The sequence below is a fragment of the Festucalex cinctus genome, chromosome 17 (genome assembly GCF_051991245.1).
Source record: "Festucalex cinctus isolate MCC-2025b chromosome 17, RoL_Fcin_1.0, whole genome shotgun sequence".
Classification (NCBI taxonomy): domain Eukaryota; kingdom Metazoa; phylum Chordata; class Actinopteri; order Syngnathiformes; family Syngnathidae; genus Festucalex; species Festucalex cinctus.
The window spans coordinates 3430411-3540340 of NC_135427.1; the positions used below are offsets into that span (position 1 = coordinate 3430411).

The following is a 109930-nucleotide window of genomic DNA, read 5'->3' on the forward strand; positions in this document are numbered from 1 at the left end:
TTGCATGTGGTTGTTGTGTGTCAGTCGGGGGGGTTGTTTCTGGGCTAGCTTGCTAGCAAAGGGACTGCAACACTGTGAGCTGGCCGTCGTGCACTTCCAGAGTGCCTTACTAAATGTTTAATGTGGCGTCATCGTAGACCAGGGTGGGTGGGGGCTGTGGAGCTCCGAAGGGGATGATGATGCCTCCCAAAACATGCTAGAGGACCCTGCACTAGCAAAGAATGAAAAAAAAAAAAAGGCCGAAAAACAGTGGTAGGTAGGGGTGTGCTCAAAAAATCGATACGGCAATATATCGCTGCGGGCCCAATTACAATACACGTATCGATACGCAGGCGTCAGAATCGAGCTCACCCGTGATTGGACACTGTCTTGGTAAGAAAAATTCAAGCAGAGGAAGAATATTAATATTTACTTAGAAACTTAACATGGCACGTGTCTTAATGTACCAGTTTTCCTATATTTTGTTTAAAAACGAAATAGAATGTGTTACATGAAAAAAAATGCTGTTTTTATTTCCCCAAATATTTCACATAAGCACATTTTAGAGCTGTAATTTTTTATTTATTTTTTAAATTTATTTTTTTAAATTAGAGCTGTAATTTTAATACTATGATATTTTTGCTTATATCGGCTCATGCCTATTAATAAATATTCCCGGTGTGTTTGTGAAAGCTGCAAATTTAGGCCAGGCATGACGCTTTGGTGGTAAACCAGAAGAGCTGTTAACAAAAATATTTTTTGTCAGTCAGCATAACAAACATATCCTTGAGGCATACCTATGACTGTTTATAAAATGCAAGAAGATTAATGTAACATATTGGGATACGTATCACCTTGAAGATCAAGTATTGGGATACATATGTATCGCGATACGTATCGTATCGTGACCCCTGTATCGTGATACGTTTCGTATCGTGAGGTTGGCGGCAATACCCAGCCCTAGTGGTAGGACATTCACAGATCACATGGATTATGTGGTGTCCATTTTAGCTCCAGTTAACAAATATGGTTCCCTTGTCCGATACCAAAATGGAGGTCTTCCTATAGACCAGGGGTGTCAAACATAAGGCCCGGGGGCCGGATCAGGCCCACAATGGGGTTTAATCCGGCCCGCGAGATGGTTTTGTAAAGTAAAAAAAAAAAAAAAAAAGACTGTCGGCCCAATTAATCAGCCGGCCACAATCAAAGCTTATAAATTCATAATTACACAAGTAAGTCTCAGTTGAGCAATGCATCTTGTACATGGAATTGCTCTGAATGTCGTTATTTTAAACACAATTTAAAGTTAGTTTGTTTAAAAAATAAAAACATGAATCAAACACAAACATGCTGAATAAGACACATTCAACTACACATATGACAAGGATTAACGTCCTTATAACTTCATTAACGGCACCCGGCACACAATCAGTGAACAATATACAGGTTTATGCCAAAAAAAATTTAGGACAATATTTGTACAGATGCGCCCCACAATTTAGGACTGGCCCACAAATAGCGAAAATCTGCATGTAATTGACGGCAATGTTTTAAAAATTATTTTACAATTTTACCGATCCGGCCCACTTGCGAATATATTTTCCTCCATGTGGCCCCTGAGCTAATATGAGTTTGACACCCCTGCTATAGACTCAGCCAAATCATGGTTTGACTGCTTAGTGTCGAGTGACATCCACTTTGGGCAAAAGTTACCAAATATGGTTCCCTTGTCCTAGGCCACAAAAAGTGAATATGAGGTCTTCTGAGCAGTGAGGCACCTGGCGTCCATTTTGTCTCCAGTTATAGCTCCTCTTGGCTTTTTGGAGAAGACTTCGGGTTCCTCCATCCAACGCCGAGCGTGGCCGAGGCGCGCAGTGTGTGGTCGTCGCGCGCTAACAAAAGGGCCGAGGAGTTGAGCATTATGTAACGGCGTGTGGAGGCTGGAGGAGGTGGAGGAAGAAGAGGCGAGGCGGCAGGGTTCGCACGTAGGAAAAAGGAGGGCAGGAGCGGGGCCAGCAGCCTACGTTTTTTCTGCGCGCGGCTCATTTGTCTTCACGCGCACGCGCACGCGCGAGCGCCGGCCTTCTTTTCTTCATCACTTACACAAACGCGGCTCATGCAGATACCACTTCATCATATTTGAACTTTTCCGTGTTGCGGCGTTTTGTGTGTGTGTGTGTGTGTTCCCACGCTGACAGCTTAAAAAAAACCCTTAAATCATCATTTTACTCCTTTTTTTTTTTTTTTCCCCAGAGTGCTGAGCGGGCACAGAAATAGAGGATGCTCGCACGCCGCGTTCAAAGACTGAGGCAAAGTAGGAAATGTGCCCACTAAGTCAACAGTCAAGCACAATAAGAGTGATGGTTTTGTTTACCCATCCATCCATTTTCTAAAGCGGGTGTCCTCATTAGAGTGCTTTCTGCAATGGCCTGTCAATAAATCCATGGAGCTGTCCGTGGTACTGAGTGAAGAGGGAGACATTATTCAACACACCCTTTTCTCGACAGTTGTGTGTTGCACTCATCTTTTCTCAGAAATATTAGAAATTCCCATACATGTACTCTATGTATGAGACATTTGAAAATGAGCAAGAGTAACACCCCAATGATCGTTTGATGAATCACATAAGTCCTCGGTGTGTGTAGTCCACAGCTATTATTAGCCACAAGAAGAGGCGTCGAAATAAAAAGCAAAAGTGAGCTTTGTGAAGCACAGCGTCATGATCAACACAGCATTTTATTTTATCACTCAGTCTTTTATGTATTAAAAAAAAAAATATATAAATATTGTGACTAATAGTAGTGACCACGACGCCATCCGCGAGTTACATCACCACAAGATGATGATGAGAGGGTGGACAGGGCCACGGGGCTGAGTCATGACACGCTTCCTTCCCTCCCGCCTCGTTTTTTTTCCCTTTTTCCTCTCTCTCTCCTTGATATGTACTACTCTGAAGACATAATGAGAACGAGTGGGGGGGGGTGACAAATTAAATAAGCCATTGAAAACTGGCGGACAAAAATATTGGTTGGGACATATTCCACTTGTGCACAAACTTCTCAAATATTTTCAAAATCACACCCTCTATCAAATTATTTCATCGATTTAATTGGATAACAATGGAGTTTGCATTATACACAATCTGCAAGTGAGGTGGACATTTTTGTCCACACGCACTGTGACTTTGAGTGTGTATGACTTAAAAAAAAAAAAAACGTTGGCTGGCTGTTTGCATGTACAAAGTCCTGGCATAGAGTTGCAATCAAATTATTCCCGCTGAACCTGTGAAGCAATTGAATTTACATATTCAAAAGTATTGGGAAACATTCCAACAGAAGAACCTAAACACGTCCCAATACTTTTTATGAAAGTCTAAATTAATGGGCATACATATGAGTAAAAATGTGCCCCAAAACTTTTATTAATTTATTTATTCTAAGAGACATCTATGATGTGGATGAAAAATATAGGGACAAGTTCCATACATTGTGTAAAGTGAACGTGTCCCGATACTTTTAGCACACCATGTGTTAAGTCTAAATGGTGTGGACAAAAGTATTGGAACACATAAAATGAACATTAACCCAATATTTTTGGTCCATCTATTTTATATGAATTGCATGATTTGCATCTAAAATACGTGTTCGAAAGTATTGGGACACATTCCCACCCATCCAGAAGAATTTCCATAACCGTGAGGAGCATTCAATAAAAGTGGTGCAAAAGTCATGGGACACGTGCTCAGTTTTTTCAAGATGGATTGTGTTCCAATACCTTTGTCCTGTTCATGCCGTTGTTTCTTCCCTGTAATGGGGGAAAAAAAAAGCCACTTGGAAAGTTGCGAGTGATTTACTAGCACAATGAAAAGTGTGCTTTTGCTGACCTCCAGTGGATTTTCTGCTGAGGTAGCAAAAATCCTGCTTTCATTTTTTTCTTTTATTCTGGAAAATTGACTTTTTAATGTTTGGTATACAAATCATTGCGTGTCTGGACTCCCTCATCAACTGTGCAATTAAAAAAAGCCAGTAAATCATTTCGGCCTATTTTCTGGTGTGTTCATTATGGAAATAAACATACAGTAAAAATACGTCTAACTTTTCATGCTTGGTGTATTTTATGCCACACAAATGTAAAGAGAGCTGTTTTAAATTGTGAAGAAAAAAAACTAAACATCCAGAATGTCTCTCTTTAAAAAGATTTAAAATGAGTGGACACACACATCCTTAACTGTGGCGTGCAGTGAAAGCCGAACCAATGTCAGCCACGCTCAGCAAGCTGGAACAACCTGACAGATGCACCATAAATACTTTCTCTCTCTCTTGGCCACAAACCAGGATGGTCAAAATTAATCCACTTTTTTTTTTTAACAGAACTGATAAGGGTTTAAGTGTTTTCCTTATTTCCCGTCGCTGATGCTTAGCAGGCTTGGGTCATCTGCCAAGTGCATGTTTGTACGAGTCATTTGAGGGAAATTCCATCCCGGATGCATTATTGAATTATTTAAGAGGACAGTATCATCATGCTCTTTGAAATGTGGCAGTGTGCTGCAAGGCTTGTTTTGAGCTTCTCAATGGAGGAGGATGAAAATGGAAACCCAGAAGAAATACTCACACAAATATCTGGAAACTCATTTTTTAACCATAGAATATTTTACAATTTTTTTTTTTTACGTGTTGTCATTTATTTCTAAATAATTATAAAATATTTTAAGCTTAAAATGAAGCGACTGAAAACTAATTTTTAGTAATATTTCAATAAATTGATTTATAATTTTTGTGCTAATTGGTTAGAGGAAATCATAATTCTATTGTCTTTTGGTGAAACTTTATTTTGACCTAATGTACGTAATCGTTAAATATAAATTATATATATATATGAAGGAGATTTTACTATCACAATTGTATTCATTTGAAATATTTACTGCCGCAAATCTTTGATCTTGGAAATTATTTCTTAAAAATTACTTAAAATATATTTACTTACTTTCTTGGGGATTAAATGGAAAATTACTATTGAATTAAAAAAATATGTACATTTACATAATTATTCAAATTCATTTGAGTTTTTTTTTTTTCCTTTTCCAGATTATATTATATACATTTTAAAAATATGCTTAGCAGGCAGTCAGGAGAATTCACATTAACTGCCTTACAATAAGCCAAGACTATCTTTGCTTAGGAAATTTTTATATTTGCAAAAAATATGTGGGTGAGGGAATCATGCATTTTAACTATTTAACAGTACAGATTCTAGTACAGATTCTAAATTGCAGCTTTTAGAATTTTTTTTTCTAGCTTTATAATTCAAATGGATTGCAATTACATCAGTTTCGCATTCGACATCCGTTTTAAGTAGGTGGCCGTGCAGTGCTCCAAATGAAGCCAACTTGGGAAGACTAGTGTTGAATTTCACTTCTGAAACAATCACTTTTATTAGCAGTCCCAAGAGGCAGTGAGAAAGGGGAAAAAACAAAACAAAACAAAACAAAGGAAAGGAACAAAACAATGAAGATTACAGTGAAGATGGTGGCTCAATCGAGGTAAGAGAACAGAGGGCTTCAAACACATTTATACATATTTTGCAAAGGAAGAAAAAGAGTTTTTGACTATTAATTTGGTGGGTTTGTTACAGGGTCCCTCTGTTCCTTAGGAGAAATTTCACCAGGACCGACACACGCATTCACTCACTCATCCGTCGTAACATTATTAACTCCGGTTCATTAGTAAAAAGCCATGATTCTTATATTTGTGATGGCAAAAAAACCATCACAGCTGAATTAAAAGGCTTTTTTCTCTATTAATTCTGTACAGATTATATATTTGATATATTTATATATGTATATATAAACACACAGACTGCTCAGCATGGCCCATTCATCTGCTGTAATCATGCCACGTGGAAACTAAGGAGCAAGCTGCATACTTCCCCGCAATATGTGAGGACTCTGACACAAGGGATCGCTAATAAAAAGAGCTTTTACATAAGCAAACACTTTTCTTGTGGCATTATTAAACAAGCATTGGCAGTAAAAGTGGGCCATTTGATTGATTTCATTTTTGTGGCTGGTTAGCTCCCTTTGCGTGTCAATCAGAAATGAGCTTAGCCTATAAAAGTGAAGCCACTTCATTAGGCACACCTGCAAGTCCAGCACAAGGGCCATTACGGGCGATAACGCTCCATTTTGGTGACATTAAAAAGACTGAAATATTAATTAGAATGGCATTTATGAGTCAATCAATATAAGTATTATTAACCGAGCAAAAGGCCATTATGAGACGCTTATGGGAACTCACTACTTTTGAATACAGACACAGTCACACACGCACATTACAGAAGGACCGGATTGCTATAAGGCAATCAATTCAAAGGGGAGCGGCGGAGATCAGATTACAGCATTTATTTGATTTCATTGGCGGCTTGCTAGTATGGAAGATTCCTATATAACGGGATTGGATTCTATATAAAAAGCCATATATGGGAGACGGTGCTTTCAACAGCTTTTAGTCAGTGCTAGTCAATACATACAGTCCTGTTGCATACATGATTCTTCAGTGTGTGTGTGTGTATATAGATATTTATATACATACGTACATAAACCTTCTTCCTCCTCCATCGCAGTCAATTTGAAGCAGAGTGAAGCTCTATTAACATCAGATTATCTCACACCCACACACATTTCCTCACACGCTCACACGAGGTGATGTGCCAGCTGCGGCGCTGCGCTGACAATGAGTTTATTAGGTTTTTTTTAAAAAAAAAGGGGGGGGGGGGAAGGAGGAAGGGAAAGAGAAGATGGCGGCATCAATGGGGTCTAGCTGAGGAGCTGGCGGATTTCCTTGTGCATGTGACACAGAAAGTCCACATAGGACGCGCCACCACTCACGCTCTTGTCCTCCATCAGGAAGTGTCGGAAGATGAGCTCCGAGCGGTCCTCCTGCTTCACTACCATGAGCTGCAACAGGAGAGAATAAATTGGGGCAAAATAGTAAGAATGAATAACAATATTAAATTGTGAATGCACAGTTTTGAAACAAAAACAAATGGAAATGTCACAACATGGTTACAGGGAGCTCAGTCAAATGTTTTTAATCTTGTCATCTACTCTACACTTTATATATCAGAACCAACAATAACCAAAATTAATTTTCAAGCATGCATACCCCACAGATTTAATGTAAAATTACTAAAATGGTAGTGATGTGAGTTTCACAGTATAGCACTAAATTGCTCAATTCCTAACCAGTTATTCGAGTTTTGCGCTTTTGTTCCAACTTTGCCGCCATGTTCCACCCACATAAATGTCAAACTGCTTTGCAAAGTTGAGGCATCATCCCTTGGTTTAACCATACAAGATTCACATTATGTAGAAACTGATACAAATCTCTAAACTGAGTTCCTCATTGGACAACATGAACCAGGCTGAATTGGCAATAAAACGGCCACGACTTCCTGATGTCAAATAATTCAATAAAAATCCAGTTATAGCACCACATGGTCCAGTTCTAATGCTAAATTAGAGGATGGTCGGAATTCCGACTTTTCAGACTTCAAACCAGGAAGTGTGTATGGTTACACCCTCTTGAACTGGGAAATTTCACTTGCAAAGAAAAGGCGAGCCCCGATTTCACCAATGGACTACAAGTGACATCACTCTACAATGACAACCCGTTCGGAAACACAGACCATGAATGGTAAAACACAATTTACTCGAGTATAAAAGTAAATAGCTTTCTTCATTCATAAATATCCAACATAACTCCACGTAACAGGATGCCGCTATCTCCCTGCATGAAATTATATGTTGAACTACTTAACTTGTATGTAATGCTGATGAAATAAGTTAAAAACAAGGAATGAAGCAAGTTTGCTGGAGGTCAAAATGAGTTTTGAGGACCAAAATAAAAAGCAATTTATCACTATCCGCCATTTTGGTTGTTTACTTTCGCCTCAAACGTTTTCAGGTCAGAAATGGGAAACAACAACTCGGACATATCCAACTTCCGACTATCCTCAAATGCAGCATTAATCTAGTGATAACACAAAAATGACAATCAAGGCAGTATATGTTTACCTTCATGTATCGTGACCGCTGCGCTCTGAAGGAGTCGACGATCTCTCTGAGTCTTTGTGAGAAAGGATTTTCCAAGACAGGCAGACACGTCTGAAACATCCAAAAGAAAAAAAAAATGAAAAAAAAAAAACGAATGGCAAATACTACAAATAAGAATATTGGCTTCGGCCAACATCCTCTCACCATCGTGGCGTCGATCTGGCCGAAGTTGGACGTCCCGAAGATATTAAGCAGCAGCTCCTGCTGTGCGTTGGCCCCCACCCACAGGAAGAGATGCAGGCCCGTCTCCAGCAGGTACATGCCGCCTTTCGATAGCCTTTCTTCTGACGCCCGCACTGCCACCGGCAACGAATCGTTCTCCAGCTTCATCTAGGAAAAAACAAACAAACAAAAAAACAGAACCTCCAGACCACTCTCATCAGACATTTCTATTATATTTTCAAGCAGACTTCGTTGGGACCATACCAGGGGCAGCAAGCGCGGGTAGAAGAAGACGTGCGTCTCGGACACATCCATGCTGCTGATGAGCTGTCGCAAGTACGCCCTGTCATCCAACGACACGTCGGCAGCAGGCAGCAGCACGTCGCTCTTCAGCACGCAGTTGAGATAGACTGGCAGCAGCTTCATACACTCGGGGAGGATCAACTGGAGACAAAACAATAAATACTAAGATCTGTCGGAGAAGAAGCAGTCTGTCATTTTTGAATGCCCTGGTCCAAGTAGCTGTTAACCATTTTAAGTATTCCATGAGAGGGCCAGATGTTTAACAATAATAGTTTAGATTCATGCTGCTCCTTTCAAGAGGAGCAAGGACTTAACAGTAACTCACAGGGGTAATTAAAAGGTTGAGTTTGGAGCACAATGTTGGCGGAGGAGTAGCTAGTGTTGACTATCAATAGCTAGCTGGCCAGCTTGACAATAAGTGCATAAACAAGCATGTTTATGTATCAAGAGTATAAAAAAAAAAAAACATAGCAACACAGCTCAAAGAAAATTAGTGATTGTATTTTTACGACGACATATATTTTGCATCTTAGGCTATCTGGGGAAAAATGTGTGATATTTCCCCACCATACAGAGTTAAAAAGCAAACTGTAACGATGTTGCCCCAGCAGCAGGAAGATTGTAGGCCGTACCTGACCAGCTGACGAGGGACTGGCGCAATTCTTGCGATAGCAGGCCAGAATCTGTGCACACTGGTTGACCAGAGTGTCCCTCACTGCCTTCGTGGGGTTGTTAAGGATGCCACGGAAAGCTTAAAAAAACAAAAAAAAAAACAGTATGTGACAGCTGGAAACAAAAACAAAAAACAAAACAAAAAAAACTCATGTGTGGATCTTCACCATATTTGGAAAGGAAGTTGATGATGGTGTCCGTCTCGCAATTGCGATAAAGGTCAGACAGTTGGGAGCAGCAGTTGACGGCCATGTTGTGGACACGCAGGCGCCTTTGGCCACCGCAGCTGGTGTACAACACGGCACACTGCAGGGGGCGCAAGCAAACAAGATTAGATAGACAGAAAAAATGAGCAGCTTCATCGGACGAATTCGCACTCGCCTGCACAAGCGCCCCGGTCTCCTCGCTGAGCTTGTCGTCGTGCTTGAATTCCACCGTGACCACCTTGTCGCAGTCAAGCCCAGCCAGCTCCACGTCGGTGGTGTTGCTCATGAAGAATGAGCCAAAAAAGTCTGTCGCTCGAATTCCTAAGGACATACAAGAAAAAGACACCAGTGCTTTTTTTTCCTGTGTATTTGCAAACATATATATTTGTAAAAAAAAAAAGAAAAAGTTTTTGTACTCAAGCTAAAGTTAATTAAAAATACAGCTTTAGCACCATCTTGTCGCAATATGATGTCAAAGAACTATGTTGAAGTGAGGAGAGGAGCTTCATTTGGTCAGCCCATAGCAATGTCAAATAGGAAAGTTGTAATTTACTGGCATCTTGTTGCATCTATAGGAAACTATTAAAATTTCTTAAAAGCGGTGTCAATTACTCACAAATTTTTGTTTCTCCATGACAGCTCAGTCCCAGTCATTGTGAATTTTTCCTTCATCAATTTAAAGAGACTCACCTGTGCTGGTTCGAACCCTCATGACAGCATCAAAGCCGATCGGCTTGTGAACGTCTCGTCTTAGGTCGTTGAGGAACCTTTCCTGGTCTGACTGCGCCTGGAAAGTTATCAACTGTAAATTAAAACTGCAAAAAGCAATTAACGGGCACTCGCACCCCATGGTGATTCATGGTGAATCTTCTAAATTATCAAACTTCGATGTTAGACTCTTCCCGCCATTAAACAGCCCGGGCAAAAAATAAAATAAAGAACGGGGCACATTTCGGTGAATTCCCAGCACCAAGTTAGCCAAAGTACAAGTCCTGGAATTCAAACAAAATGTCTGTTTCAAACCAAAATGGGTGACTGAATTACTGCTCAATTTCGGTTTAACATCCTTAACATTTTTCTGTGCATTCAGTTTCATGCTGATCAATGAAGTTGGTGTGGGGAGCTAATCAAATAAAAATTTTCAAGATGCGCTATTTGGTGCTGTGTCAGGGACACGTGCATGCCTAAATTTCAAAGTTTTCAAGCAATGCGCCCCCCTCCCGCCAAAAAGGCAATTTATTTAACAGAAGAATAATAATGAACAGCAATTCGTAGAGGTCCTTCGTATGGCCTGTTGGAGACTGAAGAATGTCCCACCTGGAAGTAGGTGTACTTATAAACGGAGCCTCCAGTGGAGACAGGGACCACGGCGAGTGTCGCCACATCCACATATTGATTGGGGAAGAGGAAGAGGTCCACGCAGCAGCCCTGTGCCACGCACTCTTTGGCCAGTGTATTGTAGAAGCCCCCTTGAGGCTGAAACAGAGACTGAACAAGAATCCTAAGGTCACATACAAAGCGACATGACCATGCCGGGAAGACTGTAGTGTTGGCGTGTCGGTCAGCAAATAGTTTCAAGGGGATGTGGAGATAGGGAGGGCCATACAACCATAAAGTAGTTGACTTATTACCTTTTCCTTATCGGTGCCAATCAACTTCTTGTCTTCTCTGTTCTTGAGTTTGCCGGGGGCCTCGGCAATGGGCAGCGAGGTGTGGAACACAAAAAGTTTCCCCGCACAGTCTGCCGCCTGAGAAACATCATACTTTTTTACACGCTCACAACAGAGGATCCCCAACATCTGGACCAGAAAATTACCTTCAGCGCTTCCAGTCCGGCCTGTATGACAGGTCCAAAGACTGTCTCAGTCTCTCGGGTGTCTACAAACATCTCCGGGATATGGTCCAGCAAACTGCAGAAAATAGAGAAGATGCTTGATCAAATTGGATATTCTCCTCCTTGCAACGTTTAAGCCCTGTTACCACCAAGCAGCAATAATCAGTTCAGAACGCAAATCTGTTTCCATTGTCAAAACCATACCGCTTGGTGGAAAGCCGGCATTTGTGTGCCTCACCCACCTCTCAATCACCTGCCGGCTCTCCCCAACGTTGACGAGGAAGCCGTCTAGCAGTGGCACGAACATTTCTGACACATCCGACACCACCAGCATCTGTGGCTGGGCCAGACTGGACTTGACGTTGTAGAAGTGCAGCACCTTGTTATAGGTAACGAAACCGACTCGCACCGCCGAGTCCAACTCGGGGTTCTCTCTGGAGAAGAAAACAATGAGATTGAAACTTAAGATAGACTCATGTAGATCAGTTCAAAATGTTGTTAGATATATTTTCCCCTCTGACGTTTAATTTATATGTCAAAAAGATTTTGTGGTTCAGCTCCAGGATTTGTTCTCTCCCCGGGCTAGAGTGGGGACTTTACTGTTACAATGTTGGGCTGAGAAAAAAAAATGTACATATCTATTTTAGAATATTCAAAAATGGTGGAGGTTCAACAAGAGCTACAAAGATTTCTGACGGAGCTATTTAGAACCAGAAAGTGGGAGGGGGAACTTGAATGTTTTTTTTTTTAAATCACTTTCCCTGAACTGCTAGGAAGCATTCCTGGAACACCTCCAATTTCCCCTGATCCGAGTGGACAGCTGTCATCAGTTCAACAAATTGAATTGTCCATGCCCTGTAGCCTCAAATTTTGTTCATTTAGATATTTTCCATCTCTTTCTGATTTTGTAAAACGAGAAAAAGCTGTGTTGCATTCCGGCTTCTTATCTCTGCCAAAAATGATGAGCCAGCTCACATTGTTGAACAGAAAAAGGCCATCAGAATTGGCGTCATCTTCACTGAGGAATTCTCTAGAAATGTGACGCTTGTAAGAAGAAGATGCACTGAGAAAATTCATCATTGTATTCATCACCTCAGGACATGGAGGCACAGATTGATAAAAGATAAGCTATGAGCACAGATTGTCCCTCTGCCTATCCTAGCAGGGGCTCCAACTATGGTTATTAAAAGTGATTTATGGCTTTGTTCCTCTTATTCCTCCCTCTCAAACCCTTACATCAGCAAATGGCTTATTGTGTTGACCCGTCAATTATTCACAAAATATCATAAAATACAAAAAATATTCCTCACATTGCGCTTGGTCCATCATTCCACTGTCTCTTCTTCCATTATTTCCTACCTGGGCAGCTGGTCCAGCAGCGTCTTGAGTTCTTGGCAGACGATGCCGACCATGCCGCTTTTGACGGCATTATAGGACACGTCGATAAGGAAGATGAAGGCCGGAGGTTGAGGAATTTTGTTGTTCTAAAACAAACAAAGCTACGTGAGTGAGTTACAAACAATTTTTAGGATGTCACAAGACAGGAGGACTCACTTTACAGTAGTCGACAGTGGCCAGGAATTCGTAGCTGCCCAGCGATAGCTCCGGTCTGTCAAAGAAGTCCACTCTCTTCCCAGTGTGGTCCAGATGCTGGAAGTAATGAGGAGGGACTGGACACAGACACAAACGACATCAATAACTTGCATTAAACGCAGCAACAAGCACACGCACTCACCTTCTGTGACACACGAGCAAAAGCCGCACTGGAAGCGGCGGCCTCCCTCGATGAATTGCATGTATGGACACATGTAGGCCTTGCAGCGGTTGCAACGGATGGGACCGCCTTCGCCGTGGTCCACCACGTATGGAGGCGTCTACATTAGAGGTGTGCAAAATTTCCGATTCTTAGATTATTCACGATTCGGCCGTGGAACAATCGAGAAAGATTCACAAAAGTCCAAATTCCGATTATATAAATATGCCAAGGGAACCGAAACTAAAAGTGGACCGGAGCGGAAAGTACGCGGAACTGAAACGCAGTAGCGCGCGCGGTCTTCGGGACGCTTTTTGGGACGGACCGAGATTACACATCCACAACTCACGCCTCGAGATTCAAAACAACAAGCATGGCTGAGCTGACCAACCCACCTCTTCGTGAGATCAGACCTGCTCCGAAAAGGCAAACAACTTGAGGCGGAAGTATCAGCTAGCTGGCTGCAGTGCGTCGGTTAGCGTTCTACAGGGCACCGCGCAGTGATGCGAACGAACGAACAGAAAAGTAGTGGCTGGCGGTAATGGCGTCTGACTTTATTCAGAAAAGAGTATTGTGGTGGAAATGTATCACGCTTTTGAAAACAAATAGTTTTTAGAAGAAAAACGCTTTATTTCCGAGACCCCAGCCAGCTTGGTGGACTATTTTCCTCTCGTCCAACGCCGAATTCAGTGCTGATCGCACACACGGGAGGTGAGGATCAAATTGAGATTCATGTTAAAAAAGCCGAACGATCCCATTAATGTTTACACGTTCATGTTTACACAAGTTAAAAAGCTGAAAAGCACTTGAGGGTTTTATTTTTTGTACCTCTGAGAGACTTTAATGTTTACATGTTCATCTGTACACAACTTAAAAAGCAGGAAAGCACTTTTTTTTTTTTTTAGGCATTTGTATTGAAGTAGTAGTTCACATTGTCTTTCATTTATACCTCAGTGCACTTTTGAGTGGATAAAAATAATATATTTTTGCTCAATGCTATGTTTTATTCTGTTGAAGACTGGATATACTTAAAAGCTGTTGTTACAGAATGAGGACTTGAGTATTTTATTTACTGTTTTGAACTGTTAACTTGATACTGAAATAGTAGTTTATTTAGGCCTGAGAGGACTTTTGTACTATTTTTGTAACTAATGTACGAAACATTAAAAGCACCAAAATACATTGGTTTTTTTCTGCTGCCTGGGGGGGAAATCAATAATCGTTTTATAATCGAATCGTAGCCTCTGAATCGTAATCGCAATCGAATCGTGAGGTGCCCCAAGATTCCCACCTCTAGTCTACATACAATCAAAGAATTGTGCAGAGAGACGTTTCATCACATAAAGTCAGCGCACAACATTAATCCCACTCATGAAATTGTCCAATTCGTAAGCATGGGTAGAAGAGAGGGGGTGGCTGACCTCATCCGGTGGCAGCGTGGCAAAGGGCTTGATGACGGCGGCCAGCGGCACCTGGGACTGCTTGGCCATGTCTGCTGTGCAGGGCATGTTGTAGGCCGTACAGCGGATGAACCTGGGGCTGGCGTTCCCTACAAAGGTACGCAAACATGACAATCATGGACGACGTCTGAGTGGCAGCAAGCGTAGGGGATCTCGGAGGTCTCACCTTGGTCTTTGACGTGGAAGTCGGTGGTGACCAGCGGCGGCGCTTGACCTCTGACACCTGTGGTGAAAGGCTCTTTGGCCTTGGCCTTGTCATCCTCGATTACTTGGATCTAAAAGATGGACAAAAAGGTTGGGAGGAAAAAAACATGCCACACGGACTATCACACTCAAATTTTGCCTGTCGCTCACACACTTTTTTTTTTTTCCCTCTCACACACTCTCATCCTCACATTTTGGCTCTGAGCTTACAAACACACACACATGACAAACAAAATGACATCCCCATCAAATAGGTTAACTCCCACAGGCATGCAAGTGAAGACTAGCATGCAGCGAAAGGAGAGTATGTGGATGAGGGAAGGGGGAACACTGACCAGACCCTAAAAATTAAATCATTTGTGAAAATCAAGAGATCCAAAACACAAAAAACAAACAGTGGCGTTTCACAAAGGGTGCATTGGTGGCAGGGATGCGTTTGGAAAGCCAACACTAGGGCAAGAGGAAGAGCCACACGAGGACACTTACTGGGCTGGGAATAGCGTCTGGGTCTATTCTATGTCTTGATTTCTGCACGGTCGGCATGTCAGACGCTTGCTTTACATTCAAAAAGTTTGTCCGGCAACATTGTGCAAAACAGGACAACAATTAATCAACACCACAGATTGAAAGACATAAATAGGAGCAGCAGTGTGAAACCATAGCAACAAGTTGCAAGAATTGTTATTCAGACAGAAATTGGTCAGTTGTTGTGTCAGAGCTGTTTATAGATTATCGCTACTGTCATTCATGCGCAAGTACAGAGAAATAATACAGAGAGTTTGCATTGATATGACTAGGGCCCGACTGATATGCATTTTTAGGCCGATGCTGATACCAATTTTTGGCAGAAGAAAAAAATACTGATTAATCTGCAGATTATTTAAAAATAAAATGCATAAAATGACCCCTCTGTCCAATTACTTTGCAATGGGTTCCCTTGCACCAAAACATTCACGATTAAGATTCTCTGCTTTGAATGACAAGTCCAGAATAAAATAAAAAAAAAAATCATCAAGTATACAAGGTTATTGGATAGATTTATGTATCAATAATAAAACCACTCTTTAGTTTTTCCTCTGGTCTCTCGAGATCTCCTTAATTTGTTGGAATTTAGAGGTTTCTGGGGTTGGCGTAAGACTCAGGTTTTATAACCATGTGGATGGCAGGAGGTGTTTAGTTGGTGCTGGATTTCACTTTGATTTATCTTTCTTTTCTTTGACCTTTCCTCTGGTCTCCTGACCTTCAAGTTTTTTTTTTACTTCTCTTTGTCTTCCGTGGAGCTAACAGGGACAATAGCGTGCACACGCATGATGTCATGCTCAGAGCCACAGTTAAAGATTCCGGCCCGAACGCTTCAACATTTTTTCCTTTTACAGAAAAATAGGGGTGACAGTCATTGTGCCACAGTAGTGCCTCCTGTCCATAATACAATTCTTAAAACATATGCGGGTGGAAAATATGGTTATTTTAACACTCAAATTTGAGTCTAATCTTGCATCGTGCACCTTTAACGTTGTGTGCTTAGTTTTGCAGTTAACTCCAACTGAAGTGTCATTAAAAAGCTTAAAGGACACTTAGGAATAAGAAACAGAATAACATATGCTACAAACTCACTTGTTGCTAATGCTACTCAAGCAAAAATGGTGCATTCAATGGTACTTTCACGTCGGAAACTTCAGTTTTCTTCGATAACGTTTTAAGGGGATAATAATTGGCAATTTCGCGCAATTGGACAATTGTTTTGGCTGATGTTTGAAGGCCAATAATCGGTCGACTAATCAATCGGGCCCTAGATATGACAAATGTGTTTTGTGGCTTCTTACTGGGCTAGGAATGGCATCCGGGTCCAGTCTTTTCTGAGCAGGTTGTGGAGGGCCCGGTGCTGGTGCCGGAGCGCTGTAATTCAGTTGGCCAGGATAAGGGCCTGCAAAGCCGGGCTGAGGGCCTCTTACAAGCCCAAAAGCACCTGAAGGGACACATAATCAAAGTAGGTTAAGCAGTACAATATTAATGTTTACTTGTCAAGCAGTGTTCCCCAAAAAAAAACAAAAAAACCTCACTAACCACAGGAAATAAGATAGTAGTAATTACCTGTGCCTCAATATTAAAAACAAAAAAATAAAAACAAAACAAAACAGCACACTATAGCACCCTTAACTCAATCTTCTCACCATTTTGCTGGGGAGGGTAGCCTCCTGGCATACCAGGCTGGGGTGGGGGCATCTGCTGCTGCAGGGGTCCAGGAGGGCCTAGCGGGCCCTGTGGTCCTGGAGGTAAGTGGTTGCTCTGAGACATGGATGTGGGGGGCATTTGGGGTCTGGGAGGAAGGGGACCTGAGGGAAAAGGGGGTTGCTGCTGAGGCGGCAAGGGGCCCGGGTACTGGCCAGAGGTGGTTGACGTTGGAGGAGGAGGATACTGAGAGGAGGTGGGAGGAGGCGCTCTTGGAGGGAAGGAGCCCTGAGGGGCTGAGGAGAAGGCAGGCTGAGTGGGGAGTAAGGACTGCTGAGGCTGTGACATCGATGGGGAGGGAGCCTGAGCCGGCGGAGGACCCGAATACGAGGGAGGAGCAAAGGATTGCTGATTGGACGGCGGAAGAGGAGCAGCAGAGGAGGTCAACGGCTGTTGAGAAGTGGGAGGCAGAGAGGAATTGTATGGCGGCTGAGAGGGTGGAGGGGGGCCTCCATAGTATTGTTGAGAAGTAGCAGGTGGTGCCTGGGTGGGAACAGACGATGCTGGAGGCAGAGCTTGATTGTAGGTGGCGGGAGGTGCAGCTGAGAAGGAACTACTGACAGGAGGCTGAGAGCTGTGTGGTGGTGCTGAGGAGACACACAAAATCCAATTAACAAATACACAAAATTGCCCCCCCCCCCCTTAAAATTTTGTTCCTGGGAAACTGACTTTTAAAACTTATTTATCTTGTAAAATTGCACATTTCCCATGAAATCAGAACTTTTTATATTAACAATTGCAACATTTTAAAATGTAAATTAAAGCACAAAAACTCTGGAAACTAATGACTAATTTCCTTTTGAAATGACACTTTTCCTCCTCATCATAAATTGGGCTTTTAATCATAAAATTATGGATTTTTTCACTAATAGACACACCAAAAAAAATAAAAATTAAAAATAAAAATTACAGCGGCACATTTTCACTTAGGGAATTCTTCATGAAATCATGATTAAATATAATTTTTTTTGCTTCATTCTAAAAAGCTTACAACATATCCCATGAAATAGAGGCTTGCCTATCGTTTCCAATTTTTCCCCAACAGGAAAAACCCCAACATAGTATGAAGTTCCATAACCCCCCCAACCCCCTTTTTCTTTTTTTTTCTTTTTTTTAGCTGCCTATGTTTTACATTTATTTTTAATCAAGCCGAATTACACAGACCCACACAGCTAGATGCAATATTATGTTATTGAATGCACACAGATAAGAGGTAATACCGTATCCGGGCCCGGCAGCGTTGGGTGGCCCTGAGTTAATCTGCATGCTGCTCATCTGACTAGTGACGTGTGGCATTGTGGGCGGGGGTCCATAGTGCTGGGGGTAGGTGGCGGGCGGCCCAGGCAGATTGACCGCTCCTTGGTTGTACGACGGGGTCGTAACTGGCCTGGAAAGAACACAAAACATAATTGTTACAAAATTATCTCCTTTTTTCATCAATACTATTGAAATGAGAGAAAAGAATCAGCTTCAGTACCTTGGGGGCGCCTGTGTCATAGTTGGGGGTCCATTCTGAATGTCACCCTGATGATGACCTCCATACTGATTGTACGCTTGAGGAGCTGATACAGGCGGTGGGCCAGAGGGGGGAGGAGCCCTGTTGTGACCTGAAAGACGTGCAGAAATTTCATTGTCTATTAAACAAAAAACAAAATATTTGTCCCTTAAGTTTGCTCCTGTGAAGCGAATGATGCGGAAAACATGCACCAGCAGGTAAGGCCAGGACTAAATGATGGCAAGGTGAGAAGAGCAAAAGCAGGGCGTTACCTAGGTCAAGAGGAGAGGAGAGCTCTGAGACGGGGTTGGCTGGCACAGCCTTAGAGGGAAAGGTGGTGAAAGATGAATAACCTGAAATACAAGAGAGGAAAGTTGGGGAAAAGTTTGCCAATGGTGGTAGGACATGACTGGGTGAAAGTATCAAGGCACATGAAGGCAGCTCAGATTGTGATTAGTGTGACAGGAGAAAGGGTAAAAGCGCAACAATGCTTCATCATGAATCAATCACTTTGCTCATCCAACTATGAATTTTTGCATCTCAAAATGACAACATATGCGTAAAATTGAAACTATTGTGCATTAAGATTTTAGCTTTTAAAATATTAAGGGGTGTGTCATATTTTTTCTTAATTTGCAAAATTATTTCTCCTAACATATTACATTATTTTACGCTGATAAAATCTTACATTTATTAATTAAACAATTTTCAAAACTGCAACTAATTCAACTATGCCACTCTTTTTTTTTTAATATTATTTTCTACGGGGCCCTAACACACGTCAACAAGTATCAAAGCTAGCCGGACAAGTGTCCAATTTTACCTTGCGGTGGCACTCCAGGTTGGTAGGCTGACACTGGGCCATTGTAAGGTGCGTAAGGTGGCAAGTATCCGCTGTCCAAGGGTGCAAAGGCAGGCTGCCCGTAACCAGGCTGAGGCTGGCCATAAGGAGAGGCCATGGGAGTGTGCTGGTTTACATTCATCTTCAGTTCATCCCTAAATCTAATGACACAAGGACATCACCATCATTATCCTCCTCATCAACTGTTTGGTACTGAGAGAGGAAGTTTTGAAATGACAGTTAAGCAACAAACTCCAGACAGACTTAGCATAAGAAGCTAATATTTACAAGTTCACTGACAACACCTTTATTTGGTTTGACTGCAATACACACCCTGAACTGTATGCCATTCACTTTTCCAGGCCAGAGAAAACCAGGGTAGCATGAAGTTAAAAACTTAAAATACAAATCATTCGTATAAGAGCTGCACCAGTAGTGATCTATGCAATTATTCAAAAATTTAAATTAGATGGCAAATGTCAAAAATTAGCGGTAAGATTTATTTCTTCCACCCTCATTACGCTATAATGTAATCATCCAAAAGTGTCAAAATTGCAGGGGGAAAAAAAAATCCCAATAAGCACTTTACATTTCATTAACTCATATAGTAACCATTTCGATTGATATTTAGTACATTACCCTCCCTAGATCATGCCTAAAAAAAACACAATCAAGCGTTTCTGACAAACATTGACACTGATGCAGGTTACAGTTGAATGAACCTCATATGTATGATGGAGTCATGAATCGAACAATGAACCTCAGCAACCTGGTAAATAATGGTTCACCCAACTTCACCGTTCAACCCAGTACATACATACAAACTAAAAAAAAATGTTACGTTACTCCCTAAACACTTTTTGGTTAACTTTACGGGTCCATTTGACTCGAAAAATAACTATGGGTAACTTTCTGCCTGGCCATGTTCATTAGAATATATCCAATGTCAATCACTCAGCAAACAAATGTGTTTGCGTGGCGGACATTTAGGCACTTTAACTGGAGGACTAACTTTTACAACAGAGTATCATCTATCAAGACAAACACGGGATAAATGAGCGGGGTTTTAAATAATTCAACTACGACGAGAAACACAATAACCGTGTTGCTCTTTTTTTTTTTTTTTTTTTTTTAGCGTGTCGGGGCCTGTAGCAAGTGGCACAAAATTACGATTGAGGATGTGTTAAAAAGCAACATTTTGATTTTTTATTTTCCATATTCAATCGATGTCAGGCGAAGCGGCTAATAAAGAAAACACAACATGGAGTTAATTCAAAATGGTATGCAAAGCTAGCAGCAAACTGGTTTCAGTGCCGCATTACTGCTAGCTCGCTAGCTCAGCTAACATTGACCGAACCGCAGTCACAACAAACACAACACACGATAACACAATATTTTTACTGGCGACGACCGGGTACAAAGTACATCTCTGTTGACTCAATAAAAATCCAAAGTGATGGGGCCTTGAAGGGTGGGCGGCTAACTTGTTCTAATCGGCCAAGTCGCTCATGACAGCGGCGATTCAATCAGCTGTTGTGCATACCACCACCGGAGCTAGCACGTTAGCATGTTGGCTAAAGCTAAGTGACGTCCATTTGCTTATACGGCAACTACTTTAGCAAATGCTAATTAGCATTAGCAGCTACCATGGCAAAAAAAAGCCGGACATGGATGTCACGCTGACTCTTTTCACCGTTTTATCACATCGAAACCTACCTCCAAAGTGTTGGGAATAGTAAGGCGTCCCTCTGCTCGAGGTGGGCCGTAAATCGGATAAGCGACGGGGGTTAAACAAAAAAATAGATGTCGTCCCCGGGTGTTTCTCCCTAATCCCTTCTTGGAATGAGAGGCGGACATTCAGCGGAACTGCTGCAGCGGTATGCCACGTCCACATCCGTCCTGCGTGATGTCACTTCCGCCTTCAGGTAGCACTTTTCTTGTAGAACAGGTGGCAAATGTTTTTGGGTTGTAATTAATAGCCTACTTGCCTACTTGTATGATTAAAAAAAAAAAAAGCCAAAGAATTACATTATATTTTCACTACCAATTTATATATATATATGTATGTATGTATGTATGTACATATAATATGTATTATGGGGAGAACATGCAAACTCCAGGAAGGCCGTAGCCTGGACTCGAACCCGAGTCGTCAGAACTGGGAGGCGGACGTGCTAACCAGTGCCGCCTCTTCGAATAGGAACAATTTGTTAATATATAAATATGATAGAAATAATAGGGAGTAGGACTAGATAAGTATGTGTACTTCTTCCTACTCCTTGAACATGTCAATTATGGAATTTATTGTTGACATTTTTTTTTCCTTTCTTCCTTTACATTTTTATTTTATTTAAATTTTTTTTTCACTTGTAATGTGTTTATGTTTATATGTTCAAAACCAATAAACCAAACTGTATTGTAGTTTCTCAAATAGCCATGTTCCTTTTGTCACCCTCTGCGGATTGACAAAACACATACACACACACGCACCCACATACACAAAAACAAACAGAGAGAGGTCAAGTCAACCATATTAACGGTGCTGGCAACAGATTCAGAAATGGAAGCTATATATTTTAAAGGTACTAGGTGTCATTCGGCCAATTTACAGCAGAATGAATTTCCGGAGAAGTCGAAAAAGCCAACATACTCAGTGAAATTCTTTACATTACACCCACCCATCCACTCACCCACCCCCAAGAGTGTGCGTGTGCGCTTGTGTATGTGTGTGTTAGTGAGGAAGGTTATTTCTGGATTATGTATGAGCAAGCGTCCCCTCAGAGTGACATGGCATGTGTTGAATAGAAGGGTATGATGAATCCACGCACGCACGTAAACACACACGCACGCCACCTAAATGCCCGCCCTCCTACAAAACATTCCCGTGGAAGCAGATGCCAGGCAGCCGGCCCCCGACGTCTGTCCTTCTTCACTTGGACGCACACAAAGTGTGAGCAAGCGAAGACCCTCACACTCACATACATTGAAGCAGACCTGGAGCAGGGATGGTGGCGGAGGAGATCGTGGTCTCACTTTCTGGGGGATCCCCGTGGGGGTTCAGGCTCCAGGGAGGAAGAGAGCAGCAGAAGCCGCTACAGGTGGCAAAGGTATGGCACCGGCGTCCATTTTAGATGTGCTTCTTTAAGACGGTGGTCATTCATTGCATTGTGATGGCCTCATTCGAGTTTGTCTTAATTAGCCTATAATAGAATAATTGCCTTTTTTATTGTGCTCTCACAGTATTCAACAAAAAAATATCAATATGGTTACCATTTTTGTGTTTTTTTTTTGTAGATTCTTAGTCATTAAAGTTAATGTAATCCCACATGTGTACATTAGGGAACCTGTCGGAATTATTAGCGGTTCTATGACAGTAACAATGGATGAATTGGCCTTTCTATAATTTTGAATGGAGAGCTTCACAGAATGGACTTTGAAAGTTCCACAGTAAATGTATTCAGTTCAGTGTATCGGTTGTCCTGAACGATATCATTTCGCGTTTATTTGTCACAAAACATAGTATAATGAATGAAGTCATACAAAAATGGCAGTAAAATAAATGAGTTTACTGCGATTGTACCAGACTATACCGTATCTTATGTAATTTACCTGATACAAACGATGCAAAATTAATGTACAGTGGTGTTTTGCGATACAAGTTTAATTTGTTGCTTGACCACACTTGTAACTCAAAACACTCAAATCTCTATTTGTCTTTCCCGATCAAAAGAAATGGAAAGGCCACTAATCCGTTCCGTTTTACCTCCCACAAAAAACACAACGTCAATGTGTTTTAAAAATATGAGTCATTCTTCGCAAAGGATAAAGAATATATGCCTGAAGTATTGCTAGATCTACATACATATGTTGCACCATTGTCTGTGTTCAAATATCTGTTACTTCAAGCAACACCGATGCTGTTTACAAGGATGTTTATGGGATTTTGCATTGTTTGTTAGCTTTTTTAGCTAAGTGGATTTTCCTAAGGCAAAGTTAAGTGGGTGCTTTAAGTACAAAATGTGTAGTTCTCTTTGTTTTCCTATGTTTAGTTTGCTAGTAAACCTAAAGTGGGAGTGACAAGAAAAGTTTGAAGCTTCTTTTTCGAATTTTTGCTCACAAGTCAAAGCAAAAATACATTCGATAACGACTCAAATCCTGAAAAACTGCTAAATCAGGTGACCTCAACTTAGCATTGATTTTGTTTTCAGATTGTTCATAGTTGCTTCCATGCGTTCTTGCTTTAATACAGACTTTTGACATCATTGTTATGTATCAAAACAGTAGAAAGAATATAGTGTAGCATTTTAATGTATAAAAAGCTATTTTCTTCTGGTTATGTCCTCAAGGTCCAAGGGTGCTAATTTGTCATTTGAAGTGAGTCAAAATAGCATCCGCCCTCAGTCCTGCTCCCGCTATAGACACACTATTAATCCCACAAAGACCTACGAGACGATGTATTAGCCAGTTATCCTCAAAGAGGCGACTGAAAAATAAATAATTAAGCGCTCTTCAACACAACGATGCCCGCTGTGCCCCCCATGCGATTCATTTACGGGTTTATGGGTCACAAAACAGCGTGAACACATGTCGGCTATGCGCTCGAGTTTGAAACCGAGGCTACGTTTGACCTTCGATAACAAACGTGACTTGGATTTTAAGCAATCATGCTGGTCTGAAAATGAGGTTTAATCATCCGAAGGCCTTTTTTTGTGTTCTCTGTAATAAGAACATTTGGATTGTGACCTTGCTGCTACCCTCTGACGCGGAAGATCAGTGTGTGTGAATCCAGCTGTTGATGTGTGTGGCATACCTCAGATAAGCCTGGTCGGGGAATGGTGGGTCACAGAGTTGCAGGATAAGAATAGCCGCCTTTAAGAGGAGCTGGAAGCCAGTCATGGAAAAAAAAAAAAGGCGTACTAGATAAAGACATTTTGCGCACACACACTGACACCACAAATACATTTTCCTGTACAGTATTTGACTTTTTTCCTCATGTTATTTTCTGTTTGTTTTTTTTCCGAGTTCTTTTACAAAAGCTGTATGTGGACAACATATGGTAAATGACAGGCATGGCCCCCTTTGGTGCAGACGGGTGATGCAGCTGTTCAAACCCACTCTTTCATTATGCTCTCATTTGCTATGAGCCAAATGATCGTCAGAGGGTGCGTGCATGTGTGTAAAAATTGGAAAAATTTGAGATGGGTTTGTCCTTGCACATATCAGTGTTGCTGATAAAGGCAAAATACATTCTCATGATGGCACCTATTTGATAAGATGTGTGTTAAGTGTGTGTGGACAGATAGAGGGAGTTATTTTGATGCACAGTCACATATTTTAAAAGTGTGAATGACACAATCGATCACACGTTAACTCTCATGTTATGCAGCGGGTCAAATTGACCCGAAAAACGCGTTTAAAATGAACTCAAGTGGATTTGTTTGTGAACATAATTGCTGAAAACTAGGGGTGTCAAAATTAGTGCAGTCATTTTGAGTGATTTTAAAGTTCCTTTAACGCCACTAATTTTATTTTATTTTTTAAATGCCCAATTAACTCATTAACTGCCATTGACGGCTCAACACGTCAAATATCCATTCGTCCTATGCTGGCAGTGAATGAGTTAATGACCGCCCCTTACTTGCAAAGTCTCTACTGGGGGAATTCCAGTCGCAACGCAGTAATACATTTAATAATAATGCATATATTTGTGGAGACCGAGGTCAAGTTGTATTTCACCATTTAAAAAATTTCACAATTTCATGTTAAAGATTACATCGTTTTTAACCCTTTATCATAAAGGCAATTTTGCTGAAAACGCCTAAAACAAAAACAAAAAACAGTTTGGTCAAAAATAACCCAACGATGGATCAAAAATGGACCGATCCTCTACTTGGGTCGATTTGACCCAAATTTGAGTCTTTTAGTGTAAAACAACTCATCAATATTGGCCAGATCCTTTACTTGGGTCAAAAAATTGGTTCATTTTGTATAAAACAAACCAGAAATTTGGGTCAAATTGACCCATAAAGTGGATCGGTTCATTTTTGATTCATAATTGTATTATTTTGGCCCATTTTAGTAAAAAAAAAAAAAAAAAAAAAAAAAGAGCTGTCACCAGCGTCTGACAAGTGCAATTATGCCATCTAGTGGCAGAAAAATGACCTCAACGCAAATCAATATCACACTTGTTTTTGTACAGCACATCTTTTTTTTTAACTTAAATTTTAAATTAAATTAAATTTAAATTAAATAACATTTTTATTTAAATTTTAACTCAATTATACGAGTTATTATGAAATTACTGCCATATTTATATTAGTTTAACATTTTTTTTCACACTTTTATGTTGACAGGAGTATGAAACTTGGAAAAAAATATTTTATTACATATTTAGAACAGATGTCAAATTTGCGATCAATCGTGAGTGAAATATTGAAGTCATGTGATTAATTACAATTAAAAATTGTAATCGCCTGACACGCCTACTGTAACCATTTCCTATGTGCAGGTTCGCCGTCGCAGCAAAGCATGCAGGGCAGGGCTGAAGGAGCACGACGAGCTGGTTGCCATCGGCGACCACGCCTGCACCGACCTCAGCCACGCCCAGGCCATGATCCTCATCGACACCCAGAATGCCACGTTGCACCTGAGGGTCAAACGGACCCCGCCTCACCCAGCTCGTTGCTCACCTCCGCTTCTCTCGGTGAGCTCCTCCGTCGAACCCGGCGGTGTCACCTCGCCGCCGGACAGCGAGGCCTACTACGGCGAGACTGACAGCGATGCCGACATGCGCTCGCAGGCGCACCGCCGCCAGCGCCGCACGCCTCCTCACGCCCGCTCACCCGCTCGCTATGACAACCACGGGGAGAAGGAGGAGACGTCTGAGATGAGTGGGTAAGGAAAAAGGCCCAAACTGTCCAAAACAGCACAGAGAATATTACCGTAATTTCCGCACTATAAGGCGCACCTCATTATAATGCGCACCTTCAATGAATGACATATTTTCAAACTTTTTTCATATATAAGGCGCTACAGTAGAGGCTGGGGTTACGTTATTCATCCATTAGATGGTGCTGCGCTAAAGGGAATGTCAACAAAACAGTCAGATAGGTCAGTCAAACTTTATTAATAGATTACAAACCAGCTTTCTGACAACTCCAAAATGAATAAACAGCTGTTTTATTATTTTCTCTGAGGTAAAGTATTAGTATTAGCTAGCGATCCAAGATGGCGGGATCTTCTGCGCATGACCGATAGCGTCTTGACAGCGAGACCTGTTGCGGCTCAATATTGATCCATATATAAGGCGCACCTGATTATAAGGCGCATGGTCAGCTTTTGAAAAAATTGAAGGCTTTTCGGTGCGCCTTATAGTGCGGAAAATATGGTAATTTGTGATTTTCCTTCGTTTACCTTGAAGCTATGAGAGTGCTAACGACGTAGCAGGAGGACCAATGCAGTGCCAGTGGCACGGCGTTCCACACAAGGACTTCATCTACCAGCCCCCCCAGTTGGGATGGACCACCCCGACCAGCAGCGTCACCCCGCACTCACTCACCCCGACCCCGGAGCGGGCCCTAACGGAGGGCGAGGGTGAAGGAGACAGCGGCTTCCAAGACGCGGGGGCCTGCGTGGGGCTCGCCGCCTGCCCGCCGTTGGTGTCTCCCGAGAGGGCCAAGGAGGCCCTGATGCTGGGGTCCGGGAGCCAGTTGGTGCCCATGGTGGGACCCCAGCAGGGCCCCGTGAGCGAGGAGCTCACTGCCACCTACATGGACAAAGCACGGCAAGCCAGTGAGTACATATGCCAAACCTGATTTAATTTCTCTTCAGAGATGAATTCCATAAATTCCAAATAGGGTTTTAAGAATGGGTTTCAAGACATGGTTCAGGTGTTAAGTTAGAGTGTATGTCTGGGTTTGTAGTCAGGGTTTCATTAGGGTTTCAATTCCAGGCGTGTTAGTGTGGAACTGGTGGAGACCCCATCTTATTTCTCCCCATCTTCAGCAATTTGCAAACTTTTCTTTTTATCTGTAGATTTTTATTTTTGATTCAGCAAACAATTGACTTAAAAATATTATTACTATTTTTAGTCTTGGTCATTTTTTTTCTTCTCAAGATTTTTTCCACCGGATATGAGAAGAAGAAAATAAATAAATAAATAAAAATCGTACAATTTGAGTGTTTTTTTTTTCCCTTCTTTTTTAAAATGTATTTTGGGTGTTGAGTTAAGAAGTACAAAATGTTGAGTTTTTGTAAGTTGTTCTATTTATCTGAAGAAAAATAATTTCAGGGAACAGAAACCAAACCACCCAAATTTTGATATATTCATTTTTTATTTTAAATATTTTACAATAATTGTGGTTATTTTATTTTATTTTTGTACCTTATATGAACAGGAAAAAAAACAGTGATTTTATATCACTATTTTTCCCCTTGGTATAATTTGCAGGCTTTTAAAAAAAAAAAAAATATTTATTTATTTAGAAAGTATAAAATGCTATTGAATTATTGTGGAGCATTTTTGTAACTTTATTTTTACTTTTTTTTTTTCCAGATAAACAAACTGTTGACTTTTTTAAAATCATTTTTTTTGTAATCGTTTGCTACTTTTTTGAATTTTGATTTTTAAATTTTGTAGTCTTTAAAAAAAAGTTTTTTATGTATATTTTTTAATATATTTGTTTGGATAAAATAAACATGAATTACACAATTTAGAGTGTGTTTGACCTAAGAAGTATAAAATGTTATAAAATTAATTTAAATTGACTAAGTTTGGGGTTTTATACATGCAGAGGGTCACAAAAAAAAAAAATCAAACATTGTAACAAAGAGGACAACAGGGTTAAAAAAATGAATAACTTTTTGTGCATCTGAATCAGTAATTTAAAAATAAAAAAGAGCTTAAACTATTGTGAAGCACACAATGTGATGTTTCCTCACTGCCTTCCAGTGGCCATTTCCTGTCGTTTCACCATTACGTCAAGCTCTATTCCAGGCCCGAGTGATTGTGTAGTAGTATGCAAAACCTTCTTTACATAACTAAATATATTTATAGAATCAAACGCACAGCTCATATGAACGCACACTATAAATAATCAGTTCTGTATACATTTGGGATGTTTAGGTGTACAATGAGTATGATAAAGCTCACATCTAGTAATGTTTTGATAGTTGATAGATGTGACTTCATGTGTAATAAAACGTTGAATGAATATATGACCTACGTAAGGGGAAAATATCATGTGAGGTGTTCAGGGACGCGCAGTTTCTCGTGTTGCACATTCAGATAGCTATAAGTGTTGCTGTGTGTAAGCAGTGGGTGTCAGCAACGTTATGAGCAAGCATATCCTCTATAAACTATAACTGGATGTATATCACGTTAACATGTTACGTTGGTTTCCCAAGAAAAGCAATAACTTGCCACGTGAATTTGACCTGGGACATTTGAGTCTCCTAAAGTGTCCGAAACATAAAAATGAAATCTAAAAAAAAGAAAAAGAAATAATAATAATCATAATAATAATAATAATAATAATAATAATAATAATAATAATAATTATTATTATTATTAGGGGTGTTATGGCAATATATCGCAATACTACAGCACGCAATTCTCGAATCGATTCAATAGGCAGCAGAATCGCTTTTTTAACATCCATTTTTGATGGAAAAATATTGAACAAAACGTCTAACTTTCACACCTTAAGCATGGAAGAATGTTATATTAATGGAACATTAAGCCTTAATATTTTATTTCAATGCTGTTCAAAGGTGAAACTGATTACAACCTGTTTGTTAAATACAGTGACTCACAGTTACTTAATGGTATTTTCTAAATTTGAGTAAAAAAAATCGCAACAATCCACTTGTAAATTCATATCGGGATTAATCGGTATTGAATCGAATCGTGACCTATGAATCGTGATACGGATCGAATCGTCAAGTACGAGGCAATTCACACCCCTAATAATAATAATAATAATAATAAATATTTTAAAACTATAACTAGTACTAAACCAAGCAGTAAGGAAAACGGGTCTTTTGAAATCCAAAATACAGCTCACATATTTTAGTTAATAATGCAAACATCTCATTTTGGCACACATCTCCTCGCATACTGTATGATATTCTCATGCCCAATGATGACATCATTCTCCAAATATTTCCTGGTGAGAGGGTCTCCTGGTTCTATGTGTGTATGGGTGTGGGTGACAGGTGTTTAATGCGGGTCAGGCAGACAGGAATAGTGGCTTGACATCAGGCGTCGCTTTGGGTGGCGGGACGGAGACAACAAAAGGTCTTTAACACCAAGAGAGAGGGAGCAGCCACTAAGTGCCTTGGAGTAGTGTGTTGTGTATGGATGAGCGCCGTAGGAGGGCAAGGGGGTGGTTAAACATACACGCGCATAAAATTGGTCCTGAAAGATGAGGGACCCGACATCTCATTCAGCAAGTGGACACACAAGCCAACGCACAGGTAAGACAAAAATGCCGAATTGGAAGAAATGCAAAGAATTATTACGATCTCTCGCAAGCAAAAGTTTAACATTATGTTCTCATTGTGGTGAATACAGCATTTGTTTTGACTACTAATCAAATATTAAGATAAATGTTTTATTTAAAATTTCATTTAGATTTAACCACTCTGATTTAATAGGGATATATATCTTACATAATGCCTAAAATAGACCTAAACTGATATATTACTTAAATAAGTAGCCATATACAATTTTGTTACCGTTCAATTAAAAGCAAAAAAATGTAGCGGTACATTTTGTAATCAAAATATATTACTTTAAATTCATAGAAAATTATTTTTTGTTGTATTACATATTATATATATATATATATATATATATATATATATATATATATATATATATATATATATATATATATATATATATATATATATATTTGTACAGCAACAATATTAAGATTTGCAGAGTTTTGTGTTTTACGTATCTATTCTATTATTTTTTTTTGCTTGTAGTCCATGTGAGACTAGCAAATGCTATCATAGTTTTAAATAGTGTCAGATTCAACAGGAGTACATACTGTACACATGGGGCCAAACAGCATCTGTGTATAGAATGAACCCAGTGATCTAACCATCCTGGACTGCGCGACTCATCGTTGGAGAGTTGCAGGAATTCTTAAATCCATAACACATACGACTGTCTGTCACCGCTAATCTTCACTGTCACCGTAGGCTACGGAAACCAGCCAGCATGATTGGGGCCGGACCCCATTTTGCCACAGACGGAAAAAGTACACACACACTGTACTTAAGTAGAAGTACAAAAAAAAACTAAAACAAAAAAAAGACTTAGCGTAAAGTACTAATGCAACGTATGTACAGTACTTAAGTAAAAGTAAACATGGCAAGACAAGTAAAAATATACTTTTACTATTACTACTGTTTTTTAAGAGTTAGCTAGCTTTGCTAATGTGAACTGAGTAACAAAAAAAATGCTACATTAGCTAATGAAAGCGACTGAACAATACAAGATAGGCTACCGTTTTTAAAAAGCTAGCTAGCTGCTAGCTGTTTTCATCGCTTTGCTAATGTAAACTGAGTAACAAAAAATGCTATAGCTAATGAAAAAAACATCAACTGAAAAATACAAAACACCGTTTATTAAAGAGCTGGCTAGCTACTAAGCTAGCTAGCTAGCTAGCTGCTAGCTGTTTCCATCACTTTACTCTTTTTATTTACATTATGCAGGACATTGGACAAAGTACTATTTTGAGAAAATAAGAAGTAGAAAGTAATGATATCTGTGATCAATTAATATGCAGATAACTGAAAAAACTATTTAAATACAGTAAAGTATGTGTGCTTCATTCCTTTCATAACTGCTTTCTGCCTGTCATATTTTTTTTGTCCTTATTTTTGCTTTGTTCTTAAACAGAGCTGCAGCGCGGGGAGAGTTTGGTGGAGAAGCAGGTGAAAGAAGCTCGCACCAAATGCCGCTCTATTGCCTCGCTGCTGACTGATGCTCCCAACCCAAACTCCAAGGGGGTGCTTATGTTCAAGAAGCGGCGGCAGAGAGCCAAGAAGTACACGCTGACCTGCTTCGGCAAGGCTGAGGACGACCAAGGGGGTGAAAGTACTGAGGGGGAGACGGAAGAGGAAGGCGGGAGCTCAATCCAGAGCTCTGAAGTGGACGAGGAGGGTTTCTCGGCCTCGTTTGACCCCACGTGGGATAGCGGTTACTTAGACCTGCTGGACAGGAGGAGCGCCGCTTGCCCGCCTGCCACACCAACAGCCGGCAATCACAGTCCGGGGTTTGATAGCTTGAGCTTTGTGGCGCCTGTCAATCAAATTCCAAGCTTGGAAGTGTTTGGGTTGGAGACCATGAAGCAACCGGAGGCTGCGATGTCTTCAGCTACGGATGTGCCTCTTGTCAATGGGGGTCCAGTCGCCATAAGCCGGGCCAGTGTTACATTAAGCCCGCCCCCTTTGACACCCACGCTGAATCAAAACGGCCCACATGTCAATCCCAGTCCCAGTCCAAACCTGGACCACAATTTAAGTCCCGCTGCTCTCAATCGAACGGCTCGTCCCTTCACTCCCGGCCCCACTGCGTCCCGCTCGTCAGTGACCTCTGTGATGTTCCGCCCTCCCCAACCCAAACCGGCTGCGGCCGTCTCCATGGTGACAATCGCGCCCACTCACTATCCGGCAGTGGATGGGAGGAGAGCGGTGTCAAGCACCTCACTCTACATCCCGCCTCGCAACAACGGCGTTGCTCCGTCAGCCAGCTCCGCCCCTTCGTCTTTAGGCCCATCCGGCCTCGTCACTCCTCAAGATTCTCCGGCCCACCCTGCTCAACGCTTCTCCCCTCGACAGCCTCCCTCTCCTGGAATGACTCCCGCCTCCCAGGCCCCTCCCACTCAGCTTTCCCCATCCTGCAACGCCGCTGCCATGACGACTCCATCGACCCCTCAAACCTCAGCCTCCGATTCACTGGCTTCTCGCGAGCAGCGCATCTCGGTGCCAGCTGCTCGCACCGGCATCCTGCACGACGCCCGCGGCCGCAGCAACAAAAAGCCGATGTTCAGCGCCATCCGGAGCAAAGAAGTGTCTCCCAACCCTGCCTTGATGTCCATGGTGCAAAACATGGATGACCGCTTCGTGAGAGCAGCAGGCCCAGAATCGGGTGCGGCAACAGGTGGTGAGGCCGGCCACGAGTCCGGGCCTGAGGAGGACTGGATGCGGCTGGGGGCCGAGGCTTGCAACTTCATGCAGGCTCAGCGGGGATCCAGGCCGCCGCCCGTGGCCCCGAAACCCCACACCCCTCAAGCACCTCAGCTGGCAGGGAAAGGGGGTCAGCTGTTCGCTCGACGACAGAACCGGATGGATCGCTACGTCGTTGAGCGGAGTCCCTCTATCACCCCGGCACCGTTCTCTCCTTCCCAAACCAGGGAGCCTTCACCTACACCCTCCCTCCCGGCCACCTGGAAGTACTCTTCAAACATCCGTGCCCCTCCTCCAATTAGCTACAACCCTCTTTTGTCACCCTCATGCCCTCCCAAAGCCCAAAAGAAAGTGGAGGTAGCAAAGTCCGGACTGGCTGGCTCCAAAGGGAAGAAATCCGCCAAAAAGCAGGTGGATGTCATGAACCACCAGCCCTACCAGCTCAACTCGTCATTGTTCACCTACGGGAATCCCCAAGACGCCTCTGCCAGTCATGAGCAGCAAGGTGGTCCTCAGAAGACGGCACGAGTGTACGAGGTGAAACGCTTTTCCACACCCCCTCCGAAGGCCACCAGCCCCGCCCTGAAAGTAATCGTACCTCGATCTGCCACGACTCTCGGAGAACCACTGTGGCGTTCCGACATGGCCACCCCACCACCCCAAGCCGCCCGTCACCCTCAAACTCCTCCCACCCAATACCAATCCCAGTGGTCCCCAGGGCCATTGTCCCCTCCACCACCCCCTGCGCCCACAGCTCCCCTCCCTCAGCTCCCCACCTTCGCATCCCCCACGTTATCCCAGCCCCAACAAGCTGACAGGCAGTTCAAAAGCGTCCCAGATCTGAGCCCTCTCGGACCCCCTGGGGCCACCCGGCAAACGTCCACCGGCAGTCAGTACAGCAGGGTTCCCAGACCCAGATTCAGCACCTCCAACCTGGGCCTCCAGTCTTGCGTGTGGCGCCCTGGGTCCACCGCGCACTGAGATAGCACAGGCTAGTCTGGACTGAATACAAACCATATTCGAAAAGCAATTCCATGTTTTAAGTTGGGCATAGTGCTGTCAAAATTAATCAATTAATCGACAAGTAATTGATTATCAAATGAATCAACAATTATTTTAATAACTGAATAATCCTTTGGAGCCATTTTTTATTATTTTTTTTAAATTATCCAAATCCTCTGATTTTAGCATTATTTTTTGAGAATGCTTTTGTAATACACTTTAATGCAAAATTAAAATGAATCTGATTAGTCGATTAATCGATCAATTAATCAACTAAAAATATTCGATAGTAAGCACTAGTTGCGCAACATTATTATTTACGTATATGGACACGTTTTATCTCAAGAGCAGTTTGGTTTGGCAACAAGATCAAAAATGTGATCCACTTCTTGAACTCATTTGCTCCCAAAAAAGTATAAATGTGTTCTGTTAAATGTTTTAAGTGTCCCAAAGACATATTTATACGTTTGTTTTTGTTGTTGTTGGGTTTTTTTTTATGCTAGAGCATACATAAGGCTTTGATGCAGCCTCTCCACTGCGGGGAACGGTTGAAGCAATAGTAGTAATTACAAAAACGGCCAGCAGGTGGCAGCAGAGTATAAGAGTTCAACCAGGGCCATGCTGAAGACAAGCTGATTTCCCCACAATTCAAAACAGATTTGTGAATAATGATGAAACTTAGCTAGATTCTAATGCTAAATGCTGCAAAACGGAAACAGACAGAAATATATATTTTTGCTTCCTAGTGAAAGAAGAGACTCTAATCTTTCTTTTGGTAGGTTCCATGATTTTATAGCAATGGAACACAATATTCTGTGGGCCTTGCAAAATCAGTCAAAATCCAGTAAAACAGCCGGGAGCGAAGAGGGGGGTTGCTTCAGTGAACAATGGCTGGGAGTGAACGAGTTAAGAAGGGGAATATGCTTTGATTTAGCCATCTTGACACAGTTTTTTTTTTTAATTTAAAGGCAACACAGTGGTTTAGCAAATGTAGCAGAGAGAGATTAAAAGATTAGAAAGACAGTGGAATGATGTTGAATAAAGTGTGGAGTATGTGGGAAACGTTTGATTTTAGATCGGAAGGTGGATGACATACGAGAAGATCCAATGAAGTCTAATGAACTTCATTTTGTAGTTGAATTCAAAGTAGAAGCATAAAGTAGTCCAACCTTTTGCACCTAGCTTGTAATTATACAAACACACATTTTTTTCCCCTAATATTAAGACATATAGACAGGCTTGCCTGTTTACATTTAAATATCTGAATTTTTCAAGACAGTGTGCCAGTTGTTTTGTTTTTGAATGATAACTAATTTTAGTGGCGTGTGCAAAGCTGGCCACTCATCTTTATACTATGATGTGGAGTAGGTCACTTAAAAACAGCAAAGCAAACATCAGTTTAACTAATAATTGGTCAAACATGGACTAAACTTCACTTACACAGAGACTGATTTGGGACCATTAAAAAATATGTGATTGCTAATGCTAACTAATGCAAATCCAAATAAGTACAAAGTATTAAGGCGCGAATTTATGTCATGAATGAGCCACATTGTATAACTTGACTTACGAATTGCGTAACCTGATGTGACTCGACTTGCTTGAGTTTTGCCATAGTAACTTGGAAAACTGGAAGGTTATAACTTGAGACTGACTTACAACTTGCACATACAATAAGTGACTGACTCCCACCTCTATTTTCTGTAGTGTTTTTCCATAATATCACACACACACACACAAAAGCGCTAATTACACCTGTGTGAAACAAGAGGAAGTGTTTTTTTGTTTTTTTTTTGCTTCTTGTCCACCGAGACAATGCGGTGAAATAAAAATAGACATGACTCACCTCAGCTGTCACTGTCTTCCTTCCTGTGTCACCTACATCGGCGCCCACTTTCACATCGGCTCCCTGTCACCAATCCTACTTCATTTCTTTCTCATGTAATGTGCATACTTCATTTCATATAGCATATAGTCTTAATTGTACCTCAATGACCGTCAATTTGGGCATTGTTTTCCCCCCCCCCCCATCTTTACCACATGGGGGCAGTGTGAGATCGTTCAAATACTTGAAGCTAGCTCACTGGTTCTGTCTACAGACAAGTCGCTTTTGGCCTTTGGCACAGAAGCTGAGACGCACTGTTTATTACATCCCCAAGCACAGAGGAGTGAAAATATTCTCATCCAATCCATCCTCTGGTACACACCCATCATGATAGGATTCATGAAAATCAAAAGGGAACCTACGTATGTTGTGAATGGAGAACTCGGGTATGCTTGACGGAAGGATGACAGTTGTAAAAGCTGTGAGCTTTCATCATCGGCCGGGAACACATTTGATGATTCCGCATGAATGAATCATCATGAAAGGAATTCAACAAATAACCTATTCTGTGAAACGAAGGTAGTGTTCGGTTTTAGAACTCAATGATGGCTGGCCTACATTTTACCGGATGGCCGCGCAGTTGTGAAATCCAAGCAGATGTGAGGAGTTAATAAAAAAAAAAAAAAATCCAACCTTTGACCCTTGACTGAGATCAGGTGACTCCGAGGCTAACTTTGACCCCTAATTTTAAATTAGTGCCACTGCATGCTTCACACCTAAATGAGCTGAAATTGTGTAAACATGTCAAGGGGCCCGCCGGCTTCTTTAACCACTTTTTAAATGCTGTGCTCTTCCCTATTAATTCACGGCCCGCTGCCTTGCTCACAATCGCCCATTTCACCTATTTTTGGAGCCGTTAATCTGCGGCTATTTGGCACGGTGCTAAACCCTTAATTCCGATGGCTTTTTCACGGCGTGATTGAGAGCAGGAGGGGGGGGGGTGTTCATCCTGTCCCCTACGCATGCTTACCGAAAAGCCTCTGTCCTCACGCAACTGTTTTCAGTTTCATGTCATTGATTGTTTAGTGGCCTCAAATACGAAAATAAACATTAAAGAGGTGTCAGAATGTCTTGGGTACGCCTTCTAGACCAGTGGTGTCCAAACTACGGCCTGGGGGCCATTTGCGGCCCGCCGTCCATTTTTCAGTGGCCCGCGACGTATGCTAAAAATGGCATTTGACTCAGTTCAATTAAAATAAGAACAAAAATGTTTGGAGACTGTCAAAGTAAGAAGAGACGGTGTTGAAAAACACAGGTGCTATTAAATGTTATTTTAGTTAACTAAAACTAACAAAATAACTAAAACTAAAATTAAAAAAAAATTGTTAACGAAATAAAAACGAAAATGCTTTTTAAAAAAAGATAACTAACTGAAATCACATTTTATGTTTACAGAACTAAAACTATAATTCTAGCAAAAATGTATTCCTTTTAGTCTTTGGTGTGATTTTTAGTAGCTTTATTTTGATATCAACCGGAATAATGACGTTTGAAAGTATGTCACACAGAAGTGACGTCATCTAGCAGCAGCCAATAGAAAAGCACCAAAAGATGACGTCGCTCCCATGGTGTTTTTTTAAATATTGCGCACAGGTAATACACATTTAAAAAAAACAAAAACAACTAATAATAATACTGAAACTAACTAAAACTAAAAATAAAACTAATAAAAACTAACAAAACCACACTGAAAACTAATGAAAACTAACTAAATTTAAAAAACAAAACTCAAAATGAAATAAAAACTAACTAAAATGACAAATTCCAAAACTATAATAACCTTACTGCCATATTACAAATAAATTGGTTTATATACTGTAGCATTTTTCTAAATATGCAAAAGCACAAATAAATTATTTGTACATTTTTTTTTTTTTTAGGACTAAACACAATTTCTTTTCATAACATTATGTGGCCCTTGGATCCTTCTGATTTTTTGGACGTGGCCCTCAAATGACAAAGTTTGGACACCTGTTCTAGACCGTAGTGATCCAAAATCGGAGTCGGGCTTGGGTCTTGAGATGTACAATTTTTGGAAACCCCCATTCCAAAAGAACTTTCGAGAGGTGTCAGTAGATCTTTTTCAAAAATAACAGTTCATTTTAAATCTGACGGTGGTCCTCCGTTAACGTTTCCTTCAATGTAACAATCGGACGTTGGTCCACGGCGACCATTCGTAACCCACTTCTGAACTTGAAAAAACACCCCCCCCCCCCCCACCCTGGGTCACCCCACCCCTCTTTCACACCCTCCACAGGAGGACACATGTCCACAGCTCAGAAGCGACCCCTCTGATAAGGTTTCACTCCGCGAAGACGTGGATCGGCAGAACAACACAAGACTCGAGGACTCCAGTCTACCTTGGAAGTGGGGCAAATTCTTTCCTGCGGGAACCTTGCGGGAGCTGAGAGACTTCCTGTCTTTTACACCTCAGTTCTTAGGTAAGACGTATGTGTTTGTTTGTATGTGTGGGCTACAGAGGCCTTGAGCGCCGCTTGATGGCGGATGATCTGGCACTGATGCAATCGGAGCTGTTAAATAATTCAAAGAGCCAGTTTAAGTTCAAGGACTTGTTTACAGTCAGATGCATTTGATTTGTGTTGTCAGCAGATTTTGGCAAGGCCTTGCATGAGACAACCCCCTGCCACGATTTCATCCCGCGTGGTTTATGTACTCAGGAATAAAGAATTGAGAGATGCTCAAGTATGTATTATTATTATTAAATACATCATCTTTTAGTATATCTTGTGAAAATTTGCACTTTGTGGTCTGGAATATTTTTGAAAATTGAGTTTTTCTTCCCAACATGAAATGTGGTTGAACCAGAAAACGTATTTTGCCATTTTGGGCAAATTCCAGGGCTCACACAAACTAGCAGAATTTGCTCAAATGAGGCAAGATCACAAGCAGGTATGACAGATGACTAAATTGCAAAGATTTTCTTGTCCATGCCATCTAAAGTGGGCTCACGTCAATCTGACAATCAACCATTTGCCCATCAAAACCAAATTCTGTTTGCTAATGTTTATCATGACTGGATGCATGAAAAAGTATCACGCTTCTAGACCCAAAGCTTGGAGAAGCCATTTCCAGGCAAATTCCAGGGCTGGTACTTTGACATACTTGGTGGATAAAACCGGATGCTAAGATATCTGAGAAACATTCACTCCTGGATGCACTGTCCATTCATCAATCCATTTCCTACACCACTTTTCCACATTTGGGTCACGAGTTAACTGGATCTTATCCCAGCTGACTTTGGGCCAAAGTCGGGGTAGACCTTGGACTGGTCGCCAGCCGATGTTGTAATATTGTGTTTTATGGCTATAAAAGCATGGAACCTATCAAAAGAAAGATTAAAGTCTCTTCTTTCATCAGGAAAAAAAAAGTATATTTCTATCAGTTTCCGTTTTGCAGCATTTAGCATTAGAAGAGAGCTAAGTTTCTTCAGTTTTCACAAATCTATTTAAAATTGTAAGTAATTGAGCTTTTTTTCTACATGGCCCTGGTTGATCTCCTTTGCTCTGCTGCCACCCGCTGGCCGTTTGTGTAATAACTACCATTTCTGCAACCGTTCTTTGCAGTTGAGAGGCTGAATCAAAGCCTTCTGTATGCTCTAGCATAAAAAAACAAAACAAAAAAAACGTATAAATACGTCTTTGGGACACAAAACATAAAAAAAACGTATTTACACGTTATTGGGAGCAAATGAGTTAAACAGTAAATGAAGAGCGAATGTGGATTTGGGGTATGAGTCCGAGCTTTTCTAATGACACTAGTTTTGTTACTGTTAACTATTAGTGGATGCACCTATATCCCACCATGTCTAGAGAGTGGGTGGTTCTGGGTGGCTTGGAGGAGTTTTTAGTTGGTATTTTGGAGGATGGATGGAGGCTGATATGGGAATGTGCTATGCTGACTTTTTTTTTTTGTCAACCTCTTCCATGTCAGCTGTCCCCTTCCAAGATTTATCTTGGAGCTAAAACAGGCATCTTATAGTGGGTGGGCGAGTGTTAAGCGCAGTGGAGGGGAGATGTGGTAACAGGACCTCTCCTCGCACCTCACACCAACCACAATATTCTATTAAAGCACCTCTAAGAAACTAAAAACAGTCATTATGATGCGTTCCTCTTAACACACATGTGCATGAACATTAACGTTGAATCCCAGGCTTGGGAAATGGCTTCAATTACAGCGGGTGAAAAGCAATTACATTAAGCGCCCTCCCCGCGGACGAGCCCCTTCCGAAAGGGGCTCACCTCCATCCTTACGTAATTGCTTTCGACCGGCAACACGCTGCCAGCCTACATCGGGAGACGGCGGCCTCGGATGGGGAATTAGCGTCCTGAAGGCAGAGCCCAGCGTGCCTCGCACGCCACTGCTGCACTCAGTGTTCCTTAACGTAATCATGGCGGAGCTGGCAACAAGCCGGTGGCTGTCGTGCAACTTTATCATCAACAGCGTGCTGTTTTATTTATTACGATGTAGCTACATACCAACCTTAATTGGATCACATTTCACTGCCAGTCAAACAGTGCCATGTTGCTAATTCTGTCATGACCCCCCTTCTTCTCCACTTACACCCTCCCACTCCCCCTATATCAATCGGAGCCAAAATGCAAGTCAACATTTAACCAATAAAATTTGCTGATATTGTTGACGATGACAGAATCACATTCCGAAAGTAAAAAGTAGTAGTAATGGTATTGTTTTGGTACTGCAATGATTATTGTGATTTTTAACAAATGTCTGCTATTGGTCGAGAATCTGCACTCAACTGACCACTTTATTATGTCGGCTGGTTTAGGAGAAATTGCACATATGTAAAATTAAACTGAAAATAAACACACTCAAAACACTGCCTTTTATGAGTCTTAATGCAAACAACATATTTAACAAATAATTGCAATTTAGAATCAACAATCTTTAAAAATAACATTTACAAATATTTTAATAAATTAATGGATTGATAAAAATAAAACGTTCCTGCTGTACATACTGGCCAACAATCTACATTCAAATACCACACAATTAATGTAATAATTCTAAATAAATAATAATGTAAATAAATATGAATAAATAATTAATTAAAATTAATCTCAATTAAATAAAAAGAAGTGTTTTCACATTAAATATTTTTACTTATATAAGAATAATAGAGTAATATTTGGAATAAAAAAAAAAAAGATTAATTAAATTCTTTTTCCAAATGTTGTCCACTATTGGCCAACAATCAACACGCACTGCCCAATTTATTCTGGTGGTTGATTTAACCACAGTTATTAAAATGTAAAAAATAATAATAATAATAAAATAATGAAACTAAAACTAAACCTTTTAATTAGGTAAAAACAATTACAAAAAATACACAATATTAAAAAACAAACAAAAAAACAATTAATTCTAAACTCTAATTTAGAATACAGTACTTAAAATAAAAATAGCATCTTTAAAAACAAAATCTGCACATTTTATTTATTTATTTATTTGTTTATTGATTTATTCAATAGTAGTAGCAGTCGTAATAGTGGTGCCACAATAGCAGTAAAGTTGTGTAGTGCTGTAATTATTATTTTTTGATTATTTTTCACTAAATATTGTTCACTATTGACCAACAATCTACCGTCACTAACACAATGTGTATCTCTGACCGCCTCGATCAAAATAGAACATTGTTATCCGGTGATCCAAGCTTGTCGGGGTGTATACCAAATGAAACGTCTGTACCGATAGACCTGTTGGAATTAAAATTTCAAAGTCATTTTAAGAAGTGTTGCGACTCGTTGTTGCTGACAAATTGCCTTCCGAAGAAGTCAAGCTCTCTCTCTAATTGCTTTAAATGCTCGTCTCCAAATGTGCTTAGAAGAGGATGAACGAGCGCACGGAAGCAAAACAATGTGCCGGAACACTTTCGATTCAGCATGTGTCTTTTTGTGTGCTTAGCCATGTCGCTGACAAGCGCTGCCCCCTCCAACAAGAGGAAGAAGGCAAACAAGATCATCACCGACTTCACCAACATCAGCCAGAATGGTAAGACACAAACATGCACACAATTCAAATTATTGGAATTATTTTCTATTTGATTCATTTCTGACTAACAGAATTGGAACATAACAACTGTATGATTATAAGAGCTTTATGTCTAAATAAACCAGCCCATATCTCACTTTGTGAATAAACAAAGACGAACATTAATTCGGTTTTATATTTATGGTATCATTCTTGTTTGGTGATGCGCCGTGACATTTATCTAACATAAAATACGTGCTTTAGCTCAATCGAGGTTGCGACCTGCTGTCACTTTTGCGTCGTCTTATTGTCATCACATCCGCGCCAACACGACATTTGTGTGTTTTGACTCATGTGACGGCTTATCCCGCTTTATCCCCGTATTTTGCTCCAGTTAATGCCCACTCATCCGTCCATCATCTCTTGTCACTGTCGGGCCTTTTATCCCCCCGCCCCCCCACCTCGATCTTGTCCGTCTGTCTGAAACCCCCCCCTCCGCCCGTCTGTCCATTTTCCTCTCAGTCAGCAGTCAAGCTCCGGTTTCACATTCTTCTGAATTAACGCTCAAATCAATATCCCCACGGGAGAGTTCACTTTTGCTCAGCAGCCTCAATTATTTTCTCTCTCTCGCTCTCACCGCACACATACACACACACTCAACAGACACCCACTTTGCGCAGGTCTGATTTACGAGGCCCCCGGCGGACAGCTCTCCGCAGCATTGCAATGCCAACTCCCCATTTTATAGGAAGCGGAAAAATCCATCACATCCCTCTGCGAGAGAGAGAGAGAGAGAGAGAGAGAGAGGATGGCGGCGCGGGTGAGGATTTCCCACCGTCCCGAGTATGAAAACCAAACCGTGACATCCCCTCCCTAACCTTACGGGCCCTTTCGTCTGATTACTTTGACCTACTGATTTCTTAGCGTTCCCACTGGTTTCGCAAGCGCACAACAGGTTTTTGCTATCGTTCACTCGGAACAAGGCACGGCGAGGGGATGAATACTCAGCCAAAAAAAAAAAAAAAAGTGAAAAATGGCTTCTAAAAATTGGGTAATTTTTGTGCTCAAGACAAGACAAAATGTTACTTTGGCACCATCTTCCAGAATATAAAAAAAGGTCACAATATTGTAGAAAAATAAATAAATAAATAAATAAATAAAAAATAATATAATTTTTTTATTTTATTTTTTTATATTGAGGCACTTATATGCAAATACAAGTTGAGTTCCTCCACATACTGACTCGGTGCAAAAGCATATTATGTTCCCCTTCATCTGACCATTAGTGTGGATTTTAAACATAGAAGGGCCAAAACAAGGCTTGTGAAAATTAAACTGCACTCAAAAAAAAAAATAGCCACCAGAGGGTGTAGAACTGCACAAACGGAAATCAACACAACTTTTTTAACAGCTGTGCTGCTTTAAATATCATGACATGACGACGGAGATATATTGTGGCAGATTTAATATCGACAGCATACAGAAGGCTTTGATGTAGCCACTGAACTGCAGCGAACGGATGAAGCAATGGTAGTTATTACAAAAACGGCCAACAGGTGGCCATCAGGTGGCAGCAGAGTATACAAGATCAGCTATGTTGCATACAAGCTGATTTCCCCACAGTTTTAAACAGATTTGTGAATAACGATGAAACTTAGCTATATTCTAATGCTAATTGCTGCAAAATAGAAACAGATAGAAATAAAAAAATAATAATTCCTGATGAAAGAAGAGACTCTAATTTTTCTTTTGGTAGGTTTCATGTTTTTATAGCAATAGAACACAACATTCTGGGGGCCTTGCAAAATCTGTCAAAATCCAGTAAAACAGCCGGGAGCAAAGGCGGTTGCTTCAGTGAAAATGGCGGCGAGTGAATGAGTTAAAAGCGAATTTGAAACTGCCTTGCATCCTTCCATTTTTCAAGGCGGCTGTCAAATGAAAAAGTTTGGACAACCCTGCTCTAAGTTATCTGATTTTGGATGTAGTCAAGTAAGTCAAAAAGCCTAAAACAGACTAAAGGGACTAAATCGAATCGGCTGTTTCCTCTGCTGACCGCCAGAGGACGAATCTGACCCCGAGGCTTCCGAACTGGACCTGGGCACCAAGATCAAGACCCCCAAAGACGTGATGCTGGAGGAGCTGTCGTTGCTCAACAACAAGGGATCCAAGATGTTCCGCAAGAGGCAGCAGCGGGTGGACAAGTTCATCACGACCAGCGAGAACATGGTGGGAGAAAACCGCCGTGCCGCAAACAAGTGGAGCTTGGGCTGAACGTTCTCTTTTGTATTCCAGCAGAACCTGCAGAACCTTCTGATGTCCCCTCCCCCCGTCCCACCAAAGCCTGAGATGCCAAAGGAAGAAGGTGAGGCTAAAGATTTACAGTAAGTGACGTAATCATCGACCAATCGTGGGTGCTTCATGATTGGCATGTAGACTAACCAATGAAGAGTCAGTGACGAGTGTATTAGTAACTCATTTGCTCCCAATAACGTGTAAATACGTTGTTTTTTTATGTGTCCCAAAGACGTATTTAGACGTTTTTTTGTTTTTTTTATGCTAGAGCATACAGAAGGCTGTGATGCAGCCTTTCAACTGCAAAGAACGGTTGCAGAAATGGTAGTTATTACACAAGCGGCCAGCAGGTGGCGGTAGAGCAAAGGAGATCAACCAGAGCCATGTAGAAAAAAAAAGCTAAATTTCTTACAATTTTGAATAGATTTGTGAAAACTGATGAAACTTAGCTCTCTTCTAATGCTAATTGCTGCAAAACGGAAACAGATAGAAACATACTTTTTTTTCCTGATGAAAGAAGAGACTTTAATCTTTCTTTTCCATGCTTTTATAGCAATAGAACACAAAATTCTGTGGGCCATGCAAAATCAGTCAAAATCCAGTAAAACAGCCGGGAGCGAACGGGACTGCTTCTGTGAAAATGGCGGCGAGTGAATGAGTTAACTGCTCCTCCTCAGTGGTGCAAGAGGATGAAGTGGTAGACAAGGAATCCGAGAAGGAGAAGAGGAGGAGGGAGTACGTTCGCACCTACGTGTCGCCATGGGAACGGGCCATGAAGGGCAACCAGGAGCTGACGGCCACCATGAGGGCCAGTATGCCCGGACCCGGCAGGGTCCAGTTTCCTCAGTACAAAAGCTTCAACAGGTACACGCCACCGATTTGTATGCGTTGCTACGACGACAACCAAGAGATAAGTTTTTTGTTTTTTTTCGTGAGGCTTTTCTGGGCAGCGCAAACACACCTGTAATGAGGTTTCCCACTGAGACAACATGTACGGCCCAGATGTGATTATCTCCAACCTAATATGATCCCTTGATCTTCTCTTAATGGTGGGTGCGGGGGAGAGAGACGCTGTGACATTAAGAATCACAGCAGGCCTACAATGACATTTAAAGGACACTAGGTGGTCAAAAGTATTGGGACAAACCTGTTCAGAGGCCCTATTTGGAGCTATACAGCCCAATATATTCGGGCTGGGTTTAAAAAAAAATCAAATCGATTGATAAAATTAGAATCGACACCCAGTCCTACTAAATATTACAATGCTTTTTTTTTTTTTTTTTTGGTACGGTATGCCTCCATTACCAACTGTGTGGTAGGGCTGGGTATTGCCGCCAACCTCACGATACGATGCGTATCACGATACAGGGGTCACGATACGATTTGTATCGCGATACATATGTATCCCAATACTTGATTGATACGTATCCCGATATTTTACATTAATTTACTTGCATTTTATAATAACAGTCATATGCGTACCTAAAGTATATGTTTATTATGCTGGATGACCAAAAAAATTTTGTTAGTAGCTCTTCTGGTTTACCACCAAAGCGGCATACGTGGTCGAAAATATGTACGCGGTGCAGAGCAAGGAGCAGTTTTCGGGAAAATTTATTAATAAGCATGAGCTGATATGAGCAAAAATGTCAAAATGTTAAAATTACAGCTCCAAAATGTGCTTATTTGAAATATTTGGGGAAATAAAAGCAATTTTTTTTTTTTCATGTAAGACATTCTATTTCGTTTTTAAACAAAATATACGAAAATTGGTACATTAACTCTTTGACCGCCAAAAACGTTTAATAACGAGTGAAATCACGATGTATGCCGCCATAAACGTTAAATGATGTCAACTATGTTTTTTGTTTTGTTTTTTTGTTTTTATCAATGGGCAGTTCACCGTCTAAGTGAAGCGCACGCTGCCTGGTCAATGAGTTGTGGAATCAAAAACACTCACGATCTATGGCCGACAGATGGCAGCATTGTATCTCTTTTCAATGGGCTCAATGTGTATGAAATTGAAATGAAACATAACGAAATCTGATGACATCTGATGAAATACAACGTTTTCAAGGATGACATAAACGATCAAAGCCTTTGTCATATTAGTTTTTTTTTTATAACGTGTGGCAGTAAAAGAGTTAAGACACGTGACATGTTAAGTTTATGAGTAAATAAATGTTGATATTCTTCCTCTGCTTTCATTTTTCTTAGCAAGACACAGTGTCCAATCACCGGTGAGCTATTTTTGCATTAATTGAAGGCAATTAACTTCAAAGACGCTGCTGGGTTTTATTTTTTAGGTACAATGCTATTTAAAGTTAACAAGCAATATCGATTCTGATGCCTCCATATCGATACATGTATTGTAATGAGGCCCGCAACGATATATTGCCGTATCGATTTTTTTGAGCACACCCCTACTGCATGGTAACGTAATTATAATAACCGAGTCAAATGGGACTATTTTCTTTGAGAAGCAGCTAAGCCTTTTCCTGTCGAATGACCAAAGCAGTCATTTTCACCACAATTTCCCGCCTTTTTCTCCCGCTTGGCCGCACCCAGGACGGCGCTGCCCTTCGGCGGCGTGGACAAGGGCTCCAAGCTGATGGCGTTCGAGCTGCCCGACCTCGGCGCGGACCCCGACGAGATGGAGCCGCTGCCCTCCCTACAGGCCGGCATCCACTCGCGGCCCTCGTTCAACCGCACGCCCATCGGCTGGGTGTGCAGCGAGGGCAACACGCACATCCACATGGACCTGGACGCCATCCCCTTTGACGGCGAGACCGACGATCTCTGAACGCAAACAATTGTGTCGATTGTTGTTGAAATGCATGGAAATGTAACATGACTTGTTGGAAAAAAGGACAAAGTATATCCCTCCCATTTATTATGATTTTGCATAGCGCGTGCGAATGTGTAAAACATGCAAAAGCACTCTTAAAACAATTCCACAATAAAGTTCCCCTTTGGAGATGGTGCCATTGCTTCTCATGTCTCACAGTGCAGTGTGATTAAAAATTACATGAAAAATGAAAAACATGCATTCAAAGGTCCTGAGTGCACCAAGTCAGCTGAGATAGATAATAACAGAATGACCAACACCATCGACACCAAACTACTAAACTGCTTTTGGATGACTATTTGTTTTTCAAAGTCACTCAGTTTTATTTTGGGGGTCATAAAACAGTGAGTTTGCAGGGGTGAACATAAACCCTAGGTACCTCAGATATTGCTATGGCCCTGGAAAGAGCGTTAAATTCCAAAGGTCTATGCAGAGGTGTCATAACAAAATCTGGGTCCCATAATTAATTATAATGGAGGGTTGGGGGAAGGTGGTGGGGGCTGTCTGATCCGATTACACATGATCACAAATATGTTTTACATTTTACCCATTTAATTTTTTTTAAACAAAATGTGTCAACTGGGAAAAAGTTCATAGGGTCCCCCCACCCCACAAGATTGACACCCATGCATTTATGTACAGTAGTATTTGTCGTCAGACTCAAAAATTTAATTCAGTCTATATTCAGGTGTCATATATCAGCAAGTTTGAGGGATTGAAAAAACCCACAGAACCTCTTAAAATTTTTGTTACGGCTTAGTGAAGACAGGGTAACTTTCTTGGGGCCCCAAGCATTTTGGAGGGCCCTGTGTGAAACTTAAGTCAACAAATTTGTGCGAGTAAAACAATGTAATCGTTTTTGTTTTTTTTGTCCGGATGTACTGTACAGAGGAATCAATCTGGGGGGAAAACTTTCTTGGGGCCCCAAGCATGTTGGGGACCCCTGTGTGAAACTTCAGTCAACAAATTTGTTTGGGGGAAAATGTGATCTTTTTTTTCTGGATGCATTGTACAGAGGACTCAATCTGGAAGACTTTCTTGGGGCCCCAATCATGTTGGGGGCTCTTGTGTGAAACGTCAGGCAAAATTTGTTCGGGGGAAAATTTTTTATCGGTTTTTGTTTGGATGTATTGTACAGAGGAATCAATCTGGGGGGAAGACTTTCTTGGGGCCCCAAGCATGTTGGGGGCCCCTGTATGAAATGTCAGGCAACAAATTTGCTCTGGAAAAAAAAAAAATGTGATTTTTTTTTTTGGTCTGGATGTAAGAGGGGGGTACTTTTTTTGGACTCGAATCATGTTGGGGGTTCCCTATGTGAAACAAATTTGTTCGGTTTTTGTTTGGATGTGTGCAGTGAGATTTTTTTCTCATGTAAACACGTGCCTTGGCTTAATAAAGGATGTGAAATTGCCCTCACCCATTGGCATTATTAAATGACAGGCCTGCAAATGGTGGTGGGAACACGATCCAAATAAAGGGGCATTATGGTATGCGCGACCTCTCACACTCAGTGGCTCAGGCTGTTGCCGCAAAGCGAGGCTAGCGGGTGTCAAATGTTGGACAGATGTCCCCTGCACGTCGCTGTCAGCAACTCCAATGAATGTGTGTCCGTGTACACGCACACACACACGTCCCCTTAAAGTGCCACTGAGGGTGAAGGAGACGCAGGTAACCCACAGGGATGACGTCACCCCCTCACATATTTGACCACCCCGGCTTGCCCGGGAGGCGGCGGCATCGCGATGGAGGTAGAGGGGGAGGAGCTATCGCGAGAGCAGCGGCGTGCCGCGCGACCGCAGCGCTGGATGGATGGCGCCGGTGGGGGCTGCGTGGAGCCGAGCCGAGCGGATACGCCCACGGCTCAGCCTCCTCTCCGCCGTTAAATCACACGGTGGGACACGCGAGCGGACGGAGACTGGCGGCGGCTGCATCCGGGGTGAGTAATAAACAACGTGTGCGAGTGTGTACGCGCGTGCACTTGGCATCCGTGGCTGATGCTGCAGAGGTGCGCGCGCGTGTTCGGGGATGCAGCCAGCGTGTTGCCCATCATCATCATCATCGTATGCGTGTCGCAGAGTCACTATTTCGTCTTGGTGCTTGAGCATCCTTTTCAAGTTCATCCTGTTTGCTAGTCACAGGTGTCCAATCGTGTTCCTTATACACTTGTGGGTCTTGATTTCGGTTGTAGTGGGTTGTGGGGATGTGAGGGGGCGGAGATTGGACTTGTTGATGGATGAGCTACAAATCTCTTGTGTGCGTGTGTGAATTGCAGGGTCACTACTTTCTCCTGGCGCATGCTCACATCCTTTCAAGTTCACCCCGCATCCAGTCAGTCAGTCTAGTTTCTGCATCTTTCAGTCTGACTGTGAGGATCAGTTGCGTTGGACTCATTGACGGATGGGCACAAACCGCAGCCTCTTACCGGGGCCCCCCCCATTCACGCTCCACTCTCAGCCACTGCCGGGTGGCCGCTTCATTGATTTAACGTTGCGGTTCAGAGATTGATGACTTTGGACGCCATCGCCGCTGCGATGCTAACTGCCGTCTGCTTTGCGAACGTACGCACACATTCACGCGAAAGTGGGTAAAGTGTGCGATGCCGAGAAAAAGTAGCTCTCTTGGTCTTGGAGCGATACCTGTCGCGACGTTAAAGATATGCTAATATTTTGGTCTCAACTTAACTCATTTACTCCCAATAACGTGTAAATACGTTTTTTTAAAATGTAAGTGTCCCAAAGACGTATTTATACGTTTTTTTGTTTTTTAATGCTAGAGCATACAGAAGGCTTTGATGCAGCCTCTCAACTGCAAAGAACGGTTGCAGAAATGGTAGTTATTACACAAACGGCCAGCAGGTGGCAGCAGAGCAAAGGAGATCAACCAGGGCCATCTAGAAAAAAGCTAAATTACTTTGAATTTTAAATAGATTTGTGAAAACTGATGAAATTTAGCTCTCTTCTAATGCTAATTGCTGCAAAACGGAAACAGATAGAAACATACTTTTTTTCCCCGATGAAAGAAGAGACTTTAATCTTTCTTTTGATAGGTTCCGTGCTTTTATAGCAATTTAACACAATATTTTGTGGGCCTTGCAAAATCAGTCAAAATCCAGTAAAACAGCCGGGAGCAAACGGGATTGCTTCTGTGAAAATGGCGGCGAGTGAATTTAAAAATATGAATGACACTTAGAAAGGTACTAATTCATAAATAGTGAGAGTGTCCAAAGGAATTTTTTGAAGACACGAGTGCTAATTTTTTGAGTTGCAAACGACAAGGCACATTTTTGCAGACAACGAACAAACTAATTCCTGTACACATGGACAATGTGCATCTAACCAAACTACATAACTTACAAAAGTCTGCTACCTTAATGCTTACACACAATGCAAAACTCTAAAGACGAGCTAGCGAAACTACCATGGATGTTGCTGTAGTTTTTTTACATTTTACATAGAGCCCCCTGTTTTTGTCAAAGTGTCCGAAATACCCAGTCCGTCCACAGGTCTGTCGACTGACGGGATTAATTTTAGACGATTTATGAACGAGGGCTTTTCACAAGGCAATTAGAAATTCACTGCCATTGACAAGTATACTCGTCAATTGTATTTTTTAGAGTGGGGATGAGATGGGGAGGAGAATCTGATTATGCTCCACTGTAAATGTCAAACTTGTAAACAACTTTACTGATGCCCAGCCACCGGTAGATGACATCATTGCCCCATTTTATACAAAATACAGTTTCAGAGTCCATGGGAAAAATGGCTGTATTTTGTCCTATGACAAATAAAAAAAAAATAGTAGTCTTGTCATTGCAAAGTTTGATGACTACAAAAATCTAGTTTCCAATTTCTTGTATTTGTTTTGGTGCTTATACTCGTTCATTTCATTTATTAATTTTATAAAAACACCCATGTGTAATAACTGAAGTTTAACTTATTTCTGTTCAGCAAAACATAAAACGTGTACATAAGTAAGGAACTTGAGTAAGCTCATCATTTGCATTGTGTCGTCGTGTATTTAAATGTCTTTTTCCAAAGCCAACTTGAAGCTTTAGAAGTCTGGAATGACAAACTGGATGTCTTCCAGTGTTTTTTTTTTTTTTTTTTTGGTGCACAAATGTTCCAGTGTTTGTTGCTACTGTGGCTCATCCGGGGGAAAGTGTCCAGGGGGAGGCGGGGAGGAAGTTTAATCCTAAAAATATTCCGGCTTTAGGAGCGATTCACTTGATTTGACTAACTGTGACTGCTGACAGTCCGAGTGTACGCGTTTGGTGCCGTTCGCTCTTGCAGTGAAAACGCTTTGTAAGGAGAGTTTCAACAACTTGCGGATGAAGGACGACAAAAAACATTTTAAAAGGCACCTGAGCTGTTTTACGAGCGTCTTCTTTTAACACGAACATAATGGCTTTGTGGATTTACTGTATGTTTTTACAGCCTGCCGAGATGTAATCAGCCTATTAAACGACGTCTCCGTGGTCACCGGGAAAATTGTTTTGATGTAGTGTGGGCCGACTGGGCCTACTCAAACAACCTTACTGTCAGATGCCCTTTGGGGGGGTCTCGGAAACTATCATTTTAACTGACTTTTACAAGACTTTTATTATTTTTACTTTGTGGTTCTACTTATCAGTGGTAAGGAAATCTCCACGCTGTGGCATTGTGGTTTTACGCCGCTTACCTCATCTAATATTAAACACAATTAACGGAGCATTAGCAAAGGACGGCATGCCCTCAAACACAGTATCTCCATCATTTACAAGCTGTCATCGGCGTTTATGTCAAAACAATTATCAAAGGCGTGTGCTCTGTTGGGGATACACTGTACAATTTAGGGAGTATTGTTTTTATATTCTTCACACTGAAAGCGAATGATTGAAGGGTGGACTCAAACCTGTTAACTCATTCACTCGCCGCCATTTTCACATTTCGCAATCCCGTTCGCTCCCGTTTGCTGTTTTACTGGATTTTGACTGATTTTGCAAGGCCCACAGAATATTGTGTTCTATTGCTATAAAATCATGGAACCCACCAAAAGAAAGATTGAAGTCTCTTCTTTCATCAGGAAAAAAAGTATGTTTCTATTTGTTTACATTTTGCAGCAATTAGCATTAGAAGAAAGCTAAGTTTCATCAGTTTTCACAAATCTATTTAAAATTCTAAGTTAGCTTTTTTTCTACAGGATTTTGGCTGTTTCAGCAGTATTCTGATTCTTACAATTGGAATTCAATTTTGAATAGAAAGTTGCACAGGGGAAAATGTAATACTTAATTCCACATTTTTAGGCCTGAGTTTCCCAATAGCATGAATGTCCGTTTAGCATCTGAGCTGGTATTTTGGTTTCTTTGGAGATCAATGCAACGTGATATTTAGAAAGTACTTTAACATTTTGTTTGAAAAGAGTGGCCATAATCCAACCGGTAAAAGATTCCTCATCTCTATTTGTAAACAACAAGAATTGCTTTAATTTTTCAGTCTGCACAATCAGTCAGATGGAGACAACTTGTCCTCTGTACCCCCCCTCTTGTTGACATTTCAAGCTGCAGCCGTCCCGCCTCAACTCCCCTGCCAAATCTGCATGCACGGGATTATCGAGATGTTTTGGTTTAAGAAAGAGCAGATTAAACAATAGTAGCGGATGAGGCAGGAGAGAAGGATAAGGAACGCACGCGCCGATGTCTCCTTTGACCTTAGCCGTCCCCGCCAGTGCGCCTTCTCTCTTTCTCTCCCGTCACGACTCTTCTTTGGGATTTTAAATCGAACGTCCCACTTCTTCTTTTGCTTTGTTTTCCTTCCGACCCCAAAACCGTCACATGACGTCCCAGCGTGGACCGTAAAATAAGCGTGGTTATGCAACAGCCTCCATATTAAACGCATTCTTTTCACCCTTTTCGATTTTCTGCCCGCGCGATCGGACATGCGCGGCGATGCTGCGTCGAGCTTGTGGCGTGCGGGCGGTCACACGGTCTATGCGGGGAAATGACCTTGAAGAAAATCCCAGACTCCGGGATGCACGTTCACACACCTACACGCCGCGCGAGGATGTATACCTTTTGTATGAAATGTTAAGCAGGAGGAAGTGCAGCAAAGGGGGAGGATGAACTCGAGGCTCTCCCTATTGTCAAATGGGGCTATTTGAAGTTACACATAACCCACTTAAAAGAGAACCCACTGTGTGTGTGCGTGAGGTCATGCATGTGAAGATTTCTTTGTGGGGAAAAAAAAATGGTGAGAGTAGAGGTCACTGGAGGGAGAAATGAACGAAGAACAAGAAGAGGTTGTTGAAGAAAAGTTCAAGAGTCTTTTCAGGTGGTTGTGTTCCTTTCAAGAGCGTGCGCGTGTGTCAAAGAGCTATTGTCCTCGGCGACACTGGTACACTGACACGCTGACACAAACATTCCAAACAATGGCACAAGTCACATGACGCTGTTACACATGTGGATCATAACCCTCCTATTGTGTTTACAAAAAAACTGCTCATGGGTCACCGTGCCCTGTGACATGTTTAGCCATAAAAAAAAAAGAATAAGATGGATACAGTGGATTTGTAAGGTTACTTATAAATCCAAGCTATTATGATTATTGTTAATACAGGTAAGCACTTACAAAATACTCCAACAATGATCAGACTAACTAAAGAAAAAAAAAAACAAGTTAACCGTATACCACACGTGCATGGAATTGAATTGAATTCATCTTAAAAAAAAAAAAACAGGTGCAAAAAAAAATAAATTACTTACTTAATTACTTAATTACTTACGCGCTAGCTAATTAAAGGGCTAGCTATCTAATTTACAAGCTATCGTCAAGATAATAAAAATACTGCACTGTTAAAATTTAGTGATGAAAGTGTCAGTTGGGATTTTTTTTTTTTTTTTTTTTAAATGAACGTGTTTGATCCAAGGATTATTTTTTTGTATATTGTTTCTATTCATTTTAGATGGAAGAGACTATAGAGAAGTGTTAAAGTTCACGTGACATTCTTCTTTTGACGAGCATTAATTAGTTAAAGCTAAATTAGAAAAATCTCATGGCACACCGCCAAACAAAACTGCCACAAAAAATATATACGGAAATAGTGACGATCTTGTCTCTGTTTACTCACAAATGTACTTAGTGTCAAATGTGGGCCAAAAGGGGTTACTCTGTTGTTTGAATGGCAAAAGATAATTCAGTTTTTCTGCTTCTCACTATTTGTCGCTGGCATAGTCAGTAGATAATTTTTTGGACCAGTTTACGTAAAATTGGATGATTTCCTACGGTCAACTTAAGAATCCATTATTTGATTATCATGTCCATTCTTTTTGATACAGCATTTACTATATAGTGAAGACAATTAGATAGAGCCGGTGTACCTTGTCAATATTGCCACACATGCATCACACATACGCACGCTCGAGTGGCGGCGCTAGTGCGAGCAGCACTTGTGACAATTTAGCAGAAACAGATGTCTTTCCTCCTCGCTCCCAGCCGTGCCCCGGCCAGCTCCCATCGCATCGATCCGCGAGTAATCATCGGCTGCTGTCCTGACAAAGCGTCCGGGATTATTCTGACATCCCAAGGCGACGTCACGACTCTGCGGCGTGACTCACGCCGGCCGCGCTGATTGCTCTTCGCGGGCGTGAACGTCATCATGGTGTTTAATCACACAGTTTACAGTATAATCTTTTTGCATAATGGGGAAATTTGTTAATAGTGATACCATATATATATATATATATATATATATATATATATATATATATATATATATATATATATATATATATATATATATATATATATATATATATATATATATATATATATATATATATATATATTAATGCTGTCAAAGTTAAAGCGTTAACTAATTAATTAATAAAAAAAAATTATCGCATTACTCATTGTATTACCACAGATTAATCACACTATTAATTTTGACCGCAGATGATCCTTTTTAGTCGCCAGTGGATGGTTACGTTAAAGCAATAAACATAACTACAGGCATTGAAGTAAAGCATTTAATAAATGTTTACATATGCCATAAGTCATTTTTTTCCCATTTTAAATTATGCAAATAATTGATTAGAAAAAGCAGGATGAGCGTGTGTAGTGGGTATAAATTTTTTGAAGACGTCCTCATAACATTAAATGTAAAAAAAATGAACACATAACAGGTGCGCTTCAAATTTAGCGGGCAAAATATGTTGGGGGAAAAAAAGCCTTTTTAAGTCAGTGATTAATCATGATTAATCCAAATTCTAAGATGTGATTAATCTGATTAAAAAAATGAATAGTTTGACAGCTCTAATATATATATATATATATATATATATATATATATATATATATATATATATATATATATATATATATATATATATATATATATATATATATATATATATATATATATATATATATATATATCACTTTAAGACAAATGTATGTATGATTGATGCTCCATGTTAAATAATTTCAAATTATAAAAAGTTTACTGTCACATAAAACTAGGGGAATTACACGTGCATTTAAAACAGCCACATAGCTGAACATTGCCAATATGTTTTATCCAGGGATCCATGAGCGGCTCACGGTTTTGAGGCACGGGATTAAGAGCAACAAAGACGGTCCTGAACGCCATATGGGGTAAGTTTGCCGCCTCTCCTCTGCTTTCCTAATGGCCGCCAGTGCAGGGTCAGGGAATTTGATTGACTTGTGCCTTGACTCGCATTGGCTTCCAGGAACTCTCCACCATCAATACACATTATCATCACTCGCCGGCACCATGTGTCTCTGGGTGTGTGCGTCTATGTGTGTGCTCACATCACATGGTTTGGCTTTTCCTCCCGCGTGCCTGCTGCTTGGCCCATTTCCATGGTAACGAGCCGAAGATACGGGAATACGTACACGCGCTTGCACGCGCACGCTCAGGCCATCATATATAACAACAGCACTTGTGCGAGGCTGTAGGGTACCGTCAGAAAGAGGATGTGTGATCGCACGTTCCACATCCACTCAGCGGGACATGTGTGTGTATACACACACACACACACACACACACACACATAAGGGCCATATATAACAGCACTTGTGTGATCTTGGTTGTGCGAGACGGTAGGGTGCAGTCAAAAAGAGGATGTGTGATCGCACGCTCCACACCCACACGGCGGGACATGCACACACGCACACAAACACGTATACACAAACAAACAGTCACTGTATGCTGAAACAGAAGTTAGCGATTCTGTTTCGGAGAGGGAAAATGGCAAACAGAGTCATGGCTGCCAAATCCCTCCATAAATCCTTTTGGCAAGTTGGATTTCCTGTCTTTACGCACAGATGTACTTAATGTGAATTTCTGGGGTGGATGGATGGATGGATGGATGGATGGATGGTTGGGTGGGTGGGCTGGATGGATGTATGGATGGATGGATGGATGGATGGATGGATGGATGGATGGATGGATGGATGGCTGGATGGATGGATGGCTAGATGGATGGCTGGATGGATGGATGGCTAGATGGATGGCTGGATGGATGGATGGATGGATGGATGGATAGATGGATGGATAGATGGATAGATGGATAGATGTATGGATGGATGGATGGATGGATAGATGGATGGATAGATGGATGGATGGATGGATGGATAGATGGATGGATGGATGGATAGATGGATGGATAGATGGATGGATAGATGGATGGATGGATAGATGGATGGATGGATGGATAGATGGATGATAGATGGATGGATAGATGGATGGATGGATAGATGGATGGATAGATGGATGGATAGATGGATAGATGGATAGATGGATGGATAGATGGATGGATAGATGGATGGATGGATGGATGGATAGATGGATGGATGGATGGATAGATGGATGGATAGATGGATGGATAGATGGATGGATGGATAGATGGATGGATGGATGGATAGATGGATGATAGATGGATGGATAGATGGATGGATGGATGGATAGATGGATGGATGGATAGATGGATGGATAGATGGATGGATGGATGGCTAGATGGATGGATGGATGGATGGATGGATGATAGATGGATGGATGTCTGGATGGATGGATGATAGATGATGGTTGGATGGATAGATAGATAGATAGATAGATAGATAGATAGATAGATAGATAGATAGATAGATAGATAGATAGATAGATAGATAGATAGATAGATAGATAGATAGATAGATAGATAGATAAAATGCCCTCTGGCCTCCCTTCAAAGAAAAGTCGTGTGCTGTGCCTGCAACGCAACCTGGCAACAAGACGGAAGGGAACTTTGCCAAAAGTGGCGAAAGGCACTGCGGCTCTGCTCGCTCGCAACCCCACGGGCGTTATGCAATTGTGTGTACTTACTCTACACACACACTGACTGGCAGAAGGGCCATATTTGTCGTTAAATCGTGATTATGAACAGATTTCGGTTTAGGTTTCCGATTATTGATGCAGCGTTAGATCCAAAATCTACCGAAAAAAAAAAAAGCTCTTTTCTATTTGTACTGTCAACTGTGTGTAGCTAAATGACTAATGAAATCTCCACTGGCTGCCAAGAGTGCCCATTAAACAGATCAGTCCACTTCAGACCTCACTTCGGCAGAACAACAAAACCATGCCAAGAATCATGATGCAACTGTTTTAGTAAACAAAAGTTCTGTCAACGCGGTATAATTGACACAATGTTTTAAACTGCTGTTTTGAGATGATAATTACCAATAAGATAAGAAGTCTGATTGTTGGATCCAAGTGACTGCGGTGGCTAAATGAGCCATTAACCTTTACTAACCATCCGTCAAGGATACCTGCTTCCATTTGGGGCTAATTTGGGCAAATTCAAGCTCTGGAATTCATCCAAAATGCAAAACCCTCAAATATAAACAGTACATTTTATGGAGTACATATTATTCTAAAAGGACTCCATTTGGTCTCACTGTAAACAGAGTAAAGTTTACACTTGGAAGAGGGTAAATTTTACTCAAAGTATTTTTACTGTATCCAAGAAATTTGGCCTATCCCATGACAGCAACTTAGCAGTTTTTTTTTACTCAGAAATTCTAAGGAAATAAGGACATAAATAAGGAAATATTTTGATTACATTTTACCAGTTTATTATTATTATTCTTCTTATTATTATTATTATTTTTTTTCAAGTGACAAGGGTTGCGGAACTAACTCACGCCCTTGAGCTTGGTAGACGGCCACTCTACCACCTGAGCTATGCCACTCCTACGGTTTGCTAATATCCAAAATGACTTGAGAGACTTTATTTTTTTTGTTTGTAATTATCTAGCATAATTTCCTACAATCTTAGAATTTCTGAGTAAAATGTTTTATTATTATTTTTTTCATGGGATAGGTCAATTCGCTCATACACAGTAAAAATACTTTGAGTCAGATTTACTCTGAATATTTTACTCTCTCCCATGTGTAAATTTTACTCTGTTTAGAATGGAACCAAATAAATAGACTCTCTGCGATTGGCTGGCAACCAGTCCAGCGTGTACTGCCCCAAGCCAGCTGAGATAGGTTCCAGCACCCCTCGCGACCCTTGTCAAGAAAATGGATGGATAGATGGATGACTAAATACTCTTTTTATAGTAAAATGTACGCTACAAAATATACTGTTTTAGGCCGTGTGTCCAGATGAATATGTAGAATTTGTACTTTGTCATCGAAAATGAACTCTCAATTAACTCATTCCAAAAAAACTCATCTTTAAAAAGAACGGCATGTCCAGATATTCTGAATTCTTGTTTCTATGCTAAGTGGTGTAGCAGAGGGTTGCGGAGAGCAAAGTTGGCAACTTGGCATTGTGTTGCCATTCTTTAGACAACAAAGTAAGGGTGAATCAACACAGCCCTGTCGTTCACTCCATTTACGTCTCCATTGTTTCAAGAGACAATTAATCAACAATCAATGCCACTCTACAGAGAGAATTCTTAACAATCAACTACAAAACATTGATTACAGTTGATTACTAGCCAATCTAATTAGCGGCGATTACTGGCACTAAAACTTGGAATAGTTTTTTTTGGACATACAAGGTGATTTTTGGTAAGACCACTACTAAGAACTAGGGATGTCACGATAAGAGCAATATCGTGATATCGTGATATTAAAACTGCCACAATATCGTCGTCGCCGTCGTCATGTTCACAATATTTAAAAGGAACACATTTGTTCAAAAAGTCAGGTTGATTTCCATTTGCGCAGTTATAGCACCCTCTAGTGGCTAGTTTATTAGTGCTATTTAATTTTCATTAGGGATGTTTTAGCCTTCTATGTTTAAAATCTATGCTAATTGTCAGATGAAGGGGAACCAAATTTTCTTGTGAAGCGAAGTGCCTCCATATTATTAGAGATTGGATATGGTTTATATGCATTGCTGTTATGTACAAAACACAACATTGTGCTTTTTTTTTTTAGTATGAGCTCTCTTTTTTACAATATTACAATATCTTTTTTTAAATATCGCCAACAATATTGTGATAATATCGTATCGTGATGTTTGGATATCGTTACATCCCTACGAAGAACCTCAACATGTGGCGCGTCATCCCGGCAAATGCCCGTTCATTTCTCCATTCACCTTTCGAATCACTTGCCTGCCTGTGGGAATTCAGTGTCTGTTGTTGTTTACCTGCACAAAGTAGACAGCGTTTGACCCGCGTGGCCTGACAGCTGGGTCTTCTTTGTGTCTCGCAGGGCATGAAAGGACATGGGAGCGTCTGGCCGGCCCAAACAACATTCATTTGACAGGATCCGCCAGAGGACGACTTGCCAAAGGACGAGCGACAAACAGATGCCAGCGGCGGCTCTGGCAGCGAGCAGGCGGATTCTGAAGAAGTAAAGCACGGCTGGAGAGGGGCCGGCTTGTATGGGGGCCAAATCCCCGTCCAAGACACACCGCGTCGCCTCCATCCACCGCCTCCATCCTCCTCCCTCCTCTTTTCTCCCATTCGCCTTCGGTCACTCTCATGGGAGTGACTTAGAAGCCTCCGAGGGACCGGGGGAGTCCAGGTAGGGATGTCGTGGAAGAGGAACTACTTTGCGTCCGGCGGCGGGGTACAGGGGCTGGCGACCCCGAGGACCATGACCTCCATCGCGCCCAGCAAAGGCCTGAGCAATGAGCCGGGACAGAACAGCTGCTTCCTGAACAGCGCTCTGCAGGTCAGTGACGCAGTGACTCCCAAATCATAAACCCTAACCTACAATCCCTAAGTAGCCCATAAACCTTTCACCCTGTTTAATTCCTAACCCAAAACTCAAAGCCAATGTTAGTTTTCTAGGAAAATGTGCTAATGGCTAAAGGTTTTGACCGACTTAGCAAAAGATCATTCCTTCTAGGGTTACTTATCCTCAAGCCTAAACTTAACCCAAAGTTTGATTTTTAAAGGTACCGTGTATAAAAAAAAAATGACCACAAGTCATCGCCTAATAATAGAAAGATCAAGCAAGCTGGGGCAGCTAACAAGAGAGGACAATGGGAGTTAGCCGGGCCATAGGCTGGTTCGAGCAGCTAACAAGAGAGGCTAGTCAACTCAAGTCATCTTTAACTCATTTGCTCCCAAAAACGTATAAATACGTTCTATTTTAAATGATTTAAGTGTCCCAAAGACGTATTTATATGTGTTTTATGTTTTTTTTTGTTTCTTTTTTTTATGCTAGAGGATTCAGAAGGCTTTGATGCAGCCTCTCAACTGAAGAGAAAGGGTGAAAAAAAAATAGTAATTACAAAAACGGCCAGCAGGAGGCAGCAGAGTATAAGAGATCAACCAGGGCCATGTTGAAAACAAGCATATGGGCCATGTTGAAAACAAACATATCCTTTAGGTATGCATATGACTGTTATTATAAAATGCAAGTAAATTAACTCATTCACTCGCCGCCATTTTCACAGAAGCAGTCCCGTTCGCTCCCGGCTGTTTTACTGGATTTTGACTGATTTTGCAAGGCCCACAGAATATTGTGTTCTATTGTTATAAAAGCATGGAACCTATCAACAGAAATATAAAAGTCTATTCTTTCATCAGGAAAAAAAAAGTATGTTTCTGTTTGTTTCCGTTTTGCAGCAATTAGCATTAGAAGAGAGCTAAGTTTCATCAGTTTTCACAAATCTATTTAAAATTGTAAGTAATTGAGCTTTTTTTCTACATGGCCCTGGTTGATCTCCTTTGCTCTGCTGCCACCTGCTGGCCGTTTGTGTAATAACTACCATTTCTGCAACCGTTCTTTGCAGTTGAGAGGCTGCATCAAAGCCTTCTGTATGCTCTAGCATAAAAAAAACAACAACGTATAAATACATCTTTGGGATACTTAGAACATTAAAAAAACGTATTTACACGTTATTGGGAGCAAATGAGTTAATGTAAAATATCGGGATACGTATCGATCAAGTATTGGGATACATATCGTATCGTGACCCCTGTATCGTGATACGCTTCATATCGTGAGGTTGGCGGCAATACCCAGCCCTAATTATCAAACTGGTAGCCTTTCTCATTAATGAGTCACCAGGAATCAGTATAAAACCGGTTGGTGACCTCTGCGCTCGACCCTTAAACCCAAGATTGTTGCATTTTGCTCTAACAAGATTGCTGGTTCAAGTTCATCCACATCAAACTCATCCAAGCATGCCTTCAAGGACATTGCACTGCTGATTCAGGACAACGATAGCTTGGCTTTGTATGAATTTAATGCTTGCGAGTTAGCAGTGACGCGTGATCCTGTAAATATCGTAGCAAGCCTGAATACTCCCACTAACACATACACACAAATAGCACTTAACTGATAATTAAACGTGACAGCGAGATAAGCTCCGCATTAATGAGTGTTTGCATGTTCTGCTTCGCTTTTGGCACCGTTCAAGCGACTTGTGTGTTTGTTTGCGGAGATGCTTACTCCCACGCACACGCCTACCTCTCCAGACGTCCAGCTGGCACGTGCGCACCTCTACGCTCCAGATGAGGAGATGGAGGATGCAGCGATAAGCTCCAGCGAGGGGTGGGGGGGGGTCGACGGGCCAGAAGCTTAGTGGAAGTTGGAGAGAGGGCAGAGGAGCTGATGATGAACTGTGGAAGGAGAAGAAGGAAGAGAGGAGGACTACTTCAGATCTCATCTCGCTCCATATTTTAATTTTTTTTTAAATTAAAAACATCCGCCAGCGAATTGGGTTTGTTTTTTTTGCTCTACTCGTTATCTGATCTCATCATATTATTTATTTATTTCTTTTTTGCCACAAATTGCGCCGATAATGGCCGCCGCTTGTCGGAACAAATAATCCCCTCGAGTGGTTCCGCTTCTCGCTTGCTATTTTTTGACTACAGCAAAACGCACCTGGACAGGCAACGTGCCGGGAAAAAAGCATGTCGTGTTTCCATGGCAACTGTGTGCCGGCGTCAAGCCACAGCAGCAAGGTTTTTTTTTTTAGATGATGTTTACATTTGATTGCTGTTCAAAGAAGCGCATGTATCTCCACACCTTTGATGAAAAATTAAACGGGCTCTTGCAACTCATGGTACAGCATCAAAATGATCGTCAAGGTTTGATGCCATGGTTTGGCCGCATTAGCTGGTGTAGGCAAAAAATATGTTGCAATGTGGAATGGCATATTTGTTTCTGATACCTGGGTTTCATTAACTCATTCACTCCCAGCCATTTTCATGCTCTATTGCTAGAAAAACATGGAACCTTCCAAAAGAAAAATGTCTAATCTTTCATCAGGAAAAAAAAAAAAAGTACAGTAGATTTTTTTTTTTATCAGTTTTTATGTTTTGTAGCAATTAGCATTAGATTTAGCTAAGTTTCATCATTATTCACAAACCTGTTGAAAATACTGGGAAAAGGAGCTTGTTGCAACATGGACCTGGTTGATCTCTTATACTTTGCTGCCACCTGATGGCCGTTTTTTTTTTTTTTTTTTTAAATAACTACCATCGCTTTAAGCGACCACTTGAGGTCAGAAACTGCATCAAATATGGCGTATGCTTTAGGGTTGTACCAATCCAATTACAAGATTGTGATTTTGTAAAATAATATTATCCTAATTTTTAAAGGTCACAAATAGAGCGATATACGAATAAACAATATACAAACAAATTATATATTGCATTGTACAATAAAAAAAACAACCATAGGATACAAAATTTCATTGCTAATACAGTACTGTAATATACAGTATACTTAGTGCTTTTTTTTTTTTTACTTCTGAATATTTTGCCAAGGTATCAAAAAAATTGGGACATCCCTAGTTTATTTGTTAAAAACAAGGAATTATTTTACTTTAATATTAAAGAACAAAAAGAAAAAAAATATTAATACAGTAAATGTTAGCTTGACGTTTTTCTCATCAGCCAATATTGACCCTAATACATTAAATAGCTAAATAGGATCAAGAGAAACATAGCAAATACATGTGTAAAATACAAATTAAAGTCAACAGTTTATTTCTGTTGCATGTTCTTGCTGTTTCTAAGTTGAACTACTTTTTCCGTTGTTTTGTTCTTTAGGTTTTGTGGCATCTGGACATCTTCCGCAGAAGCTTTCGCCAGCTGACCACGCACAAATGCATGGAGGACTCATGCATCTTCTGTGCACTCAAGGTAAAAAACAAAAAAACAAAACCCAGCTTTTTTTTTTTTTTTTTTTGCCCATAATGCATTTAAAACCACAGTGACAGTTGCTTTTTCTGTGAGTGATGACGATGTTCACTGACAGCGACAATTTGTTTTCTTCTTCTGGTAAACCCTCTTGCTTATTCCTGTTACTAGAACGTTAATACATTTTCACAGCTAAAATAGGATTTATTTGGGTACAGAGTGGATGAAAATGAAGAGAAAACATTTTCAATTTTGAAACAGGATGACAGGACAATGTGGTTTACGGCAACAAATCAAGTTAGGATTAAATGTGATAAACTATAATTATATGTTCTACTAATATCGTTAGATGGGCACAGTGATTAGATCACAATACTGCGAACATAACAGCCCAATAACATAACACAACACATTTGTTGCATCAGTGGTGACCAACATGTGGCCCGAGCGAAGGCGTAGCACCGTGACTAATGTGCTGTAGTGCGGCAGCAACACACTGTTGGGTCTCCACAGCACTCCGCTGTAATTAATTGGCCTGACTGAAAGCGCCGAGCTAAGCAGAACCCACGCGCGCACACACACACACACACACACTTTGTGTCTCACGTACGCACACAAACACGCACACACGAGCGCCTACACACAAATCAGTCCGCGGCGTGGACTCCCCGCATATACACTTTGATTTGCTGCTGCAGGCGTGCACTGGCGTGTCTATAAAATAAAAAACTTCTATGTAGTAACAATTATGTATATTTATAATCACTCCGGTTTTTAAATATAGTATTTTGTGTGCATCATTATATTTTATAAATTATATTTCGTTGTTTTCGTTTTTAAGTAATTGCCAGATTTATTTTTTCCCCATTTTCACAATGAATGATTTATGAGAAATGTATTTCAAATGAGCACAATGACCTTTACCCATGGCAAGCATAGCAATAAAATAATCAATAACTGAGAAAGTACATTAAAAAAAATACAATCTGATCTAATGCGACAAAGCAAGGAGTTCCCATTTTAAATTTACATTCATGTCCATTCTAAATCTAGATACAAATACAGATTAAACTTGATTTGACTCATCAGCATATGGAGCCTGCATTTTGCATAATCATAACTTATATGAATTATAACTCCACAGTAACACCAAAAAAAGGCCGCCGGCATCTGAGATGGACTGATGGGGAGAAATGTTCTGTGGTCTGACGAGTTCACATTTCAAATTGTTTTTGAAAATCACGGATGTCACGTGCTCTCCTTTCCCAAGACAAAGCACAAAGCAAATCTATTTAAAATTGTAAGTAAGTTAGCTTTTTTTCTAGATGGCCCTGGTTGATCTCCTTTGCTCTGCTGCCACCTGCTGGCCGTTTGTGTAATAACTACCATTTCTACAACCGTTCTTTGCAGTTGAGAGGCTGCATCAAAGCCTTCTGTATGCTCTAGCATAAAAAAACAAAAAAAAAACAAAAACGTATAAATACGTCATTGGGACATTTGAAACATAAAAAAAACACGTATTTACACGTTATTGGGAGCAAATGAGTTAATTGCTCCTTTTTTCACTTCACTTCATCTCATTTGCAACACATAACAAAATAGCAAACCAAAATTGACCAAGCGACGGTTCGTAACTCCAAAAACTCGTAAACTTGAGCACACATAAGTCAAGGTACCACCGTGCTGTTCTATCCATTTTATTCCTCAAGATATACATTCTATTCATATTTCGCATGTTTTTGGATGGCACTAACGTGGATCCAGGTTTTCAGAAAGTGTCGATTAAAAAGTTGAAACATGAAAGTCACGCCAATGCTCACCCAAAAAAAAAAAAAAAAAAAGGCTACGATAGCATCCTGTGGCTTTGCCCGCTGGAAATTGCTGCAACACTTCATCTCTCTACACCAGAGAAGAATGGGATGGGAGGAGGAAGAAAAGGGGGGAGTGAAGGAGAAAGATGAATGAATGTGGGAGTTGGTGTAGATGGCTGCAAACTTCGCAATTAGACTGCCGCATGTGCTCGCACGCACACAATCACTCACTCACTCTCTCCACCCCTTCCCTTCCTTATTCCCTGCCTTGCCAACCTCCCTCCATCCCCCATTCTCTATGTAGGGTATATTCCCCCTCCATTCTCCTTGGCGCATTGCTGCAGTCATAACACGCGCGCACATACACGCGTACACACACTGTCGGCACGACTACATTACCTTTCCCAATGCCAGCCCCCTTTAGCTGTTTTATAATATCGCCTTCCTGTGGTATGACCGCCACCATCTTGCTCCGCTGCCTCCCAAATGCCAAAGGTGACATCTGAGATGAAAAACGCATCAAAAAAGAAGTGTATCAAACACTTAAAAATATGAGAAAGTCAGAGGATTTCCAAGACAGAAATTGACTGAGAGTTGTTAGCTCCACTATGTGGTCATGTTATTGGGTAGACCCTTTAATCTAATCTAACTTGGGTCCCAAAAATGAATTTCGTTTAATTCATGAAATATATTTACTTACGAGTAATTTTGTTGTCAAATCTCTGAAAACTGTCAGCCACGTTCTGCTTCATATTTTTTTTTCTACATAATATATCATAATGGGACAACACAGTCGCTAATGAGCGCTAACAGAATTGTTGAATGCTACTTTTAACTGACAATTTAACGTACATTAACATTTGTAAAGACACAAAACAAACCATTTAATCTCGGTACTTACCAAATTAAAACGCAAGCTTAGAATATATTTATCGAAGAGCACCCATGGTGGCAGGCTTCTTCTGCTTTAGCTAACGCTAACTATTACATTCGAATGGAAAGCTCCCTGGCGAACTAAGGCGGCTTAAGTTAAATTAACTTTTAATGTAAAGCAGCATTACAAACATAAATAGGGCTTAAGACTACTAAAGCTAACTATTAGAAACTGAAGAGTTATCCGGTAAACAAAGAGGCTCCAGATTTTAGCAGATGCTAACTATTAGTTACCAATGTAGCAAACAGAGGGACAACTAAAGTCTTTAAAACTAGCTATTAGTTACGAGAGGAGAGCTTTCTAATAAAGGGAGGGTTAAACATTTTCGCCAAGGCTAACTTTTAGTTACTAATGTAAAGCTGTCTAGCAAACAAAGTTATACAACTTATAAGCTAACACATTATTAATAGACCCGTCCAGTGTGACGTCACGTTGAAGTGCGCCCCTTTTTTTGTAGCTAGCGACTTCAAACGACTGGTTTCAATGATTCGCAGTAATGTAGTGTCCTACTCGGGACATTTTTTTGTGACACTTGACACATTTCCCACCTTTTAACGAAAACGCTAGCCGAAAACCAAGCTCTCGACATTCAATCGTTATGGAATGTTTACCCTCCGGGAGGCGCTGCAGGAGCTAAGCAGTGACGTCAGCTGGAAGGGTCTATAGTCACACTAATGGAGAGCTACTTAGCAAAACATAGGTGAGGTTATATGTTAAAAATAAACTGAACTGCCATGGTTTTTGAGGCCCTGCTTTAAAAAAAAAAAAACCCAAAAAAAAAAAAACCCAAAAAAAAAAAAAAAAAAAAGATGTGCTTTTCTTTGTTTGTTCCAGTTCAGTATAATCAAAACACAAAGACCAAAGGGTCATCTTTTTTTTTTTTTGCCTTTGTCAGAACAAAGTCAGACGTGCTTTTATCTCTCCAGCTTTAGATGTCGACTCCCACCCTTCTAAAATTTCTTTTAAAATTCTTCTACTCTGTGTGAACTCAAGGCAAGAGCAAGCACTTTTTTTTTTTTTTTTTAACCCGAGTTGCCTTTCGCTGTCCTGGGCACTCTGCTTTCGTTAGTAGAAGCAAGCAGTTGACTGGCATGAACATTTGCAACCGAGTGAGGTGGAAGAGAAGACGGCTATTCTAGCCGGCGGCAATTTCACCGTTGGAAGAAATATGCTGTAAAATATGTCTGTAAGTCTTCGGAATTTTGTCAAAGGCATACAACAAGCAAGTTATTTTAAGAGGATTTGTTGAAGGTGTCCCTTTTTGATATTGTGATAAACTACATTCCCTTTACTACAGCCACCATTTGGGGTCAGATCAAGTCTGTCAGCGGTGTTTATTTTTGAGCGTCTGGCTTCTAAACATACTTTTCGCCATGCAACAGTTTGCAAGGCTTTTCTATTTTGCCGCTACAAAGCACTCTGCGGTCTGTTTTTGTTGGAGAAAACCGCACATGTATTATTGATGACGTCTGCTATGGAGGCCCGGCCGCCTCCGTTGTCTCCGCGTCTGTTGCTGACACTTTGATGGGGGTGTTCCTCCGCTTCGTTTCAAGCTTCTGAGCAGAGGATGCTACCAAGAGGACAGCATACATACATGCATGTATGCATCCCCCACCGTTTTAATATCGTACCCATGTGAGTGCTTACAAGAAACATGTAGGCTACGGTACATCTTAAAGGCCTTGTCTGCCGGTTTCAATCTGGAAAAGGCACTTTTTAAATACAGGATTTAAACAAACTAACTACTTCTCAATTTACAGATCTGGGCTTCTCTTAATTTCTGGTGGTGATTTTTTCCTAAACCCCCACAACCCCAGCCTGTATTTTCCCATTTTTTTTGTTTGTTTTGTAAACAGCGGGCTGTTTCTGTGGAAAGACAGTGTTTACACCCCTCCAGCCAATCGCAGAGCGCGGGGGGGTGGCGTGTCGCAAACGGGGCCGGGCAAATTTGCCGGCTGCGTGACGTCACTTCCCGCGGCAATTTGAAAGCATGCACGGATTATTATTTTTTTACTCACTCACTCGCTCACTCACTGACGCTTACATGTGTGAAATTAATACAAGCACTGATCTGTAAATTGAGAAGTAGTTTGTTTAACTCCTGTATTTAAAAAGGGCTAAGGATGTAACGATATCCAAACATCACAATACGATGTTATCACGATATGAAGGTCACGATACGATAATTATCACGATATTGTGGGGGCGTTGGCGATATTTAAAAAAGATCACAATATTGTAAAAAAAAAAAGAGAGCTCATACTAAAAAAAAAGCACAATATTGTGCTTTTGTACATAACAGCAATGCATATAAACCACCTACAATCTCTAAGAACAATATTGAGGCACTGACTTGCTAATGCAAGCACACATTGATCGCTTCACAAGCTAATTTGGTTCCCCTTCATCTGACAATTAGCATAGATTTTAAACATAGAAGGCCAAAACATCCCTAATGAAAACTAAATTGCACTAATAAACTAGCCACTAGAGGGTGCTAGAACGTCACAAATGGAAATCAACCTCATTTTTTGAATATATGTGTTCCTTTTAAATATTGTGAACATGACGACGACGATATTGTGGCAGTTTTAATATCACAATATCACAATATTGCCCTTATCGTGACATCCCAAGACAGGGCCTTTAAGCTTCCACCAATTTTGGCCATTTTGGCTCTTATATCCTTTAAAAACCAAAGTAATATTTTGGTAACATGAGCAGTCTAAAAAAAAAAATGTTCACCACCATTTTGGATCAGCTGTCCTTTAAAATACATTATTTTTCAAACGCCATCTGATTTTAAAATCCCGTCTGTGCGTTCGCAGAGCATCTTTGCCCAATTCCAGTTTAGCAGCGAGCGCGTGCTGCCGTCCGACGCATTGCGGAGCGCCCTGGCCAAGACCTTCCAGGACGAGCAGCGCTTCCAGCTGGGCATCATGGATGACGCCGCGGAGTGCTTTGTGAGTCACGTTCGCCAGCGTACACCTTGTGGCAAAGTTAGATTGGAGGAGGATTCACAACTAATTATTTGATATGAGGGAATTGTAAAACAAAAATAGCATTTTCATAAAGTAAAAACATGCTTAGCTAGTTGCTAGGTGCAAACACCCACACGCCAAACAAACATCTTTTTTTTTCTTCTTTTCGTTATCGTGTCAGGAAAACCTTCTGATGCGGATTCACTTCCACATCAGCGCAGAGAGCCGAGAAGACATCTGCACGGCCAAACACTGCATCCCGCACCAGAAGTTTGCCATGACCCTGTTTGAGCAGGTACGTTCACACGCACACACAGACACCCAAATGTTCACAGTAAGCAAGCAGATAGCAGCTGAGTGTTTGTTTTTGCGCTCGCAGTGCGTGTGCAACAGCTGCGGCGCCACGTCGGACCCGCTGCCCTTCATTCAGATGGTTCATTACATCTCGACCACGTCTCTATGGTAAGAACGCACACACGTAAACACGTATGCACATATGAGAACAACGCACGACGCAAACAGAGGAAGTCAATCAAATACGTTGGAGTTTTGGGCAACATAAATCCATATTCGGAGCAGCGGTTTGGAGAGATGGCGAATGAGGGGGCGGTGGCCATTTCATTAGATACCCCTCTAAATGGTAATATGACCGTTGAAGGGGGAGCAAACCTCAAAATGTTCTTTACAATAATATAGGGACGCACGATAATATCGGTGGCTGATAATTATCGGCAATTATCGGCCAATTTGACTTAAAACAGATAATAGCGAAATTTGCCGATAATTATCGGCAATTTGATTTCATACAGATAAACCAGATAAGAAATCCAGCAATAATTATAGACATGCCACTTTGGTCCCTCTGTTGTGGTTGTAGCTCATATCAATAAAATTCAGCTTCATGGTGCTTTACATACATTGAAACATTGTGCAAAGTTTATACAATTTTTCAATGCATTTGTTAGACTCGAAAGCACATTTGTATTCAAGTTAATTTTACAAACAATTATCGGCTTACTTATCGGTTATCGACATCGGCACTTCTAAATTATTGGTTTATCGGTATCGGTTGAAAATAGCATTATCGTGCATCCCTACAATAATACAAAATGTTGTATGTGCTCCACTAGTCTAAACACGGCGTTCTGATTAATATTCCGTTTGTGGAGTATGAATTCAGCAGCAAAATCCACCCGTTTTTATCCATCTCAGGGGCGGCCATTTTGCCACTTGCTGTCCACTGAAAATGACATCACAGCTGCTCGGGTAATGACCAATCACGGCTCAGCGTCAGGTTTGGGGGTGTAACGTTCTGCGCTTGGGAGATGTGAGCGAGCCTCTTCCACTCCAGCCCAGTAGGGGGCAGTAATTTGTATTACAAAGCAATGTGCTAATGTCATATCACTGACCATTAGATCACCTTAAGGCATCACCGGTTTGTTTTGCCCACTTTTAAGAACATTATATCCACAAAAGGAGTGTTTGTTTTCTATAACTTAAGACATATCACAGAGGGTGCGTTTGTTTTGTTACACGAAGTCAAATCACATGGTTAAAAACACGTGGATTTTGCTGCTTCCTTCATATTCCACAAACACAGTATAACAGCTATTGAATATAGCATATTATACACATACATATCCATAACAAAGATTATGCTAATATTGTCAGTGTGTGTTGCTGCAGTAACCAAGCGGTGAGGATGCTGGAGTGTCGCGAGAAGGCAACACCGGACATGTTTGGGGAACTTCTTCGCAACGCCAGCAACATGGGAGACCTGCGCAACTGCCCCGTGAGACCACACACGCACGTTCACCAGCAGTTACACAACATTTTTAACACACAATTAACTTTTCCGTTGCCGAAAAGACAATATGCGTGGCGTCATCCATCTTATCCGCACAAGTGCTTAACTCCTTTGCTCCCAATAACGTGTAAATACGTTTTTTTAAATGTTCTAAGTGTCCCAAAGACGTATTTATACGTTTTTTTTGTTTTTTTTTTAATGCTAGAGCATACAGAAGGCTTTGATGCAGCCTCTCAACTGCAAGGAATGGTTGCAGAAATGGTAGTTATTACACAAACGGCCAGCAGGTGGCAGCAGAGCAAAGGAGATCAACCAGGGGCATGTAGAAAAAAAGCTCAATTACAATTTTAAATATATTTGTGAAAACAGATCAAAATTAGCTCTCTTCTAATGCTAATTGCTGCAAAACGGAAACAGATAGAAACATACTTTTTTTCCTGATGAAAGAAGAGACTTTAATCTTTCTTTTGATAGGTTCCGTGCTTTTATAGCAATAGAACACAATATTCTGTAGGCCTTGCAAAATCAGTCCAAATCCAGTAAAACAGCCGGGAGCGAACAGGATTGCTTCTGTGAAAATGGCGGCGAGTGAATGAGTTAATAATAAAAACGATTAAATAATAATGTCAACGTTATATAACATAATTGCAGATGGTTTTATTGTGTTTGCGTTGCTTACATAATCAACAGCTCATTTGCATGTTTTCCCCACATTTCTCCGCCGCTTTCGTCACCGTAAGCATTTTTTCCCCCGGACTTGTCCTCATCGACCCGCCGGTGTACAGTAAAGCGAGGCCGTATTCAGCTTGTTGCAGCATGACGATGCAGTGAAAAAAAAAAAAAGTGTTTAGAGACAATTTGGAATGAGAACATTCAGTTATTGTTGTCCAACTTAGCAGAGAATTTGGAATAGAAGGAAAAAGGGACTCCATGAGGATGGTGTGTGTTGTGCTGCCACATTGGGGAAGTGAATGGCTCCATCTTGGCTTCACACGGCAGCTCCTCGCTGCCAAAAAGTGTCCCCACAAAGAGGCTCCTCTGTGGGCCTTTTTTTTACAAAGCTCCGGAACCCCTCCTCATCCCATCCCTCCTGCCTCCATCATGAGCTGCTGCAACCTGTCACACAGCTCTACAAAAATACTCATAATAATAATAATAATGCACACTTTTGATTGACACTTTTGTTAGGTTCAATAAATAAATGTTTGAAGCAACTGCCACCTTTCAGACATCACTCGTTTGGAATGTCTTGTGAAATAACCGCGAGAATGGTCGTTTTTGTCCACCTTTAAGACATACCAATGATGGAGCGCTTGTTTCGCTCAACTGAAGACGCCAGTGAGGCTCGTTTTGCCCTCCTCAAGTCATCACCGAGGGAGCGCTTGTTTGGGCTACCTTAAGACATCACCTGACGATATCATAAGGGAACACTTGCCTTGCCAACATCAATGAAGGAGCGCTCGTTCTGCATCACTGAGAGAGTGCTTGTTTTGCCCACCTGAAGATACGGCTGATGATTTATTCTGCCTAATTAAGTCATCACTGACAAAGCTTTTTTTTTTTTTTTTTTTTAAACACATCCCTTAAGGAGTGCTTGTTTTGCATAACGTAAGACACATCACCGACGGAGCGCTTGTTTTGCCCACCTGAGTACATCACAACACAAGGCTCGTTATGCCTACACTAAGATTGTTATGTTCCGTGGTTGGATCCCAAAAACGCAGACGTGACTAAGATTTTAACGCTTTATTCACACAACTCGACTAAATGAAAAAAACAACGAGGCTCGCGACGCAACTCGACTAAATGAGGCACAACAAGAATCGCGAGACACTAAGCTAATTTGGGCTGTGGAAGTACACAGAGACGGGGTTAATAATCCGACAAAAACACACTTCTCAGTTCGGCTTAAATAGACAGTGAATTGATCTCATTGGTTGTGGCTAGACATGTGGGTAACATTACTGACATGGAGTTATCTGGTTGGCTGTTGACCCAGTAAAGAGATTAAAGATTCTTGACGTCAAATAGCTACTGACATCACATAGCTTAAAACCATTTGAAACTAGATGCCGATTACAACAGTTCAAAACAGACACCTGACCTCACGGTCATGACCCAAACTTAGCCCTGGCGTGACCCACTCATGAGTCAAGACCCAAACATTACCCCTGCATGACCCTAGTCATGACAAAGATATACTGTATCACCGAGGGAGTGATTGTTATGCCCACCTCATGATATCACAGAGTGAGCGCCTGTGCTGAGGCTCGTTTCGCCCACCTTGAGTCATCACTTAGGGAAGCGCTTCTTTGGCTCACCTTGAAAACTATCATTGACGGAGTGTTTGTTTAGCTCACCTTAAGATATATTACAGAGGGAGCTCTTGTTTGGCCTACTTCATTGAGGGAATGAGCACTCGTGTTGACCACCGAGGGGGCGCTTTTTCTGCTCACCTTAATAGCTGTAACCGTGCTGCAAAAAAATTAGCATTATTATCTATGTCAAGGCCTAATTGTTGTCCTGGGTTGCACTCCGTGCAGGTATAATTAATGAAGTTCTCCTGCTAGGAAAAAAAAGTGGCTGCATAGGTTTTGTGCACTCAATTATATTAGTTCGATGTAAATTTGAATATTTGACTCGCACCGCAGTTACATATCGGATGCATTGAAGATAATAAATCATCATTAGTGCTCCATCGTTTGCTGATTGATTAAATGTGGATTATCTCCTCTCTGCGGTATCTAATGAGTTGCGAGGAGTTTCCACGATCAGTATTCTGCAAACCCGCACTTTCATCTGACCGCCGGTGCAATTATATAACGGTGCTGGAAAGGTCCTCTTGAGAATGGAGAGGCAGACCCTGGCAAAGCATCATCCGAGCCCGCTCCCCATCCCCACACTTCCTCAAAGAGAGAGTCCAGTGTGTGTGTGTTGCGTATGTGTGAGTGGGAGGCTTGTGTTGGCAAAGCCCACCGGTCGCCGGGGTGTTCTCAGGCTGCTTCCGAGGCGGCAATGCCAACACGTGTGCGTGTGTTTGCGCGCTCCAGCTCTGTGGTAGGTCATGACTCAAAAGGAAGCATCCAGTACATGCAGTCCTGAACTTGGCAGAGAGCCCCAGGGACAAATATGTCCCTGTGACGTCCGCATCCGTTCATAATTATCGTCATTAACTCATTCACTCCCAGCCATTTTCACAGAAGTAGTCCCGTTCGCTCCCGGCTGTTTTACTGGATTTTGACTGATTTGGCAAGGCCCACAGAATATTGTGTTCTATTGCTATAAAAGCATGGAACCTATCAAAAGAAAGATTAAAGTCTCTTCTTTTATCAGGAAAAAAAGTATGTTTCTATCTCTTTCCGTTTTTCAGCAATTAGCATTAGAAGAGAGCTAAGTTTCATCAGTTTTCACAAATCTATTTAAAATTGTGAGTAAGTTAGCTTTTTTCCTAGATGGTCCTGGTTGATCTCCTTTGCTCTGCTGCCACCTGCTGGCCGTTTGTGTAATAACTACCATTTCTGCAGTTGAGAGGCTGCATCAAAGCCTTCTGTATGCTCTAGCATAATAACAAAAAACTAAAACGTATAAATACGTCTTTGGGACACTTAGAACATTAACAAAAACGTATTTATACGTTATTGGGAGTAAATGAGTTAACATCAAGTTATGATGAAAAGGACGCACAGGAATTGAAAATTGTTTCAATACTTTTGTCTTTTTACCCTCCCAGAGTAATTGCGGGGAAGTGTTGCGCATCCGCCGCGTGCTGATGAACTCGCCGGAGATCGTGTCTATCGGGCTGGTGTGGGACTCGGACCACTCGGACCTGGCTGAGGACGTCATCCACAGCCTGGGCACCTGCCTGCGCTTGGGAGATGTAAGTGAGCCTCTTCCACTCCAGGCCAGTAGGTGGCAGTAATTTGTATTACAAAGCAATGTGTTAACGTCATATCACTGACCATTAGATTTATTTTGCCCACTTTTAAGAATGTTACATCCACAGAAGGAGTGTTTGATTTCTCTAACTTAAGTCATATCAAAGAGGGTGTTGCTTGTTTTTACACCCTAAGACAGGGGTTTCCAAACTACGGCCAAATATTAAAAATAATTTTTCAATGCTGTTTTATTAAAAAAAAAAAAAAGAAAAAAAAAAGCGGTTAGATTAAACATTTCTAGCTATGCAAAGACACAAATTTGCAGCTAATAATTCAGTTCCAGAAATAAAAATAGTTTCATCCACTTGTTTCTTAGTGTCAACATCACATTAATTAATGGTTAATTATTAATGGAAAAAAATGTGAAAACATCACATTAATGGTTGTTAATTAAGTGTGGTCAGTTGAGGACAGATTGTTCTTGTGGTTCAGAATGTCAACACGGGTCACTATTTGCCTTGTGACTGTTAGCAATTTTCAATAAGTAACACAGTACATTATATCAACAATTTACAATTGCTTCATTGATTTTTACCATGTTTAACTCATTCACTGCCATGGACGGAAAAAGACGTAAAATTATGATTTTTTTGCTGGTCTGGCAATGAATGTGTTAATAAATAACTTAAAAAAAAAAAAAAATCAAAGTGGCCCTTGCAGCTTTCTATTTTTCTGTATGTGGCCCTCAGAGGAAAAAGTTTGGACACCCCTGCCCTAAGAGAACACTAAGAGCACGTGTTTTGTTACATAGAGTCAAAACATTTTTTACACCAATCTTGAGATACTGCTCTGACTTATTTCATGCACCATGCTACTGAGGGAGCACTTGTTTTTTTAATAATTTTTTTTAAATCTATTTTTGTATTATACACTGCCGTTTTTTTTTTTTTTCACCCAAGATTTTTCTGACATGCTTCACTCGGACTGAATATGAAAAAGTTGCACCTCTGACCTCCAAAGGTGGCGCTCCCACAAAGGGAGTAACCTTGGGATTGAGGACAGGGAGGCGGTTAGTGGCCTGAGCTGATGAAAACCTGGTGGACTGAGGACAGCGTGGCAACGGGAGGAGGAGGGGCTGCGGTTGTCATGCCAACGGGGCACCTTTTCTCACCCGCTTGTGCAGTTGGATTTTGACACATTTCATGGGTTGTGCTTTAAAAATTGGTCCACTGAGGCCAGTGAATGAGTTCACCGCATAGATGCACATCAGTGAGAGAGCGCTTGTTTAGTCGACCTTAATATAGACGATTGAGGCAGTGCCATTTATTTATTATTTGCCACCTTTAGACATATGATTGAAGGGGTGCTTGATTGGTCAACTTTAAGACATAGCCCTAAGGATATGCTTGTTTTGCCCAGCTTAAATCATATCACTGAGTTCACGTTTGTTTGGCCCACGGAGTGAATGATTATTTTACCCACCTTAAGACATATCACCGAAGAAATGCTGGTTTTAGTATTTTAAGACGTATCACCAAGGCAGTGCTTGTTTTTTAATCTCTTCATGACGACCTGAGGGAGCACTTGTTTGGCCCACCTTAAGGCATGACACTAAAGGACCCCCTTTTTTTTTGACAGCTGCACCATGATTGAAAGAGTGCTTGTTTTGCCCACTTTAAGAGATGATGGAGGGAGCGCTTGTTTTGCCACCTTGAGACATATATCACTGAGGGAATGCTTGTTTGGCCCACAGGTGGACTGATTGTTTTGCCCGCTATCACTGAGGCAACGCTTCTTTTAACCACCTTAAGACTTAACACCGAGGGCTGTGTTTTGGTATTGGATCCCATTAACTCATTCACTCGCCGCCATTTTCACATTTCGCAATCCCGTTTGCTCCCGGCTGTTTTACTGGATTTTGACTGATTTTGCAAGGCCCACAGAATATTGTGTTCAATTGCTATAAAAGCATGGAAGCTACAAAAAGAAAGATTAAAGTCTCTTCATTCATCAGGAAAAAAAAAAGTATGTTTCTATCTGCTTCCGTTTTGCAGCAATTAGCATTAGAAGAGAGCTAAGTTTCATCAGTTTTCACAAATCTATTTAAAATTGTAAGTAATTGAGCTTTTTTTGCAACATGGCCCTGGTTGATCTCCTTTGCTCTGCTGCCACCTGCTGGCCATTTGTGTAATAACTACCATTTCTGCAACCGTTCTTTGCAGTTGAGAGGCTGCATCAAAGCCTTCTGTATGCTCGAGCACAAAAAAAAAAAAAACCCCAAAAAACGTATAAATACGTCTTTGGGACACTTAGAACATTAAAAAAACGTATTTATACGTTATTGGGAGTAAATGAGTCAAATACATCGACAGAGCACAGACATTTACACGTTATTCCTCGGGCGGCCCTCTCACGCACATACACACACGTGCCGCAAAGCAGTGTCATGACCGAGCGATGTCGGCGCATTTCAATGCCGCTGTAACATCTCAGGCACACTCATTCTAAAGTGATTCCCATGAATAATGCATAAGTCAGCATTATAGCGTGTCAAGTTCTTCTACACCCCCCCCCCCCCCCCATACCAACACCACCACCGCTGCCAACTCCTCCTTCCATCATGTCGGCTTTTCTCCGCCTGCTGTCTGTCATCCCTCATCCCCGAGAAGATGAAGCTTGTTGTCACAGGCGTGATGCCTTTTTTTGTGCTTTTTTTGTCACAAGAAGTGGATCCATATGCCCCCGCCGCACCGCCTTCCACTTCCCGTCGCCGTTTCTTTTGGTCTTTTCTCCGTCGCTGAGATGATTAGCCCATTTGCGATAAATAGAGGACAATCTGGATAATTACGTGCGTCGTGCCTCTTAAATGAGACAATGCGCCGCTTAACGCGCAATTCCGCTGAATGGCTTCGGGTTTTCAGACAAAAGAAAGCCGTAGAATCTGGCTCGTTCGGAATATTAATACAATATATTAGAGGGAAAATGGAGAAGGGCACCTGGTGAGTTGCTATAACAGTTTCCACTATTCTGGAAAGACTTGACAGAATTTTTGGACTGGGACATTTTTAGGATGAAGGTCACTGGTGTACTGTATGTGATTGTGTTTCGCCAGACTAAACCCATCCAAGGAAGCGTTTTCATTTCATGGTCCAAAAATGATTCCAGAAGAACAGTGGTGGAGTTCAACTTATGATGGAGTAATTCCACAATAAAGAGAAGACTTTTGTCTACTGTATTTTGGGTGTTTCTCCACATTTATAGAGTTTACATATTTATATTTAGAAATTAATAAAACTAAAATAAAAATATTTGTAACTTCTGTTGAACCATGTAATCTAATCCATGTAAAACATCAATCCAGCCACACATTTTCTATATAAATTAAAATAATGAAAAGTAATAAATATACATACATATACATGTACATGTATAAACATATGATACAAACTAATTTTTTAATTATTGATTATTTTATTATGCATGCACTGTTGATAACCACAATGTATTAGAAACATTGACAACAAACTATTATAAATATTAATTCTGTCAGACAAATTAATACAATTTAATAAAATCATGTTGTATAAAATTATTATACAGTACTACGGTATATATAATATACAGACATACATAAAACTTATTTCTGCATTTTTACGTTTAGAGATAACCAAAATTTTGGAAAACCATAATCACATTTTTAAAATAGATTTCCTGTAATTCTTACCATAAAACAATAACAGTAAAAACAAAATTTATATTGTGTGTGCAATTACCGAAGTTAAATTTTAAATATTAGAAATAGATTATCCTTGTCAGAAAAATTAATATAAATTCATAAAAACGTGTTAAAAAAAGTACTATAAATCATTATCTATATATTTTAAATAATTAAAATATAAAAACAATTTTTAAAAATTACATGCACATTTAATATTATACTTTTTGGTTTAAGCTTTAATGTGCTGCATATAATATACACAAAACCAAATATAAATATAACGCAATTATTAAAAACACAATCCTTGTTATGATTGATTTTTTTATCTATTACTTTAAATTAACCAAAATATCACAATCTATTGGAAAATGTTGGTGCGCAGGATTACTGCATACGGCATTGAGGTACAAAGAGAACAAAAAGAAAAAAGAAAAAAAACTGCTGCTGGCATTCACGTGAACTCATCTGTCTCACGCTGCACACCTCTCCCTCTCTTCCCCGCATCCCTCCCTCTCTCTCTCCCTCCCTCGCTGTAGTTGTTCTACCGTGTGACAGAGGAGCGGGCTCGCCAGGCAGAGCTCTACTTGGTGGGCATGGTGTGCTACTACGGCAAGCACTACTCCACCTTCTTCTTCCAGACCAAGATACGCAAATGGATGTACTTCGACGATGCCCACGTCAAAGAGGTGACTACATCTGCGCGTGTGCCCGTGCGTGCGTTTGTCTCCACATGTGATTGTGTGTTGAGGTCGTTTAGATGTGAGTGGTGTGTAAGAAGGTGCCAATCAGCGTAAGTGAATGTACTGTATACGTCCTTGCTCACATGATAGCAACACTGCAGATGTGTCTGACCTTCTGCTTCGGGCGATAAATTCAACATGGTCTCTCTTAATATGGATTCATTTACATACGTGCGACTAAGGGCGAAAGCGGGGGTTCCTGTGTGTCTCCAGATCGGTCCTAAGTGGAAGGACGTGGTGTCCCGCTGTATCAAAGGCCATTATCAGCCCCTGCTGCTGCTCTACGCCGACCCCCGTGGGACGCCGGTGATACTGCAGGAGAGCGCCAGCCCCTGCGCCGGCTCCGACCCGCCGCTGGAGCTCCAGCACTGCAGCAGCAGGGCCGGCTACGACAGCGAAGACTCGGGTACACGCGCCGACGAACATCACATCGCAGTGCAGGTGATAGGGACTGCTGCAAATTGCGGGAAAACCTCAAGTTACCGACTCGCTCCCTCTACAAATGTTTCATTTAAACCACAACTATGCCACAAACTATGATGCCAAACCAGTATGATGTCACGGATTAGCTGCAGCACCAAAGGATACAGTTATAAAAACCACAGATTTGCTTCTATTGTGGTCTTATTTATGATTTATAGAAAGTTGTTCAGCCCTAGATTTTTCTCATGCAAAATATAGTGTACCCTGGCTCTCATCTTAAATCAGGGGTGCACAAACTTTTTCCTCTGAGGGCCACATACAGAAAAATAGAAAGCTGCAAGGGCCATTTTGATTTTTTTAAAGTTATTTATTAACACATTCATTGCCAGACCAGCAAATAAAAATAAAAATCATCATTTGACGTCTTTTTCCGTCCATGGCAGTGAATGAGTTAAACATGGTAAAAATCAATGAAGCAATTATAATTGTTGATACAATGTACAGTTACTTATTGAAAACTGCGAACAAGGCAAATAGCGACCCCTGTGTGCCACTATAATAGATATGCCTCTCCACTGAGCAGCAGCTGATCCCAACTTGACATTCTGAACCACAAGAACAATCGGCCGTCAACTGACCACACTTAACAACCATTAATTTGATGTTTTCACATTTTTTTCCCCATTAATAATTAACCATTAATTAACGTGATGTTTTCACAAATTGGACGTTGACACTAAGAAACAAGTGGATGAAACTACTTTTATTTCTGGAACTTAATTATTAGCTGAAAATTTGTGTCTTTGCATAGCTAGAAATGTTTAATCCACCCCTTTTTTGTTAAGCAGCATTGAAAAATTATTTTTAGTATTTGCCGCGGGCCGCCGACAAATGTATGGCGGGCCGCAAATGGCCCCTGGGCCGTAGTTTGGACACCCCTGTCTTAAATCAACCAGGATAGGCTCCAGCTCACTGACTGGATGGATGGTTATTAGGTTATTATGTCATATTGTATCACCTCATCTTCGAATAGTCTGCCAGTTGAAACAAAACGAAACAAATGCAGCACTTGAGCTCAAACATTTGCCCACCCTTGGATTACACACGTGCGTCGATCATCCGGAGGTCGACCTTCAACCTCCTAATCCCCCCCCCCCCCCCCCGACATCATTTCTCCTCAACATATGGGAGCCGGGGATTAACCGCCAAAGGTCTCCCTTTAGGTCGGGAGCCGTCCATTTCCAGCGACACCCGCACGGACTCGTCGACGGACAGCTCCAGCCACCGCGCCTACCGCAGCCGGCCGCTGCACCAGTCCACGGGCAGCCACCTGTCCAGCGACTCCCAGACCACCGTGGTCTGCAACTACGATCTTGGAACGCCGTCGCACGCTGCCGACACAGGAGGTACGGTTTCGTGCTTTGCTGAGCTTTAGCCGTACAATGGCGCGTCGCTAGCTAGCTAGCTAGCATGGGACCCTGGTTTGAAACACCTAAAGTGAAACTATAATCCTAGTTTGAAACCAGGTCAAGGTCCTTGTTTGAAACTCTAACCTTGGTTTGAAACCCTCATTTCAAACTTTGATCCTCGTCAAATTAAAACTTTAACCCAAGATTTAAAATCCATTTTGAACCCCTTAAGCCTGGTCTGAAACCTTAACCCAAGCTCAAAACCTCAATTTGAAATCCTAACCCAAATTTGAAACCCTTATTTGAAGCCCTAAACCAGGGGTGTCCAAACTACGGCCCGGGGGCCATTTGCGGCCCGCCGTCCATCTTTTAGTGGCCCGCGACATATGCTAAAAATGACATTTGACTCAGTTCAAATAAAATAAAAATGTTTGGAGATGGTCAAAGTAACAAGGGAGGGTGTCGAAAAACACAGGTGCTATTAAAGGTTATTTTAGTTAACTAAAACTAATTAAATAAACTAAAATTTAAAAAACAATTTCGTTAACGAAATAAAATAAAAACGAAAATGCTTTTAAAAAAAACGAAAACTAACCAATTACATTTTATATTTAAAAAACGAGCAAACCATAATTATAGCAAAAATATACTTCGTGTTAGTCTTTGGTGTGATTTTTAGTAGATTTATTTTGATATCAACTGGGATAATGACATTTGAAAGTATGTCACACAGAAGTGATGTCATCTAGCAACAGCCAATAGAAAAGCACTTTCAGATGACGTCGCTCCCATGGTGTTTTTTTTAATATTGTGCACAAGTAAAACACATTTAAAAAGAATAACACAAACACATTTAAATAAATAACTAAAACTAATACTGAAACTAACTAAAACTAAACTAAAACTAAGCATTTATTAAGGAACTAAAACTAATAAAAACTAACAGAACCACCCTGAAAACTAATAAAAAACTAACTAAAATGAAAAATTCCAAAACTATAATAACCCTACTGCCATATTACAAATAAATTGGTTTATATACTGCAGCATTTTTTCTAAATATGCAAAAGAACAAATAAATTATTTGTACAATTTTTAGGACTAAACACAATTTCTCTTCATAACATGATGTGGCCCTTGCGTCCTCCTGATTTTCTGCATGTGGCCCTCAAATGAAAAAGTTTGGACACCGCTGCCCTCAACGTTGTTTGAAACCCTAATTTCAAAATTTTAAACCAAGTCTTGAAACAATGTTTTCAAATATTAACCCTGGTTCAGTACCCTAAATTGAAATCTAAATCCTTGTTTGAAACCCTACTTTTAATTTGAAGCCTTACACACATGAGATCCTTCCTCCCCCTTATGAGCTAAATCCTCCCCCCCTACAGAGTCAGCAGTGGAGGGCCCTCCCCGGCCTCCCTCCCCCCCCCTGCAGGAGTACAAGGAGACGGCCGTCTTCCTGCTCTCGTCACGCCGGCCGCTCACCTCCTCCTCGTCCTCCTCTCGGCCCCTGTCCTCCTCCTCCTCTTCGGGGGTGGGAGGCTGCGAGAGCGGGGTCGGGGCTCCCCACTGGGAGGATGAGAGCACCAGCAGCGAGAGCAAGTCCAGGTACTGATCAAGTGCCGGGAAGCAATGCTTGAATAAAAATGCTCGCTATCACTGTTTTTTTTTTTTTTTTTTTTTTTTTTGAGAGCTCACTATTTATTGTTCTTACCGATTCAACATGTCATCATCATTTCTCTCTCTTTTTTTGTGTGCATGCGTTTGAGTTTGTGCTCCTTAGTACACCTGAAACCTAATAAAGGTTAACCTTAACCGGATACTTCAGAGTCTCGCCAGAGTCGTGAAATTCAGAAAGTAGGTCAGGAGACCAGAGGAAAGATCAAAGGAAAGAAAGATGAAGCAAAGTGAAATCCAGCACCAACCAGAATCTGTCACCAACCTCAGTAACTTCTAAATTCCAACAGATTAGGGAGATCTCAAGAGACCAGAGGAAAAACTAAAGGAAGGAAGGAAGGATAGATGAAGCCAGAATTGCTCACTATCCTAAACATGGCCGCTAATTGGTAGTCAGGAAGGGACTGACAAGACCTCTATTTGTGGTTCAGTTCCTCTGGTGGCTGCTACCGCCCCACCTGGAGGCCCCGGAGAGAAGCACTGAACATCGACAGCATCTTCTCGGGCCACAACCAGCGGATCAGCTCTCAGGGCTACCACACCCTACCGGGACCCTCTCACCCGCCGCCACCCCAGCCGCCGTTACCCTGCGCGCGGCCCACCACGCCCACCCCGCGGAGCTCGCAGCCTCCGGAGGGCAGGGAGGTTGCAGAGCTGGAGGCGAGATTTGGGCTGGTTGGGCAGCCCAGATCTCTGGGACGGACGATGGGCCCCCCTGCCCCTCCACCTCTGAGGGGGGTGGAGCACCAGCCCCGCCTGATACAGAGGATGGAGAGCGGCTACGAAAGCAGCGAGAGGAACAGCAGCAGCCCTGATAGGTAGGACAACACATGTAATATAGCCGGCTAAATAATTCAATCAATACTTTTTTTTTTTTTTTTTTTAATCCATCAGGGAGGTTGGGCAACAGAAACGGGCACTGATGTCCGGACCCTCATGGCGCTCAGTGCCCAAGTCAAAGAGCAGCGGTGCCATTCTGCAGGAGCTACCTTTGCCTGGCCGGTGTAGCGCCACCAACTCTGGTAGTGCTCGTACTATTCTCATGTTTTGGTTCATTAATATAAAGTGGAGCTTTTTCAAACCTAACCAAAATTGCTTAGGTCGTTCCTGAAAAACTCAAACCCAGAATAAGGGTGTGCAAGCACATGTGGCTCTTTAGTCTCTCTCCTATGGCTCACTATGGATCTCTTAAAAAAATAACATTAGTAGAAATAAATTTTTTTTTTTTACATATTTGTTTTTTATTTTTTAGATAAAATATTAAATTCATTATTGATTTACATTTTTAAAAATGAATAATTAAATGTTCAAAAAATGTCAGCCAAATTGATGTCAGAAAAAGAGACGAAAGGTAGATGAAAAAGTTTTCAAAATTACCTAAAAAAAAAAGGAAGAGGAAAAGAACAAAATTGCCAAAAATGTCAGAGAAATTCATTTTTAAAAGGCAGAAAAGAAAGTGTACAAAAATAACCATAAAATGTCCAAAAACAAAAGAAGAAAGGTAGAAAATGAGCATAAAATGTCCACAAAATTGCCAAAAATGTCAGAAAATTGATAGCAAAAATGTCAAATAATAGCCATAAAATGTCCCCAAAAAAAAAAGGTCAATTGACTTTAAAAAAGGCACAAAGTATACGTTCAAAAAGTTACCATGAAATGTCCCAAAACAAAAGAAGGTAGAAAATTAGCATAAAATGTCCACAAAATTGCCAAAAATGTCAGAGAAATTCATTTTTAAAAGGCAGAAAAGAAAGTGTACAAAAATAACCATAAAATGTCCAAAAACAAAAGAAGAAAGGTAGAAAATTTGCATAAAATGTCCACAAAATTGCCAAAAATGTCAGAAAATTTATAGCAAAAATGTCAATAGTCATAAAATGTCCAAAAAAAGGGAAATTGACTTTAAAAAAGGCACAAAGAAAACATTCAAAAAGTTACCATGAAATGTCCCAAAACAAAAGAAGGTAGAAAATGAGCATAAAATGTCCACAAAATTGCCAAAAATGTCAGAAAATTGATAGCAAAAACACCAGAAAAAAAAAAAAAAAAAATTTTTTTTTAAATCGCTATAAAATGTCCCCCCCCCCCAAAAAAGAGAGGCAGAAAATGACTATAATATTATGAAAATTGCCAAAAATGCCAGAAATGACAAAGGCATAAAAGTATAGAAATGTTTGAAAAACAAAGTATGCCCCCACCACTGCTACTAGGGGTGTTAAAAAAAATCGATTCGGCGATATATCGCGATACTACATCGCGCGATTCTCGAATCGATTCAATAAAAAAAAAAAAAGCGATTTTTTTTTTTTTTTTTTTTTTTTAAGAGCTCAGAATTGTTCATTCGGTAGTCTTACCGATTCAACGTCTTATCATCATTACCTTTTTTTTTTTTGTGTGTGTGAATCGATTTTTAAACTTCCATTTTTAATGGAAAAATATTCAACAAAACGTCTGACTTCGGGTTAGGATTCACACCTTGAGCATGGAAGAATGTTATATGAACGGAACATTAAGCCTTAATATTTTTATTTTAATGCTGTTCAAACATGAAACAGATTACAACCTCTATAAGACTGAAATTTCAGATAAATAAATAATACATTTTCATATAAATCTTACACTCTACAAGCTTACTGATTAGTATTTTCTAAATTTGAATGAAAAAAAATCGCAACAATCGACTTATAAATTCGTATCGGGATTAATCGGTATCGAATCGAATCGTGACCTGTGAATCGTGATACGAATCGAATCGTCAGGTACTAGGCAATTCACACCCCTAACTGCTACCATAACCAACAACTTCCCCAAAGATTCTCAGCAAATGTCTTGCCACTGATTTGTCCGTCTCAGGGCGCAGCGAGCTGGACGAGCTCCAGGAGGAGGTGGCCAGGAGAGCCCGCCAGCAGGAGCAGCAGAAGCGCAAGGAGGCAGAGCAGGAGGCGGCCATGGGCTTCAACCCCAAACCTAGCAAATTCATGGACCTGGATCAGCTCCAGCATCAGGGTACGACCAACGCACACGTCTTTGGCTCGTAGTCGTCACTCTAACGATAAATTTTGGCTCGTGTGATGTCACTACGAAAGCGTGTCGTTTGGTCGCGAGGTCACTCGCGTCTGTAAATGTCTGTCTGACCTCCTCTCTTGTCCTCGGTCCCATCTGCTCGTCTGTCTCTCCATTTGGTAACCCCCTTCACCGCTCAGCTTTTTGTTACACACAAACACACATCCGCCGACCTCCATGTCACACTGACCTTTGGTGGTGTGAGCGCGGCGTGCGGAATGCGGATTTTGGAGGTTTTGCAAGAATTGTCTACGGAGCCTTAAAAAAAGTTTTGAATGTGCTGATTTTTTTTTTTTTTTTAAACCAAAAGCCTTAAATCCCTTTTTTTTTTTTTTTTTTTAAATGACACAATCCTTAAATGCATCATATAAAGGGGATATATTATGGAAAATAGACTTTTAAATAATTGTAAACAAATAGTTGGGGCCCTGGAGCTCCTGCCCACTCTTAAAGTCGCACTAAGGAACTTTTTAACCTGAATAAAATATTTTCATAACTCTTCCGATGAAACCACCAAAAAATAAAATAATACACGCTTGTCCTCATGGGAAATGTGGTCTTCCTTCAGGGATAACATTACCGCTTTTGTCCATATGGCATCGCCATGATCAACGTAAAATGAAAGTTCCTTAGTGTTGCTTGAAAGTGTCAAACACGAGTAATTCTTCAATTATCTTGATGCAATATGACGACCATGCCCACACCAAATTTCTTCATCGATGACTTGGCAGCTAGAATGGTTGAATTTCCAAAGCACAATCCTCAAAAGTCAAGAGGTAATCACAGCTGCAGTGTTAGCTAGCGCAGATTAGCATTAGCATTCGTTTTTGATAACAATGATATTGCAATGCTAAGGCACTGACATTGTATTTGGCGATTAGTGGTGTGTAATACTGCAAATTTTGGTATTGATCCGATGCCAAGTAAATAGAGGGACAGTATCGCCGATATCGATAGATACTTTTTCGCCAATTATATGCTGTTCAGAAACTACAAATACAAAAAATAACTAAAAATGCTGCCTTCATCACTTCTTTTTCAACCTAAATAAACAAGATGTTCATGCGACAACAAATATAAAACAACATAGGCCTACCAAAAAAAATCTTTTTTCAAGTACAATACATACAATCTACTACAAAGATGAGATACTAAGTCAGGTGATGGCACACGATCGAAACACATATATGATATGATATGATGTGATATGCCCGTTATCTGTTTGACCAAACCGCAGCAGTGCATAAAACAGCAAAACTGAAACTAAACTACTAGATCGATATGTTAGTACCAGTTTCGATCCGATATCGATATTGACTTCAATATTTGGATCAATCCGCCCACCTCTATTGGCGATGTCATCTGCCTACACCGCGACACTAATTAGCATCCACCAGTAATGCAATGTGATGGCCAATTGCTGCTAAGTGAAGTAATAGCGTTAGCTTCTTACAAACTGCGCTAACTCCTTGAAGTTGTTGGCAGGGTAAGGAATGTTTGTGTTTGGCAAGGTTTCTACGCGCCAGAAAAATGCTTTCATATTCTATTTGTTTTCCATACTCTGGGCTCTGTCTCCGCTAGTACAAGCAAGTAGCAGGTTGCGGCGAACATTCGCGTTCGAGCAAAAAAAGGAAGAGGAGGCGGCCGAATGCCAGCAGGAAGGAGCCAGCGAAATGCAGCCCATTGGCTGTCAATCTAATGAAAGCTGGGCTTGCCATCGGCCCAGCAGTAAGTGGGACAAGATGGCGGCTGGCTCACTGCATGAGACAGAAAATAATATACGGTAAAAATATGTCAAAAATTACCGATACGTGGGGCATTTTGACAAAAGCGAATTTAATTAAAAGGGCAGAAAAGAAAATGTTCAAAAAGTATCCATACAATATCCAGAAAACAAAAGCAAAAAAAAAAAAATCACGAAAATTACCATAAAATGGCCACAAAATTGCCAAAAAAAAAAGATCAGAAAACTGATTTAAGAAAAGACAGGAAAGGTGCTCAAAAAGTAACCATGAAAATGTCCAAACACAAAAAAAGAAATCCCAAATTACCGTAAAATGTCCACAAAAATGCCAAAAAGTCAGGAAATTGGTAGCAAAAGAGGCATAAAAAAAAAAAGCAATAAAATGTCCAAAATAGGAAGGCGGAAAAGCAGAAAATGACCATAACATGTCCATGAAATTTCCACAAAATGTCAAAGAATTTAATTAAAAGGGTAGAAAAGAAAATGTTCAAAAAGTATCCATACAATATCCAGAAAACAAAAGCAAAAAAAAAAAAATCACGAAAATTACCATAAAATGGCCACAAAATTGCCACAAAAAAAAGATCAGAAAACTGATTTAAGAAAAGACAGGAAAGGTGCTCAAAAAGTAACCATAAAAATGTCCAAACACAAAAAAAGAAATCCCAAATTACCGTAAAATGTCCACAAAAATGCCAAAAAGTCAGGAAATTGGTAGCAAAAGAGGCATAAAAAAAAAGCAATAAAATGTCCAAAATAGGAAGGCGGAAAAGCAGAAAATGACCATAACATGTCCATGAAATTGCCACAAAATGTCAAAGAATTTAATTAAAAGGGCAGAAAAGAAAATGTTCAAAAAGTATCCATATAATATCCAGAAAACAAAAGCAAAAAAAAAAAAATCACGAAAATTACCATAAAATGGCCACAAAATTGCCAAAAAAAAAAGATCGGAAAACTGATTTAAGAAAAGACAGGAAAGGTGCTCAAAAAGTAACCATAAAAACACAAAAAAAAGAAATCCCAAATTACCGTAAAATGTCCACAAAAATGCCAAAAAGTCAGGAAATTGGTAGCAAAAAAGGCAGAAAAAAGTTACTTAAAAAAAAAAAAAAGCAATAAAATGTCCAAAATATGAAGAAGGTAGGCAGAAAATTACCCTATGTTAATAAAATTGCCAAAAATGTCTTCTTTTTTTTTTGTAAAAAAAAAAAAAAAAAAAAAAAAAAAAAAAAAAAGTCTGAAAAATTACCCTCTCCCCCAAAAAAGTCCAAAGTTCCTTCCTCCCAATCTTCAAATGTTTTGCAGCTCCGTGCACATTTTTGCTGATTTAGTTGGCCTAAAATGTCTTTCTTTGACAGAGCAGGTTGCTGACCCCTGGCCTACAGCAAAAACGTTGCAAAATATGGTCCTCGTAGGGACATACATGTATTTGTGTGTACAGTAGAGATGGCCAAATAAGGATATTTATGTGTGCATGTTTGTGGCCTACATCGAAAAGCTTAGCAAAAGGAGTCATCACTTAGGCAGGAAGACGTGTATTTGTGTTACGTGCCTTCTCTGAACTGCAGGTGTGAAGGTTCCCCCCCCCCGCCACCCCAGCTCCGCACTAAGTAAATCTTTATGCGGGATTATTAGATTTGTGCCCTGTCTGTCGTGTGCGTGCGCGTGTGCGTTGATGAAACTAAAACACACGCCGCTGCGAGTACACGCAACCTTGATGAAGTGTGAGGACGGCAAGCGAGCGGACAGATGGCTTCGCGATCGCCGCGCTTGCGTAAGCGTTTGCTCCGGCGTGCGGCGTCCGTATCGAGGACCCTCGAAACAGTCTCTTGACCTTGAAGTTTTGACTTATTAACTCATTCACTCGCCGCCTTTTTCACATTTCGCAATCCCGTTCGCTCCCGGCTGTTTTACTGGATTTTGACTGATTTTGCAAGGGCCACAGAATATTGTGTTTTATTGCTATAAAAGCATGGAACCTATCAAAAGAAAGAAAGTATGTTTTTATCTGTTTACATTTTGCAGAAATTAGCATTAGCATTAGCTAAGTTTCAAAATTATTCACAAATCTGGTTAGAATTGTGGGGAAACAGCTTGTTTTCAACATGGCCCTGGTTGATCTCTTATACTCTGCTGCCTCCTGCTGGCCGTTTTTGTAATTACTAGATTTTTTTTCCCCCACCCGTTCTCTTCAGTTGAGAGGCTGCATCAAGCATCAAAGCCTTCTGTATGCTCTAGCATAAAAAAAAAAGAAACAAAAAAACATAAAACACATAAATACGTCTTTGGGACACTTAAAACATTTGAAATAGAACGTATTTATACGTTTGTTTCCGTTTTGCAGCAATTAGCATTAGAAGAGAGCTAAGTTTCATCAGTTTTCGCAAATCTATTTAAAATTATAAGTACTTGAGCTTTTTTTCTAGATGGCCCTGTTTGATCTCCTTTGCTCTGCTGCCAACTGCTGGCCGTTTGTGTAATAACTACCATTTCTGCAACCGTTCTTTGCAGTTGAGAGGCTGCATCAAAGCCTTCTGTTTGCTCTAGCATTAAAAAACAAAAAAAAAAAACGCATAAATACGTCTTTGGGACACTTTGAACATAAAAAAAAACGTATTTATACGTTATTGGGAGTAAATGAGTTAACCGCGGTCTTGATGCATAACCACTCGCCAGACGCTTGATTAGGTACACCTGTAACAGTCAGCGTTGCGTTCAGATGTCCGTTGCCAAATATGCATGCCGACCCCCCTTCCTCATATAACAACATAACCACTCTATCTGCTTCTCTCTCCTCTTTTGTCATCCTCTCCTTCCTCATCACTCTGTCCTCTTTCCCCCCCTTCCCTCGACCCTGTCGCGGGTTCAGCTGTGCTCAGGCCCCCGCATGACGCCAGCGCTCCGAGCGGCTCGGCCGTAGCCGCGTGCATGAGGAGCGCTGGCGGCCCGCTCAAAGGCAGGCAGGAACAGGAAGCGCAGCCACGGGAGTCAGGAAACGCCCCCCGCCCGCAGGGGCCTCGCAGGTATACACGCCGCCCGCAAAAAAAAAAAAAAAGGCCCTCCCGCCTCCCGACACGATCCCTGCCGGACTCCTCGTCTGTGTGCGTGCGTGTGTTTGCGTGTCCTTTGTTGTCATCCATCTTGCTTGGCTGGGCTCAGAAAAAAAAAAAGTTGTCTTTTTATTTCCTGCGTGTGCTTCACTGCTTTTCCGTTTTGTGCCGCTCTGTCCTGTCGTGCCACGACGGTTGCACTTGTTTTGTGTCGTGTTGTGTGTTTTGCTGCTGTGCTTGAGGGTGACAATGTTTCAATTTGCACAGACCCCGAAGGCATCAAATTCAGACATGGGATTGCTACAAGTGCAGCTCTTTACCTAGAAAAGGCTTTAAAATGTTATTGAATGATTCAATTTAACTTTTTTTTAAAAGAATTAGACATACTTTCTATTTATTAAAGGGATATTTTACTTATTTAGCCATTTTTGGGCAACCAAACATGAATATATTGCCTATAATAAATTTGATATTTTCATTATTTTTCATGTACAAGTAGTACCTTGACAAACACATTTTGCAACTTGCTGTCGACTGAAAATGACATCACAACGTGCTCAGGTAACCAATCACAGCTCAGCTTGTGAATGTCACATGACCAAACCTAGAAAACAGGTGAGCTGTGATTGGTTACCTGAGCACGTTGTGATGTCATTTTCAGTCGACAGCAAGTTGCAAAATGTGTTTGTCAAGGTACTACTTGTACATGAAAAATAATGAAAATATCAAATTTATTATAGGCAATATATTCATGTTTGGTTGGCCAAAAATGGCTAAATAAGTAAAATATCCCTTTAATAAATAGAAAGTATGTCTAAGTCTTTAAAAAAAAAAGTTAAATTGAATCATTCAATAACATTTTAAAGCCTTTTCTAGGTAAAGAGCTGCACTTGTAGCAATCCCATATCTGAATTTGTGATGTCATTTTGAGTCGACAGCAAGTTGCAAAATGTGTTTTTAAGGGTACTAATTTTACATGAAAAATAATGAAAGTATTAAATTAATTATAGACAAAATACTTATCTTATCTTTTTATTGCGATAATGAGCTAAATAAGTGAAGTATCCCTTTAAGACAGTGACATAACCCCACACATTTGAATTTTTTTTTTTAAGTGAAAAAATGCTTTAATTTTTTTCCCCATTAAAAAAACAACAACAAATGTTTATGAAACTAAATCAACATTTAAACTGAAAAACATTTCTACACCATAAAAAAATATTTTAATTTAATTTATTTTATTTTATATTCAAATTTTAACAATAATAATAAAATAGATACATTTTTTTTATTGTACTAACAATCACTATGGTTCTTGTGTTCTATGTGCATGTGGAATGCTTATGAAGTAAATTGAGAGATAAATTATGAAATTATAACATCCTGGTTACTGGACAATGTACTTTACCAACTGTGCCACCGAGCAGTATCAGACACCTGGTAATGATGATAAATTATGTATATGTAAGTGGGCGTGGGACAGTGATACTTAGAAAAAGTTCAATTCCCACAGAGTTAGGGTACCTAGACTTTTTTTTTTTTTTTTTTTTTTTTTTTGTAAATCTATACATTTTAATCCTTTGCTGATTGTCAGGGAGAGATCACATGGCTCAAAATTGTGCTTAATATTTTATGAAATAGTTTCCTCACCCATTCAAAGCTACGAATTTACTGTTCAAGCCAAATTGTTCGCAGAGAAGAAGAGGGGGGAAAAGCTCTTTTTTTTTTTTTTTTTTTTATATTTTACATCCCACCTCTCTTCTATTGATCAACACTAGCGTCTGATTTATAGCCGCTGCTGCAAAGCTTGCTGGGTAATTACTAAGGCTGAAAAGAGTTGATGCAAGGAGTAGGGGCGCTTGCACGTGCGCACACCCATACACACATATAAAAAGCAAAAAAAATGATGCACAAGCTGTTCACATACACACACGCAGATAAGACGCGCAAATAGGATCCGCTAATGTCGCGCATACGTCATTTGCCTGCATGTAAATCAATAACGCGAGACGACGGCCTGCTGAGAGCGAATGACTTTGCGCGGCGTTGACGTACAACGCCGGCGCGCTGCTCTAAGATGGCTGTTTGGAAAGTTTGATGAAGGCGCATGATATGCTGGCATCAAGAAGTGCGTGCGCTGTGCTCGTGCCTGGCGCTGAAATTCCATACAAGCAGAGGTTCTCAAACTGGGGCCCCGTGGGTCCCCGGGGGTCCGTCAGCTGGCAACTTGGGTTCCAGAAAATGATTTGCAATAAATTTATAAATAAATTTGTATTTGTGTAAATTTATTGTTAAAATATGACTTTTGTCCCTTGTAAACATTGACGTCAATAGCATAATATTAAGACTATCTTTGAAAACTATGACATTATTCTCAGAAAAATGATTTTTTTTTGTCCTGCCAAAATACCTCTTTTTTTTTTTTTTTTTTTTTTGTCTGAATTTTATTTTTATTTTTTACTTTATTCTCATAACTTTGCAACATTTTTTCTTGAAATTTGTTACGGTAATATTGCAACTTCTCTTGAAAATAGGCTACGTTATTGTTAGCCTGATAGCATAGTTGCTAAAATTGTATCGTTCTCAGAAACCAAAAACAGCTTTTATTTGTATTTTTTATTATTTATTTATTTATTTATTTATTTATTTATGTATTTATTTATTTTTACATTATGGTAAATGGTACTTTATGATTAAAGGGATACTTATTTAACCATTTTTGGCAGTCAAACTTGAATATTTTACCTATAATAAATGTAATATTTGTATTATTTTTCCATGTACAATTAGTACCTTTTAAAACACATTTTGCAACTTTCTTTTCGACTGAAAATGACATCACAAGGGGCTCAGGCAACCAATCACAGCTCAGCTTGTGAATGTCACATGACCAAAACCTAGAAAAACAGGTATTTGTACGTGAAAAAGAAAGAAAGTATGAAATTAATTACAGACAAAATATTAACTTTTTATTCCCTTTAACTGTTAGGAATATGACGGGGTCCTTGGAAAGATTTCACCGCTGTAAAAGTATGAGAACACCTGCTATCCATACTTAAAAAAAAAAAAAGTTTTTTCTTGATCGAAAAAAATCTTAACATTTTTTTTTTTTATAACAACTTTTTTTCTCTTATTTTTTAAAGAGGCAACTTTTTAATTCCTATCGCATTTCGCTGTATACAGTTTTTCAACATATATAAGCCATTGCTTTTTTTTTTTGTTTTTTAAATTTATTTTAAAAACAGCAACAGTTTGGCAGATACTGTACAATTCTTAAAAAGCATCTTCAAGCTCTTTATTTTCACTCCCAGTTGAAGCTTACTGTCAAACTAAATAAAAAAACAGAAAAAGAGAAAATAAAACAGTCCTCACCGGCATATATATTCTTTAACCTCTGTAATAAATAAATAAATTTCTGCAGCTTATTGAGCAATTATGACCATGGCCATGTACTGTATATCTGCATGTCTGTATTATACTGCCCCCTGGTGGCAAAGACGCTCAAACTAGATGGAGCTACAAGATGAATCATAAAGCACAAACCATTAAATTCTTACAGTTAATTAAATTCTGTTATCATTGGATGTGTTTATGAACTACAATACTAAGAAGCGTTATTTTCTCATTAAAGACATTCATGGTAGCTATGTTTAATTTGCGTTTGTATTATGAGTTGGGAGTTTGGAAAAATGAAGTTTGAGAAACCCTGCCATACTTCGCCAGTCCTTATGTGTGTGTGCGTGAGTGTTTACCCGACCGTGAGTTTGTTGTGACCTTCCCACAAAGCACTTGACGTCAAACCAACTGTTTTTTTGTTTTTGTTTTTTTTCCTCCAGTGAACAGCCTGGCCCGGTCCAAGTACTGCTGACGCCCAATCAGGAGGAGGAAGAGGACCAGGCGGCCAATCAGGACGCACCTCCCAGCCAGGACCCGCCCCCTCCACCATATCGCCACCCGCTGGCTCCTCCCCGTCCGGCGCTCACCCTCAGCATCGCCCACCCGTGCGCCCCCTCCGGCGACGCCGGCGGGGGGGTGAGGCTGTGCGAGTTGCTCCAGGCCGGGGGGGTGAGCGTCAGACCCCTGGGGAGGCACTTGGCCATTTCCCTGCCGTCGCTGCCGCTGCGCTTTTGGGAGGCGCCCGTCACGCTCCCCCCTCCTCCTCCTCCGCCGCCGCCGCCTCCCAAACCGATCACGCCTCTCTGGCAGCCCCCCCAGCCCGGTTCCGCCTCTGCCCCCCAGCCTTGGCCGCCCGCCGACGGAGCCACCCGCCATTGGTCCTCCTGGAGTCTCGATCGCCCCGACGCCATGGTGACGCCTTACGACACCCCGCCGGACCGCTACGCTACCATCCCGTCGCAAGCGCCCAGGCCTGGTCGGCACCCGGCTCGGGGGAACTACGGCTCCCAGCGTGCCTCGGGGCAACACGGCGATGAGCGCGAGGAGCCGGAGCTAACTGCGCTAACGGCGCTAACAGAGCTTGACACCCTTTACCAGGCCAGTCTGCAGGCTGGGAGGACAGGTAACCACGTGACGTGTTTTCACCTTGCGCAATAACGATTTCAGCCAATTAGCACATGACTAACACTCCTAATATGGTCGTTGTTCCCGTGTAGGATGCAGCCCGTCCGAGCGGCTCATTTCCAGGGTCGGAGGGCAAGCTCGCTCCAGAACCCCCAACGCAGACATGGAGAGGAGCGTGTTTGGGCCGGACGGCGCCAGCACCCCCACCTACCTCAACAAGGTGAAACCCCAACCTCCATCATACCCTCGCCTAGGGCTGCTCGATTATTTTGGCAATAATTGAAATCACGATTATTCATCTATTTTCGATTATTCGATTATTTATCTTTGATACAAAACAAGAAAATGTTGAAAATATAAAAATATTAACACCAATTTGAAAAAATAAACATTTTGCACCAAACACAGAATTTATAATAATATATATTTATAATAATAAATACATAAATATATATATATATATATTGGCAAAAAAATGCAGTAGAACGATCATTTGTTTTTTTGATACAAAACAAGAAAATATTTATACATTTAAAAATAATAAGACTAATTAAAAAAAAATAGAAACACTATAATTATTTAAGTTCCTTTTGGACGAAACAGAAATTTATAATATGTATTTATTTATGTATTTATTTATTTAATTATGTTGGCAAAAACAAAGTCGGAGTACAGCATGTGTACTGCAGTAGGACATCATTTATTTTTTGGTATAAAACAAGAAAATGTTTAAACATTAAAAAAAACAAAAAATATTAAGGCAAATAAAGTTCTTTGAAACACTATGAATATGCGAGTTCCTTTTGGATGAAACAAAATTTATTTAATTAGTTATTTTAAAATTAAAAAAAAAAGGTGCAAATGTATAAATTTAAACAACTCAAAAAGTTGAATAATGTTAGTTTTTTCTTAGTTTTTTTTTTTTTTACGATTATGCTGATTATGTAATTGTGGAGTGTAAAAATTGAAATTGAATTTCGATTAATTGCACAGCCCTACCTACATTTTGCCTTTGTCGTCGCCTTTTCTATCCACATGATCGACATGTCCTTGTTTATTTGTCCCTGCAGCCAATGATGTTGCAGGGTCTGCGTTTGGGGGCGGGGCCAGTCGACGAGGGGGACAACCCGAGGAGAATGGGACGCAGCCTGAGCGGCACGGTGGTGGTGACCCCGCGCCACGCCCGCCTGACCGCCACCCGCAGCTTTGTGAGTACCGCGCTCCGCCGCCCCCTTGTGGCTCGGCATGACAACACTCTGCTTCCCTCCTCGTTTCGTCGTCTCGTGTCTTCTTCTTCTTCTTCTCTCTGTCTCTCTGTCTCGTCTCCAAGGCCAAGCGGGCTGATGTCAGTGCCGCCTCCTCCCATTGCTTGCTTCCTCTGTCCTGAGTCCCTGTCGCTTTTCCACCGCCATCACCTCCTCCATCCTCTTCATCACCAACACCTTCATCACCACCTCCCTCCTCCGCCTCACAGGTAAACATCACACTGTGTTGCTCCTCTCTGCTATCTAACAATGTACATTGTTTCAGATTTGGTGATATAAAGGATTATGACTTCAAGATATTTTATTCTGTTGAAAATTTTTCAACAATAATATCAAAAGAACTTCATTTCTCAAAATATGCTAGGAAGACTGTTCAAAAATACATATAATATGTTATTGTAGTTAGATTTTCACCTTTTTTTTTAATATAGACATTTTTTCTTCAAAAATATTCACCAGTTAATTAAATTTTTTTTATTGTAGTTAGATTTTGACTTTTCTTTTGGAATATATAATTTTTTTCTTCAAAAATATTCAATTAGTTAATTTTCAAAAGAATCAAACTACTTTATTTCTCACGTTATTTTTTTTCATGTTTCATTACAACTTTTTTTTTCCTAAAAACAAACCCCCAAAATATAAATGAGAAATTATGCAGCTTTTTCCCCTCAAAAAGATATAAATTTATTCTGGTAAAATTCTTAAATTTTTAAAAATACATAATTTTATTCTTTTTTCATTTCTTTGTTTTTTAAACTATATTTCTAAAACCTATTTATTTTTCAAGATTATCTAATTTCATTCTCAAAATATTTATTTATGACTACTAATATTTATTACTACCTTCTTCTTACGTATTACCAAGCTAACTTTTTCCTTCGGTAAGATTACATATTATTTCAAATATTAACATTTCAGGTAGACATTTTTTTTCATAAATGCACAACCCTTCTAAAATGATACAATGTTTTTCTTGTAAATATATTTTTTTTTCCTCAAAAATGTATTGTTTTATTAAACTATCAAAGTACTAAAATATTACTTTTTTTTAACCCCCAAATAAAATAATTAAATAAAAAAAATATGTAAAAAAATAAATAAATAATAAAAAGTACAAAAATAAATAGAAATAAAATGCCTTTTTCTCAAAAATATAGAACTTTATTATTTCTTTTATATAAAATTTCAAATATACATAATTTTAATTTTGGAACATTATATATCTTAAAATAATATCACACTGAATGGGGAAAAAAAAATAGAGATGGGTTTCTATTATAACACTGACGCCACTGATACTTAAGGCAAAAAAAAATAAAAAATTACATTGACTAAGTCTTCGTTGACAGTCGTTAAAATACTACAGCAGTTTGCTAAATCGGCGAATCATCTGCATCAGACGATTGACATTTTATGAAAATATGCAATGTATTTCTCCTAAGGTTTGGATTTTTTCAAAACGAAGAATATACATTTTCGATATAAACAATGTCATAGCGCCCATATTTGGGCGTATCTGAACGTGGCGCTCCCGTTTGTCTTTTCAGGAGTTGTCGGGCAGCGCCGGCAGTTTCTGGCTGTGTCTGACGGGGGTCAAACTGTCCTCCGACCAGGGTCCCGCTCGGCCTCACTGATCTCTAACAACGTCCGGGACCAGCTCGCCACGACGGCCGTGGATCGGACGGACGCCGCTCACACGCAAACACGCACGCACGCGCAACGTAGAGCCCCCCCCCCCCACCTGCTTCGGCCCCCCTCCCTCTCCTCACTATTCTGTCTATGCAGTCACTCTTGACCCCGAAAACCTCAAACTTCTCCCGTCGTTGCTCCCCTTTGCGACACTTTTTTGGGGCGGGCGCGGGGACGCTCCGAGTAGCCACGCCTCTTCCTCTTTCTCCACGGGCATTTCCTGGCGGACGCACACACGTAGCAGCGGAACTGTTTCTCTGATAGACAGCCATATTTTCTCTTTGTGTTGACCGGGGCCGTGTACAGAATACGTATGAACTCTGTATGTTAACAAATAAGACCTTATGGAATGTTAATGAATATTCAAACATCGAAGTGGGGGTGCACTTCACAAGTGTCGAAGCAGGAGGTTTTTTTTTTGCCCCAACTGACCCTGCTTCTCTTTCCGACTTCCCCCTCAGATCATCTACCTGAATGACAGCTCTCCCGTTTCTACCGGGAGATTGAACAAGAAAAGCGCCTCCTATGTTAAATCTTCTTTTAATCCTGGCACCTTTTTGATTTTTTTTTTTTTCTTCTAAATATTCACATTCGGGTTACGTACAGGTACGTCAGTCTAACTTGATAGTGTTAGGTTGTGAATTAAGGTTAACGAAATACAGTCTAGGGATCACAGTGTATATAAGAAAAGTATACACACCCTTGTCCAAATGCCATTTTTTCTTATATTATTATTGTTTTCCATATATTAACACATTCATTGCCAGACCAGATAAAAAAAAATGCATTATTTGACGTCTTTTTCCGTCAATGGCAGTGAATGAGTTAAACATGGTAAAAATCAATGAAGCAATTATAAATTGTTGATATAATGTACAGCAGGGGTGTCCAAACTTTTTCCTCTGAGGGTCACATACAGGAAAATAGAAAGCTGCAAAGGCCACTTTGATTATTATTTTTTTAGTTATTTATTAACACATTCATTGCCAGACCAGAAAAAAAATGCATCATTTGACGTCTTTTTCCGTCAATGGCAGTGAATGAGTTAATATATAACCTGAACAACTCAACTGACGGAAAATAATATATTTAACTCCTCTGAATAACCCTAAATAAAGTTTTACTGTTCTAGGAGGCTCTTTTAGAATAGCTGATCTTTATTTGGGGTTAATCAGCAGCACTTTTAAATAACTCCCATTGTTACGGAAGCGTATTAAGCCTCCTGTTTTTCTGACTTAACTTTTTGGGGGAGCTTTGTTTTTTATTGTATTTTTTTTTCTTCAGTTTTTCTGATTTTTTTTTTTTTTCGGTTTTACTAAACTTTTTTCTCTCACAAAAAATATTCAGAAAAATGGGGGGAAATTTACTCAGAAAAACGGGGGAAATTATATTTTAAAAAAAAATAAATTCTGCAACAAGTCGCCACTTGGAGTTCAGTTTTCAGTTCGGTTTAACAAAAAACAAAAACAAAAATTGGAGAAACAGAGCATGGTTCTCTGTTTTTCTGCATATTTTATATATATATATATATATATATATATATATATATATATATATATATATATATATATATATATATATATATATATATTTTTTTATTATTTTTTTTTCCCACATTTTTCAGATTTTTTTCTGTTTTCTGACTAACTTCCTCCGTTTTTTCAGATTTTTTTTTTTTAATGACTGAAAAATATGTAGTAAAACTGTGTATTTTCAGTTTTCCATATTTTTTTATGACAGAAAAAAGATATGTATAGTAAAACGGGAAAAAAAAATCTGGAAAAACAGAAAATTTAAAAAAAATACACACACAAAAAAAACCAAAGCTCCCCTAAAAATTAGTCAGAAAAACAAGAGTTTTATTTATTTATTTTTTCCCAAGTGATTGCAATGCGCTTCCGTATAACACAAATTGAAATGTATATGTAAAAGCTGGCATTTGAACAGTGGTGTGTCGACTTTTTCTTTCCACCGTTTGCCAGTCAAGTCTGGGTGAACCTTAACCGTAGTGGCGAGAGGAGACCAGGTGAGAGCACCAACGTAACACGAGCTGAACGGAACGATGCTTTGACTCTAGTGCACTTTGCGAGGTGGATGTGGCGGTAAAAAGAAGTGCACTTTTTTGGGGGGATGCTTGACTGAAAAGGGACGCTTGTTTCATTTTAAAATAAATGGTCCTCAGGTCAAAAAAAATCCGCGATACACTTTATTATACTGACTAGGCCAAGACATACACGTTGCTTTATACTCTGGATTAACACATTCACTGCCAGCCCAGCAAAAATGCATCATTTGACGTCTTTTTCCGTCAATGGCAGTGAATGAGTTAAGAGGTCTATTTTCAGCCAGTGATGTGCTGAAAGATGTCAACCAGTTGTACAGTCACGCCCCCCCTTTACTAAGCTACATTTATGATATGCTTTATGCTGTACATTAAAAAAAAAAAAAAAAAAAAAAAAAAAAAAAAAAAAAAGTGGAAATAGATTGTTGTAGCTAAACCAAAGGTTGGCATTATTTCCCAGAAATGTTTTAATTTCTCCTCTTTTTTTTTTTTTAAATTTGTTGCGAGGTTGCGGGAGAATGTAGCCCAATTGTAGCGCTTGAGTCCGCTATGCAAGTCGAGCCTCCCCGGAGGACCACCACACACAACAACAACAACAACCGCCCCACCCAACACCACTACCACGAGGAGATTTCATATTTAAATGCTGCTGGTGAACTTTGTTGTTCTGCATCTATTAACGCTATAGTTTCAACCAATGGAATGCAAAAACAAAACAAAACAAAAAAAGAGACAAAATAGGAGAAAGAGAATGAATGTAAACTAAAGGATGAGAGCGCACAAGGAGGCATAAGAAGCTGATGTTTGTGTGGGCAAAAGGGGGTTAAAGAGGGAACCTGTATTTTTGCAATAAAGTTATTACCAATGCACTCCCACAGGGGGCATAACCACCGTACAAGCTCTCCATTGCTGTGTCTTTGTGTTACGAAATGAAATGTCCGAAATGTGAATTATTTTGTTTTTAAATGATTTTTTTTTTCGTCATGTTTCAAATTAAAACACAAAACAATATGGTGAATACAATTTTAAATAATTTTTGTAGAAATAATTGGATTTAAAAAAATGAATATTTGAACAAACGTGCTCGGTAAAATAAATAAATAAATAAATAAATAAATAAATACAAACTGGTGAGAATATACATTTTTCAATTATTCTATTAAAAGGTAAAAAATAAAACATTTGTGTTTTGGTATAAAAACTTTTAGTAAATATGCTGGACATACAAAATGATTCTATAAAAGACTTAAAATATAAATATAATATAATTGAAATATAGAACGACATCACAACTTTTCACACAAATCCTGCGTACGTATTGTGCCACCATTTTAGCGCAATTATTTATTCATTTTTCTATTTTATTTTACCAAAGGAACTCTATGAATCACAGGCCTTAGAAGATCACAACGGCGCATCAACTTTGAAACTTGTATCAAACTAAAGTGGCCACTAGGTGGCAAACGTGTCATGCTTTTTGTATTGACCAAGCTTTCGTCTGCATTCAGTAGAATCAAAACCATATACAGTAATACGTCATTATCCAGTAGTTATTAAAACAAATTAGCAAAATGTGATAAATAGGATGTGATAGACATATTAAAAACCTTTTTTTCTTCTTACTGATCAATTATGTCGAAACTCATAGACGCTTTGCAATGTTAGTCTAAACGTTGTTATGAAAAAAACACACAAAAAAACATATCGATCTATTTTACTAGTATTATTTTTATTTACAATAAACCAATGCACCACATTATCTAAAAATAATGCATACAATACAGAAACACGCAATTGCTGAGTAAATTAAAGTTGCCCTGTGCCAAAATATAAATGTACCTAATAGTGACATCACTTTTGAGCACCCCCTAAAATATTTACATTTTTTTTCTTTGGTCCCTCTCGATGACCAACTTGCATATCAGATATACAGTAGCCTACATAAATAAATAAAACAGATTAATATGATTAATTATAGTAGTTAGGAATTGACGTCATGTCTTTCAAAATAAATGCAAATGCGGTTACAATTTTTTTTTTTGCCATCTGGAAAAGAGAAAAACAAGTGAGCTATACATGACTCAGCAAAAATTCCAGGATCAAGCGGATTTACAATTGCCTACGTTATAAATGTACTTGCTTTTATTTACAATAATTTATCAATTACTAACTAAAATTAAAATATATAAATAAAATGCAGATACTTAGGAAAAATGGTTCATTTTACTTTTTTTACAATAAACAAATTACCCTATTATTTAATCCATTTTTTTAACATCAGTGTATGTGCATTAGATGTATGTATGTTCAAAAGTCAACTTTCACCACGAATGACGCATTGACATTATCTGCTGATGGACTTTTCTTTTTTTTTTTTTTTTTGTATTTGTTTCACTCCTCATCCCCAGCATGACCTCTCCAGACAGCGGCGATGATGTCACTTTTCCAAGCCTATCAAGAGCAATTAGGCGGCCGCACAAGGACGCTGGCGCGCACACGCGCCATAATTAAGAAGTAGTCTTACATAAACAGAGTAATACGATATCTTAAAACCCATTTCGAGGGAGCCTTTGGCTTATTGCATTTGTCAGCGCTCCCCAACCGATTGGCCCATTGCTCGCTCGGCCAAAGAAAAAGTCATCGCGAGTTTTCGGCGCTGATTCTGTGAGGATGTACAATATAAAAAATATTCATGGTGATGGTGGTGGTGGTGGTGGTGTTTTTGGAGGCACAATATTGCAATATTAAAGGGGATTGGAGATGGATGGATGGATGGATGGATGGATGGATAATTACTGTACAGATCTGGATAGATGCACTCTAAAAATAGTGCAAAAAAAATAAATAAATAAAATAAAATACAATAAAATAAAAAATTGGACCCACCCGCTACTAGAACGTTGGGTCAAACTGACTAAAGTAGAAAGTCAGTCCGTTTTTTCTTTTTTTTTTTTTTTCTTAAATTGGGTTATTTTTGACCCAGCAATATTAAAGTGTATAGAACATCTCCTAGGGAGATGTACATTGTAAGAACAGTTGGGTCAATAATAATCCAATTTGGGTAAATACATAAATAATGGACCTATCCACCACCTGAGTCAATTTCACCCAATTTTCTGGGTTGTTTTATACCAAACAACCCATAACCCAAACAACCCAGAAGATTGGATCAAATTGACCCAGGTAGTGGGCGTGAGTAAACCATTTTGGGTAAAAAAAAATAAAATAAAATAAAAAAAATTAAAAATAAAAAATAAACTGAAAAAGAAAGAAGAAAAAGAAAAAGTAAAAAAAAGAAAAAAGTAAAAAGAAAAAGACAAAATACAAAAAAATAAAGAAAAAAGAAAAGCAAAAAGCAAAAAGAAGAAATAATAATAATAATAATAATAATAATAATAATAATGACCAATCCACTGGTCAATTTGATCCAATCTTCTTGGGTGTTTTATACGAAACAACCCATAACCTAAACAACCCGGAAGATTTGATCAAATTGACCCAGGTAGTGGGCGTGAATAACCCAATTTGGGTTAAAAAAAAAAAAAAAAAAAAACTGAAAAAGAAAAAAAAGTCAAATAAAAAAAGGAAAAAAGAAAAAGACAAAAATAAAAGAAAAAAGAAAAAAGAAAAAGAAAAACAGAAAAAAAGAAAAACAAAAGAAAAAGAAAAAAGACAAAAATAAAACAAGAAAAGAACAAAATAAGAAAAAAAGAAAAAAGACTAATAATAATAGTAATAATAATAATAATAATAATAATAATAATAATAATAATAATAATGACCAATCCACTGGTCAATTTGATCCAATATTCTGGGTTGCTTTACACCAAACAACAAACCAATGCAAACAACCCACAAAATTGGGTCCATACAGATAATGTTATGGTGCATTTTCAAAGCTGTTGCGGAGAATACAAAAAACGAGGCTGTTGTAGGTTAATACACTTGCAGCCGCTGCAAAGCAGGAATGCAGATTTACAAGCTTGCACAGGCATGCAGATGTGGAACCAAAGAGCAAGTGTTATGGTCAATCCCCTGGTGTGCCTAACCCCCCCTCCCGCATGTGACCTCGCCACTACACCCCATCTTAACGGCGGTAGCCGCAGCATCCCCGCTGGGTCGGGCCTGTTTATCTCTTCCGCAGCGGCCGTGATTAATGAGGCCCCCGAACACATCCTCTCTTCTCTCTGGAGTCACGCAGCTGAGTAAACAGGACCCTCCGCTACCGTGGACGTCGTCCCGGGCCCTTCGACCGGGGGCCCGTCGGGACCCCCCCACCCTTTCCCTGCCCCGAACCTGGCTACAGGTAGCAACTTCTGTGCTTAGCTTTGGCTTGTGATGCGCCTTGGACAAAAAAAAAAAAAAAAAAGAAAAAAAGGGGAGCACACGGAAAAGGAATAAGAAATTGAAAAGTTTGGCCGGAATATTTCTGACATTCCAAAGTGGATCACACACCTGCTTACACTGCAGGCCAACTGGCAGGAGGACGCATGCACGCAGTCGGATAAAACATTTTTCAGATTTATGCTTCTTGATTCAAAGTGAAGGACACAAATGAAATATCTGGATATGAATGATCCCCAACATTTCTAATGAAACGCATACTTTACACTTTCAATTCGATCCCCGCAAACGTACAATCATGGAACAGATCGCACAGCATAAAAACAAACGAGGAAGGACATTTTTATGATATCCTTTTATTATAAGAAATACGCCCCCGTATCTTCAGGGGCGGACTTGCCATTAAGCAAACGCAAGCAACGGGCTCGTTTGCACTTAAAACTCCCACATGGCTGAAATATGTCAAGAAAAAAAAAAAAAAAAAAAAAAAAGTCAACCACGCCAATGTTTCCAAGCGCCCCCAAGTGGCTCATAAAAACTCATCAAGACATTTCTATTTGACTGAAAGCAATTACTGTATTAGTCTTAATCTATCATGATGGTTTGAAATGATAATAAACATCAAAACCAGGACACGAGTGTGGAGGGCTTTACCTTGAGACCCCCAAATGACTCAAGATAGTAATTCACGAGGTGATTGCACGCCGGTAACGGTTCCAAATAACCCCAATATGAGCTTTGAATGAATGTTTAGATGTGCTGTCAGTAGTCATAAACGTCCCGCCCGAGGAGTTTCTAATTACATGCAATAAGGTTATGAAATCCATGTGGATGTCCACGTGCGGCCCAGCGATAAATGAGAGTAACGAGTCATTTTCTCATTTGTTTTGACTTAAAAAATGGCTCAATTAGGCTCTGTATGGATTCAGCAAAATCTCGCAAAGATTCGACCATGAACTACATTTAAAGATAAAATGTACTGTTTATATTGTGGTTAAAAAAAAAAAAAATAAAAAAAAAATAAAATAAAAAAAATAAAAAATAAAAAAAATAGAAATACATAAAATAATTGTCCGAAAATTATAATTTGGAACATTATTTTATTTCATTTATGTATTTATTTATTTTAAATTGTATTTATTTATGTATGTATTTATTTATTTATATTTTCTTCCTGATTTATTTTGACCAACCTGAGTATAAACTACAAATGTTTTAGTCTAAGTGTCTCTATGCAGCAGATATAATTACATCATTTGGATAAAATATGACAACAAAAATGTCAGGGAAAGCCCGCAAGAACATCTGAGCATTCCTTGGTTATGTGCTGACTCCCATTTAACATGAGTTTGAACATTATTATTAGTTTATTTGTGATCACAGCCAGAACTGCAGCGACAAGAGGGTGTGCACACTTTCGCAACTACATTATGTGAGTTGTTTATTTATCCATCTATATTTTTTGGAGCATGTTTTAAAATGATATATTTTTTAATCTCACAAAAACATGGCAAACAAATAGGGGTGTGTAGACTTTTTATATCCACTGTAAATATAATTTTGTTTTTACATATTTTGACTTAATTGTCTTTATATTGTTATTTTGTCTAGATTTTTATATGTCTGATGTACAACTTATGTAAGTTGAGCTGAGTTGAGTTGAGTTGAGTTATTTCATGCCTTCAAATCGACTTCAAGTCTCCCACTGATTCTAGAGAAAAAAAAAAAATATATATATATATAAATAAATAGGTCGAATAACTGTCTTGGAGCTCCTTTGTGTACGAGCCAAAGTTAACAAAGGTCTGCTGAGTGGCCTCAAGCCTCCGTCGGCGTCCAGCTGAGCTCACCGTTTGTGTAACAGCGCCAAAAGTTAGCGTCTGCCGTGTCAAATGTTACGTTTTAGTGCCGCGCTGACTTTCGGGACCATTTGGTGAGGCGCGTTTCCTCCATTTTGTGTGTTTGCTTTTCAAAGCGTGCAACATCACACTCAGCAACGATGTTTTTTTTTTTTTTTTGTGACGAATCTTTACAGATTTTGGGTTTTCATGTCCGTTGAGAGTAAATGTTTGGAATTATTATTATTATTTTTTCTCCACTGTGTATGTAACATGTCCACGACTGGCTGTCTGTCCCCATGTCTCGGCATGTGTCTCTCGGCCAGGCGGCGGGGAGGTGTGGGCTGAAGGATGGGGAGCTGGAGCACATGTGCCGACATGAAGTGGTGACATGATGAGAGGCTGTGAGAGCGTCGCTGGACATGATTGATGCTAATGTTTGCATTAGCGGTGTGTGCGTGTATGTCCCGTGGAATAAAAGGGACTTCACCAGCATCACAAAAAAGGTCTAGGTTTAAGGTTAAGAGGTTTCTCGAAGATTTCTCTTCATGATTTGGTCAAGTCAAGTCAAAGACCAGGTCTAAATGTCTTGTACTGGCCTAGATGAAGTCCCAGGCGAAGAACTAGGTTTGAGCTATGTTGAGATCCATATTAACTCATTCACTCGGCGCCATTTTCATATTTCGCAATCCCGTTCACTCCCGGCTGTTTTACTGGATTTTGACTGATTTTGCAAGGCCCACAGAATATTGTGTTCTATTGCTATAAAAGCATGGAAACCTATCAAAAGAAAGATTAAAGTCTCTTCTTTCATCAGGAAAAAAAAAAAAAAGTTTGTTTCTATCGGTTTCCGTTTTGCAGCAATTAGCATTGGAAGAGAGCTAAGTTTAATCAGTTTTCACAAATCTATTTAAAATTGTAAGTAATTGAGCTTTTTTTTCTACGTGGCCCTGGTTGAGCTCTTATACTCTGCTGCCACCTGCTGGCCGTTTGTGTAATAACTACCATTTCTGCAACCGTTCTTTGCAATTGAGAGGCTGCATCAAAGCCTTCTGTATACTCTAGCATAATAATAATAATAATAATAATAATAATAACGTATAAATACGTCTTTGGGACACTTAGAACATTAAAGAACGTATTTATACGTTATTGGGAGTAAATGAGTTAAGGGATTAGACTAGGTCAGGTATTTTTGTCTGGTTTAAGAGGTCTAGCTATCTACAAATATGCCGTATCTGGGTTTAAATCTAAGTCTAGGTCAAGATAATTAAGCTAGAAAAAGGTTTTGGTATTATTTGGGAATAGATCTATTTTTATGTCTGAATTTAGGTTTATAGTCAAGTCGAGGTCTAGTGATCGGTCTGATGTAAGTCTGGGTCAAAGTCTAGGACTATGTTCAGATGCATATCTGGTACAATCTTTTGGTCTTCAGGTATATTTAGGTCTAGACCTATGAGGGTTATTTTAAATCTAGGTCTATCATGTAAAGGTCTAGTTTCAAGGTCTATGGTTAGGTCTAGTCTAGGTGTATGTTTGTATTTGGCTATGTCCAGGTGCGGTCTGAAGTTTAGGCTTAGATTGACATTAGCTCTAGAGTATGTTTTGGGTCTTTGGCCCGGAGGTTGTGGTGGCTTTAGGTTTAGGTCTAAGTGTGTGTTTAGGTCTGAAGGTTTGGGTAGAGCAGAGGTTTTGTTGCGGTGTGAGGCGCGAGTCAGAAGCAGCCGCTGTGAGCTTCCACATTGAACTGAAGATCTTGTTTCAGCTCCGCATGCGATGTAAATGATGTGTGCGCATTGTTCCACACGCGCTCATGTATGTTTGAGGCCTGAGGATCACGTCCTGTCAGTCTACAGCCTCCCCCACGAACCCGAAGCCCCTCACCGCCCCCCGGGGGGGGGGGACGCCGTTGGAAAAGCGCTCTGACGCTCTTCCTCTCCTGCGCGTTCTTGCCTTCGTGAGACACAAATTCCCACTTCCTGTCAAACTTCCAGCGCTGCTTTTTCCTGTCAAAATTCCACAGCCATTAAACTTTCCTGGCAAGCGTTCAGAAAACAGTTTGGGATGGGGAAGTAGGGCGGTGGGGTGGGGTGGGGGGGGTGCAAGGGGGATGGTGGGGGGCTTGCTTGGGTTCCACCCTCCCACCTTCGACCTCCTCGTCTTCTCTCCTCTGGAGATCTCACATCCTGCTGGCCACCTTCAATAAAAGATCTGACTTCATTCTTGTTTTCGCTGCCGATCGGATTTCTTCAAAAAGTGTTTTTCAGAGTGTGTCCAGACCAAACGTCCGCCCCCTCCAACCATACGAATCCCCTCTCTCTCTCAAAAACCACAACTGTCCCCCCACTTTCCTCCTGGCCGTGTCTGGTTCAAGATAAAGCACGGTAGGGATTAGTCTGAGGCAAATATCCAAATCGAAACTGTGATTTTGGGGGGCTCTGCAATCATTTATGCAATGCAAACAACCGGAGACCAGAAGGAGGAGGCGGCAGTGGTTGTGGTGCTACCGTGCTGGAGCGATTCTCTCTTTCTAATCGTAATTTTCACAGAAAGATTAGCTGATGTCTTTACCTAGGTGAGATCTTGGTTTTGGTATACTAAATATTTAGTTTTTGGTCTAGGTTAAGGTTTCGTCTGGATCTCGATCTAGGTTTAGAGCTAAGGCAAGGTCTAGATTCGGTCGAGGATATAGATTCACATTTGATTCAGATTAGGTTTAAGTAGAGGTGAATTGTTAGGTCTTGGTTTGGATGCAATACCTGGGCTGGTCTATTTTTACATCCAAGTTAAGACCTAGGACTAAATGTAGGCCTTGGTTTGGTATAGGTCTAGTTTTATGTATGGGTTTAGATTTAAGACTTGGTTTAGGTTGATATTTGGAACTGGTATAGCACAAGGTTTAAGTCTATAGTTAAGGTTTAAGTGTAGATGTAGCTCTAGTTTTAGATTTAAGACGAGCTGTAAATATTTGGTCTAAATCACAGGTCTCAAACTCCAGTCCTCGATGGCCGGAGTACTGCATGTTTTAGAGGTTTCTCTCCTCAAAAACACCTGATTTATCAGCAAGCTCTGCATGAACCTGATAATGATCCTCATTATATGATTCAGCTGTGTTTGAGGAAAGAAACCTCAAAAACATGCAGGACTGTGGCCCTCGAGGACTGGAGTTTGAGACCTGTGGTCTAAATCGTTTATGTCTTGGTTTAGGTAAAAGTCAAGATTTGCATCTAAATTGAGGTGAGTACTGGTAGTAGGTCTAGGTTTAGGTCTTTGTAAATGCCTAGTTTTATGTTTGGGTTTGGTTTAGTACTTGTTCTAGCTTTACATTCAGGTCTAAGTTAAGGTCTCGTTCTACTCTTAGGACGGTTTCGGTAGAGGTGTAGTTTTAGCTCTAAGAACAGTTGGAGGTCTCAGATTAGGTGAAGATCTTATCTGGGTCAAAACCTTTAGGGTCTAGTTTTAGGTCTTTCACTAAGTTTTGGTCTAAGTCAAGTGATAGTTTTCTTTTTTTCTTTAGTTGTAGACTTAGATATAAGGCAAAAAGATGTATTAGTTTAGGTCTAGTAGCCAACGAGGTGTATATGAAAGTTTACTTCTTGGTTTAGATATAGATATTGGCTTAGATTTGATAGGTTTAGTACTGTCAGGGTTTGGTCAAGAAGGGGTGGGCAAACTCAGTCCTGAAGGGCTGGAGTGCTGCAGGTTTTGGAGGTTTTTCCTCTTCCAACACAAGCTGATTCCAATCAACAGGCTCATCATCAGGCTTATGCAGAGCTTGCTGATGAGCTGATCATATATCAGCTGTGTTGTACTGCTAGAAGGGAAACGTCAAGCCCGTGCAGGACCGAGTTTGCCCTCCCCTGATGGATGCAGACCAAGGGTGAGGACTCTTTA

The 109930-nt window shown here is 40.3% G+C and overlaps 4 protein-coding genes across 12 annotated transcripts; 3 read left to right on the forward strand and 1 right to left on the reverse strand.

The window, feature by feature from the left end:
• Nucleotides 1-6361: 6361 nt before the first annotated feature.
• On the reverse strand, nucleotides 6362-21153 carry sec24c (SEC24 homolog C, COPII coat complex component). Of its 4 annotated transcripts, XM_077502607.1 has the most exons (25): nucleotides 20965-21153; nucleotides 19231-19409; nucleotides 18680-18760; nucleotides 18390-18519; nucleotides 18133-18299; nucleotides 16855-17499; nucleotides 16507-16649; nucleotides 15170-15238; nucleotides 14646-14754; nucleotides 14441-14568; nucleotides 13002-13140; nucleotides 12821-12936; nucleotides 12626-12750; nucleotides 11509-11700; nucleotides 11249-11342; nucleotides 11064-11180; nucleotides 10750-10920; nucleotides 10123-10219; nucleotides 9608-9753; nucleotides 9394-9532; nucleotides 9187-9305; nucleotides 8516-8695; nucleotides 8234-8419; nucleotides 8051-8140; nucleotides 6362-6931 (listed from the first exon to the last, which is right to left on the reverse strand). In XM_077502607.1, the coding sequence occupies exons 2-25, from the start codon at nucleotides 19388-19390 to the stop codon at nucleotides 6791-6793; spliced, it is 3684 nt and encodes a 1227-aa protein (XP_077358733.1). In that variant the 5' UTR covers nucleotides 19391-19409; nucleotides 20965-21153; the 3' UTR covers nucleotides 6362-6790. The 4 variants fall into 4 exon arrangements, with proteins under 4 accessions (XP_077358733.1, XP_077358735.1, XP_077358734.1 ...); XM_077502609.1 differs by lacking the exon at nucleotides 18680-18760; XM_077502608.1 differs by lacking the exon at nucleotides 15170-15238 and having other exon boundaries at nucleotides 20965-21152.
• Nucleotides 21154-22198: 1045 nt separating this feature from the next.
• LOC144005287 (synaptopodin 2-like protein) lies at nucleotides 22199-35127 on the forward strand. Its single transcript, XM_077503388.1, has 4 exons — nucleotides 22199-22355; nucleotides 25757-26142; nucleotides 26669-27039; nucleotides 31163-35127. The coding sequence occupies exons 1-4, from the start codon at nucleotides 22254-22256 to the stop codon at nucleotides 33430-33432; spliced, it is 3129 nt and encodes a 1042-aa protein (XP_077359514.1). The 5' UTR covers nucleotides 22199-22253; the 3' UTR covers nucleotides 33433-35127.
• A 2522-nt stretch (nucleotides 35128-37649) lies between these two features.
• On the forward strand, nucleotides 37650-46623 carry myoz1b (myozenin 1b). Of its 3 annotated transcripts, XM_077503207.1 has the most exons (7): nucleotides 37761-37779; nucleotides 37949-38041; nucleotides 41282-41368; nucleotides 43407-43573; nucleotides 43640-43709; nucleotides 44317-44503; nucleotides 46208-46623. In XM_077503207.1, the coding sequence occupies exons 3-7, from the start codon at nucleotides 41284-41286 to the stop codon at nucleotides 46440-46442; spliced, it is 744 nt and encodes a 247-aa protein (XP_077359333.1). In that variant the 5' UTR covers nucleotides 37761-37779; nucleotides 37949-38041; nucleotides 41282-41283; the 3' UTR covers nucleotides 46443-46623. The 3 variants fall into 3 exon arrangements, with proteins under 3 accessions (XP_077359332.1, XP_077359334.1, XP_077359333.1); XM_077503206.1 differs by lacking the exon at nucleotides 37949-38041 and having other exon boundaries at nucleotides 37650-37779; XM_077503208.1 differs by lacking the exon at nucleotides 37949-38041 and having other exon boundaries at nucleotides 37650-37779; nucleotides 43643-43709.
• Nucleotides 46624-48256: 1633 nt separating this feature from the next.
• usp54b (ubiquitin specific peptidase 54b) lies at nucleotides 48257-99347 on the forward strand. 4 transcript variants are annotated; one of them, XR_013279531.1, is made up of 22 exons: nucleotides 48257-48423; nucleotides 55042-55114; nucleotides 59190-59654; nucleotides 62993-63085; nucleotides 68656-68790; nucleotides 68990-69103; nucleotides 69188-69270; nucleotides 70495-70600; nucleotides 74346-74492; nucleotides 78745-78894; nucleotides 79162-79354; nucleotides 80595-80777; nucleotides 82169-82388; nucleotides 82889-83275; nucleotides 83352-83479; nucleotides 85311-85463; nucleotides 90137-90290; nucleotides 94154-94836; nucleotides 94931-95058; nucleotides 95909-96046; nucleotides 96169-96312; nucleotides 97651-99347. XR_013279531.1 is itself a non-coding variant. In XM_077503385.1 (21 exons), exons 3-21 carry the CDS (start codon nucleotides 59511-59513, stop codon nucleotides 97735-97737), a joined length of 3426 nt encoding a protein of 1141 aa, XP_077359511.1. In that variant the 5' UTR covers nucleotides 48258-48423; nucleotides 55042-55114; nucleotides 59190-59510; the 3' UTR covers nucleotides 97738-99347. The 4 variants fall into 4 exon arrangements, 3 of the variants coding, with proteins under 3 accessions (XP_077359511.1, XP_077359513.1, XP_077359512.1); XM_077503385.1 differs by lacking the exon at nucleotides 96169-96312 and having other exon boundaries at nucleotides 48258-48423; XM_077503387.1 differs by lacking the exons at nucleotides 48257-48423; nucleotides 55042-55114; nucleotides 59190-59654; nucleotides 62993-63085; nucleotides 96169-96312 and adding an exon at nucleotides 66840-67013.
• Nucleotides 99348-109930: the final 10583 nt, after the last annotated feature.

Coding starts and splice junctions, on each gene's coding strand:
- sec24c (XM_077502607.1), bottom strand. CDS start 19,390: ATGAATGTAAACCAGCACACTCCCATGGCCTCTCCTTATGGCCAGCCT. Junction 18,520..18,679: donor CTCCTCTCCTCTTGACCTAG/GTAACGCCCTGC, acceptor CACGTCTTTCAG/GTCACAACAGGGCTCCTCCC. Junction 12,751..12,820: donor CCACTGTCGACTACTGTAAA/GTGAGTCCTCCT, acceptor TGTTTGTTTTAG/AACAACAAAATTCCTCAACC.
- usp54b (XM_077503385.1), top strand. CDS start 59,511: ATGTCGTGGAAGAGGAACTACTTTGCGTCCGGCGGCGGGGTACAGGGG. Junction 63,086..68,655: donor GCATCTTCTGTGCACTCAAG/GTAAAAAACAAA, acceptor GTGCGTTCGCAG/AGCATCTTTGCCCAATTCCA. Junction 79,355..80,594: donor CTACGACAGCGAAGACTCGG/GTACACGCGCCG, acceptor GTCTCCCTTTAG/GTCGGGAGCCGTCCATTTCC.
- LOC144005287 (XM_077503388.1), top strand. CDS start 22,254: ATGGTGGCGGAGGAGATCGTGGTCTCACTTTCTGGGGGATCCCCGTGG. Junction 22,356..25,756: donor AGCCGCTACAGGTGGCAAAG/GTATGGCACCGG, acceptor TCCTATGTGCAG/GTTCGCCGTCGCAGCAAAGC. Junction 26,143..26,668: donor GAGACGTCTGAGATGAGTGG/GTAAGGAAAAAG, acceptor TTTACCTTGAAG/CTATGAGAGTGCTAACGACG.
- myoz1b (XM_077503206.1), top strand. CDS start 41,284: ATGTCGCTGACAAGCGCTGCCCCCTCCAACAAGAGGAAGAAGGCAAAC. Junction 43,710..44,316: donor TGAGATGCCAAAGGAAGAAG/GTGAGGCTAAAG, acceptor GCTCCTCCTCAG/TGGTGCAAGAGGATGAAGTG. Junction 44,504..46,207: donor CAGTACAAAAGCTTCAACAG/GTACACGCCACC, acceptor GGCCGCACCCAG/GACGGCGCTGCCCTTCGGCG.